Below are 144,179 nucleotides of genomic sequence, written 5' to 3'. Positions count from 1 at the left end.
TAGAATGCACTGACGCACAACCACTTATGTTTCCTGATGATGAGGACATGGGAATACCACCTCAGCATGTCTCTGATGATGACGAAACACAGGTGCCAACTGCTGCGTCTTTCTGCAGTGTGCAGACTGAACAGGAGGTCAGGGATCAAGACTGGGTGGAAGACGATGCAGGGGACGATGAGGTCCTAGACCCCACATGGAATGAAGGTCGTGCCACTGACTTTCACAGTTCGGAGGAAGAGGCAGTGGTGAGACCGAGCCAACAGCGTAGCAAAAGAGGGAGCAGTGGGCAAAAGCAGAACACCCGCCGCCAAGAGACTCCGCCTGCTACTGACCGCCGCCATCTGGGACCGAGCACCCCAAAGGCAGCTTCAAGGAGTTCCCTGGCATGGCACTTCTTCAAACAATGTGCTGACGACAAGACCCGAGTGGTTTGCACGCTGTGCCATCAGAGCCTGAAGCGAGGCATTAACGTTCTGAACCTGAGCACAACCTGCATGACCAGGCACCTGCATGCAAAGCATGAACTGCAGTGGAGTAAACACCTTAAAACCAAGGAAGTCACTCAGGCTCCCCCTGCTACCTCTTCTGCTGCTGCCGCCTCGGCCTATTCTGCTGCTGCCGCCTCGGCCTCTTCCTCCGCCTCTGGAGGAACGTTGGCACCTGCCGCCCAGCAAACAGGGGATGTACCACCAACACCACCACCACCACCTCCGTCACCAAGCGTCTCAACCATGTCACATGCCAGCGTTCAGCTCTCCATCTCACAAACATTTGATAGAAAGCGTAAATTCCCACCTAGCCACCCTCGATCCCTGGCCCTGAATGCCAGCATTTCTAAACTACTGGCCTATGAAATGCTGTCATTTAGGCTGGTGGACACAGACAGCTTCAAACAGCTCATGTCGCTTGCTGTCCCACAGTATGTTGTTCCCAGCCGGCACTACTTCTCCAAGAGAGCCGTGCCTTCCCTGCACAACCAAGTATCCGATAAAATCAAGTGTGCACTGCGCAACGCCATCTGTAGCAAGGTCCACCTAACCACAGATACGTGGACCAGTAAGCACGGCCAGGGACGCTATATCTCCCTAACTGCACACTGGGTAAATGTAGTGGCAGCTGGGCCCCAGGCGGAGAGCTGTTTGGCGCACGTCCTTCCGCCGCCAAGGATCGCAGGGCAACATTCTTTGCCTCCTGTTGCCACCTCCTCCTTCTCGGCTTCCTCCTCCTCTTCTTCCACCTGCTCATCCAGTCAGCCACACACCTTCACCACCAACTTCAGCACAGCCCGGGGTAAACGTCAGCAGGCCATTCTGAAACTCATATGTTTGGGGGACAGGCCCCACACCGCACAGGAGTTGTGGCGGGGTATTGAACAACAGACCGACGAGTGGTTGCTGCCGGTGAGCCTCAAGCCCGGCCTGGTGGTGTGTGATAATGGGCGAAATCTCGTTGCAGCTCTGGGACTAGCCAATTTGACGCACATCCCTTGCTTGGCGCATGTGCTGAATTTGGTGGTGCAGAAGTTCATTCACAACTACCCCGACATGTCAGAGCTGCTGCATAAAGTGCGGGCCGTCTGTTCGCGCTTCCGGCGTTCACATCCTGCCGCTGCTCGCCTGTCTGCGCTACAGCGTAACTTCGGCCTTCCCGCTCACCGCCTCATATGCGACGTGCCCACCAGGTGGAACTCCACCTTGCACATGCTGGACAGACTGTGCGAGCAGCAGCAGGCCATAGTGGAGTTTCAGCTGCAGCACGCACGGGTCAGTCGCACTACAGAACAGCACCACTTCACCACCAATGACTGGGCCTCCATGCGAGACCTGTGTGCCCTGTTGCGCTGTTTCGAGTACTCCACCAACATGGCCAGTGGCGATGACACCGTTATCAGCGTTACAATACCACTTCTATGTCTCCTTGAGAAAACACTTAGGGCGATGATGGAAGAGGAGGTGGCCCAGGAGGAGGAGGAGGAGGAGGAGGAAGAGGGGTCATTTTTAGCACTTTCAGGCCAGTCTCTTCGAAGTGACTCAGAGGGAGGTTTTTGGCAACAGCAGAGGCCAGGTACAAATGTGGCCAGCCAGGGCCCACTACTGGAGGACGAGGAGGACGAGGATGAGGAGGAGGTGGAGGAGGATGAGGATGAAGCATGGTCACAGCGGGGTGGCACCCAACGCAGCTCGGGTCCATCACTGGTGCGTGGCTGGGGGGAAAGGCAGGACGATGACGATACGCCTCCCACAGAGGACAGCTTGTCCTTACCCCTGGGCAGCCTGGCACACATGAGCGACTACATGCTGCAGTGCCTGCGCAACGACAGCAGAGTTGCCCACATTTTAACCTGTGCGGACTACTGGGTTGCCACCCTGCTGGATCCACGCTACAAAGACAATGTGCCCACCTTACTTCCTGCACTGGAGCGTGATAGGAAGATGCGCGAGTACAAGCGCACGTTGGTAGACGCGCTACTGAGAGCATTCCCAAATGTCACAGGGGAACAAGTGGAAGCCCAAGGCCAAGGCAGAGGAGGAGCAAGAGGTCGCCAAGGCAGCTGTGTCACGGCCAGCTCCTCTGAGGGCAGGGTTAGCATGGCAGAGATGTGGAAAACTTTTGTCAACACGCCACAGCTAACTGCACCACCACCTGATACGCAACGTGTTAGCAGGAGGCAACATTTCACTAACATGGTGGAACAGTACGTGTGCACACCCCTCCACGTACTGACTGATGGTTCGGCCCCATTCAACTTCTGGGTCTCTAAATTGTCCACGTGGCCAGAGCTAGCCTTTTATGCCTTGGAGGTGCTGGCCTGCCCGGCAGCCAGCGTTTTGTCTGAACGTGTATTCAGCACGGCAGGGGGCGTCATTACAGACAAACGCAGCCGCCTGTCTACAGCCAATGTGGACAAGCTGACGTTCATAAAAATGAACCAGGCATGGATCCCACAGGACCTGTCCGTCCCTTGTCCAGATTAGACATTAACTACCTCCCCATAACCATATATTATTGGACTCCAGGGCACTTCCTCATTCAATCCTATTTTTATTTTCATTTTACCATTATATTGCAAGGCTACCCAAAGTTGAATGAACCTCTCCTCTGCCTGTGTGCTAGGCCTAAATATATGCCAATGGATTGTTGCAGTGGTGGCTGACGTGAAGCCTCATTCTCTGCTATGACATGCAGACTGATTCTCTGGTGACATGAAGCCAGATTGTCTGTTACGGGACCTCTCTCCTCTGCCTGGGTGCTGGGCCTGAATTTATGACAATGGACTGTTGCAGTGGTGGCTGACGTGAAGCCTGATTCTCTGCTATGACATGCAGACTGATTCTCTGCTGACATGAAGCCAGATCCTCTGTTACGGGACCTCTCTCCTCTGCCTGGGTGCTGGGCCTAAATTTATGAAAATGGACTGTTGCAGTGGTGGGTGACGTGAAGCCTCATTCTCTGCTATGACATGCAGACTGATTCTCTGCTGACATGAAGCCAGATTGTCTGTTACGGGACCTCTCTCCTCTGCCTGGGTGCTGGGCCTAAATATCTGACAATGGACTGTTGCATTGGTGGCTGACGTGAAGCCTGATTCTCTGCTATGATATGAAGACTGATTCTCTGCTGACATGAAGCCAGATTGTCTGTTACGGGACCTCTCTCCTCTGCCTGTGTGCTAGGCCTAAATATATGCCAATGGATTGTTGCAGTGGTGGCTGACGTGAAGCCTGATTCTCTGCTATGACATGCAGACTGATTCTCTGGTGACATGAAGCCAGATCCTCTGTTACGGGACCTCTCTCCTCTGCCTGGGTGCTGGGCCTAAATTTATGAAAATGGACTGTTGCAGTGGTGGGTGACGTGAAGCCTGATTCTCTGCTATGACATGCAGACTGATTCTCTGGTGACATGAAGCCAGATCCTCTGTTACGGGACCTCTCTCCTCTGCCTGGGTGCTGGGCCTAAATTTATGAAAATGGACTGTTGCAGTGGTGGGTGACGTGAAGCCTCATTCTCTGCTATGACATGCAGACTGATTCTCTGCTGACATGAAGCCAGATTGTCTGTTACGGGACCTCTCTCCTCTGCCTGGGTGCTGGGCCTGAATTTATGACAATGGACTGTTGCAGTGGTGGCTGACGTGAAGCCTGATTCTCTGCTATGATATGAAGACTGATTCTCTGCTGACATGAAGCCAGATTGTCTGTTACGGGACCTCTCTCCTCTGCCTGGGTGCCGGGGCCTAAATATCTGAGAATGGACTGTTCCAGTGGTGGGTAACGGGAAGCCAGATTCTCTGCTATGATATGAAGACTGATTCTCTGCTGACATGAAGCCAGATTGTCTGTTACGGGACCTCTCTCCTCTGCCTGGGTGCTGGGCCTAAATTTATGAAAATGGACTCTTACAGTGGTGGGTGACGTGAAGCCTGATTCTCTGCTATGACATGAAGACTGATTCTCTGCTGACATGAAGCCAGATTGTCTGTTACGGGACCTCTCTCCTCTGCCTGGGTGCCGGGGCCTAAATATCTGAGAATGGACTGTTCCAGTGGTGGGTGACGGGAAGCCAGATTCTCTGCTATGGAACCTCTCTCCAATTGATTTTGGTTAATTTTTATTTATTTAATTTTTATTTTAATTAATTTCCCTATCCACATTTGTTTGCAGGGGATTTACCTACATGTTGCTGCCTTTTGCAGCCCTCTAGCCCTTTCCTGGGCTGTTTTACAGCCGTTTTAGTGCCGAAAAGTTCGGGTCCCCATTGACTTCAATGGGGTTCGGGTTCGGGACGAAGTTCGGATCGGGTTCGGATCCCGAACCCGAACATTTCCGGGATGTTCGGCCGAACTTCTCGAACCCGAACATCCAGGTGTTCGCTCAACTCTAGTGAGTATTAATCTGTGTTATGAAATCACTCTTGGACATCAGATTAAATTGTCCAAGAGTGAGTTCAGACTTTCCTGCAATAGGTGAGTGGTCAGCAGGAGGTGGCTGCTCAGCAAACCAAATCTGTAATTTAATGTTCCTAAAGAGCCGCTGCATATCGACCTCCAACTGAAACCAGTCAATCTTAGTAGATGGACAAAAGGACAACCCTTTAGACAATAAACACATTTGTGCATCAGACAAAGAAACAGAGGACATATTTACCACAGTAGGCTTTTGTACAGAAAACTCATCCACCCCTACTGATTGCCCTTCTTGCAAAGTGCCATTTGTTTCAGAGGTCTCTGATTTTTGGAGTTTCCTCCACTTGTGTTGCCTTCTACCTCCCCGTCTGGTTATTTTAATACAGGGCCCTGTCCCAAAAAAGGCGATAATGATGAGGAAGTATCGACTCTAGACGTTGTAGCGATGTTACCTGATTGTTGTTGTTGATACTGTGGTTGATGTTGTTTTTTCATAGTTGGATGATAAGAAGGTGTCTGTCTCCTCTGTGATTCATACTTTCCCTTTACAATAATCAATATTACAATAATAATAATTATCCCTTTACAATAATCATCAGAGTCCCAGAGCCATTTTCTCCTTTTTGTGACTTCTTGTTCCTTCACAAATTTATTGAGAAACATAGTACAATTGGTATCATATTGATTCCATTCATCTGTGTTGAGAGTGCTGTTTTCATTTTCAAATGTCTCTCTTTAACTTCTACCACTACCACTACACTATATAGCTGCATAGTTAGTCACAAAAAAAAAGGAGACTACTACTGTATAGGTCTCAGTAGAAGTACAGTATAGTAGAAGTCTCATTTTTTATTTATTTTTTGAGTCAGAGCAGGGACTCCTAAGCTGAACTAGACTCCTGACACACTCCCCTCTTCAGAGCAGGGTCTTCCTGGGGTTCTCCTATTGACTTCTATTGTGCTCGGGTGCTCGGTAGAACACTATTTATAGATCAACACTATTTATTATGTAAAACTGAAACAAATAAACAACGTAAACATATTTTATATCATTGCATCCGTAACTACTTGATCTATAGAAATAGCACATGATCTACCCTGTCAGATGAATATTGCACCTTATCCCCTAGTTTCCAAAATGGGGTCCCTTTTTGGTAGTTTCTACTGTAAGGGTGCATCAGGGGAGCTTCAAATGGGACATGACATCTAAAAACCAGTTCAGGTAAATTGCCTTCCAAAAACCATACGGCCTTTTCTTCTGCGCCCTGCCGTGTGCCTTTACATCAGTCTACGACCACATGTGGGGTGTTTCTGTAAACCGCAGAATCAGGGTAATAAATATTGAGTTTTGTTTGGCTGTTAACCCTCGATGTGAAAGAATTTTTTTTATTAAAATGGAAAATCTGCCCGTGCTTACTGGTCCACGTATCGGTGGTTATGTGGACTTTGCCACTGATGGCGTTGTGTAGTGCACACCTGACTTTTGGTCCCTCTTTTGCTGTGTGGCTGGCACTGAGTGACCACCACCTCTTCCTCCGAACTGCAAACGTCACTTGGATACCCTGGATACCATGTGAGGTCTAGAACCTCTTCATCCTCCACCCCTGCCTTAGTAATAGTTTCAGCTCATCTGAGTTAATACATTCTAATACTGTATGGAGCGCCTACTCTGTACAGTATTAAAAGAAAGTTTTATGCAAATCGACTGAAATCCATTCGCTCATCCCTAGTTGGATTGACAGGGAGTGCATTTTAAATTGGATATATAATTTCCCCCCATTGTACAGGTTTACAAGCTAGTTGAAATAATTTATCAAAATTTTGAGCAATTTGAAGGGCACATACACATATGATTAAATGCCACCAATCATGTGGCAATATTGCTTTAGTCCACACATTTTGACTTGTAGCTTTCTTAGGAGTTATAAACTGTTTCTTTGTGTACCATTGTAATGACAATGAATTATAACGTACTGAACTGTTCATATGTGTAGTGTGACAACTCGGGGGTCACTTAGCTCTCCAGGATCGATGTCTTCTCTACTTAGATAGTTGGCACACTTCAAGATGCCACTCCAACACTGCAGATTTGGGTGTAAACTGGCCACGAACAGCTTTATTATCTATTTTACAGCAGAACAAAAACGAACATAAACAAAATTCTTCATCCATCTGGCCACTGACTAAACAGAAGTTCTCCCTCTCTATCGGGATCTGGGTCTACCACCCAGCTCCCCAAAACACAACATTGCGCTTACCCCACACAGGGTTAGAGGGTCCTGGCTCCTTGGCGCAGCCTGTTCCTTCCTCAGGCTGGGAGCCCTGATTGAGGAGCTCAGCCCCCATTTACCTGAGCTCCCCAGCTGGCTGCTAATTACCTTCATTACCAGCCTGGCTGCTGCAGACAGTGGGAAAAACCTATTATCCCAGCCTTTCCTGTTCTCACCCAGGCTCCTCTGGGTGAGATACACCATTTCAATGGCTTCATAAGGCCCTCAGTAGATACTGTATAAGTAAATTGTACTTAGTGTCATGTAATAGCAAGCTTCACTACAGTTACAATATTACATAGAAGCCCTTGTGCACACACCTACACCATATGTGAATTTGTTTCTGGGCTGGTGGGGAGCCACTGTGATGTTTGCTGATGGCCTCAGCCAGGGGCACAGTTCCATCATTTTATGGTTGAGGTACATTGACAATATATTTGTGTTATGGAATGGGCTAGAAGTGATCTTTTGGACATCTCTGAAATGAATCAAAATGAGCTAGGGCTTAAGTTATAGCAGAATGTAACCATAACTTCTTCCCTATTCTTGTAAATGGGATATTCCAAAATAGCAATACCTCCACCTTGGGAGGAACTGTTCAAGTTTCAGATCATTAAGAAAGTGTTAGGGACCAGCCCTCAGATCACCTACAAAAGAAGACTTGGTCTGAGGGATAGCCTGGTAAAGACTTTTTACCACTCCTCCTGTACTGGGCAATTGGCTATTGCAAAGATGATGTGGTATTTTTGCTGTAGAAATTGTTTTGCAAGTGACAAGTATGTCCAACAGGTATGGTCATTTGGGGGCATTGAATCAAATCCAATGAAGTGGAATTCAATCCAAATTTCAGAATAAATTTGAGTCACTGCATAGCTGAATTTCCTCATGCTTCATGGAAGCAAATCGATTTACCTTAAATAGTGTAAAAAAATAAATAAATCATACTTCCTCCATTTGCTTGCAATGCTGGGTGCCATCATCTTGATTGAAGATTTCAGACAAAATCCCGTGCAGGTTAATGTATGGCATCACGCTAGCCAGCGTGATGACATCCTCTTGGTCCGAACGAGATTTTGCGCAAGATGTTCAAGCAAGATGATGGTGACTGTCAGTTAATTTTACACTGTATTATTACTCTCACATGCCGTTATCATGTATGAGGGTACAATGATGGGGACCGAGGCTATCGCCGTTCCCTGTAATTGCACCCGCTACTTACCCAAAAATGTGCTTCGTGACAAAGTACGGCAATTAGCCAGGAAGCAAATTTTTTTGTAAAAGCAGCCAAATCGAATTTTCCAATACTTTGCTCATCTCTAATCATAACCAGTAACTATTGAGGTATTTTTGTTCTGTAGATAATGTTAATTACTAGCAGGGGATATATTTGTCAAATTGGGTAATATACTGCTACTGAATAACACATTGAGAGACATTTACTAAACCCTTTACACCATTATTATAGTGTAATAAAGTTCAACGCATGCCATATGTGCATCGAAGTGCCTATAAAATGATGTAGGGCTTAGCTGGAGGGGGCGTGGTTTTGCTCTGCCCATCAAATTTACTATATCTTGCCCCAGAAAGTGGCATAAGTTATAACTGAAGCCTGTGCCAGCCTGTAGCTGGTATAGACTTCAGTAGCTGGCACACATCAGGCCAGAGATATGTCTAATGTATTAAGAGGCATCTGCCTCTTAATAAATTAGGCGCGTCTCACGCCAACGCAGGGAGATCAAGACTCTCAAGTGCGGGACAATAAAATCCGACATCCACGGCTTCATTGTAATCCATGATGCTGTGTGCTCTCGTGCACATGATCAATGCCGCTTCGGGACATATGTCCCGCTTAAGGACCGTATGTCTTGGAGGGCATAGTGTTGTGTGCAAGGACCCTGATTTTGTGTTTTTTTTCTCATTGGTTGCTTCTGCCTTCTGCTTGGTTTACCCTCACATTGTCCAGCAAGTGGTCAATATTGGCAATAGATATCCATTAGAAATTATTGGACAGCTATGCAGATCTTACAAAAGAAGCTCAAAATGTTTTGAGTGGTGATCCTTTAATAATCTGGAGGATGGAATAAAAAACAGACTCCAATATTTTTCCTTTTTTTGTTTTGGCAACAGTTCAAAACCAATAATAGGACATATCAGTGTCTCACAGTCCATTTTGTGCCAAAGAAATACAAACGCTATAATTTTTGCTTCAACACAATATCAGTAACAAACAGAACCCAAAAAGACAAAGAAAAAAGACTTTTCATCATTGAAGTCATGAGTGCGCTGTGTCCGTGTCTGTGTCACCAGTTTTGCACTGGGCATGCGAGGCAGCACTCCAACAAAAGGACTTATTTGCCTTAAATGAAGAAATACATTTACGTAACAGGTCTAATAAATGTGACAATTTAACCCATGGGGAAAGAGTAGCTTTAAATGAATTTAAGCACTTGAATTATATTGTTATAAAAAAAGCTGATAAGAGGAGAGGGGGGGGGGGGGCTGTGGTGGTTCTGGATTGTTACATATATAAACAGCAAAACCTTGCAATGCTGGAGGATAGCAGTACCAATCTGGAACTTGACCCCAGTATCAACATGAATTACTGCCCCTATTGTCTCATGGTTTGGAGAATGGCTTTTTAAGCCAAAAACTGTTGGATTTTATTTTCATTCAACACTCTGTTATTCCAATTTTTCATTATTTACCCAAAATTCATAAGGGTGGTTTTCCTCCAGCTATGAGACCAATAGTTGCAGGCATTGGTTCTTTTTCTGAAAAGTTGTCTGCTTGGGTGGAGAGTATTTTGAAGCCTTTGGTTCAATCTATACCTGGCTTTTTGCAAGACACTCGAGCGGTACTACAAGCTTTTTTTATTTTTAATGGGAATGCCATTTTTCTTGGGTCACAGCAGATGTAATGTCTCTATATACTGTGATACCTCATCACTTGGCTATTATTTCCCTCAAGTGTTTTTTGGGAGTTTATTCAGATTTGTCTCTTGCTTTTCAAGATTATATCTGTCGAAGTGTGTGGTTTCTGCTAAAGCACAATGTTTTTATGTTTGACCAGCGTTTCTTTCAGCAACTCACAGTGTAAAATAAAATAAAAACTATGCACATATTAGGCATTGCTCTGTCTGTAACAACCTGCTCTATAAAAATAGTATGTGATCCAACCCATCTGGTGAACCCCGTAATTCTTTTTTATAAAAATGTGCCAAAAAAGCAATTTTTTATCACCTTACATCACAAAAAGTGTAATGCCAAGCGATCAAAAATTCATATGTGCCCCAAAATGGTACCAATCAAGCCATCATCTCTTCCAGCAAAAAATTTGACCCTACTTAAGACAATCGCCCAAAAAATAAAAAAATTATGGCTTTCAGAAAATGGAAAGACAAAAACATGATTTAAAGGGACACTGACAGGCCCAATAAGCATATTTAGGTATATATATGACAGTACAGGTCTTATAAAGTGTATTAAAATCATCTAAGTATCCCCCCTGTCCACCTTATAAATACAGTAAACTGAAGTTTTATAACCTGCTTGAATCGTCTTCAATCTGCCCAAGGGGAGGCGTTTCACCTCCACTTGCGCCCAGCCACCCTCGCCCCAACTGCTTTTTTGAAGCGACACCCAGCTCATCAATATTCACTTCGCTGGGCGGCTACTACTGTCCTCACTGGCCGGGATCGCATCGCGCCTGCGTACCGTCTGTATCTTAGAGGCCGCTTCAGCCTCTGCATTATGCGCATACGCCGGGCACTGTACAGCGCAGCGCTTCAGAGCGGGGACAGCAGAAGCCGCCCAGCAAAGTGAGTCAGTGTCCCTTTAAAAAACAATTGTGTAAATCCAAAATAAAATAAAAAAATAGACTTATTAGATAGATATCGCCACATCGTTACGACCTGCTATATAAAAATATCACATTAGCAACTCTGTCAGGTGAACATTGTAAAAAAAAAAACTAATAATAAAAACTGTGCCAGAACAGCCAGTTTTTGGTTACCTTACCTCAATAATTAATTAATTTAATATTTAAATATATATATATATATATATACACACACACACACACACACACAATGCAATATACTGCAGGAATAACCCTAATAATATCACACCCCCGTACCATTCACCAGCGCGCCGACCAATCAGGACACGGAGCTCCACATGCCGTCTGAACCGAACACACCTGCGTGCCGGAAAGCAGGTCGGAGCGCCACCATTCATGTTTGTCAGTCCCAGCCAGTCGTACAGCCCAGCCACCAGTCACAGTGCCAGCAGTGTCAGCCAACAGTCAGTGACAACCATCTCAACCATCAGTCAATGCCAGCAGTCTCAGCTACAGCCAGTACTCCTTGCCAGCAGTCCCAGCCACAGCCAGAACTTAGTGCCAGCAGTCTCAGCCACAAGCTGCAGCCAGCAGTCTTAGCCACAGCCACCAGTCAGTGCCAGCAGTCTCAGCCACAGCCACCAGTCTCAGCCACAGCCACCAGTTAGTGCCAGCAGTCTCAGCCACCAGCCACAGCCAGCACTCAGTGCCAGCAGTCTCAGCCACAAGCCATAGCCAGCAATCTCACCTGCAGCCACCAGTTAGTGCCAGCAGTCTCAGCCACAGCTGCCAGTCTCAGCTACAGCCAGCACTCAGTGCCAGCAGTCTCAGCCACAAGCCACAACCAGCAGTCTCCGTCACAGCAACCAGTCAGTGCCAGCAGTCTCAGCCGCAGCCAGCAGTCTCAGCCACAGCCACCAGTCAGTGCCAGCAGTCTCAGCCACAGCCAGCACTTAGTGCCAGTAGTCTTAGCCACAAGCCACAGCCAGCAATCTCAGCCACAACCACCAGTCTCGGCCACCAGTCAGTACCACCAGTCTCAGCGACCAGTCAGTGCCAGCAGTCTCAGCCACAGCCGCTAGTCTCGACCACCAGTCAGTGCGGTCAAGTTCCCTTGCCATTTAATATAGACTGTTCCTAATGTTTATGCACTACTGTTCTAGAGCCCGTTATTGTAACAGGGTAAATGTCTAGTAATGTTATAATATTATTAATAGTTATCTTTAAACTACTTTTGTCATTGAACAAAGTCATAGTTTATGATAAATGTATTCTTGTAAAAAATATGTAAATACAGTTACAGTTATTACTAAATGTATTACCAAAGATATGTCTATATCTTTTTTTTTTTATATATATGTGATTTCTTCTTACTGCTTTCATTTTATCAAAATATTTTAGAATCATGGAACAATCTTTAGGCTTGTGGGATTGCTTTATTTGAGAATTTTAGATTCTTTGATCAATGAGATTTGTTTTTCACCTGCTGTTCGATGTGCCTTTAATTTGGCCCACTTCTTGTTGGGCAACAGTCTTTTAACTTTCTTTTAATCAGGATACTTTCAAACTCCAAGGAAAGGGCAAAACATTGCTTTCCGAGCACACCATAAAATCTTACAAACGATAAAAGTAGTGGTCAAAGATACAACTTATTGCAATATATATATATATTTTTTTTATCTTTGTTCATCCTGAGTCCAAGATGAAGAGGAGAGACTCTATTTTCACAAATTTTAGAAATGCTTCTTAGAATAATGTCATAAATATCATATGTATTAGATAATCCATTTGATTCATTTTGCTTAAAGTGAAACATTTCCCATTTTTTGTGGTTCTCAGAAACTAATTCCACCGTATGTATCAATTTATTCTCCCTATTCAATTCCATTATTATGTGAACAGAGGGCATTTGCCATTGGTTTCGTTATGAACTGACATGCTGCAAGAAATTACTTCAAATATTCTGACTGTAGTGAGCATCGCAGTTAACATGGAAAGATGTCCTCCATTCTATCAAAGTGTTATATATCGTTTTCTCCTATGTGCTACAAGGGTAGCTTATGTGTGCACTCATCATTATTTTTAAAGCAGGGTCTCTCCTCAGACAAAACTAAAAATTTAAAATAAATCAGCTATGAAAATGTGCTGGAATGTAATCTCTAACCATATATTATAAAGTTTTGTCCTCTTTGCACGTGTTGTAATAGTTGACACAACTGATCTAGGTAAATTTAGGGATTGGAAATAAAGTATTATAGCACAAGGTTACATCACAATTATAGACAAACACAATCTAATTTAAAATAAAAAAAGTTATACCGTTCATGTCTTTTATTGAGCATGTTGAACAGACTTCCACAGTGCAGTGAGAAAAAGTAAGTGATCAGTGTTAATGATCGTTTCAAGAGCAAATTAGCAAAAAGGTGTTTCAATTAGGCCAAATGCACATGGCCGTTTTTCACAGCCGTGAGCGTTCCGTGGAACCGCGGCCTGGATTCCTGCTGAGAGCAGGAGCGCACGGCGTCATTGGTTGCTATGACGCCGTGTGCTCCCTGCTGCCGCCACAGTACAGTAATACACTGGTATAGATCATACCAGTGTATTACTGTATTGCGGCGGCAGCAGGAAGCGCACGGCATCATAGCAACCAATGACGCCGTGCGCTCCTGCTCTCAGCAGGAATCCAGGCCGCGGTTCCACGGACCGCTCACGGCCGTGTGCATTCGGCCTTAAGGGAATGCGATTAGAAGTGTGGGTTTCACAGGCATTTTCTGCATTAAATAAAGGCACACAAAATATTGTTATTATCAAATCTGCTTTGTTCAAGAAAGATTGGTTAGTGTGAACCATGTTTGTAAAGGCACACTGCACGTCTAGGAATTTTATACACCAGTGGTAATGGGACTGAATAAAACTTCTGAATTCAAATAGTAAGGCCTCATAAACACGGCCATTGCGCGGCCATTCTGTGCATTGGGGACCGCAATTTGCAGTCCCCAATGCACAGGCAACATCAGTGCGACAGCCAGGATGGATTGAGACCCATTCAACTTAAATGGGTCCACACCGTAAAAAAATAGAACAAGTATTTATTTTGCTGCAAATGTAGTCTTCTCTTTCTGTACTAACTTCAACACTGGAGAATTATGTTGAATAGACATAACTAGAATGATACTGCAACTCCTGGACTATCTAGGATACCTGCCTAGCATTGGTTTGAGAATTATGTAATAAAGGCCAAAAAAATGCATGTAGGAGAGAAAACATGACACTTCAGTATGTTCAGAGTGCTTGAAGTATGTTATATAGTCACAGGGTACCTCCTGTTATAAAACGTAGCCTTTAATGTTAATTACATATAAAATAACAAACTCCCACAGACAAACAAATTACAGAAAAAAGAAAAGAAATTAAAAAACGACACATCAGGGGTGAGGTCAGTAACATGAGGATTACTTTGGCTAATATTGTCCCTCTTTCCCCTGGTTTTCTACAGATTGTCATGGGTCAAATTGGAACACCCTGGGCACCCCACAAATCCCAGTGACTACATGGGACCATCCATTTTTAGTCTGGGCACGCAAGTAACACAGTTTATCTTGTATGATATGGTGCACACCATTAATTATAGGTGACCATTCCCATTCGGCTATTCATTGGTATATCACCAGGACTGGTGAATGTTTAACGCACTGTCATGATGAATGAGAGTTTGCTGTGTATGACAACTTTGTTATCCTCACTTAAGTGTTGATGCCTAGTACGACACTGAATTAAGTGTCCCCTGAAGAGCCCAGGTTATTGGTGTGGGTGAAACACGTTGGGATCAAGGTGCCTAGTTGTATGTTGTTGCTCTAGGGCAGCAATTCCAGGCGCTTAAAAAAATCATATTTATACCAATAATGTGTTGGCATCTCAGATGAATATATATATAGATGACCGTATATATGGAATATCACTATTTTCGTGTATAATTAAGACGACACATTAAGAGCAATTGTTTATCAATATACAGGGCATCCACAGCTGTGGTGCTCTATTGCTCCTTGTACGGCAATTTTGTTATTTTTTGTACCTAGACTAGACCATAATTTAATGGGCATCCAATATGGCTCTGCCTACAATCTTGTAATAGGGTCAGCCTAGGGCATTTCAGGAGGTTCCAGAACACGGGATCACCCCTATCGAGGCGGCCATTCCATTTTTAGTCGGGGGGAGGTTCCAGAACACGGGATCGCCCCTATCAAGGCGGCCATTCCGTTTTTTTTCTGTGTTTTGTTAGTCTGTGGGAGTTTATTTTATATGTAATTAACATTAAAGGCTGCGTTTTATAACAGAAGGTACCCTGTAACGAAATAATTATATATACATACCACCCGTAATCATTACTCCCTCTGACGGGATATTGTCTTAGCTGTGATTTCTTGAAGTATGTTATAGCAAGATCAAAATATGAATAGAAAAATCTGCACTCTACAAAATATGATTCAACATTTTTTTTTATTCACAGAAATATTGGACAATCCACATTTAGGTAATAAAGCCAGCATCTGTCACTTATAGTGTGGGTTCAGCTTCTGAGCCAGCACCATATAAACATTCTGTAATTATGATGAACGTCACAAGTCAGAAAGAGGTTAACGTATAACAAAACTGCTTTCTGTATAGTTCTGTATAGTTAGCCCAGAATAAAAGTGCTTCCACGTGTTGTTTTTAAGCCAAAATCAGTAGTGGGTCATAAATACATAGAAAGTATTAGGGCCGCTTCACACGAGCGGATGCCGTGCGTGGCATCCGCTCCGTGAAAGAGTGCCAAGACCCGCTGCAGACTGCAGAGGCACGGAGCGGTAACATGACTGTTAATGCTCCGTGCCTCTCTGTGATCTCTTTACTACGAAATCACAGTGACAACTGTGATTTCGTAGTAAAGAGATCACAGAGAGGCACGGAGCATTAACAGTCATGTTACCGCTCCGTGCCTCTGCAGTCTGCAGCGGGTCTTGGCACTCTTTCACGGAGCGGATGCCACGCACGGCATCCGCTCGTGTGAAGCGGCCCTTAAGGGAAAATGTAACTTTTTTTTTTTTTATCATGTGCTGATTTAGGTTTTAAAAATTGTATTAAAAAGTCTTAATATTTCATAATACTTGTACCAAGATATTGGTGATCAAATATTTTTTCGATTTCATAAATAAAAGAGCATATTCTTAGTCATATATGGAAGGTGTTGATATGGACATTTACAGTTCATAATTAACTGCATGTATACGGTGGAAGGAGTGGATTTAACCTCTTCCTGACATCCACCGTACAAGTAGAGTATATGTCGGGTCGTTAAAGATGGCGCCCGCTTCGGAGCAGTGCAAGCACCATAGCTGCGGGATGCCTGCTGTTTCATATAGCAGACACCAATGGCTAATGTCTGCAATAGGCGGTAATGCTGACAGTAAACATTTAACCACTCAGATGTTTCATATAGCAGACACCCTTAGCTAATGTCCGCGATGGGCAGTAATGCTGTGGTCAAATGTGAGAGAGTGCTAAAACCTGGAAGCACACACTTCTTAGGCTACTTTCACACTAGCGTTCGGCTGTCCGCTTGTGAGCTCCGTTTGAAGGGGCTCACAAGCGGACCCGAACGCTTCCGTCCAGCCCTAATGCATTCTGAGTGAACGCTTGCAGCGTTCGGGTGTCCACCTGGCCGTGCGGAGGCGTGCGGATCCGTTCCGACTTACAATGTAAGTCAATGGGGACGGATCAGTTTGAAGATAACACAATATGGCTCAATCTTCAAACGGATCCGTCCCCCATTGACTTTCAATGTAAAAGTCTGGACGGATCCGTTCAGGCTAATTTCACACTTAGACATTTTTTGACAACATAATGCAGACGGATCCGTTCTGAATGGAGCCACCGTCTGCATTATATGAGTGGATCCGTTCAGAACGGATCCGTTCTGAACGCTAGTGTGAAAGTAGCCTTAGTCAGGAGCGCTTTCCCTAAAAGAGATCAGGCAAAGCATCTGTGATATAGTGATTTCTATATAGAATAATAGATTGAAACTTGTATAGAGTAATGGAATTTGCTCCGATGATTGCAAGTTGTGGTCCACTTGAGGACTTTAAAAATGTACAAAAAAAGTAAGTTAAAAAATGCATTGAAAAATTACAAAAAATAAATGATAAAAATCCTAAAAAACTTATCCCATACGGTGAATGGCGTATGTCCGATTCCCCATTTTTTCATCACTTTACTTCCCCAAAAAAATGTAATAAAAAGTGATCAAAAAGTAATTTACACCCCAAAATGGTATTACCAAAAACGACATATTGTCCAGCAAAAAATAAGCCCTCACACATTTCCGTAAACATAACTATAAAAAAGTTATGTGGGTCAGAATACGATAGTGACAAGAAAAAAATATAAATAAGTGGTATTGCCATAATCGTAGTGACCTGGAGAATGAAGAGCATAAGTCAGACCTTCACTATATGTGGTTTACTCCTATTTCACATTATTATTATTTTTTCCGTTTACAGACAGTCTTTTGCATTTCGTATACGGTCCGTATACGGAACCATTCATTTCAATGGTTCCGCAAAAAAACTGAATGTACTCCGTATGCATTCCGTTTCTGTATTTGCGTTTTTCCGTTCCGTTGAAAGATAGAATATGTCCTATTATTGCCCACAAATCACATTCTGTGGCTCCATTCAAGTCAATGTGTCCGCAAAAAAAACGGAACACATATGGAAATGCATCCGTATGTCTTCCGTATCAATTCAGTTTTTGCAGAACCATCTATTGAAAATGTTATGTCCAGACCAATTTTTTCTATGTAATTACTGTATATGCCATATGGAAAAACGGAATGGAAAAACTGAACAGAAACTGAAACACAACGGAAACAAAAACAGAACAACGGATCCATGAAAAACAGACCGCAAAACACTGAAAAAGCCATACAGTCGTGTGAAAGAAGCCTTAAATAGCAGTTGCTTGGAGCTAATGTTTTCAACCAGCAATAACACTGATTGCAGACATTTGACCCTTTAGCTATCATACACAACCAATAGATGTTAGGCTAGGGTGTAGAACAATATGTGTGTACATAGATAAAGAACCTAAAAAGTCACACACATATATATATTTGATAATGCTTTATTAATAGAAAAACACATAAATTATTACATATAGGGCGGTTTCAATTAATGGTAAAAAGTGCAGGAGTATAAAGTGACAAGTGCATGGAGCCAACAACCCAATCCAAGAAATTTAATGTATATCTGATAGGTAAGATGGTACGACAGGTAATAGGACGATTGAGAGAAATGCAAGATTTGGTATGAGTCCCAATAATACTTGCAAGAAAAAACACACACAACGTCCTAATTACACAACCACAGGTAACTAAAATGCAAGTGGAAATACAAGAAATCCACACTTGTAGTGTGCAGAGCGGTAAGCAATAAATATAAACATCAGTGAACCAATGCTAATCCGCCTGCAAACAACAATTAATGGAATCAACCGTGGTAGCCTATACTGACCGGAGAGGATAATATTATGGCTCCTTACCCGACGCGCGTTTCGCCTTGCTTCTTCAGGGGGCGTATACTTACCGCTCTGCACACTACAAGTGTGGATTTCTTGTATTTCCACTTGCATTTTAGTTACCTGTGGTTGTGTAATTAGGACGTTGTGTGTGTTTTTTCTTGCAAGTATTATTGGGACTCATACCAAATCTTGCATTTCTCTCAATCGTCCTATTACCTGTCGTACCATCTTACCTATCAGATATACATTAAATTTCTTGGATTGGGTTGTTGGCTCCATGCACTTGTCACTTTATACTCCTGCACTTTTTACCATTAATTGAAACCGCCCTATATGTAATAATTTATGTGTTTTTCTATTAATAAAGCATTATCAAATATATATATGTGTGTGACTTTTTAGGTCCTTTAGCTATCATGGTCAAATGGATCATGGCACTTAAATGCTGAAAACCTAGAAGCAAGTATTTCCAGGCCTTCCACAGCTACCTAATGTGGCGATTGAGGGATCTCTTTGTTTGCTCTGATGCACCCAGTGCATCAGAGTTGTAGTTGTAATGGAGGCCTGCAGGTTTAAGGGCTGCAAAATAAAACAGCAACCCAAGTGTAGAATGTAGTGCTATTGTACAATGTAAGCTAAAAGCAATCTGAAGATTGCATGTTCTAGCCTCCTAGGGGGGCTGAAAACAAAAAAGGATAAAAAATAAACAATAAAAAAAAAGATCATAGGCGTTGCCATGTCCCAAAAAGCCTGAACTATTAAAATATTTATCCGATAAAAATGGCCAATTTGCAATTTTTTCAGCACATGTACAATGCATGCCTGGGCCTGGCAGTAGAGTGAGCAGAGTCCGTTATGTAAGGGCACTGGGCTGGCTTACAGTGAAACATGGGAGGAGAGATTAATGGCAGTCTCCGGAGGGCATGGGCACTTGCATCCATGGAGAAGCACCGCTAAGCACTTGCAAGTCATTTGCATCTATCTTCAAACATTGTTTTTTTCAACATAAATTACAGTACACAGAAAGGAGGAAGAAAGTTGCAATGTCAACTGTTTATATCACATACAGGGCAATGATGACAGTTTACTATGTGTAAAGTAGTTGACAGACTCCCTTTAAACTTGCTTAAGATTTAAGCATGTATATGCAGTATTGCCTGATTGAGGTTATGCCTTCATTGCTCTTTTTAAAATAAAGTACACTGCCCTGCCAACAGATTGTTACTCAAAAAGGTCTTGGTCATTGGAGTTCATTTAGTAGTAAGTATACGGTGCATGTTCTTTATTTGCCTCTGATGGGTGATCCAATTGGGACCTACACTAGGTTTAGCTTAGTGAGATTACTGTCTGTATGTATTTTATTTTGATCTAAAATGGATTTTATAGTATTACAATAATTACTACTATACTTTACATAATTTGTTTCTACTTCTGGACCTTATCTAGTATGCAGTCAATAAAACTAGTGGAGTCTAGGTCCTGAGTGTTTATGAGCTGAGATGTCCCTCAGTATGACAGCCATAAATCTAAAGGAAGCAGACAATAGACACAAAGTGGGGCATTTATTAAATATGTAACACCAGTTTTTTGGCTTAACATTTTCATATACTGGACTTAGTATTAACCAATAGACCTGACAGAATAACAGATGTGCAGGTTGGGGGACACCTGGGAAATAGTGACCATAAAGTAATAACCTTCCAATTATCTTTCAAGTGTTTCTACAGGGAGGAACAAAAGTACCAAACTTCAAAAAAGCCAATTTTAGCCAACTAAGAGAGGCCATATGTCTAACTAACTGGGACAAAGTCCTAAAAAAATATATATATACAGCCACAAAATGGAATATTTTTAAAAGCATCTAAAAATCTAATTGTGATTCATACCTTATAGGAATAAAAGGTTAAGGAACAAGAAGAAACCAATGTGGATAAATAGAACTGTAAAGAAGGCAATAAGGCTAGTTTCACACTAGCGTTCGGCTGTCCGCTCGTGATCTCCGTTTGAAGGGGCTCACGAGCGGACCCGAACGCTTCTGTCCAGCCCTGATTCAGTCTGAATAGATGCGGATCCGCTCAGACTGCATCAGTCTGGCGGCGTTCAGCCTCCGCTCCGCTCAGCAGGCAGACACCCGAACGCTGCTTGCAGCATTCGGGTGTCCGCCTGGCCGTGCGGAGGCGTGCGGATCCGTCCAGACTTACAATGTAAGTCAATGGGGACGGATCCGTTTGAAGATGCCACAATATGGTTCAATCTTCAAGCGGATCCGTCCCCCATTGACTTTCAATGTAAAAGTCTGGACGGATCCGCTCAGGCTAATTTCACACTTAGCTTTTTTTTTGCCAATATAATGCAGACGGATCCGTTCTGAACGGAGCCTCCATCTGCATTATTATGATCGAATCCGTTCAGAACGGATCCGATCGAACGCTAGTATGAAAGTAGCCTTAATGACAAAAAGAAAGCATTTAAATAGTAAAACAGGAGGGTAGCGAGGAAGCACTGAAAAACTATAAGGGAAAAAATACAATATGTAAAAAACTAATAAAAGCCGCCAAACTAGAGACTAGAGAGAGATTAATTGTCAAAGAGAGCAAAACTAACCCTAAAATGTTCTTCAATTATATACATTATAAAAAGTATAAATCTGAAGGTGTCGGCCCTCTACAGAGCAATGAGGGGGGAGTTGCAGAGAGCGATGAAGAGAAAGAAAAGCTATTAAATATTTTTTTCTCCACTGTAGTCACTGAGGAAAATAAACTGTCAGATGAAATGTAGAATGTAAAAGGAAATTCCCCATTAAAAGTGCCCTGTCTGACCCAGGAAGTACAACAGCAACTTAAATAGATTAAAATAGACAAATCGCCAGGGCCAGATGGCATACACCCCTGTATGATAAGAGAATTAAGTAATGTCATAGCCAGACCCTTATTTCTGATATTTACAGACTCTATTCTAACAGGGAGTGTTCAACAGGATTGGTGCATAGCAAATGTTGTGCCAATATTCAAAATGGGTGAAAAAACTGACCCTGAAACTATAGGCCGGTAAGTTTAACATCTGTTGTGGGTAAACTGTTTGAAGGTCTTCTAAGAGATGCTATCTTGGAGGATCTCAATGAAAACAAGCAAATAACATCATATCAGCATGGTTTATCAGGGATTGGTCATGTCAAACTAATTTAATCAGTTTCTAGGAGGAGGTAAGTTCTAGACTTGACAGCGGCGAATCAATGGATGTCGTATATATCTGGATTTTTCCAAACCATTTGACACTGTACCACATAGAAGATTAGTAAATAAAATGAGAATGCTCGGACTGGGAGAAAACATCTGTATGTGGGTAAGTAACTGGCTCAATGATAGAAAACCGAGGGTGGTTATTAATGGTACACACTCAGATTGGGTCACTGTCACTAGTGGAGTACCTCAGGGGTCTGTAATGGGCCATATTCTCTTCAATATATTTATTAATTATCAATTTTTGCAGATGACACTAAACTGTGTAAAGTAATTAACACTGAAGAGGACACTATACAGCTACAGATGGATCTGGATAGATTAGAGGCTTGGGCAGGGAAGTGACAGATGAGCTTTAACACTGACAAATGTAAGGTTATGCACATGGGAAGGAATAATGCAAATCACCCGTTCATACTAAATGGTAAAACACTGGGTAACACTGACATGGAAAAGGACCTAGGAATTGTAATAAACAGCAAACTAAGCAGTAAAAACAAGTATCAGGCAGCTGCTGCCAGGGCCAATAAGATAATGGGTTGCATCAAAAGGGGCATAGATGCCCATGATGAGAATATAGTCCTACCACTTTACAAATCACTAGTCAGACCACACATGGAGTACTGTGTACAGTTCTGGGCTCCTGTGAACAAGGCAAACATAGCAGAGCTGGAGAGGTTCAGAGAAGGGCAACTAAAGTAATAACTGGAATGGGGCAACTACAGTACCCTGAAAGATTATCAACATTAGGGTTATTCACTTTAGAAAAAAGATGACTGAGGGGAGATCTAATTACTATGTATAAATATATCAGGGGGCAGTACAGAGATCTCTCCCATCATCTATTTATCCCCAGGACTGTGACTGTGACAAGGGGACACCCTCTGCGTCTTGAGGAAAGAAGGTTTATACACAAACATAGAAAAGGATTCTTTACGGTCAGAGCAGTGAGACTATGGAACTCTCTGCCTGAGGAGGTGGTGATGGTGAGTACTAAAAAATAATTCAAGAGGGGCTTGGATGAATTTCTGGAGTGTAATAATATTACAGGCTGTAGCTACTTAAGAGGGATCCAGGGAGTTATTCTGATTGCCTTATTGGAGTCAGGAAGGAATTTTTCCCCTCTTAAGTGGGGAAAATTGGCTTGTACCTCACAGTTTTTTTTTTTTTTTTTTTTGCCTTCCTCTGGATCAACTTGCAGGATAACAGGCTAAACTGAATTAACAAATGTCTTTATTCGGCCTTATATATTATGTTACTATGTACCTGTGGGAGCTAAATTTTGTGACTTTTGTTCTCCTGCACCACCTGAGCCACTTCCAAAAATGGAGTAAGATTTGTTGTGTAGATCAGTTTAATGTCTAATTTATATTTTAAGACTTTTTCATATGTCGCAAAAAAAGTTGCAACTCAACAGGTGTAAACCACATTGCACTTGTGCCAAATTTTTATATTACTTTGCATCAATTTCATTAGTTTGGTGCAAGTGCACACAGTAACGCCAATCTAAAAACTGACCTCAAATTGCCTACATTGATAAATTCGATCCCTCTCCCAAAAAAGTTACCAAAGTTAAAGCATAGAACTTTAGACACATTCCCTTTGTTTAGAATTTTTTGTTTAGAACAAAGAATCCCTATTTTGTTCAACACCAGCCAAGAGTACAACGCATACATCTACATTTCAAACATAGTTTTTCTTGCACATTTACTGTAGTACTGTATATACTGGAAAAACTTCCTTATAAATTTACTTGTGTTTTGTGTTTATGTTGATAAATATTTCCTTCTGTATTTTTCCTACTGTAGAAAAAAGAGCTGACACTTCTTAACTATGATTTATACTAAATCTTTGAAGCTTACAAAACGCATGCTGAATAATCATTCTAAAATGTATCTATAAACACATATTTATTACTTGCCACATCCCCACATCAGGGGTGGAAAGCTGAAGCTTGTCAGCAGAAAAGCTGTTAAGGACTCTGAGCTCTCCTTCATAAATCCAAAGTGTCTGTCTTTGATTTTGTAGTTTACTGAAGTAAGCCTTTGTCCTGAAAAACAATAAATCATGTTCCATAAATTCAATACAGATTTGCTATTCAGTGGGTAGTCTAGGCCTCCTTACAGTATCGAGTGATAATAGCATGAGTAGCTTTATAAACTAGTTTGAACATATAAAAAATAAACTAGCTACCACGCAATATTTAGGCTGGCTAACACATCTTTGTGTTATTGTTAATAATTGGAAAAATGGCATGATTGGAAAAATTATAGAACGTCTCTTAAAATGTATTGCTGTTAGTGTAAATTCACATGCCAGAGATTTGTCTCATTTGTCTGTATGAGACTTGCAGAAATCCATGTGCTTGCTTTTAAAACAACCCCAACATTTAGATAAATGGAACTACTTTTCAGCCACAGAAATGTCTGCCATAAATCTATGTTTGAATGTACCATCCTAAATGTCAATATCCTAAATATCAAGACAAGGCCCCAACAAATAGATTTGAACTATTCAATTCTGGAGCTTATCATGTACAGTAAGTGTAGATATTAACATTATGTGTGTTTAACAGGATCCTCCAAGATTTAGTAAAAGTAGGCATAGAGTATGTTGCTACATAAAATAAAATAAACCCTTTCCTTTGAAAATGTCCACCCTCACCCTTGCCCTGCTGCTCCCAGGGCTATACTGGCCCACGGGAGAGCTAGAGGGTCCAATGATAGGCCCTCCCCTCATAAAATACAGCTTCTCTGTCTGCTCTACTCTAGATAAAAAGGAAGCAGGAGCAGAGGCACCTCTCACTACATTTGACTGTTCTGCAGAGGCGCAGGTCTCATGAGAAATTCTCCCTTATAAATGTTTTTGCCTCTCCCTCCTGTATATGCAGCGACCAGACCACAGGGACGTGCATGAGTGTGGGTGGCCATATGGGTACAGTAGTCATACTCATGGTTTCCTGAAGCTCCCTGGCCTGGTGTGCACGGATGACTTCTACTACACCTCTCTATTATATCTGGCCTGCTTTTGGTAGTTGCTCCTTTCACCTTCAGGCCTCCCCCTGGCTGGTACCTGGGTCCAGGGGTGGCTAAAGTATTAGCTTCAAATCTTTGTGCTTCCTCCAACACTGTGCTGTCTCTGACTGAACTGAATTAGACTGGATTAACACTCTGAACTAACTGTGCTGACTCACTCCATTCCTTATATAGAGGGTGACAGCAGCCACATCTAGTGGTGGCTTTGAGATATGGCCTATTTAATTATCATGTGCTTACACAGTGAATACATACATGACACAATGACAATATACTTTTGCAATTTACAGTATAGGCAACTTCTAGGAGGATGCTGCTGCATATACACACACAAATAAATAAAAATATATATATGCAGTAAGCTGGATTGGGACAAATGCACACTGGCGCAAAATTAATAGTTTTTAGTTTGTGACGCCAATTGCAATGCGCGCAGGTTATAGTCTCAGTGCCCGTTAATGTGTTGCAACTCATGTACCAGGTGAGGGATTCCAGCGGGGGATAATGTCTCTGTGTAGTGTCAATGGTGTCTCCTACCTTGGTACGGCTGGATCCTGACTCACTTGCAATAAAATGAGTGTTGTTAATAGGAGTAATTGAGGAACTTTAGTAGCAGTAAATGAGATCCAGACTTGGAGTATAATGCAACTTGTCTCTACTGGATGGCAACAGAAATCCATACGAGTTACAGCAATAGTCTTTAGGTCCCAGCAGGTATAGGCAATGTATGGCAGGGATCAATATCTCCTCCGCTTCTATACTATGTGCCTGGAGAATCTGGCAGGTATTTATCTTATGCTCTGTCTGTCTTCTGCTTGATATGGGCCTTACTAGCTGAGGAGGAATTTGACTTCCCCTGGACTCTGGATATGTACTCACAGGACTGCTTGCAGGGAATGGTTCTTCCTGGAGATCTGTAGTTCTGGAGGTGTTGCTTGCTTGTTCACAGTCGAGGCTGAAGGGCTCAGACTGGGAGAATGGATCCTTGGCCTCAGCCGAGGCTTCATCCTAATAAAAGAAAGAAAAAGGTCCAGCTCGATTAAAATGTTACCTTTATTTTTCAGTGCAGGTAAAAGCCAGTTACAGTCCAGTCTACATGTTTCGGATCAGAAACAATAGTGATCCTTCCTCATGACATACACATACTGAGGAGGGGGTTGGATATATAGCGCCTCCACCTGAAAGCAGGTGGACACACTACACAACTACAAGCCCCTCCTTTAAATGAAATTGACAACATATGCTGAAAAGCATGATTAATTAAAACAAAAGAACACACACAAATCATGGATCAAAGATTCAATAATGTAATATCAGGTCGTGTTTCCGATTGAGTCCACTTGGTGTAGTGGACCCCATTTTAAAGATCCAAAATGATTAACGATTCAAAAGCTTCTTCTTGTAATTACCACCCCTTGATGGTGGAGTAACCCTTTCCAAGCCTTGCACTGTTAAACCCTCTGTATTGCCACCATGCACCACTGAAAAATGCAGGCTAACTGCAGACACATTCCTGGCATGTGAATGAGGAATGTCAGAGATGTGCCTGCACAGTCTAACCTTAAGGCCATTGGTGATGCAACCAATATACTGGAGGGAACAGAAAGTACATGAAATACAATACACCACATGAGTGGTGTTACAGTTGATGTATTGTTTAATGGAAAAACTGATTCATGGCATAGGAAAAAACGTCCTTGCCAGGTCGCATATAAGAGCAACACGTACAGATTATGTGCCCACATTTGTAGCTACCAAGGAACCGCAACCACAGAATACAAAGAGGGGCAGAGCCTATTGCCCAGTGTGGGCGCTCTACGGGCTGAGCAGAAGATGCCACCCCTCAAGACACTGCGCCATTGGTCATCTGTTGACAATAGGGGTAAATGTTTTCTTACTATATTACAGATTTGCGAGTATTGTGCACTATAGGTAGTGACAAAAACAGGCAGACGAGAATGCCATGACTGATCTAAGTTCTCAGAGCGACATGTGCGCCTGTGGTGAGTAAATAATAATGATTGTCTAGGTCTGGACAGGGCTTCCTTCTGGGCGCATGCTAGATTGTGCTGGGAGTATTGTCTCATGGAAAGGCGGAAGGCAGCAGATCACATCTCCATGCGGCATGTTGCATCCTGAGTGCAGTTTCGTCTAATGTGAATAAACTCACCCTTGGGGATATTTTTAGCAACATGAGGAGAATGACAAGATGCCGCATGGAGAATTGTGTGGCCCGCAGTTTATTTGCGAAAAGTGCGGGTGTTAATTAACCGCCTCCCGACCATGTAACGCACAGATGCGTCCGGGAGGCGGTTGTAGTAAATATGATGTGCTATATGGCTTTCCTGCTCCTCTGCTGGTCCTTTTCGTCGGTTGGTCTCAGCAGAGGAGCAGGCTTCACAGTGAGTACACCAAAACTCTACACTTTAGCCCCAGATCACCCCCTGCACCCCAATTAACCCTTTGATCACCCCTTTGATCGCCCCTGTCAATCACTAGTGAAAGGAAAAAAGTGATCAGTGTAAACTGTCACTTTTTTTTTTTTCACTGGTATTGACCGTTAGGTTTTAGGATAGTTTAGGCCCCTTGGTTAGGTAGTTTAGCGATTGGTTAGCGCCCAGCCCACCGCACCGCAGTCCCTTATTCGCTGATTAGCATATCGCTAATCAGCATTTGTACTTTTATAGTATCTGTAAGTGATCAAAACTGATCACAGTCAGATCTATAATAGTATTAGTGTCACTTTAGTTCGCCCTCCACCCAAAACGCTGTGTTTGCCAGATCAGGCCTGATCGGTCGCCCACACGTGCGTTCACCCACGCCCGCCCCGCCGCAGTGACAAAAAAAATATTTTTTTTTGATCACTGCACATTCACTTTACACGCGCTGCGCCGATAAAAAAAACAGTTTTGATATTTTTTATCAACTGCAGCGGCCTCCGGTACTTCGCTAGCCTCCCATTTGTAAGACAGGCTTGCTTTTTTTCTTGGGTAGTCTCAGGGAATACCCCTAAATTTAGTTGCCCAAATGTCAAACAGGGGGTATTCTTCTGAAGAGGCCTACAGGCTTCTGACCCAGTCAGATGAGGAATGGGAACCCTCATCTGATGAATCTAGCGGGTCAGAATATGAACCTGTAGAAAGCAGTGGCAGTCTGACTCAAAGTTCGGACGAGGAGGCTGAGGTCCCTGATAGCACCAGGCGTACCCGACCCCGTGTCGCTAGACCACAGGTTGCACAGGATCCGCTTCAAGGGCAGCAGAGTGGGGCTGGCGATGTCGTATTACGTGGTGAGGCACACACCAGCAGCCCATCCTGGACCTAGTACCAACACTGCCGTACAACATGGTGAAGTGGCGAGCACCAGAAGGGCAGTTGAAGCTGGTACGGTGGCACGTGCAGTAGTTACCCCGTCGCAGCCACCACACAGACAGGCCTGTAGAGCCCCTAGAATCCCTGAGGTGCTGGCAAACCCTGATTGGCAGTCCCCAACTTCAGCCGCACCTGTAGTTCCCCCTTTCACCGCCCAGTCTGGAGTTCGGGTTGAGACAGCTCAGATCGGTTCGGCCCTGGGATTTTTTGAGCTGTTCTTGACTGCGGAGCTCTTAGACTTAGTTGTGGCAGAAACAAATCGGTATGCCACACAATTTATAACCGCCAACCAGGGAAGCTTTTATGCCCAGCCTTATTTTTCTGGGCCTTCTCCTCAACATGGGTCTAACTAAAAAGCATGAATCGCGGTCATATTGGTCCACGAACCCAATTCATCACATGCCCATGTTCTCTGCTTCTATGTCCAGGACACGATTTGAACCCATCCTGCGTTTCCTGCACTTTAGCGACAACACCACCTCCCGTCCCAGAGGCCACCCAGCTTTTGACCGGCTCCACAAAATGTGGCCCCTCATAGACCATTTCAACCAGAAATTTGCAGATTTGTATACCCCAGAGCAAAGCATCTGCGTAGACGAGTCCCTAATACATTTTACCGGGCGCCTTGGCTTCAAACAATACATCCCAAGCAAGCACGCCCGGTATGGGATCAAATTGTATAAGCTCTGTGAAAGGGCCACAGGCTATACCCACAAATTTCGTGTCTATGAGGAAAAAGATCAGACCCTGGAGCCGGTCGGTTGCCCTGACTACCTGGGGAGCAGTGGGAAGACAGTCTGGGACTTGGTGTCACCCTTATTGGGCAAGGGGTACCATCTTTATGTGGACAATTTCTACACAAGTGTGGCCCTCTTCAGGCATTTGTTTCTAGAACAGATTGTCTGCTGTGGCACCGCGCGAACTAGTCGCGCGGGCTTCCCCCAACGGCTCGTTACCACCCGTCTTGCAAGGGGGAAGAGGGCTGCCTTGTGTAACCAACAACTGCTCGCGGTTAAATGGAGAGACAAGCGTGACGTTTACATGCTCTCCTCCATTCACGCAGACACGACAATCCAAATTGAGCGAGCAACCCGTGTCATTGAAAAGCCCCTCTCAGTCTACGACTATAACCTTCACATGGGAGGGGTGGACTTCAATGACCAGATGTTGTCTCCGTATTTAGTGTCCCGCAGAACCAGACGCTGGTATAAGAAGGTGTCTGTATACCTAATTCAATTGGCTCTGTATAATAGTTTTGTTCTCTACAGTAAGGCTAGGAGAACACGATCCTTCCTCAAATTTCAGGAAGAGATCATCGAGAACCTCCTGTACCCAGGAGGTTCCGTGGCCCCATCCACCAGTGTAGTTAGCCGTCTACACGAGCGACATTTCCCCAATGTCGTTGCCGGTACCTCAACCCAACCGTCACCCCGAAAAATATGTTGTGTCTGTAGCAGGAGTGGAATAAGGCGTGACACCCGCTATTTCTGTCCTGACTGCCCTGACCACCCTGCCCTATGCTTAGGGGAGTGTTTCCTGAAGTACCACACACAGGTACACCTAGCATAGGGATCACATCTCACCAGGACAGGCACACAGGGCTATTAGGGCCCATTCACACAGAGCTGCTGCAAACCTCTCCTTTCACCTGGGACAAAGTGCATAACGCACTTCGCCACATCTTTGGGCGATTTGCGCTTTGCACATTGTCCCATGGGGAAGGAGAGGTTTGTCCTATAAAGGTAAAAAAAAAAAATCACCAGTAAGCAAAAAGATTAATGTTCAGTTCAAAAAGTTAAAGTTTATATGTTCTGTTCAAAAGTTAATAAAATTATTGCGTTGCGGCCTGTTTTTTTTTTTTTACCTTCCAGGTGGACCAACCGATCGACTAGCTGCAGCACTGATGTGCATTCTGACAGAAGAATTGCGCTGCTGTCAGATTACACACAAGTCGGTGTATGCGGCGCTGCAAGACAAGATTTCTCCTCTGCAGTAAAATATACGTTTGCCGAGGCATATGAGCTGAGGAGGAGGCAGTGTTTCTATGCTTTGGCAAACATTTTGTATATAAAAAATAAATAAAAATCCTGGCAATGATTTATTCATCCACATCGATTGATCAATCTGGTTTGCCAGGGCATACGAGCTAAGTGGGTATGGATGTTGGGCGGAGCTCCTATGTCCTGGCAGACGCCTTTCCCCTCCTTTTTTTTTTGGGCAGAGATTTTTTCATCCACATTGATCGATGCGAATGAAGAAATCTGTGTCGTTCATTTTTTTCTTTCAGCCCAGAGGCTGAATGGAAAAAAAAAATCTCATTACCTGTATGCTCAATATAAGGAGAATAGCAGAAACTCCTAATGCTGGCCATACATGTAATGATTGCGGAGACCCTCTAATGCCAGGGCAGTACAAACATCCCACAAATGACCCCATTTTGGAAAGAAGACACCCCAAGGTATTCGCTGAGGGGCATATTGAGTGCATGAAAGATTGAAATGTTTGTCCCAAGTTAGCGGAAAGTGAGACTTTGTGAGAAAAATAAATAAATAAAATTTCCGCTAACTTATGCCAAGAAAAAAAAAAAAATTCTATGAACTCGCCAGGCCCCTCATTGAATACCTTGGGGTGTTTTCTTTCCAAAGTGGGGTCACATGTGGGGTATTTATACTGCCCTGGCTTTTTAGAAGCCCTAAAGCGTGAGAAGAAGTCTGGGATCCAAATGTCTAAAAATTCCCGCCTAAAAGGAATTTGGGCACCTTTGCGCATCTAGGTTGCAAAAAAGTGTCACGCATGTGGTATCGCCGTACTCAGGAGAAGTTGGGGAATGTGTTTTGGGGTGTCATTTTACATATACCCATGCTGGGTGAGATAAATATCTTGGTCAAATGTCAACTTTGTATAAAAAAATGGGAAAAGTTGTCTTTAGCCAAGATATTTCTCTCACTCAGCATGGGTATATGTAAAATGACACCCCAAAACACATTCCCCAACTTCTCCTGAGTACGGTGATACCACATGTGTGACACTTTTTTGCAGCCTAGATGCGCAAAGGTGCCCAAATTCCTTTTAGGAGGGCATTTTTAGACATTTGGATCCCAGACTTCTTCTCACGCTTTAGGGCCCCTAAAAAGCCAGGGCAGTATAACTACCCCACAAGTGACCCCATTTTGGAAAGAAAACACCCCAAGGTATTCCGTGAAGGGCATGGCGGGTTCCTAGAATTTTTTATTTTTTGTCGCAAGTTAGTGGAATATGAGACTTTGTAAGGAAAAAAAATCATCATTTTCCGCTAACTTGTGACAAAAAATTAAAAATTCTAGGAACTCGCCATGCCCCTCACGGAATAGCTTGGGGTGTCTTCTTTCCAAAATGGGGTCGCTTGTGGGGTAGTTATACTGCCCTGGCATTTTAGGGGCCCATATGCGTGAGAAGTAGTTTGCAATTAAAATGTGTAAAAAATGACCGGTGAAATCCGAAAGGTGCTCTTTGGAATGTGTGCCCTTTTGCCCACCTTGGCTGCAAAAAAGTGTCACACATGGTATCGCCGTACTCAGGAGAAGTTGGGGAATGTGAAGAAGCTGGGTGAGATAAATATCTTGGTCAAATGCCAACTTTGTATAAAAAAATGAGAAAAGTTGTCTTTTGCCAAGATATTTCTCTCACCCAGCATGGGTATATGTAAAATGACACCCCAAAACACATTCCCCAACTTCTCCTGAGTACAACGATACCAGATGCGTGACACTTTTTTGCAGCCTAGGTGGGCAAAGGGGCACACATTCCCAAGTGCACCTTTTGGATTTCACCGGTCATTTTTTAAAGATTTTGATTGCAAACTACTTCTCACGCATATGGGCCCCTAAAATGCCAGGGCAGTATAACTACGCCACAAGTGACCCCATTTTGGAAAGAAGACATCCCAAGGTATTTTGTGATGGGCATAGTGAGTTCATGGAAGTTTTTTTTTTGTCACAAGTTAGTGGAATATGAGACTTTGTAAGAAAAAAAAAAAAATCATCATTTTCTGCTAACTTGTGACAAAAAATAAAAAGTTCTATGAACTCACTATGCCCATCAGCGAATACCTTAGGGTGTCTACTTTCCGAAATGTTGTCATTTGTGGGGGTTTTCTACTGTCTGGGCATTGTAGAACCTCAGGAAACATGACAGGTGCTCAGAAAGTCAGAGCTGCTTCAAAAAGCGGAAATTCTAATTTTTTTTTACCATAGTTTGTAAACGCTATAACTTTTACCCAAACCATTTTTTTTGCCCCAACATTTTTTTTTAATCAAAGACATGTAGAACAATAAATTTAGTGAAAAATTTATATATGGATGTCGTTTTTTTTGCAAAATTTTACAACTGAAAGTGAAAAAAGCCATTTTCTTGCAAAAAAATCGTTATATTTCGATTAATAACAAAAAAAGTAAAAATGTCAGCAGCAATAAAATACCACCAAATGAAAGCTCTATTAGTGAGAAGAAAAGGAGGTAAAATTAATTTGGGTGGTAAGTTGCATGACCGAGCAATAAACGGTGAAAGTAGTGTAGTGCAGAAGTGTAAAAACTGGCCTGGTCATGAAGGGGGTTTCAGCTAGGGGGGCTGAAGTGGTTAAACTAGTGCGCGCGTCTCCATCCAGAGACAGATCCAAAATAGAAATATAGGTAGCATGAAAGTGCAAATCATATTGCAATTTAAAAACTCCTCAAAGAGTAGTATGGCCGCCACATCGCCCCACCATATAAACAACAGGTCGTTGATGTAACGGCCATACCACTCCAGCGAGGATGCCCAGGAATTGGTCGGGGAGAATAAAAATGAATGTTCTCACCAGGCCATGTACACGTTGGCCAGGGAAGGTGAGAATTTGACTCCCATGGAAACTCCCGATAATTGGAGGAAAAAACCTGTCATTGAACATAAAAAAATTATGTTTTAATAGCAAAAAAAACACATGGCACACGTAGCCCTGGAAGGGGATTGAAAAATCTGAATACACAGCAAGAAACCAACGTAGTGCTTTGATGGCCAAATCATGTGGAATGACGGTGTAGAGGGAAGTCATGTCTGCAGTGATCCATGCAAAATGTGGCTCCCACTTCAGGCTGTAAAAAGCCTGTAAAACACTCCTTGTATCGTGTAGGAAACCTGGTATTTCCTGCACCAATGGCTGCAGCAGAGAGTCAACCCAGGCTGAAAGATGTTCCGAAAACGAGCCAATGCCCGACACAATAGGACGCATGGAAGGAGGAAAACCTCCTTTGTGTATCTTGGGAAGGGAGTGGAAAATGGGGATCGCTTGAAATTGAACAAAAATAAAATCACTTTGACATTGATCCAAATAACCATTTTCCAATCCCTTCTCCAAGAGACATTGCATTTGTTGCTGAAAGAAGGGAGTGGGATCACCTGGAAGCTCCTCATAAACAGAGGTGTCTTCTAACATTAATACATTTTGTAATTTATAGATAGCTTTATCCAGGATGACCACTCCTCTCCCCTTATCAGCCGATTTAATAGAAATGTCTGGCATTGACTCGAGTTCGGACAAGGCTTGTCGCTCTAAATATGACAAGTTGTTGAAAACAGTTGCCCTAGGCGAATGCATATCCCCTTGTAAAGCAAATAAATCCTGTATAACTAATTCCTGATAATGATCCAGAGCAGGGGTGCGTGAATGAATGGGATAAAACCCAGGGTTATGAGTAGTGAACTTATGTGCAAAGTCACTGCCCGGATCAAAATCAGGAATAGTGCGGGATTGCTGTAGAAAAGACAAATTAGACAATTCTTGAAAAGAAAAAGAGGACACAGATGAATGACATAACTCATCAAAACAGTCTACATCAACATCACACATAGGCTAGGTAGGGGAGGGCTGGGGTGGAATCCTGACAGTCCGCAAAATGTTTTTTCACATTCAAACCCCATGCAAATCTATTTAGATCTATAATAGTGCAGTAAATATCTGCCTGGCAAGATGGGGAAAATGAAAGGCCCCTAGATAGAACATCTAGTTGTGACTGTGAGAAAACCTTTTTGCGGAAAGTTTAAAGACCTGGATATTCATCTCATTCTCCTGTTGCGTGAGGGATATCGGCCTCCCTTTGGAATGTTTACGTCCTGCACGCCGTTTTTTGATTTCTTGGTAGGGAGAATATTACCAGCAGCACCGGATGTGTCATCAGATTCAAAACCTGGGGCTCCAGATGGTATGGGCTCCGAAACAGAGTCGGAAGATTCCGGGTCGGTGGAACTGAAGACCACGCTCCTAGACTGATTTCTCCTTCTTTGGGAGCGATTATGTTTTTTCATGATAGAGCGTGGAGTGCAAAATCTTTGGTCAGACCAAATATAGACTGACTGCATTTTATAGTCCTGGAGATCCCGGTAAAATTTTGCTTGTTTCACGGAGATGAGACTATCCTCAATTTTGCTTAAATTTTGTTGCAATTAAGAGTCCAAGTCCGTGAACATAGATGTAGAAGAGAGAGAAATGATAACTTTCTGCGTGGCTCTAATTTCCTCACGGAGTGTTGTGAGCGTATCCTCTTCATGTGAGGTAATCAGGCTCATCAATTTTAGGGAACAGTCTGATAGAATATCCTGCCATTTGGTAACGAAGGCATCGGAGTACACCGTAGTGGTTTTTTTCCTTAGGCGGAGTCCACGAGGTATCGTGGAACGATCCATATATTTCTTTAGGGTAGTAAGGTACCACCAGGTTCTCATATCCTTCACCAGGAGCTTTTCCAAAGAGGCCATATGGATTTTGAGATCCAAAGAATCTTGAGCAGATTTATCGTCCATGTTAAATATGGCATCCATTTTTGATAATCTCTCATCACAGTTATCGATTTCACGTAGTGAGGAATGGAACATGTTGTAGGCTCAAAAAAATATGTATAGATATGCACTGGTAACAAAAGGCTGAATACAGGGGAGCAACACCTGGGTTCACAAGCACAGGTAGGCAGAAAGAAAAAATGTAGGCATGCTCAAACCCTGTTACACCGAGCACGGTCCATGCCAAGAACCACGGCGTTACTTGAATAAAAAAGAAAAGGGTCCAGCTCGATTAAAATGTTACCTTTATTTTTCAGTGCAGGTAAAAGCTGGATCCTAGATGGGGATCCCTGTAACTGGGAGCTCCTACTAACACAGCCTGCCCCTGGCAGGGGTGGCTGGTACACTAACTTAACTTCCTTCTCCTCCTCATGAGACAGGTCATGGGAACAGCCCACTTCTGCTCAAACAGGGGAGACTAGACTGGAATGAACTATTCCAGTCTAGATATATTAAACTGGCTAAGGTCTGCTGAATACATTGCTGTCACCTGCTGGTGCACATGGAAATTACACCACAATATATCAAACAGGCCTGGAAAATACATATACAGGGAAATGCAATGTTAGATTACACAAGATGACAATAAATATACACCTGACATGTTGTAGCAGGGAATCAGAGTTTAGTAACATACTCTGGGATGTTACATACCTCCTTACTTTAAGTTAAGCCGTCCTCGGCTTACGCTAGGAGGGTGAAGGAATCAGCTCTGGGTACCCAATAAATACAAAGTGCTGCATGAAATACAGTTGTGTTCAAAATTATTCAACCCCCAACGCTGTAAAGGGTTTTAGGGAATTGAGTGTACATTTGTAATTGTGTTCAGAATGAAATCTTACAAGGACTTTTTAAAGAACTAAATGCAACTAAAATGACATCAATTGTTTTTGTAATACAGTATTCATTTTTTTTTTTTTGTGATTTCTTCATTGACACAATTATTCAACCCCTTAAAGACTACCACTCTTAAGAACAGAGGTTCATTCAAGAGTTTTCAATCAGGTATTGAAAACACCTGTGGATGTCAAGGAGTAGCAATTAAGCATAATAAGCACCAATTAGGCAGATTTAAAAGAATTGTGATACTCAGCTCCTTCTAGACATATACTGGTGTGTTTACAAACATGGTGAAGTCAAGAGAATGGTCCAGGAAGACAAGAGGTGATTTCTCTTCACAGGAAGGGCAATGGCTATAAGAAGATTGCAAAGATGTTAAACATACCAAGATACACCATAGGAAGCATAATTTGCAAATTCAAGGCAAAGGGCACTGTTGAAACGCTACCTGGTCGTGACAGAAAGAAGATGCTGACTTCGACTGCTGTGCACTACCTGAAGCGCAAAGTGGAAAAAGTCCCTGTGTGACTGCTGAGGAACTGAAAAAAGATTTGTCAGATGTGGGTACTGAAGTTACAGCTCAGACAATAAGGTGCACACTGCGTTATGAAGACCTCCATGCCAGAACTCCCAGGCACACCCCCTTGCTGTCTCCAAAGAATAAGAAGAGTCAACTGCAGCCAAAAGTCATGTGGACAAACCACAAAAGTTTTGGGATAGTGTTCTGTGGACTGATGAAACAAAATTAGAACTGTTTGGGCCCATGGATCAACGCTATGTTTGGGGCTGTTTTGCTTCTACAGGTACAGGGAAGCTTCAGCATGTGCAAGGTACCATGAATTCTCTTCAGTACCAGGAGATATTGGATGAAAATGTGATGCAGTCCGTCACAAACCTGAGGCTTGGGAGACGTTGGACCTTTCAACAGGACAATGATCCCAAGCATACCTCCAAGTCCACTAGAGCATGGTTGCAGATTAAAGGCTGGAACATTTTGAAGTGGCCATCGCAGTCACCAGACTTAAATCCGATTGAGAACCTCTGGTGGGACTTAAAGAAAGCAGTTGCAGCGCGCAAGCCTAAGAATGTGACTGAACTGGAGGCTTTTGCCCATGAAGAATGGGCGAAGATACCCGTAGATCGCTGCAAGACACTTGTGTCAAGCTATGCTTCAGTTTAAAAGCTGTTAGAACTGGAAAAGGATGTTGTACTAAGTACTAAGATTGAATGTCACTTGGGGGTTGGATAAAATTGATAATGATGTGAGCACAGAAAATACATTTGTGGTTATTTCATTATAAATGTTATGTTATATTTGTCTGACTTACAAGTGCCTCTTTGATTTAATTGTAAACAAGATGACTGAAATTATAAAAATCTATGTCAAACTGGCCAAAACACTCAATTTCAGTGGGGGGTTGAATAATTTTGGACACAACTGTACATATAATGACATACATAGAGAAACATCAAACTGCTTTCCCCAGGTTCCTGCCTGCTAGAGTAAGGTGTCCAACACACAGTTTCCTTCTTTTGGTATAACCAGGTAACCTTAATACTGCACAAAGCAAACATTACTGACTGACTTTGTATGTCCTGAGCTCTGTAGACATCAAAGAAAGCATGGGGGTGTCTTTACTCCGTAATCCCGCCATTGTGTAATGCAAAGCCTGCAAATAGAAGGGTGGCTTTATCCTGTATTCCCTTCCCTGCACCATAGCCTGAAGAAATTTGGCTTGTAGCACGATCACTATGATGACTGAGGGGAAGCTAAAGTAAGGCTCTAAAGCTTGAGGTACCATACCTTAGGCAAAGGCTCAGAAGGGAGGTATTTATCGTCTCCGTATCTTCTGGCAATGTCACAGTAGGAGGGCTTTTAATCTTGTGCGCTCCTGGAAATGAGACACTTCAGGATGGGAACAATCCTGAACATAAAACAAGCAGGAAGGAGCAGCCTTGGGCTTCTCACGATTCCCTAAGCAGCAGGGGTACCTGTGTAGTAACTGGATCTGCCTGGACTTACCACTTGGTTCTACCCTGGGTACGTATGGGTATGTATCACCGGGTGTAGGCCATTAGTATACATCGTCCCTATAATGACAGTCCGTATAAGGAGGGGAGAGAACAAGAGCTGTAAAAAAGGCACACTTTAAGTAAGTTGCTACATTTTTGTTAAGTGCAATGGTTAAGTGCAATCATGGCAAACAGTGCATAAATTCACATTGTGGCACCTAGACAGAGAAGACACACAATGGGCATGTCAGTAGGTGGCTGTCACGGTGCAGGCCTAGGCCTGGTGGCAGGTGTTGGGGTCTCAGGACGTGGTGCAGGGGTGGACACGGACCGGGCTGGGGCCTCAGGGAGCGCGGCAACTCCTACCTGTGGTTGCGGCTGGGCGGCCAGTTCCGGTGCCTCCTGGGTACCATCAAGGGGTGTCATCTCCGTCTGGATCACCGTCTTGTCGGTGGCTGTGGTGAGTGCGTCAGCGGCGTCCTCCGCGGGAACAGGCTTGACGTCGACTTCCATCTTCACTGGCATTTCGTCTTCCGCGGGGCGGGGGGGCTTGATTTGACGGAGGGATCCACAAAGTCCTTTTCCTTTGCATCAGGAACCGGGACATCTGCGGCGACCTTCTCAGGATCCTCAGGGATACTGGCCAAGGTAGGGGACGCAGGTGCTCTGACCAGGGAGGAATCCACGGCCTCCAGACTGGTGCCAAAGATGGAGGGTCCGCGTACCTTCAATAGCTGGGAGACCTGAATCTCCAGCGGATACTCCGGATAAACTGGCTCTCCGCCTATGGACATCTCGTTCCATTTTGGGCGTGGGTAGGCCATCGCTGCTTCTTCACATGGGCAAACCTCCAGATCTGAAGGTGTAATCCAGAGGGAGGAGTCTTTATCACCTCGGCTCACAATAGAAAGTTCACAGGGGGCAGTCTCTATTTTTCCTGCTCCCAGAGGGGCTTATTTGACATCTTCGATCTCTGGAGGGGGAGTGTCACGGAAGGTGTACAGAAAACTAGAAGATACAAAATGAAGATCCGACTGACTGGATCCAAAACTAAGGAACCAAAGGGAGAGCCCTGCAACAGACCTGGCTCTCTCCCTAACTGCTCAGCCTATGCAAAAATCTCAATGGTAGATGATCGCATATCCTCGTTCCTCGACTGTATAACACCTGAACACCCTATAATAGTGAGGGAACACGACCACCGACTCCCTACACTTAATACGGAGGGAGTCAGGGTCACCTGGGATCCAGCAAACAGGAAAACACAAATGAATGAACAAAACTTATCTGTAGAAGACTCAGTAGTAGCATCCAGCATGCACACACTCCAGGAAGTTGTATAAACCGCAAAGTGATGCAGTATGGGAAGGGATTTAAAGGGATGCAATCAGTGCAACTACATGACAGCTGAGAGAGGCTAACGAGATAAGAAAACGAAAACCAAACAAAAGGAACCTCAAGGAGGAGGTTCTGAAGAACGTCTGTCAGAGCTTCTCAGATGTCTGGTGGTGACAGTACCCCTCCTTCTACGAGTGGACTCCGGACTAGTGTTGCTCACGAATATTCGAATTGCGAATTTTAATTGCGAATATCGGCACTTTGAGAATTTGCGAATATTTTGAATATCGCAAAATATATTCGTAATTGCGAGTATTCGATTTTTGGGAAAATACCAGTTCATGTGAATTTTTATGCAAAAATTGTAATGCTAATTTTATGCGAATTTTCGCAATCAAGAAAATAATGCCTGGAGATCATGAATTCGCAAATTCTCGAATATATGGCGAATATTCGCCCAAATATTCACGAAATATCGCAAATTCGAATATTGCCCCTGCCGCTCATCACTACTCCGGACACTCAGAGCCCACCTTCTCAGGATGGGACCTATGGAAAGCCCTGATCTGGCTGCCATTTTACTTTCAGTCTTTTGCCAGTGTAGGAAGAGGTTGCTGTGTGGAGCAGGGACAGACTGTTATGGACACAAAACGCTAGCTAATAGGGCCACAAAAGTCCTTTTCAGGACTGGTATAGGTGTGCTATCGATAGGTGTGACTTACTGAGGGGTGTAATATACTTATAATTACTTTCTAACATAGAAAGTATATTATCGTGCATTTGTATTGTGCAGCAGTTCGGTGCGGTTCTGCTGCGATACTGCAGCTACACAGAGTGCCAAACGCTATTGGAAAAAATAATTTCTACTGGTGTGATATACCAGTTGCCCCCCCCAAAAAACTGATTAAAGTAGGGGTGTTATATACCAATAATATACTTTCTATGTAGTGAATTTAGGTAGTGCAGCATTTGTTAGCGGTTTTGTTGCGTTACCGCAGCTACACAGAGTCGCAAACGCTATTGGAACAAATAATTTCTACTGGTGTGATATTCCAGTTGCCCCACAAAATAAAACTGATTGAAGCAGGGGTGTTATATACCAATGATATACTTTCTTTATAGTGCATTTGGGTAGTGCAGCATTGGTTTGTGGTTTTGCTGAGTAATCTCAGCTACAGATAGGGACAAACGACATTGGAACAAATAATAAGTCTTTTTTTTTTTACAGGAAATTACATAGGTGTCTCCCAAAAGATAATACGATGATGTACAAGAGGCATTATTGTGGAAAAAAAAAAAACATTTCTCAGCTTTTATTTACATTTGAGCAAAAAGTTTCCAGTCCAAAATTATTCATACTCTTCTGAATAATCAATAGAAAAACCTTTATTGGCTATTACAGCAATCAAACGCTTCCTATAATTGCAGACCAGTTTTTGCATGTCTTTTGCAGGTATTTTTGCCCATTCATCTTTAGCAATGAGCTCCAAATCTTTCAGGTGGAAGGGTCTTCTTGCCATCACCTAGATCTTTAGCTCCCTCCACATATTCTCAATTGGATTCAAGTCTGGACTCTGGCTGGGCCACTCCAAAACATTATTGTTGTTGTCTGCTAACCATTTCTCCACCACTTTTGCTGTGTGTTTTGGGTCATTGTCATGCTGAAATGTCCACTGGTGCCCAAGGCCAAGTTTCTCTGCAGACTGCCTGATGTTGTCATTAAGAATCCTCATGTATTGCTCTTTTTTTAATGGGGCCATTTACTGTGATTAGATTCCCTGGTCTATTGGCTGAAAAACACCCCCAAAGCATTAGGTTCCCACCACCATGTTTGACAGTGGGGATAGTGTTCTTTGGGTTGAAGGCTTCTCCTTTTTTATGCCAAATGAAGGAAACATCATTGTGACCAAACAATTACATTTTTGTTTAATCTGACCATAACACAGAAGACCAGAAGTCTTCTTCTTTGTCCGGATGAGCTTTTGCAAAGGCCAAGCAAGCTTTTGTGTGCCTTATCTGGAGAAGTGGCGTCCTCTTTGGTCTGCAGTGTCCGTTGGTTTGTCTGCCTTGAGACATTGCCACCAGCAGAGCCCAGATTCACCAGGATGGCCTTGGTGGTGATCCTTGAAATTCTTTTTCACCTCTCCTCCTGGCCAGCACAGGTGTCACTTTTGGCTTCCGACCACGTCCTCTGAGATTTTCCACAGTGCGGAACATCTTGTATTTTTTGCTCAAATGTAAATAAAAGCTGAGAAATGTGGGTCGTTCCCCCCCACAATAATGCCTCTTGTACATCGTCTTTTTATCTTTTGTGAGACACCTATGTCATTTCCCGTAAAAAAAAACTACTTGCTGGTTGAATAAAAGTAACTTTAAGTCAAAATTTGCCAAGGGTATGAATAATTATGGGCAGCACTGTATATAGTACATTTGGGTAGTGAGCATTTGTTTGCGGTTTAGCTGCATTAACTCAGCTACAGTTAGTGACAAATGACTTTAGGACAAATAATTTCTACTGGTGTGAAATACCAGTTGCCCCCTAAAAAAAACGATTGAAGCAGGGGTGTTATATGCCAATTATATACTTTCTATATAGTGCATTTGGGTAGTGCAGCACTGGTTTGCAGTTTTGCTGCGTTACCTCAACTACAGATAGGGACAAACAACATTGTAACAAATAATTTCTACTGGTGTGATTTTATGACAGGTGAATGCCTAATTTTTAAGGCTCCAACAGGGCACATTTCACAGAATTTTCCTTTAAGACGCATAAAAATGTCCCCTGATTAAGATACATATTTTTTGTTGGACTTTTTGTCATTGATCCCCCTCTAGTATGTCACTGTCCATGTTGTGGGAGTATTTGTACACTTTACTAAGTATTTGGTGGCTGCCAATATGAGCTGAAGGTTTTTCAGGTTCGCCTGCTATTAAAGTGAATGGGGCCCGTCGCGAACTTGCGGTTCACGAACATTTGATTGCGTTCACGAGATCGCATTCGCGAACCGTCATGGCCGATGTTCGTCCATCACTAATCCTAACATCACTTCATATCTCTAAAATATGAAAGCCAACCATCTATAGACTAAAGTGAATGACCTCTTTATCAGTGTACAACACAAATATAAAGTGACAGTGCAATTAATACTCTATTACCCCCACTAACACCAAAAACAATTTAAAAAGTAAATGTAAGCTCATAGATTTCATACCCTACAAACAATAAATAATGTGCATTGTGCAATCAAGATTAAATAAACTACAATTTGTAAAAATCCATAATATTACATCCTACATGGCATATACTGTACACTGGACCACAGTTTTTTGGGGTCCTCCAGCACATTGATTTTCTACTTTTCTTCTCCCATAGCAGATGTATATTGTAGTGTAGACGATTCTTTTTTGCGCCTTCCCTTTTCTACAAAATGCAACTCCATAACATGTGTAGAGGATTTAGATATCTCTTCTACCAATTTCACCATCATCAAAACATATTACCATAATAGTTTGCTATGGCAGACCTTAGAGACTTCACAAGGTCTAGGCTGTAATAGCAACCCATCATACCCCCCAAGAGTTTATTTGCAGGAGCTTTGATTGGAGGACAGAGGAGTCCCTTCCCTCTTTTTAATATCCCAGATGCTGCAGTTGTTTTTTTCTGCAGCATGTGAGGGGTTAAATGATTGGGATCTAAGTTATTTCTAATCCCACCGTGATCAGAGCTATTCCCAGAGTTATTATGACTCAAATCAGAGTTATATCCAATCCTGCTCATTGTGTCCGGGTGTCAGCTGTATTACACAGCTTACACTTGCCATGTATGGAGCGGGAAGAGCTTGTGATCCTGCTACTTACACTTCTCGCACCCCACTAACATACTGTTACATCACTGTTCATGAAGAGCTCAAACAAAAACATTTTTTTTACACCCTTTGCACCATCTGATGGACCATGGCATATAGGCATTTAGACAGAGGGTGGTTGCTGCCTCTATCACCCCATGTAGACAACTGCCTTGCTACTGTGAAAGCCGGGCCAGTTACTACAGATGACAACATTTCCCTGACATGTTACAATCCAAAATTAAAGTATTGCAGTGTGCTATATCTTATTTTTTCAGCCTAGGGGGGCATCCAAGCAATCTCACTCAGCCAGCCTGATTCCTACTCCATACTGATGAGGGGAAAACACCCCAAAGCAACTTTCTGAAGATGAATATTTGGCTTGGCTATTTTTCCGTGTCGTGTCAAGAAGTGGGACAATGGCACATAGGTTGCACTAGCAAGACCATTCTCTTTATAATGTGCTCCCTAGAGTTGAGTGGACACCTGGATGTTTGGGATCGACGGGTTCGGCTGAACTTAACAAAAAAGATCGAGTTCTGGACCCGAACTTGACCCACAACCCAAACCCCATTGAAAACAATTGGGACCCTAACTTTTGAGCACTAAAATGGCTGTAAAAAAGAAATGGAAAGGGCTAGAGGGCTGCAAATGGAAGCATAATGTGGTTAAGAGCATGGCAGTGCTCTGCAAAATGGGGATAGGGAAATTACTTCAAATAAAATAAAATGCGTAAAAAAATAATAATAATAATCTTGATCTTGGAGGACAAGGTCCATATGGAGTAGAAGGTTGAGGAGGCGGTGGATGTGGTGGTGTAGGTGGTGTAGGTGGAAGCGGCGGTGGAGGAGGAGGAGGTAGCCAACACTGTTTTTTTGTTTAAATTATTATTTTTTAATTAGGTTAAGTTAAGTTATAACCCCCTCCAGACGTGCTAAACAAACGTTCCGACAATACACTGGCTGCAGAGCAGGCCAGCACCTTCAAGGCGTAAAGGGCAAGCTAAGGCCATTTGCCCAATTTGTAGACCCAGAAGTTGAAGAATCCAGACCCATCAGTCAGTACGCGTAGGCGTGTGCACACATACTGCTCGACCATGGAGCACGTCCCCGTGATGTCCACAATCCAAATAGATATCTGCTCTATGAACTTTCAATGTTCTTTTCAATAGTCAATAGCTGCAATGTGATCAAGCTGAAATGTGGGACAAATTATTAAAGCAGAAGGATCGAATGAAAGGGCAAATTAAAGACAAATTTTACAAATTTAATTCCCTGTCACCTATGCAGAGCAGGGTTTTTTAATTGCCAGAAATGGGTTAATGTCACCCATCAATGGAACAGAAATTTTTGGTCCCTGTCACCTATGCAGAGCAGGGGTTTATTCACGGCAAAAATGGTAAAATGTCACCCAAGAATGTAACAGAACAATTAGTGAAATTTATTAACCTGTCTACTAGGTATAGCAGGGGTATATCACATCCAAACATTTGTGAATTTCACCCGAAAATGTAACAGACAAATTAGTGAAATGTTACCTGTCTACTAGGTACAGCCGGGGTATATCACACCCAAAAATTTGTGAATTTCACCCAAATATGTAACAGACAAATGAGTGAAATGTTACCTGTCTACTAGGTAGAGCAGGGGTATATCACACCCAAAAATTGGTGAATTTCACCTAGAAAATGTAACAGACAAATTAGTGAAATGACATAAAATTAAATAAAATACATAAAAATTTAAAAAATAAACTTGATTTATGAGGTGGAGGTTCATATGGAGTAGGAGTAGGAGTTTGATGAGGCGGTGGACATAGCGGTGTTGGTGGAAGTGGCGGTGGAGGAGCAATGAGCAATTGCGCTGTAGTATAACAATGGCTGGGTAAGGCTGGTATACATGTCTATTCTACACAAGTTACGGACAAGTCCTGTGGGATCCATGCCTGGTTCATTTTAATGAACGTGAGCTTCTCCACATTGGCTGTGGACAGGTGGTTGCGCTAGTCTGTGATAACTCCCCCTGCCGTGCTAAACACACGTTCAGACAATACACTGGCTGCAGGGCAGGCCAGCACCTCCAAGGCATAAAGGGCAAGCTCAGGCCATGTGCCCAATTTGGAGACCCAGAAGTTGAAGGGGGCAGACTCGTTATTAAGTACATGTAGACGTGTTCACACATACTGCTCCACCATGTTGCTAAAATGCTGCCTCCTGCTAAGACGTCCCATATCAGCTGGTGGTGCTGGTAGTTGTGGAGTGCTGACAAAGCTTTTCCACATTTCGGCCATGCTAACCCTGCCTTCTGAGGTGCTGTCTCCACCAGACGGAATGACAGCATTTCAAAGGCCAGTAATTTAGATATGCTGGCATTCAGGGCTAGCGATCGCGGGTGGGTAGGGGGGTACTTCCTCTTTCTTTCCAGTGTTTGGGAGATAGAGAGCTGAACGCTTCTGTGGGACATTGTGGAGAGGCTTGGTGACCCAGGTGGTGGTGTTGCTGGCAGATCCTCTGTTTTGCGGGGTGGCAGGTGGCACTGTCACTCCAAAGGTGGATGAAGAGGTCGAGACTGCAGTAGAAGAGGAAGCCGGAGGATCCAGAGACCTTTCTTGGTTTTTGAGGTGTCTACTCCACTGCAGCTCGTGCTTTGCACTTAAATGCCTGGTTATGCAGGTTGTGCCCAGGTTGAGAGCGTTTATGCCTCGCTTCAGGCTCTCGTGTCTTGTCATCAGCAGATTGTCTGAAGAACTGCCACGCCAGGGAACTCCTTGTAGCTGGCTTTGGTGTGCTTTGTCCCTTGCTGCAATGGGCAGTAGCAGGCGTACTGTCTAGGGGACGGCCGCTCTGCTTTTGCACCCTGCTCCCTCTTCTGCTGTGTTGGTGGCTCTGTGCGACCACCACCTCTTCCTCCGAACTACATAGGTCAGTCGCATGACCTTGATTCCATGTGGGGTCGAGGACCTCATCTTCCTCCATATCATCTTCCACCTAGTATTCACCCCTGCCCTCCTTGTTGGTCTGCACACTTTCGAAAGCCCCAGCAGTTGGCACCTGTGTTTCGTCATCATCCGAGACGTGCTGCGATGGTCCTGCCATGTACTCATCTTGAAACATAAGTGGTTTGGCATCAGTGCACTCAATCTCTTCCACTTCTGGGGCAGGGATAGGTGGATGGCCCTGTAAAACCCTGTTAACAGAGTCATCAAAAAGCAGAAGAGACTGCTGCATGACTTGGGGCTCAGACTGCTTGGCTGATTTGCAAGGGGGTGAGGTGAAAGACTGATGGACATTGGCTGCAGGTGCCAACTCTGATCTTTCAGCAGGAGACTGGGTGGCAGACAATGTGAAGGAACCTGAGGCACTGTCATTAACCCAATCTACTATTGACTGTACTCGTTCTGGCTTCACAATTCGTAGAGCCGCATTAGGCCCGACCACATCCTCTCCCTGCAACATGAGCTCCACCAGCAGCACCACGACCTGGGCCACTTCCCTTTACTTGACGCTCTCCTCATATTTCTCAAGTTTAGGATATTGCCCTAAATGGGTATTTAATTAATGGCAGAATAGAACAACAGTATATAAAGGTTATATCTCGCACGTACAGATGCAGACTAGGCCGCAATTAAATTTTTTTGCCCAAAATTGGTGTTTTTCAAATAACTGAATAGAACCACAGTATGTAAAGTATGTATCTCACACGTCCTGATACAGACTAGGCCGCAATTAAAGTTTTTTGCCCAAAATGGCTGTTTTTCAAATAACTGAATAGAACCACAGTAGCTATACAGTGTATCTCACATGTCCTGATTCAGACTAGGCCAGAATTTAAGATTTTTGAGCAAAATTGCTGTTTTTCAAATAACTGAATAGCACCACAGTATGTAAATGGGGTATCTCACACATACAGATGCAGACTAGGCTTCAATTACATTATTTTGCCCAAAATGGGTGTTTGTTTAATAACTGAATATGACAGCAGTATATAACCCTTGAATTTTACACGTGCTGATGCAGCAAGGCCTGAAAAATTGTGCATTTTGCCCAAAAAGGGTGTTTTATTAATAGAAGACTTTAACCACAGTATGTAAAGTGTGTATCTCACACCGACTGATCCAGACTAGGTCGCAATAAAAAAAGTTTTGCCCAAAATGGCTGTTTTTCAAATAACTGAATATAACCACAGTATCTAAAGTGTGTATCTCACAATGACATATGTAGCAAAGGCTGCGAAATAAACTTTTTTGCCCTAAACGGGTGTTTGTTTAATAACTGAATATGACAGCAGTACATAACCCTTGAATTCCACACGTGCTGATGCAGCAAGGGCAGAGAAATTGTGTATCTTGCCCAAAAAGGGTGTTTTATTAATAGAAAAATATTACCACAGTATCCTAAAGTGTGTATCTAACACTGACTGATCCAGACTAGGCCGCAATTGCATTTTTTGGCCCAAAATGGTTGTTTTTCAAATAACTGAATAGAACCACAATATGTAAAGGATGTATCTCACACATACAGATGCAGACTAGGCCGCAATTAAAGTTTTTTGCCCAAAATGGGTGTTTGTTTAATAACTGAATATGACATCAGTATATAACCCTTGAATTTCACACATGCCGATGCTGCAAGGGCTGTAAAATTGTGTACTTAGCCAAAAAAGTGTGTTTTTAAAAACCCAGAAAATTATGTCTGTATTTCTAGCTTAAATTGCACACTGAATAATCCAGATGTTGGATAATGCCCAAAATTGGTGTTTTTTCAAAGCCTGAATTTTTTTTACATTTTTAAAACTTATTTTTAACAAGCACAGATGCAGCAAGGGCTGCAATATTAAGTATATTGGGGAAAAAAGGTATTTTTTTATAACAGAATATGAAAGCTGTATAAAACTATTGAATTTCACACGTGCAGATGCAGCTAGGGCTGTAAAATTGTGTATTTTGCGCAAAAAGAGTGTTTCTAAAAACCCAGAAAATTATGGCTGTATTTCTAGCTTAAATTGCACACTGACTAATCCAGATGTTTGATATTGCCAAAAAAGTTTGTTTTTTTAGTAACAGAATATAAAAGCTTATATAATGCTTGAACTTCACACATGCAGATCTGTAAAATAGTGTATGTTGAAATTTTACTGAAATGTTCGGGTCCGTGGTCCAAAAATCCAAAAGTTCTGTACGAACACGAACTTTACAGTTCAGGTTCGCTCAACCCTAAGCCTCTTTCACACTACCGCATGGCTAATTCAGTGTTTTGCTGTCCTTTGTCCTTTTTTCACAGATCTGTTGTTCCTTTTTTTTTTTCCGTTGTGTTTCCGTTTCGGTACCGTTTTTCCATTATGTTTTCCCGTATGGCATATACAGTATACAGTAATTACATAGAACAAATTGGGCTGGCATAACATTTTCAATAGATGGTTCTGCAAAAAACGGAACGGATATGGAGACATAAGGATGCATTTCTGTATGCATTCCGTTTTTTTTTTTTGCGGACCCATTGACTTTAATGGAGCCATGAAATGTGATTTGTGGCCAAATATAGGACCTGTTCTATCTTTGCACGGAACGGAGATGCGGAAACACGGAAATGGAATACATACGGAGTACATTCCGTTTTTTTGCGCAACCATTAAAATGAATGGTTCAGTATATGGACCATATACGGAACGCAAAAAACGGCCCGCAAAACTGAAAAAAAAAAAACGGTAGTGTGAAAGAGGCCTAATAGTGACAGCGCTTTGGATCTCATCTTGAGAGTTGACAGCAACAGATTCCAAATGCACATAGCACACTTGAAATGAACTCTGGACCTTGTATCTGCTCATTGTAATTGGGATAATGAGGGAATAACACACACCTGGCCATGGAACAGCTAAGAAGCCAATTGTCCCATTACTTTCGGTCCCTTCATAAGTGGGAGGCACATGTGGTGTGCCAGAACCACAGGGGCGACACGTGAGGTGCACGGTGGGCCGATGAGGGGCCAGTAATAATACAGTTCATCGGTTTACTCACGGTTAGCAGAAAGCCTCCCTGGGCCAGCAGCACAGTGATGAGGAAGACAGCACGAAATCCTCCAGGGCACACTCTGTGGTAGGGAAGCACCAGCCTAGATGGAGGTTGAGGTGCCCTTGATGGCAGTGGTGTTTAGGGTGCTTGTGGCGGCTGGGTCCCTTGGTGGTATTTGTTGTGACGCCAGTACCATTTATGGTGGTACAACCAGTTGTAGAAATATTGAAGACTGAGGTAGACAGTGGTAGGATACAACTCACAACTTTTACTGTAGCTGGTTTTAGTTGTGGCATATACATCCAGACAGAATATAGTTTCTTGATATTTAGAGGAATTATTTTGATCCACTGTTAAAAGGTTTTGCTAGGTCTGACTCAGGCTGTGGTTCTGTAGTACTCTTTTCCTGGTATGCTTAGTCCTATAATTTCTGTATCTTCCAAGCCCTTGAACAGGTAGCTAATCTGTCTTCTATAATATAAGGTGAGGCTGCCTGTAGCTAGATTGTCCTCCACCATGTGCAAAGGTGCCCATTAAGCCTTAGGTAGTGCCTGTTATCACTGATGACTATCCTCTGGTTGTAGGATGTAAGGAACTAAGAGGATCACAGGAGGAAAACGCTCTCCCGCTCCTCATACCTCGGCACTACCTCATTGCTGCTTCTGACTTCACCCACTACTCTGTGATGTGTAGTCTTAGCTTGACAACTAACTCTACTCCTCTCTTCTCTCCTCTCTCTACCCTCTTCACCACACTAGAGTATTTAGTCGCCTGACTAAAGTATTTATATAAACTAAGTGCTATCCCCCTCTAGTGGTGGTATGTATAAAATACACCTAACCAGCCTATGAACAGGGATACAACAGGTGATGTAATGCAGAATGACATGCAACACAGTAATGCAGTTTTACAGTAATATTGCAGTTCCCACATATCCTGAGTGGGACACTGCACACATATGCAAACTGTTGTAATTCCTACACCGTACACCTGATTTGGATGTAAATATCCTCAAATTAAAGCTGACAGTCTGCAGTTAAAGCACATCTTGTTCGTTTCATTTCAAATCCATTGTGGTGGTGTATACAGCCCAAAAATTTAGAATTGTGTTGATGTCCCATTATTTATGGACCTGACTGAATTTCTTGTATTACTGAAATACGGCCTTATACTCTTTCACCAAAAATTCAGTGGGTATTACTGAAATAAAGCCACTATATGCTTTCTCCAGAAATAACTGCAACAGTGCAGTGGGTATATATTTCTCTTTTTTTTACTGAAATACTGTCCTATACACTTTCAACAGTAATTTATGCAACAGTGCAGTTAGTATATATTTTTCTTTTATTACTGAAATACGGCCTTATACTCTTTCACCAGAAATTACTGCAATAGTGCAGTGGGTAGATATTTTTCTGGTATTACTGAAATAAGGCCACTATACGCTTTCACCAGTATTTAATGCAACAGTGCAGTGGGTATATATATTTTTTGTATTACTGCAATACGGCCTTATACTCTTTCACCAGAAATTACTGCAACAGTGCAGTGGGTACCGTATTTTTTGCCCTATAAGACGCACCAGCCCATAAGATGCACCTAGGTTTTAGAGGAGGACAATAAGATTTTTTTTATTTATTAGGGGGTTACTTAATTAGGAGTGGGGTCACTGTATTCTTTTTTTTTACACTTCTGCAGCAGGAAAAAGATCTCCCAGAGAGAGCGAGCAGTATCATAAAGGAGTTGTTTGCGCTCATAGTAGGAGTAGTTAACTAGGAGGTACCATCTTCCTTCCCTAGTTCTCAGGCCTGATTCCCTGTTCCCCCCTCCCCTCTTATGCTTGGTGTGGTGTTTCCCTCCTACACCAAAGCGTGACATTATAAACCGCACAGCATTGTGAGAGAAGCAACAGAAAATAAGGAAGGTTAAATGACCACATTAGCAACACCTGAGGCAAGGGGTGTGGCCATTAGCAGAAACAACACAGACACAAGGTTGGTCTCTAGATTATGGTCACTTTCTCATGGGCATATTTTTTGGTCAGTATTTGCCTTCAGGAGTGCATGGATTTGGCTTTCAAAAGCTGATGGGAAATAATAACCAAAATATGTCCATATAAAAGGGGCCTTTGGAATTTCAAGTTTTACCTTATTGATTGTTAAGGTATAGTCTAGAAATAATGCAAATATTTACCAACTTATTTTATTCTATATAAAAATATGTATTATGCTACCATTATGATAAACTCGAGTTATGATGAAGGATCACAGTACATGATTCAAAGCTACAAATTTTAGAAAATGTGAGGGGTCTCAAAGATGTTTCAAGATGTACCATCATTAAAAAAAATTGTAAAAGCTGATCTCTGTAAGCCACACTGATCTAAAAATACTTTTCTGTAAAGCACCTTTAAAGAGGACCTGTCAACACAAAATGCAATGCAATCTAAAAGCACCATGTCATACAGCAGGAGAAGCTGAGTAGATTGATATATAGATTTGTGGGAAAAGATTCAATAAAACTTTCAATTTATACATGTATATCTGTCACGAGGGTATCGAGAACCACGCCTGACTCCGTTATACCCGGGGTCAGGAAGTCGCAGCGGTTGGCTGCACGCTCTATTTAAGATAGGGCTGTTTTCCTTATGGTAGCTTTCTGGGTTTGCTTTGCAAACCCTTTTGGCTCACTCAGGGATCCGTAGCTCCTTCTCCTCAGCTGTTCCTTGTCCAGCACTCCCAAACCTCCTTATATTCCTCTCTCACACTTCTCTGGTTGCCAGAGATAGAGCTTCCTGCCTGGACATCTATTCTGACCCACTGGAGCTGTGTTGCTGCGTTCTCTGATTGTTGTTTCAGAACGCTACCCTCCGGATCCCTGTTGAACCTTTGTGGACTGCTGTGGTCGCCCACATGGGTGTATGTGTTTGTCTGTATTTGTCTGTCCTCTCCCTGGTGTTTCCCTCTTAGTGCAGTGGTGCGGACTAGCGATCCCACCGGCCCGTTGACTATCTAGGGCTCATTTCAGGGAAAGCCAGGGTTTAAGCACGTGATCGCCGCACGGGTGAGGAACCCGTCTAGAGACGTCAGGGCAGTCAGGTGCCAGCCGCAAGGTGAGTTAGGGGTCACCACCTTTCCCTCTCCCTTGGGCAGGGCTTTCCCTGTTTTCCTCCCTGTGCGTGTTGCCGGTCATTACAATATCTTAGCTTTTTTGATTTCCTGTGAAAACCTATTGGTACAGGAGGGAAGAGTTATCAATGATTGCTAGATATATCTTATGCACCCTAATACTAACAATGCTATCAGTAACTGGGGTTATCAATGACCGATGGCATTGTGAGTATTAGTGTGCATAAGTGATAGCTATCAATCACTGATAAATCCTCCCTCATGTACTGATGCTGTTCACAGGAGGTAGAAAAAGCAGAGATGATAAATTTCTGATTTTACAGAATTTTTCCCCAAAAAATATATATCAATCTGCTTGGTTTCTCCTACTCTATAAAATGCTACTTTATGATTGCATTGCATTTTGTGGTGCCAAGTCCTCTTTAAATGTTCTGTATTACATATTTTCAAATGAACTTTGTATTGTGCTGTTTTATTTAAATTCAGCCTTTTGCAATATTTTAAAGGGGGTTGCTCTTAATTGAATCTCTCAGTAGAATACTTTAGGAAGAAACATATGCTCTGAGTTTCTAAGTAATTGCAATATCACTAAAAGCTCTGCAATGAAATTACAGAGACTAAATGTTACGGAAATTAGATTTTTGTCGATCTAATTACGTCAGTTTGAGTTTAATATCTGTGATTGATTCTACAATGTTCTGCAAAACAATGTCAAAACCTGTTTAAGTCAAACAAAAGATTCACCAGGCAGCTTATTTGGTAAATTATGTTTCAGATAAATAGTTTTTTGTCCACATTTAGATTTTACCTTTTATACATGAGTTTAGAGTTTCGCCATACTTAAAAAAATAAATAAAGCAAGTATTTCAAAAGACCTGTCTGCTAACATAACATTCTCAATTTAAATATACAAATATATACAAATTGTAGACAAATATATAAATCCGCATACCGAGTGAAAATAAGCACCATAACAAGTATATTTTTGGAATAGAACCTGGAAGTGTAATATTTTATTTGAGCAGAAATATCAACCCATGCGTTTCTGCAATTTTAAAGTAAGCCATACGTAATTTTAATGAGGGATCCCATAAGTAGTGTTGTTTGTGGTTAGGAGAATATAAAACTGCAATTACCTTTAAGCATAAATGATTTGAGGGGCATTTTTTTTTTATATGGAACTGGAAGTAATTAGATTTATCCTTGTCAACCTTGGAACCATTTTTTTTAGAAATATATTTTGTAGTATGTTGCTAGGCTTTTTTTCTTCATATTCTGAACTTTACAGTATCCTATCATTTTCCTACTGTACATTACATCTCTGTGTCTTGAAATGATTGAGTAGGAATGTTTATAAGGGGTAATTTCTCTCACAAATCCTCTTACAATGGACCATTTTTTTTAAATGTTCTACTTATGGTTTAGTCACTTGCAATGTTGTATGTAAAAACTCTGTATATAGGCAGATAAAATAAGTCTGAATTGCAGACATATGCCACTGTATTCTCCTGAATAATCAGGGTATCAGAGTGTACCATGTTTTTATCCCCCTAAGGCTTCATACAGATTCTGTGGTCCTGAATAAACTTTCCTGACAAATAGCTCAATGGGACATTACACAAGTAGCTGAAGCACATCCTGTTGAATCTTTACTAATATATTGTAAAATTGTAATATATAAATATGCTTAGTGATGCTCGTTATTGAGAGTAAAAACATATGACAGTCTCCTCAGTAGTAACTATACTACAAAAATCTACAGAAATGTATGAGGTTGATGTGTAGCTACTGATCATGGATGCCAAGGTAGCTGACACAAACAATGACCCGAGAAAAGGTAAGATTTACTTGAGGGTACATTTCTGTAGGTAATAACTTTTTGGCTACAATTTGTATATATTTGCATATTTAAATTAAGAACATTATGTTTGCAGACAGCTAAAAGGACTTTTTAAATACTTGCTTTATTTTCAAAAAAGTATGGCAAAACTCTAAACTCATGTATAAAAGGTAAAATGTAAATATTTTTAATGTAACTGCTGTAAGGGTTTCTTGCCATTCACTTTCATTTTAAAATTGTATTGTAGTAATTTTGGAAATGTTATACATTTCTTATCTTTATTTACAGAAATAGCATTTTGTTTTCAGAAAGACCTTGTATTACCTCCTGCATAATTTTTTTTTTTTTTTTGTGGTGAAGCAGAATATCTTATACTTTATAGTGTGTCATACTCCTATCATGATTCTTTACCTCATTAACTGTGCATTACCCCACTTCTTACTACATTGACCAGGGACTATTAAACAGAAATAAAATGTAACATTTTCAAAAGTTCATTCTTTGTATCAGACCATTAAATCTTTACTAAAACGGAATTTCTAATTAGCAGACTGTAATGCATACTTAAATAGAAGATCGAATAGAGAATAAAAGTCCTTACTAAATGAAAGGAATGAAAAGAACATATTTGACAATTGCTAAATTCTTAATTTACATAATCATTCTAAATAGTATAATAAAATAAGACCAGCTTGATTGTAAAAAAAGAGTGTATATATATATATATTTTTTTTGGGAAAATATTTAAAATATATCTCTAATAATAAATGAAAATGTTTGTTTATTTCTAAATCCTTATGTAAAATAACTGTGTTTTTTTACTGTTGTAACCTCAGTGATTTCTGTCCCACATTCCTCTGCCACAAGAAAGATATATCACCATTAGTGATGAGCGAGCATGCTCGGCCGAATCGCTATGCTTGGCACATGGCGGTACTCGGCCAAGTAATGCATGCGCTCGAGCGCAATGCTCGAGTCTCATCCCCGCACATTTTGAGGGTTTTAAGCAGCCAATAAAGGTGCAGTTAAGTACTGCCCTTACTGTAATGCCAGTAGCCATCAGCAGGCACTTGCATATAATGTTTTAGAGTGTCAGCTCACCAGTAGGCCCTTGCTCCTAATGTTTTAGAGGGTCAGCTCAGCAGCAGGCCCTCGCTCCTCATGTTTTTAATGGTCTGATCAGCAAGCCCTTGCTCCAAATGTTTTTGAGGGTCACCAGCAGGCCACCAATCATAATTTTTCAAGGGTGTGTATAATGCCCTCCTTTATGTGTATTAAAGGGTGTATTGTATTGCCGGTTCCTTGTAATTTTTGGCAGCCCTTTCACTTAGTACATAGGCTTTATGATTGTAGGAGTCCCACTACCTGAACAATTGTACCACAATATGAATGAGGCCCTCCTTTATGTGATATACAGGCTGTTTCGGAGTGCCTCTTGCTTGTAACTTTTTGCTGCACTTGCACTTTATATACAATCCAAACACCGTCCTCATGCTGTTCCCGATCCATTTTGATGGTGTTTCTGTCACTTTCTGACCTTTTACAATGGACCAGGCACCCTCCCTTCTTCAGAACAGGAGGTGCCTTGTTGTCTCCCATTAATTTCCATTATACTCGGGTGCTCGGTCGAGCACACGAATATAGCAATGTGTTTGAGCCAAACACCCGAACACCCAAATACTTGGGTGCTCGATCATCACTAATCACCATGTAAGGGCTCATGCACATAGCATGTTAGTGCAAAAAGGCTGTAAGTTTTCCTTGTCTTTAGGCAAAGGGGCTTTGGTATGTGATGAAGCATGCCACCATTTATTTTCTTTTAAGATTGTATGGAATCAGATAAAAAAAATACTGCATTCTTCCAAATGAAATCAGATACTTAGGTACAGTAGAAGCCACATGTACCTCTACCTCTACAAAACAGAACCATGTGCATAAGCCCTAATGCTTTTTATCCATAACAATAAAGCCTTCATAAATACATGCACAAATACATGCTATCTTTCATCCATTTTTTTAAATAGTTATTTTACCTATCATTAATAAACTTTTATTATAAGTATTTCTTATTTTTATATTATATTATATTATTTTTAAAATAAATAACAGACAATCACACAAAGGTTGTATGCCAAAAGCCGGGTATATGCAAGCCAACAACCTATCCATGAGACAGGTGCAGCCTGATTACCTTACAATGGCAGCCTTGTGCACTATGAGACATACAAAACCAGCTTTTTTTATTGAAAATAGTTTTTACTAGCAATCAGTCGTCAATACAAAACATGCATTATACTGTGAAGCAGTGTAGACAGAAACAAGGGTGAAGACTGGGTGGAAGATGATATGGAGGACGATGAGGTCCTCGACCCCACATGGAATCAAGGTCATGCAAATGACCTATGTAGTTCGGAGGAAGAGGCGGTGGTCGCACAGAGCCAACAGCACAGCAGAAAAGGGAGCAGGGTGCAAAAGCGGAGCGGGCGTCCTCTAGACAGTACGCCTGCTACTGCCCACCGCAGTATTGGACCGAGCACACCAAAGCCAGCTCCAAGGAGTTCCCTGGTGTGGCAGTTCTTCAGACAATGTGCTGATGGCAAGACACGAGTAGTTTGCACGCTGTGCAATCAGAGCCTGAAGCAAGGCAAAAACGTTCTCAACCTGAGCACAACCTGCATGACCAGGCATTTAAGTGCTAAGCACCAGCTGCAGTGGAGTAGACACCTCAAAAACCAAGAAGGTTTCTGGCTCCTCCTGCTTCCTCTTCTGCTGCAATCTCGGCCTCTTCATCCACCTCTGGAGCGACAGTGCCACCTGCCACCCCGCAAACAGAGGATCTGCCAGCAACACCACCACCTGGGTCACCAAGCATCTCCACAATGTCCCACGGAAGTGTTCACTTCTCCATATCCCAAACACTGGAGAGGAAGAGGAAGTACCCCCCTACCCACCGGCGACACCTAGCTCTGAATGCCAGCATTTCTAAATTAATGGCCTTTGAAATATTGTCATTCCGTCTGGTGGAGACGGATAGTTTTAAATGCCTTATGGCGGTGGCTGTCCCACAGTACGTCGTACCCAGCCTCCACTACTTTTCCAGGCAAGTCATCCCTTCCCTGCACAACCAAGTAGGGGACAAAATCAGGTGTGCACTGCGCAATGCCATCTGTGGCAAGGTGAACCTCACTACGGATACGTGGACCAGTAAGCACGGTCAGGGACGTTATATTTCCATAACAGCACACTGGGTAAATGGAGTGGCGGCTTGGCCTGAGGCGGATAGCAGTTTATCACATGTCCTTTCACCACTGAGGATTGCAGCGCGCTTCATTTTGCCTCCTCCTACTCTGCTTCCTCATCCTCTACCGGCTCCTCATCCGGTCAGCGTAACACCTTCACCACCAACATCAGCACAGCCAAGGGTAAACGACAGCAGGCAGTTTTAAAACGTATCTGTTTGAGGGACAAACCCCACACCGCGCAGGAGCTGTGGACGGGCCTTGAACAACAGACCGATGAGTGGTTGGTGCCGGTGAGCCTCAAGCCCGGCCTGGTGGTGTGCGATAATGGGCGAAATTTCATAGCAGCTCGGGGACTAGCCTGTTTGACGCACATCCCTTGCCTGCTGCATGTGCTGAATTTGGATGTGCAGAGACTCCTTAAAAATTTCCCCGATATGTCAGAGCTGCTGCAAGTGCGGGCCGTCTGTGCGCGCCTTTGGCGTTCTCATCCTGCTGCTGCTCGCCTGTCAGCACTACAGCGTAACTTCGGCCTTCACGCTCACCACTGTCATATGTGACGTGCCCACAAGGTAGAACTCCACCTTGCACATGCTGGCCAGACTGTGCGAGCAGCAGCAGGCGATAGTGGAGTTCAAGCTGCAGCATGCACAGGTGAGTAGCTCTGCAGAACAGCACCACTTCACCACCAATGACTGGGACTCCATGCGAGACCTGTGTTCCTTGTTGCACTGTTTCGAGTACTCCACCAACATGGCCAGTGCCGATAACGCCGTTCTCAGCGTAACTATGCCACTTCTATGCCTCCTTGAAAAAACTGTGCTGGCGATGATGCAAGAGGATGTTGCGCAGGAGGTGGAGGAGGAAGAGGGAACATTTCATAGGGTTTCCGGACATTCATTAACAAGTGGCTCCGAGGGTGAGTTCCTGCACCCACAAATGCCAGGTACACTATTGTCCAGCCAGGGCACAGTTCTGGAGGATGACGAGGTGGAGAATGAGGAGGAGGAGATGGAGGAGGACGAACAATGTTCACAGCAGGGTGTCACCCAGACCAGCTCATGGCCATCAGTGGTGTGTGGCTGGGGGCATACAGAGGACACAGACAATACACCTCCCAAAGAGGACAGCTTTTCATTGTCTCTGGGTAGCCTGGCACACATGAGCAATTACATGCTGCAGTGTCTCCGCAACGACCGCTTAGTTGCCCACATTCTAACTTGTGCTTATTACTGGGTGGCCATGCTGCTGGATCCCCATTACAAGGACAACGTACCATCCTAAATTCTGTAACTGGAGCGTGATTATAAGATGCGCGACTACAAGAGCACGCCACGCTGGTAGATGGGCTGCTGGTGGCATTCCCACCTGACAGCAGGGGCACAGTGGAAGCACAAGGCGAAGGCAGAGGAAGAGGTCGCAAATGCAGCTGGGGCATCGCTCACGTTCATTAAACTGAACCAGGCATGGATCCCACAGGACTTGTCCGTACCTTGTGCAGAATAGACATGTATACCGACCTTAACCAGCAATTGTTATACTGCAGCACAATTGCTCATTCTTGTATTTTGGATATTTCACACTCTTTTGGAGTGGAAAAAATTGCGGGGTCCGCACACCTGGATATATTAGTGGGTGCTCGTAGAGGACGTCAGTCACAGAATATAAAATGATAATCCACGGCACACCAATCTCTTTTTGTTTTGCAAAATTTATTATAGGTGCAAAAGAATTATTATTCACAGGTTTCGTCAATATTTGACTAGTTGCGCCATAATTATGATATAACAAATCACATATATTTGTGGGCCATGATAATTCCCGACGTTTCGGTCCTGTCAAAGACCTTTATCAAGGGATCTAGGCCGATTAGCAAGCAGCTGGTATGGGCGCCCATACCAGCTGCTTGCTAATCGGCCTAGATCCCTTGATAAAGGTCTTTGACAGGACCGAAACGTCGGGAATTATCATGGCCCACAAATATATGTGATTTGTTATATCATAATTATGGCGCAACTAGTCAAATATTGACGAAACCTGTGAATAATAATTCTTTTGCACCTATAATAAATTTTGCAAAACAAAAAGAGATTGGTGTGCCGTGGATTATCATTTTATACTCTTTTGGAGTGTACCTTAATTTAAAAATAAAGTAAAAATTAAAACAAAAAAATCAGTGTTGGCTACCTCATCCTCCTCCACCGCTGCTTCCACCTACACCGCTATGTCCACCGCCTCCTCAAACTCCTTCTCCATATGGAACTCCACCTCTTTAATTTAATTTTATTTCATTTCACTACTTTGTCAGTTACATTTTCTGATGATAAAAAATTAAATAAGATGTCGCACTCGAATAAATGGACCCCAAATCGGTGCACCTGTGTATTGAGACCACTCACTCAATGCAATAGGTAAATATTAAATAGTGTAACAGGGCACTCAAGAAATCCTGACCATGTGGTACAATTTAATATCTTTATTACTATTGTGAATAATGTTGCTCAAACCAATCAATTTTAATAATCAATAGATGAATTTGAATAAAATATTTGATAATATTGAATAAAAATAATCGATTTACACAAGGGCTCAGAACAATATAGTGCAAATATCGACAATCATAAAATAAAATAAAATCTCAAATTCAATTATTCAGTCCAAATTTGGTATAAACATCTGGGTATTGGTGCAGTCCAATCGAATATTATTATGTCCCACTTCCAATTACAGCAGCGTCCCGCTGAACATGAAGTGGATAGCGGCGTCCCGCTATAAAATTACTTGCAAGTAAGATTTACCTTATATCAACCAAAGGTTCTCCAGACTTTAAACTTTGGGTCCTCTCCTCTCCTCAGAAGTGTCTGTGACACAATGTATCAAGAGGTTTACCTAGACGACTCTGTGTTTCTGTTGAATTGAACTGCCAAGTCCACCAGATCTCAATCTGTTGGTGGAGAAACTGCAGTGATGTTTGTAGCAGAGATATTTCGTCAAAGGAGGCATACCACTGAGGAAGGGGCAATAACTTGGACCCCGAAACGCGTCTGGTGCTACACCCCCCATCTGTATACTGAAGGAACAAAGTACCCCAAACCGACCGACTTACAGACTACACTTGGAAGCCTCCTTTGACGAAATATCTCTGCTACAAACATCACTGGGTGTAATATTTTTGGGTGTAATATTCCTAGTTGACAGCTTAATAAATTTCTATAATTTTTCTTTAGCATTTTCGGGTGACAATAAACTTTTTTTTTTCTGTCATAGATCCCTGCTCTACCATGTAGACAGGTTAATACATTTCTGTAATTCTTCTATTACATTCTTGGGTTGACATTTTATAATTTTGGATGTGAATAAACCCCTGCTCTGCATAGGTGACAGGGAATAACATTTCAGAAATTCTTCTTTAATTGATGCACGCCACCTTTCATTTAATGATTAAACTTTAACAAGTTGTCCCACATTTGCGCTTCAATAATTTGTCCCACATTTGCGCTTTACTAATTTGTCCCACATTTGCACCTCAATAACTTTTCCCACATTTGTGCTTCAGCAATTTGTCCCACATTTGCGCCTCAATATCTTTTCCCACATTTGCGCTTCAGTAATTTGTCCCACAATTGCACCTCAATAACTTTCCCCATATTTCCGCTCAATCCCCCAAAAACGTAATCCATTTATCTCCCTTGGATGTGGTCTCTCTTTCTCACGCTCCCTCTCCGGCGTGGAACCCTGATTCGCCGATAACCGTGATCAACATGGTAGGCTCAGAAAAGAACATCGAAAGTTGATAGAGAAAATATCCAAATGGATGGTGGATGTCAATGGGGTACCTCTGCATAGGTGACAGGAACACAAATTGAAAAAAATCGTCTGTTACATTCTCAGTTGACATTTTTCAAATTTTGCCGGATAGAAATCCCTGCTCTGCATAGTTGACAGGAAATAAAATTTAAGAAATTCTTCATTAATTGATGCGCGGCACATCCTTTCATTCAATGCTTAACCCCTTAAGGAAACAGGGTATACAGGTACGCCCTGATGTCTGCTCGGCAGGCGATGATCGGAACCTGACACAAAGAAAATTGTGCGATATCAGGAGCGGTTAAAGCAGCAGTCCCAAAAAAAGGAGTAAGTCCCTTCTCCAGAAAGACAACCAAAGTACATGTAGATGGGTCTGCGCTAGGTTTCCACTGGCAGGAGTTTCACTCACAGGAAGATTCTATGGAGATTCCACAATATCACCAGTGCATCTCCAATATCAATCCCGATACCGACCAGCAACATTTTTTCTCTCCTTCAGGAGAAACAGAACATAGTGCAATACCCAGGGTGTTTAATATTCAGTAAGATGTATTGTACTTACAAACATCCATTGGTAAAAAGCGTATATAGATGCCCGACCCGGGTTTCGCCTTAGCTTCATCTGGGCGTTACAAACTAATATGTCGAAGCTGTGTTTTTATCCCTCCCAACTCTGATGTCATATCCGGTTTCCCGAATCAGGATTCATATATAATCGTATAAATTCATATGGATAAAACATTCGATTATTTAAAAATATGGATAAAGCATTAGATTATTTATTACATGACACAGGGAGAGGCAGGTTTAGACATCAACATTATGGATCCAGATCCCTGTATGCACCTAAATATGGATATAACTAAGTAAACTTAAATATGGATTATTTACATATAATCACTCACATGAATCTTTGAAATCGTATTTTAGTGATCTGGATGAATTAAAACTTAGCTTTTATTATAGCTCTTATAAGATAAATGAGATTTTGTTCCTCAAGGTGAAAATAAAGGGGTAGGTAATCGTAGATTGCTCGCAGTGTCCCACGATATAACGGGACTTGTACTGAGGGCAATACTGAAATGTCCACAAAGGCAAAATGTGAAATGGCTGATGTATTCCAAACGTGATGTTTCAAGGTCTAGACAATTAGGGTGGTACACATCAGTATTCAGACCGCAAGTGGTCAGGTTTGGTACACACAGGCGCCAATATCTGACACGTCAAGGTGGACATATAACAAGTATTAAACAACAAAAAATCTATATGCACAACGACAAACACAACACAAATAATGACATGGATGTATGTATATATCCGTGTTACATATAGCACACTCATACATCCACAGCATATAGGTGCACGGCGGCACCGCTTGAAAAAAAGACACACCACCAGGTGTCCTACCGTACAGGTTTGATGTACTCCAGGCACCTGTGTTCTTTATGTCTTTATCAGGCAGGGTGGTCCTTTTCGGCAGTTGGAGGGTATTTGAAGGGAATAAAAACGATGATTTTTCTTTTCTATCCCTAATTGGCCCTCACAGCCCTACAATAAGCCTCCAAAACTAGCCACGGGGTGTCCCACTAGTTGGGCCCCCGTCCGGAACCTAACCCTGGAATTGTGGTCCCTAAAAAGGCCCTACAAGGATCCCTACATGCACGTTTCTGGGGTAGGGGAATGAACCCCTCCCCTCATCAGGGGATATAATTTCTAAGGGCCGGAAAATACAGAAAGAGGGTCACCAGAAATGGTGGCTCTCCTATAGAGTAAGGCGCACAGGTGGGTGTGCAACCGGCAACGGGAATGAAGGAGAGGAGACAGGTAGAGTAAAGTTTCCTCCCTTCTGTCACTAAAGTGGAGCGCACGGATAGGTGCACAGCCGCAGTGTAAAGTGGAGCGCACAGATAGGTGCACAGCCGCAATGAAGATAGAGAAGGGGGACAGATGAAAGCGCCCCTTGTCCTCTTGTGGTGCACAGGTTGGTGCCGCAGGCATATGTCTTACCTGGTCTGGAGGTGTACGCGTCCGCTCTTTTAAAGGTTCGCGCCGGGATGTCGGCACGTCGCACGCCATGATGACGTCAGCCCTTCCCTTAGTGCGGCGGCAGGCGGTGATGACGTTTTGCCCTTACTTTGCGTATCATGCCCATACGCCGAATGGGCGCTGGGCATGCGCAATAGTACGCGTACATTATATTTCCAATATCATCGCATTAGTGCCTGAAATGATGTATCCAGGCCATAATGCACAAGGATAATTATTGGATTCCAGTATACAGCCTCCATAGGTCAATATTTATATTTATATTATACCAGCAAACCATCGTACTGGTAACTTCACTCCCATAATGGGGCTGCATTCAAAAAGGTGCTGTTGTTTTATTTATATGTCGTTAATCAGATGCTGCTATTAGCGACATGCGAAAGAATAAGAAAGATAGAGTATACATCGGGCGCCGGACAAATTAGTATATGTTGTGCAGGCGCACAGTATAGACCTACAAATATAGAAATATGGACAAAGCATAGATATATGTATTTTCTTGTCCGTATGTACGGGCGTATTGATATATAAGCTCCGTATAGGGGTGGATCTGTGGGCAGCGGAACACGTGTCCAACAGATTCACTCAAAAACCCTGATGTGGGTATACAACATGAATTATTTAATGGTATTTATTGCGGTCTTGTTGATTTCATTTTTTAACAGTGGTCGGCAAACAATGACACCAAGCAATTAATGGGTATTACATCCCATGTCTCCCATGCAGCCGAAGTTTAATAAGGCAGGGTGAGGCAGTTTTAGGTATATATTTAATTAAATCTGTATGAAAAACAGATTGAAGGGGTATTCTTAAAGGAAGCAACCAAAGTGGAGGGACTCATTCAAACCTTTGGGGGATACCGTGTCCAGTTGGAAGGTCCAACGTGCTTCTCTTTGAAGTAGGAGACGGTCCCAATCACCGCCACGTATTGGTGGATTTTATCGATTCCAATGGCTTGGATGCAGTTCGAGTCTCCACCATGGTGTTCATTAACATGTCGGGCCACTGGGGTGTCGCGTTCGTTCAGCATCTGATTAACGACATATAAATAAAACAACAGCACCTTTTTGAATGCAGCCCCATTATGGGAGTGAAGTTACCAGTACGATGGTTTGCTGGTATAATATAAATATAAATATTGACCTATGGAGGCTGTATACTGGAATCCAATAATTATCCTTGTGCATTATGGCCTGGATACATCATTTCAGGCACTAATGCGATGATATTGGAAATATAATGTACGCGTACTATTGCGCATGCCCAGCGCCCATTCGGCGTATGGGCATGATACGCAAAGTAAGGGCAAAACGTCATCACCGCCTGCCGCCGCACTAAGGGAAGGGCTGACGTCATCATGGCGTGCGACGTGCCGACATCCCGGCGCGAACCTTTAAAAGAGCGGACGCGTACACCTCCAGACCAGGTAAGACATATGCCTGCGGCACCAACCTGTGCACCACAAGAGGACAAGGGGCGCTTTCATCTGTCCCCCTTCTCTATCTTCATTGCGGCTGTGCACCTATCTGTGCGCTCCACTTTACACTGCGGCTGTGCACCTATCCGTGCGCTCCACTTTAGTGACAGAAGGGAGGAAACTTTACTCTACCTGTCTCCTCTCCTTCATTCCCGTTGCCGGTTGCACACCCACCTGTGCGCCTTACTCTATAGGAGAGCCACCATTTCTGGTGACCCTCTTTCTGTATTTTCCGGCCCTTAGAAATTATATCCCCTGATGAGGGGAGGGGTTCATTCCCCTACCCCAGAAACGTGCATGTAGGGATCCTTGTAGGGCCTTTTTAGGGACCACAATTCCAGGGTTAGGTTCCGGACGGGGGCCCAACTAGTGGGACACCCCGTGGCTAGTTTTGGAGGCTTATTGTAGGGCTGTGAGGGCCAATTAGGGATAGAAAAGAAAAATCATCGTTTTTATTCCCTTCAAATACCCTCCAACTGCCGAAAAGGACCACCCTGCCTGATAAAGACATAAAGAACACAGGTGCCTGGAGTACATCAAACCTGTACGGTAGGACACCTGGTGGTGTGTCTTTTTTTCAAGCGGTGCCGCCGTGCACCTATATGCTGTGGATGTATGAGTGTGCTATATGTAACACGGATATATACATACATCCATGTCATTATTTGTGTTGTGTTTGTCGTTGTGCATATAGATTTTTTGTTGTTTAATACTTGTTATATGTCCACCTTGACGTGTCAGATATTGGCGCCTGTGTGTACCAAACCTGACCACTTGCGGTCTGAATACTGATGTGTACCACCCTAATTGTCTAGACCTTGAAACATCACGTTTGGAATACATCAGCCATTTCACATTTTGCCTTTGTGGACATTTCAGTATTGCCCTCAGTACAAGTCCCGTTATATCGTGGGACACTGCGAGCAATCTACGATTACCTACCCCTTTATTTTCACCTTGAGGAACAAAATCTCATTTATCTTATAAGAGCTATAATAAAAGCTAAGTTTTAATTCATCCAGATCACTAAAATACGATTTCATGGATATAACTACCATCAACATTATCCGCAACGTAATGCATATACCCAACAATACGATCATGGTTATGGTAACTATTGGGGACCACAGGAATATGGAGGAGGAGGTAGAGGAGGGAGGAGATATGGGAGAGGGCAATATAGGGAGACCAGAGAGGGACCATTTAAGATTAATAATGAACAAAAGGTTCTACAATCGAAAGGAGAGGAAGGCAAAGAGCAGATTGGAAATATTGTAAGACCCGAACCACTAAGGGCAAAGAGAGAGAGTAGACCGGAGGAAATATGTCTGGAAAATTTTCCCAAGCAATCAAAGGCCAATCAATAGACAACACACAAAAAGAGGAGAGTTGGAAAAACACTCCGGGGAAGAAAAAAAGACCCATAGAGGAAAGAGAGGAGGAAAAAGAAAATGCAAGTCCACAGGCCAAGAAAGTGAGAGAGAGAGCAAATAGGGATAAATAATCTGAGTTCCTATGAGTTAAAAGAAGAAGAGAAAAGCATTCTCAATAAAGGCCTACACATAAGGGTAATAAATTTGAAGTTTATTTGGACATACATCGTTATATAAGGAAACTCAACATCTTTAAATATATGATGTTCAAACCAATAATAGAAGTTGGGCCAACAGAACAACAACCGCATACCTCCCTAAAAAATACATCAAAATTCTACCCAAATAATGACAACGAATGTATTGAGGCCTTTAAGAAAGGAGTGATAAAAGGAGTACAAGGGATCAAATACAATACAAATATAAATAAAACAACCTCAGTCAGAAAGAGAAAAATTCTTTAAGGGATTTAGAGAATAACACCAGTATAATAATAAAACCTGCGGATAAGGGGGGGGGGGATAGTTGTTCTTAATAAGGAGTATTATCAAAAAGAAATGGCGCAAATTCTAGATGACAAGGTAACTTTAAAGTTCTAAAAATGGACCCAATCAACGAATATAAAAAAGAACTCAAAATATTACTTGAGGTCTAAAAAAAGGAGTCTTGAACAAAAAAGAATTTGATTATCGCAATAATACTCATCCAATTTCACCCTTCATTTACTATTTGCCAAAAGTCCACAAGGATCCAGTAAATCCACCAGGGAGACCCATTGTCTCTGGGATCGGATCGATTACCAGCAGGATCTCAGAGTATGTGGACATATTTTTTCAGAAGTACGTGCCAACTGCACCATCCTACCTCAAAGACACAGGTCATGTCCTGCAGATCCTAAATGAGGTTGATACGGTGACAGAGGATGTACATCTGATGACAGCGGATGTTTCATCACTCTACACCATAATTCCTAACAATAAGGGATTGGAGGCAGTAAGATATTTCATGGACAATGATGAGGGTATGGCAATTGAACAAAAATTATTTATTTTAAATTGTATCGAATACTGTTTAACCCATAATTATTTTTGGTATAGTGACTAATTTTATTTACAGACGTCTGGTGTGGCGATGGGTACGAAATTTGCACCCAGTTTCGCCAATCTTTTTATGTCTTATTGGGAAAAAAAATGTATCACCCCAATTATACAAAAAATAGGAGTAGGAGGGATGTTGATTCTTTGGAGAAGATACATCGATGATTGTCTGTGTATCTGGAAAGGTGACGAGTCCTCTCTAATGGTGTTTATTCAGTACATCAACAATAATCAATGGAACATTAAATTTACGGAAGAGAGTAGTAAAATCAGGGTTAATTTCCTCGATTTGGAAATATCCATCACCAACCAACGTCTGACAACCAAAACCTTCTTCAAACCCACAGACAGGAATGGCTATATTGATGCTACCAGCTGTCATTATAGCCCATGGTTACAGGGGGTCCCCAAGAGTCAGTTCCAACGCATAAAAAGGAATTGCTCCCATCAGGCTGACAATGAGACACAGAGTAATATCATTCTTGAAAGGTTTAAAGAAAAGGGTTACAATGAGGAGGTACTTCAAGATCAAAGAAGGGAAATTGGTGAAAATAATATCGGAATAAAAACAGCTAGAGAGAAAAACACTGACAGATTCAAGTGGGCATTTAAAACTATGTATACAGCATCATGTCCTGAGATTAAGGAGGTAATTAGGAAGAACTGGAGAATATTGAAGAATGACGAGGTTATTGGTCCTTTGATCCCAAATAAACCACCTTTCATTTTTAAAAGGGCACCTACTGTACGGAATAAAATAGTACGAGGAAGGAAAAAAACAAGAAGTCCTCTAAAAATAACTTTGTGTGGTGTGGCTTCTGTTCGGCCTGTAAAAACAGATCCATGATGGATAAAAAACGCAGCACTCAAAATACCATATCCTCCTCCTCAAATCAAGAAGAATTACGCATGAGAGGACAACTATCATGTGAGTCTGCAGGGGTCATCTATGTTTTAGAGTGCCCCTGCAGGCTATAATATGTGGGCAGAACCTTAAGAAAATTAAAAACTAGGATTAGTGAGCACATAGGTAATGTAAAAAGAGGCCTTGAGACACACAGTGTATCTGCTCACTTCAAACGAGTCCACCAAAAGAATCCTGCAGGATTAAGATTTGTTGGAGTCGAACTTGCACAAAAAAAATTGGAGAGGTGGAGATGCGGCACAACAGATTAATAAAATCGAAGCAAAATGGATATATGAACTAAACACCCTACAACCTAACGGTCTCAACATAGAATGGGACATGAAGGCAGGTAGCATGAATTGAATGCAATCACCAGCTTAGATAGATTTCAGTGTCCATTAGCTGCTTCTGTATGGTATGTGTAGGAAAATAAGTGGTTTGGGTGTGGGGTGGGTTGACAGAGGATCCAGTATATTGGGGTTTTATGTGGCCCTTAGTAGATTAATTGTATCCTTACCATAGGCGTGTTTTTATATATATATATATATATATATATATATAGGTATTTCCGATCGTATACAATATGTACAAATGATAATGAAAAGTGACGCCTTATCACATGTGCGGCCCATGTTCATCTGAGAACACGCACATTTGTATTGGCATTGAAGTCAGACACTATTTTATGAATGTAGCAATGTGCTGGCAATTTTATTTGTGCAATGTCTACATACGATTATAGAATTGTTTTTAAAAAAAGTCGATTTAAAAAAATCGTTGATTTTAATTAATTGAATGTTTTATCGATATTTTTAAATAATCAAATGTTTTATCGATATGAATTTATATGATTATATATGATTCCTGATTCGGGAAACCGGATATGACATCAGAGTTGGGAGGGATAAAAACTCAGCTTCGGCTGATTAGTTTGTGACGCCCCAGATGAAGCTAAGGCGAAACCCGGGTCGGGCATCTATATACGCTTTTTACCAATGGATGTTTGTAAGTACAATAAATCTTACTGAATATTAAACACCCTGGGTATTGCACTATGTTCTGTTTCTCCTGAAGGAGAGAAAAAAATGTGCTGGGCGGTATAGGGATTGATATTGGAGATGCACTGGTGATATCGTGGAATCTCCATAGAATCTTCCTGTGAGTGAAACTCCTGCCTGTGGAAACCTAGCGCAGACCCATCTAAATGTACTTTGATGATCGGAACCTGGTGCCTGCTCGAATCATTGAGCAGGCACCATGGCTAAATGCGAGGGGGGGTCCCCCGTGACCCCCCTTGTCGTCGATTGCCGCAAACCGCAGGTCAATTCAGACCTGCGGTTTGCGGATTTTCAATGTTGCGGCGGCGGCGCCTTCAGGTCCCCATGCGGCTGTAGGGGGACCCGATGGCATTGAAGGAAGCGCAATGCCTTCCTGAGGCATCGCACTGCGTTCCAGTGATGAGCCTGTGAGATCCAGACCCCTGGATCTCACAGGCCAGAAGCTGTATGAGTAATACACACAGTATTACTCAGACAGCCAATGCATTCCAATACAAAAGTATTGGAATGCATTGTAAAAAGTATTAGACACCCAAAAGTTGAAGTCTCAAAGTGGGACAAAAAATAAAGTAAAAAAAGTAGAAAAAATTAAGTTCCCCCCCCCAAAAATGTGACGTTTCAATAAAAAATAAACAAAAATGTAATTTTCCCAGATAAAGTTAAATAAATTGGTATAAAGTAGGTGGAAAAAAATACATATTAGGTATCACTGCATCCGTATCGACCGGCTCTATAAACATATCACATGAACCTAACCCCTCAGATGAACACCATAAAAAATAAAAAATAAAAACTGTGCTAAATAAACAAAAAATTCTCTCACCTTACATCACAAAAAGTACAACAGTAAGCGATCAAAAAGGCATATGCCCACCAAAATAGTACCAATCTAAACATCACCTTATCCCGCAAAAAATTAGAGCCTATTTAAGACAATCGCCCAAAAAATAAAAAAAAACTATGGCTCAGAATATGGAGGCACTAAAAGATAATTTTTTTTTTTTTAAAAGCTGTTATTGTGTAAAACGTAAGTAAATAAAAAAAATGATACATATTAGGTATCGCCGCATCCGTATAGACCGGCTCTATAAAAACATCACATGACCTAACCCCTCAGGTGAACACCGTAAAAAAAAAAAAAGTGTAAAAAAAGCTATTTTTGGTCATCTTACATCAGAAAAAGTGTAATAGCAAGCGATCAAAAAGTCATATGCACCCCAAAATAGTGCCAATCAAACTGTCATCTCATCTCTCAAAAAATGAGACCCTACTCAAGATAATCGCCCAAAAACTGAAAAAAAACAATGGTTTTCAGACTATGGAGACAATAAAACGTGATTTTTTTTTTGTTTAAAAAATGAAATCATTGTGTAAAACTTACATAAATAAAAAAAGTATACATATTAGGTATCACTGCCTCTGTATTGACCGGCTCTATAAAAATATCACATGACCTAACCCCTCAGGTGAACACCGTTAAAAAAAAAAAAAAATATGTAAAAAAAGCTATTTTTTGTCATCTTACATCAGAAAAAGTGTAATAGAAAACTATCAAATAATCATATGCACCCCAAAATAGTGCCAATCAAACTGTCATCTCATCCTGCAAAAAATTAGACCCTACCCAAGATAATCACCCAAAAACTGGAAAAACTATGGCTCTCAGACTATGGAGACACTAAAACATGATTTTTTCTTGTTTAAAAAATGAAATCATTGTGTAAAACTTACATAATTAAAAAGAATTGTATACATATTAGGTATCGCCGCATCCATGACAACCTGCTTTATAAAAATACCACATGATTTAACCTGTCAGATGAATGTTGTAAATAATAAAAAAAATGTGCCAAAACAACTATTTCTTTTTACCTTGCAACCAAAAATCATATGTACCCTAAACTAGTACCAACAAAACTTCCACCCTATCCCATAGTTTCTAAAATGGGGTCACTTTTTTGGAGTTTCTACTCTAGGGGTGCATCAGGGGGTCTTCAAATGGGACATGGTGTCAAAAAAAACGTATGGCATTCCTTCCAAAAACCGTATGGCATTCCTTTCCGTCTGTGCCCTGCCATGTGCCCATACAGCAGTTTACGACCACATATGGGGTGTTTATGTAAACTACAGAATCAGGGCCATAAATATTGAGGTTTGGTTGGCTGTTAACCCTTGCTTAGTAACTGGAAAAAAAAATATTAAAATGGAAAATCTGCCAAAAAAGTGAAATTTTGAAATTGTATCACTATGTTCCATTAATTCTTCTGGTTAACGACGTTTGTAAAATCAGTTTTGAATACATTTAGGGGGGTAGTTTCTAGAATGGGGTAATTTTTGGGTGGTTTCTATTATGTAAGCCTCACAAAGTGACTTCAGACCTGAACTGGTCCTTAAAAAGTTGGTTTTTGAAAATTTCTGAGAAATTTCAATATTTACTTGTAAGTTTCTAAGTCCTTGTAACGTCCCTCAAAAATAAAATGTCATTCCCAAAATTATCCTAACATGAAATAGACATATGGGGGATGTAAAGTAATAACTATTTTTGTAGGTATTACTATATTTGAAGTAGAGAAATTGGAAACTTTGAAAATTGGCAAATTTTGTATTTTTTTACAAATAAAAGTGATTTTTTTACAAATAAAAGTGATTTTTTTTAACTCCATTTTACCAGTGTCATGAAGTACAATATGTGATGAAAAAACTAGCTCAGAATAGCTTGGATAAATAAAAACGTGTTAAAGTTATCACCATTTAAAATGACACTGGTCAGATTTGCAAAAAATGGTCTGGTCCTTAAGGTGAAATATGGCCGTATCCTTAAGGGGTTAAACTTTAAAAAGTTGTCCCAAATTTACGCTTTAATACTTTGTCTCATATTTTCGTTCTATCATTTTTAATTTGAAACAATTAATCCTCCCTTAGATGTGGTCTCTCTTTCTCACGCTCCCTCTCCAGCTTGGAACCCTGATTCGCCGATAACCGTGATCAACAAGGTAGGCTCAGAAAAGAACATCGAAAGTTGATAGAGAAGATATCAAAATGGATAGTGGATGTCGCTGGGACACCTCTGCATAGGTGACAGGAATATACTTTTTTTGTTTCTTAAAAATTTTATTTTCAATTTAAGAAAACACAACAAGGTACATGTTTGACATTTAAGCGTCTAACATGACGCCTTCATTAGAACATATACAATACATTATAAGAGCAAAGGAGTTCCAAAAAGATAATAGTACAATAGGAATTCCACATCACTAAGGATACAACATAAGGCGTTTCCTAAGGAGCTATGTCAGTAGCATATTCATTATATTATTAAGGCGTAATGCAGAATACATTATAAAAACATTGTAAAAATGTATGAAGGGAGAGAAACCTTATCAAGAGCGTGGTGTGGAAGTTGAGGAGTGAGTAGTCATGTAGTACAATCTAATCTATACCATCATGGGGTTATGTAGGAAGAGGCTGACTGCTTGTAAACCTGAATTCCCGCCATAGTCGCCATTGTTTGGCGAATTTCTGGTGATTCCTAGCCTCCCACGCGAATAGCTCCTCGAAGCAGTAAAGCTGGTCCACTTTCAATTTCCATTGTTCTATAGTTGGTACTGTGGTAGAAAGCCAGTGTTTTGGGACCAGTAGACGTGCTGCAATAAGCAATTGTCTAAATAGGAAGGGGGGGGGGGGGGGTTGGGAATCCCTTGTCCTTTCTGTGTCGTAGAAACTAAGCAATGCCAGTAGAGGAGATATAAGGATCGAGGTACGGCATATCGTGTTGCTCAAGTGAAATATTCCCTTCCACCAACTATTAACAATGGGGCATTCCCACCAGATATGGAAAAAAGATCCTCTGTCGCTCAGGCATCTCCAACATCTATCAGAAATTGAGTCAGAGAAAAGGCTAACAATATCTGGGGTTTTATACCATCTGGATAATATTTTATATCCATTTTCTTGTATACAAACACATCTGGACGCAGTATGAGGAGCTAAAAGGAGATCCGGTATACTGGAGAAGGGAAGGTCCAACCCTAAGTCTCTTTCCCAGAGTTTTATGTATGCCGGTTTAGTAAGTATAGGAGGCGAGTTGAGTCTATGGAACAATTGGGAAATAAGCTTTTTTGTTGAGTTGGGATTGTTAATTAGGGCCTCTATCCAGACTAACGGTCTGAGGAAATCACTACTTGAGGTATGTTGGGTCAAGTAAGAATGGAGGTACGAAATTGGAGAGATACAGTGGTGATGAGGAGCTAGCATTTTTCGAAGTTCTGAAATAAGTAATACCTGACCCTCCGAATTGAAGAAGGACGAGATAGGTATGTCTGAGTTTTTCAGGAATCTAGTGGTGCATTCTATTACCTGGGGAAGAGCTGTACTTATAATGTCTCTCAAAGAAAGAAGGGGAGATGGGAAGGGTATGGAGAAGTGGGAGGCCTGGAACCATTTCCATGTCTTCAATGTTGCTTGTATAATTGGGTAAGGTGAGGACGGTATGTTGAGGTGTCTGCCATTCCCTAGTAATATGGATCGGAATGGTTTCCCTAAGAGCTCTTGTTCCATTGCCACCCACGGTTTCATGTTTGGGCACCTGAGCCATTCCACCACCCTGGACAACAGGACAGCTTTTCCATAGAGTTCGGGGTCTGGGAGAGCCATTCCCCCCAAACGTTTGGGGCGGGAAAGTGTGTTATACGCTAGCCTGGGTCTCTTCCCTTTCCAAAGGAACTTGCAAAACATTTTCCTAAGAGATTCGTAATAAGTTTAAGGAATATGTATTGGTAGCACTTGCTGCAAGTAGGTGAGACGTGGGATAATTAAGGTCATGAGAAGGTTCTTCCTTCCAAACCATGAGAGTATGTGTGCATCTAGCTTATCCAAACTGGAGGAAATGGATTGCAAAAGAGGGGAGTAGTTAAGAGTAAAAAGATCAGCTAAATTAGAGCTTATCTTAACTCCTAGGTACGTGACCTGTGGAGATGACCAGTCAAATGCCGAGTTAATTTTTAATCGGGCTTGTGTTTTCAAGGGAAAACCAAAACAAATAATAAGTGATTTTTGTTTATTTATTTTAAAGTTGGAGATGACACTATATTTATCTAAATGAAGTTGAATCGCTGGTAGTGATACTTCTGGGTTCGAGGTCATGATCATAATGTCGTCCGCGAAGGGCCAATTTATGCTCCTGACCCCCTAGAACTGTGCCTTTAATTGCTGGGTCTGTCCTTAAGCAGATTAGGAGGGGCTCGAGGGCTAATACAAAAAGTAATGGTGATAGGGGGCAACCTTGACGGGTACGATTCCGTATACGAAAAGGGTCTGATAGATCTCCATTGACTAAGACCGAGGCTGAGGCCTGATGATACATGGCGAAGATGGCCTGTACAAGGGGACCAGGTATGCCAAATCCTTTCAGGACTAATTTCAAATAGGACCAGTCGATTCTATCGAATGCTTTTTCCGCATCCGTACTGAGTAGCAGTAGAGGTTTAGATCGGAGGGGGGCGTGATGCGCAATATTGAGAACTCTAGTCGTGTTGTCCCTACCCTCTTTACCTCGGATAAAGCCTACCTGTTCCCCGTGCACCAGAGACGGAAGAGTCGCAGATAAGCGGGTTCGCCAACATCTTCCCCAGTAGTTTGAGATCAATGTTAAGAAGAGATACGGGTCTATAGTTAGGGCATTGGTTGGGGTTTTTTTCCTTCTTCTGGAATTAGCCAGATATGGGCTGATAATATGGTCATAATAATCCTGTCTTTTGAAAGCTGGTGTCCATGTAATGCTGAGTTGGACACTGAGAGCAAGTGGGGAAGTTCTGATAACGTGAATAGGAGAGGATAATTGCTGTTGGACATCCGAGGGGAGAGATGGGAGGTCGAGTGTGTCTAGAAAGGAAGAGGTTAGTGTGGAGTAAGAATCCGGAGTTAATGGGGAAGAAATGTTGTATAAGGATTCATAAAAATCTTTAAAACGGGAAGCGATTAGCTTGGAGGAGTAAAGTGAGGTACCCTGGGGAGAGTCTATTCGGTGTATATAGTTGGCTGCTTTCCTGTTTTTTATTATATGCATGGTGAATTTTGAGGCCTTATCTTCGTGGGTGTAGAACTTGTGCTGAGAGTTCAAAAAAAAATTAGCTGTGGATTGGTGAAGAAGGGCTTTTAATTCCGCCCTAAGTTTAGAAAGCTCCTGTAAGTGTGAATCAGATAAGGAGCGCTTGTGCAGGGATTCTAGGGATTTAATTTTTTGGCATAAGGTATCTAACTGTTTACCCCTTTCTTTTTTAAGGAATGTACTCAAGCTAATAAAGTGCCCTCTAATAAATGGTTTATGGACATCCAATAATAATTGGTCAGACGTGTCTGGGTTGGTGTTGAGTTTAAAATATTCCTTTAAATACTCAGATATCTTGTCACTGATCTTTTTGTCCCCTAAGAGGGATTCGTTCAGGCGCCATCTAAATTTATTTGTGGTCGGAGCTGGGGCTGACACTTTCAGGAAGATGGGGGCATGATCGGATAGGTGAATAGAGCCCAATTTAGCTTCTTGGCATAGCTGCAGATGTGTCTTGGATATAAATAAATAGTCCAGTCTTTGGTAAGACCCGTGGACGTGAGAATAAAATCTATAATCCCTCAGATTTGGGTGTACAAACATCAATAAGATGTAGGTTCCAAAGTCCCTCCCTTATTCCACGTAGTGCATTGGCTGTTAGAGCAGATCTCTGGGTGGACGAGTCGAGTTGGGGGGTCAAAGCCGAATTTAAATCCCCACCCAAAACCACTAATCCTTCTGCAAATTTCTCTATAATTGGGAAGATGGTGGCGAACCATCTGGATTGGCCAGTGTTAGGGGCATAAAGATTGATGATGGTATATATAAGGACCAATGTTACCTTAATATATCTCCCTTCTGTGTCCTGCAGATGTGAGATATATTTAAATGGGACATTCCTCTGGAATCCAATGCTCACTCCCCCAGAAGCAGAGGAGTTACCGCCACAATGATACCATTAGGAGTAGTATGCATAAGACAAGTTGGGATAGTGGTCAAATTTGAAGTGTGTCTCCTGTAGAAGCAGGACATTGGCCCCTGATTTACGTAACAATGTGAAAATCTGGCTCCTTTTCGAAGGGGAATAGAAGCCCCTCACATTGTAGGATGAAAATGTTAAATCAGCCATAGCGACTAAAATAGAAAATATAGTCTAGCTGTGATGTATCTCCAGGAGACACACTTCTTCCATATAAGTTCTGACCTTTCAGGTTGAGTGGAGAGGATGGCAGAGGAATCCCAGGAATTCTTTGCTCTGTAGGGGTATATGGAACATGTACCTTAAGCAAAACATAAACAAAAACGTGTAAAACAATAATAAACCCACAAGTGAAGGTTAGAACATAAAATAAAATGAGAGTCGTAACGGGGGAAATGGTTGATTAACCCAATTACGATCCCCATTGCACCAAATAGGACCTCACAGAGGAGGTTATCAGACAGACCAAAAAGAGATGTCTTGAACGGCCTGATTATAAGTAGGTGAATTAGTTAGGAAGAGGAGAGAAGGGGCAATAAGGAATAGAAAGGGATGAGAGTAACATATATGGAAGGCAGCTTTCCTGTCAGAACTTATGACTAAGGGATAGCTTAATATTCCCATGGAACTGGGCATTTAGTAAATAAAGAAACAACACCGAACCCGATCCTATGGAGTGAATTGAATATTTCTCCGCTTGGCCTTTTGTATTTTCGGAGTGCGGGGCTGTTCAAAAGGCACAATCACGGGAAGCTCCGGCAGCTCCAGGATATCTTGGTATAACTGCCAGTTCTCGATTGCCATGGGTGGAATCTGGAGATGATCGAACACTCCGGCTAAATCAGCAAATGAGGAAATAGTGAGGCGGCGACCCTCATGGGTGAAGGTTAATCCAAACGGAAAGTTCCATCAGTACAGGATCTTATTCGATCGAAGCGAGTCGGTCAGTGGTTTCAGAGAACGGCGTTATCTTAAAGTCGAAGGAGCCTGGAAAATTGCAACAAGCGAACCATCGCATAGTAAATTGTCTTGATTTCTGGCCGCCTCCAGTACTGCAGCTTTGGTCTGAAAGTTAAGAAACTTAAGAAAACGGCATATGACGTCCCTGGGGGGGTTCAGCTGGTTTCGGCTTAGGCCTTAGTGCTCTGTGAGCACGTTCAATGATGATGTCTATCTGTTGTTCTTGGCCTAGTAAGGCTTTGCAGAGCTCCATTACGGTGTTTGTTAAATCGGATGCAGGAATTGTTTCGGGTATCCCCCTAAACCGAAGATTATTTCTACGCCCTCGGTTCTCTTGGTCCTCCAGAGCACTGTGGAGGTCGTTTAGATGAGTATAGCACTTTTGGAGAGAGGACACAGTGGCCGTTTGGTGAGCCAGGATCGAGGTCTGGTGAGTTTCCAGTGACACCACTCTGTCTCTGATATGTAAAACATCGTGGCGGAGCGCAGTAAGTTCGGTCAGTATTGGCTCTATGGCTTTGCTTAGTGTTTGTTTTAGAAACTTGCGGGTAATCGGGAGCGCTGTTCCGCTGTGAGGATCTTCAGCTTCCGACTCCCCTTTTGAGACATCTGTGGCACGCTCACTGACCTTAAGAGAGGGTGTCGGCGCCATCTTGGGCTCACGGGCCGTGATAGTAGCGGCTGCTTTTCGGATGAATTTATCCATATCTCCGCCCGGATTAGCTGTTTTACTGGAGCTGGATGAACCTCCATGCTTAGCTTGGCCTATCTTGACCATCTCTCCGGTTGTCAGCTAGTGTAAGCTGGTGCTTTCTGGGATCAGTTACGGAGAGCTCCTGACTATGCTGCCATCACAGTCTGGCGCTAGCTCCCCCCCCCCCCCCAGAAATATACATTTAAAAAAATCATCTGTTACATTGTCAGGTGACATTTTTAAAATTTTGCCAGATAGAAATCTCAGCTTTGCATAGTTGACAGGGAATAAAATGTAAGAAATTCTTCATTAATTGTTGCGTGCCACATCCTTTCACTCAATGCTTAAACTTTAAAAAGTTGTCCCGCATTTACGCTTTAATACTTTGTCCCATATTTCCGCTCTATTTTTAATTTGAAACAATTAATCCTCCCTTGGATGTGGTCTCTCTCTCACGCTCCCTCTCTGGCGTGGAACCCTGATTCGACGATAACTGTCATCAACATGGTAGGGTCAGAAAAGAACATCAAAAGTTGATAGAGAAGATATCAAAATGGATGGTGGACGTCACAGGGATGTGCGATCATGCAAAAGTTAGCTATAGTCAACAAAGCAGCAGCAGGGCCTCTCCTGGCTAAAGTTTACAAATCAAAAATACCACAGGGACATTCCCTATCATTTTTGATTAGTCATTCCAATAACAGGGCATCTTAAGAATCCTGTATTGTTATTTATCGTCACTACATCCCCGTGTCGGGAGTGGGTAATTGCCACGCTCCCCCTTCTTAACTTGGAAGCTTATGCTTTAATACTTTGTCCCACATTTCCACTGGATTAAATTTAATTTCATCCATTGACCTCCCTTGCGTGTGGTATTCTTTTCTCAGGCTCCCTCTCCGGCCTGGAACCCTGATTCCCCGCCACCCGCAATCACCATGGTAGGTGCATAAAAGAACATCGAAAGTTGATAGAGCAGATATCAAATTGGATTGTGAACATCACAGGGACGTGCAACATGGTGGTGCAGTAAGTGTGCACACGCCTACACGAACTGACTGACAGGGGTCAGCCCCTGCAACTTCTGGGTCTCCAAATTGGCACATGGCCTGAACTTGCCCTTTACCCCTTGGAGGTGCTGGCCTGCCCTGCAGCCAGTGTATGGTCTGAACGTGTGTTTAGTATGACTGGAGGGGGTTATCACAGGCTATATTTCCCAATGTTTTGGGGTATACCCTAATAAAAAAAAAATAAAGCAGTGTAGGCTACCTCCTACTCCACCGCTGCTTCCACATACACCACAACATACACCACCTCCTCAAGCTCCTACTCCATATGGACCTCATCCTCCTAGATCAAGATTATTATATTTATATTTTTACATATTTTATGTTATTTAAAGTAATTTCCCTATCCACATTTGTTTGAAGAGCACTTGTTATGCTCTTGACCACATTCTGATGCCATTTGCAGCCCTCTAGCATGTTCCATGACATTTTTACAGCCATTTTAGTGCTCAAAAGTTCGGGTCCTTATTGACTTCAATGGGGTTTGGGTTCGGGGTCAAGTTCGGGTCCTGAACTTGAACTTTTTTGTGAAGTTCTGCTGAACCCGTCAAACCCGAACATCCAGGTGTCCGCTCAACTCTAATGTTGAGATTAGACATACTGTAAGAGAAAAGGGGGTTAGCGCAAACCATACATCTTAGTTACCACTCCTGTCGGGAGGATCCTCGTCTTTTAGGACCTCTGGCTCCTTCAGTGTTTTATCACGCTCATTAAAAAAAACGCATCAAAACGCATTGCACCCAAGCTGAAAAAAACAGAACAACTGCGCAATCACAGACAAAACTGACTGAATTTGCTTGCAAAATGGTGGGAGTTTCACTGAACGCACCCTGAACACATCCTGAGCCAACCCGTCACGCTCGTGTAAAAAAGGCCTTAGTGTCATCTGCAAAAATAGAAATGGTGCTATTAGTCCCACCCTCAATATAATTATTAGATAAATTAAATAATAGAGGACCCAGCACTGAACCTTGTGGTACACCACTTTTAACCCGGGACCGTTCTGAATAGGAATTATTGACCACAACTCTCTGGACACAACCCTTCAGACAGTTTTCAATCCAATTACAAACTATACTTTCCAAGCCTATAGACCTTATTTTACCTATTAAACGTCTATAAGGGACAGTATCAAAAGCCTTTGCAAAATCCAGAAAAACTACATCCACAGCTGCCCCTCTGTCCAGGCTTCTACTCACCTCCTCATAAAAACAAGTCAGGTTAGTCTGACAACTTCTGTCCTTGGTAATATCATGCTGGTTATCACTTATGATATTATTTACAGTCACATACTCCTGTATATAGTCCCTTAAGAGTCCTTCAGACATTTTTTCCCACAACAAAAGTTAAACTAACCGGCCTATAATTACATGTAGAGGACCTAGATCTTTTTTTCAATATGGGCACCACATTTTCCTTGTGCCAATCACTTGCCACTGTACCAGTACCTAGAGAATATTTAAAAAATATAAACAAGGGCACAGCAATGACTGAACTGAGCTCTTTAAAAACTCTTGAGTGTAATCCACCTGGACCCGGAGTTTTGTTCACATTTGCCGTATTTAACTTAACTTGGACCATATTTTCAGTTAGCCAGTTGAGTTTATTACTGAATGTACTAACAGCCCTGATACCACCAATATCATTTAGTAACTCTGCCTTTTCCTTATCTTAAGTAACTACCTCTCCCCCCTTTACTGTTATTTAGGGAACCTACCTGCGCAGACCTTGTTTTTTAGCATTTATAAATTTAAGCCCTTCTGCACAGGTCATTTTTTGCAAATCTGACATGTGCCATTTTATGTGGTAATAGCTTTGGAATGCTTTTATTTATCCAAGCCATTCTGAGATTGTTTTCTCGTGACACAATGTACTTCATGATAGTCATAAATTTGAGTCAATATATTTCACCTTTATTTATGAAAAAATTCCCAAATTTACCAAAAACTTTAAAAAATTAGCAATTTTCAAAAATGTTATTTCTCTGCTTTTAAAACAGAAAGTTTATTATTACCTCATAAAATATTTATTACTTAACATTCCCCATATGTCTACTTTATGTTGGTATCATTTTGTAAATATAATTTTATTTTTTTAGGACGTTAGAAGATTTAAAAGTTTGGAAGCAATTCTTAAAATTTTTAAGAAAATTTCCCAAACACAATTTTTTTGGACCATTTCAAGTCTGAAGTCACTTTGTGAGGCTTACATAGTAGAAACCCTCCATAAATGACCCCATTGTAGAAACCACACCTCTCAATTTACTCAAAACTGATTTTACAAACTTTGTTAACCTTTTAGGAGTTCCACAAGAATTAAAGGAAAATGGAGATGACATTTCAAAATTTCACTTTTTTCGCAGATTTTCCATTTCAATCCATTTTTTTCTTTAACACATCAAGGGTTAACAGCCAAACAAAACTCAATATTTTTTACCCTGATTCTACGGTTTACAGAAACACCCAACATGCGGTTGTGAACTGATGTAAGGGCACATGGCAGGGTGAAGAAGAAAAGACATGCCATATGGTTTTTGGAAGGCAGATTTTTCTGGACTGGTTTTTAAATGCCATGTCCGATTTGAAGCCCCCCTGATGCACCCTTACAGTGGAAACACCCAAAAAGTTACCACATTTTGAAAACTAGGGGATAAGGTACCAGTTTGATCAAAAAAATCATATGTGCCCAAAAATGGTACCAATAATTCATTATTACACTTTATGGTGCAAGGTGATAAAAAAATGGCTAATTTTGGCACAGTTTTTCTTAATTTATTTTTAAAGCATTCACCTGAAGGGTTAGGTCATGTGATATTTTTATAGAGCAGATCGTTATGGACGTGACAATACCTAATATGTATGCTTTTTCTTATTTATTTATTTAAGTTTTGCGCTATAATAGCATTTTTTCAAAGCAATTGTTTTTGATTTTTTTTTGCTATTTTCTTATGTAGGGTCTCTTTTTTTGCGAGAGGTTTTTTGAGAGGTTGATGGTTTTATTGGTACCACTTTGTGGTATTGTAATCCATATGAAGAGCAAAAATCCAGCTCAGTTTCGCAGAGGTAAAACAGTACTTTATTTAAGCGGTTAAAAATACTTCCAGCATAACCAGTCTTAGTGTAAGGATAGCTTCCTACAAAAAGTGTACGAGTAAATAATGGTAGGTTTTTTCTTTAACCTGAAACCCTGCGGGACCATTTGTTTGTCGATATATTTCTTTAATGACGTAAAGTCCCACCATTTACGGAGCTCTTTTAACAATAGGTTCTCAAGTGAAGGCATTAATACATTCTTTTTTTTTTTTTTTTATTAATCTTTTATTATCCATTATACAAAAGCATATACAATATCGGACCGTCCAAAAGGTCCATTGCAATAAACATCCATATATTCACAATTTAACCCCATGTAACCCCCCCCCCACCCACCCAGTTGGAGAAAGAGAGAGAGAGAGAGGGAGACTTTCCCTCCCTTTCCTTGTGGGAGAGAGAGAGAAAGAGAAAAAAATATATATATCAAACGCCATGGCCCTGGTTCAACCAATTCTTCCATATTATATCCGTTTTTTCCTCTCTATCCCTGTATCTCTCAAGTGCCTGTTCATGTTTAATCAAATTAAGCACTGCTTCCTGCCACTGTCCCACTGTAGGAGGATCTTTATTTATTCATTTTCGGAGAATAAGCAATCTAGCCTGAAATACAAACCGGATTCCAAAAAAGTTGGGACACTATACAAATCGTGAATAAAAACTAAATGCAATGATGTGGAGGTGCCAACTTCTAATATTTTATTCAGAATAGAACATAAATCACGGAACAAAAGTTTAAACTGAGAAAATGTACCATTTTAAGGGAAAAATATGTTGAATCAGAATTTCATGGTGTCAACAAATCCCCAAAAAGTTGGGACAAAGAAAGATCTGGACTGCAGACTGGCCATTTCAGTACCCGGATCCTTCTCCTACGCAGCCATGATGTTGTGATTGATGCAGAATGTGGTCTGGCATTATCTTGTTGAAAAATACAGGGTCTTCCCTGAAAGAGATGACGTCTGGATGGGAGCATATGTTGTTCTAGAACCTGAATATATTTTTCTGCATTGATGGTGCCTTTCCAGACATGCAAGCTGCCCATGCCACACGCACTCATGCAACCCCATACCATCAGAGATGCAGGCTTCTGAACTGAGCATTGATAACAACTTGAGTTGTCCTTGTCCTTTTTGGTCCGGATGACATGGCGTCCCAGATTTCCCCAAAAACCTTTGAATCGTGACTCGTCTGACCACAGAACAGTATTCCATTTTGCCACACTCCATTTTAAATGATCCCTGACCCAGTGAAAACACTTGTGGATCTAGCTTAGAAATGGCTTTTTCTTTGCACTGTAGAGTTTCAGCTGGCAACGGCGGATGGCACGGTGGATTGTGTTCACTGACAATGGTTTCTGGAAGTATTCCTGAGCCCATTCTGTGATTTCCTTTACAGTAGCATTCCCGTTTGTGGTGCAGTGTCGTTTAAGGGCCCGGAGATCATGGGCATCCAGTATGGTTTTACGGCCTTGACCCTTACGCACAGAGATTGTTCCAGATTCTCTGAATCTTCGGATGATGTTATGCACAGTTGATGATGATAGATGCAAAGTCTTTGCAATTTTTCACTGGGTAACACCTTTCTGATATTGCTCCACTATCTTTCTGCGCAACATTGTGGGAATTGGTGATCCTCTACCCATCTTGGCTTCTGAGAGACACTGCCACTCTGAGAAGTTCTTTTTATACCCAATCATGTTGCCAATTGACCTAATTAGTGTTAATTGGTCTTCTAGCTCTTCATTATGCTCAAATTTACTTTTTCCAGCCTCTTATTGCTACTTGTCCCAACTTTTTGGGGATTTGTTGACACCGTGAAAATTTGAATCAATGTATTTTTCCTTTAAAATGATACATTTACTCGGATTAAACGTTTGGTCTGTCATCTACATTCTATTACAAATAAAATATTGACATTTGCCATCTCCACATCATTGCATTCAGTTTTTATTAACAATTTGTTTAGTGTCTCAACTTTTTTGGAAACCGGTTTGTAGTACTTTACCCAATAACAATTGTATGTCTCTTTTTAATTTAAGGTGTGTCATGGCCCCCAAAAAACAGACGACTGGGTCTTCCATAACTTGGATACCCAAATATAATGATATTATCTCTAGAATATCTTTCCAATACCTTATCAATTTAGAACATCTCCAGAAACAGTGCATAAGATCAGCCTTCTCACCCCTGCATTTTGGACACTTATCTGAGGCTCTAACCCCCATTTTCTTTAATGGCCAAGGAGATCGATGTAACCTGTGGACGATAAAAAACTGGGAGATTTTATGTGAGGCCCTTTCTGACACCTTAATATAACTTCTAAGGGCATCGTTCCATTTTTCTTCCGTAAGAAGTAAGAGCTCTTTCTCCCACTTTCCTCTGGCTGATATTATAATCCGTTCTGTCTTTCCATCCATAAAGATTCTATATCTTTTTGCTGTGGTTCCTCTTTTTTCCCCTCCATTGGTGAATTTATCTATTCTATTTTAATGTTCTTTTTTATATTTATTTAAATTAACTGATGACCTAACGGCGTTTTTTAAGCGGGAGATATTTACAGTATAGCTGTCCTTTTGGTGAATCCATCCCATACTCCTTCAATTTATCTTCCTCAAATATTTGCGCTAAATATTTCACCCCCTTTTTTTCCCAATCTATATAGGGTCTAATCATTTGTACTTCCTTTAAATTCATGTTCTTCCATATAGGTGTATACTGCAAGTACCCTTTAACCGCCTCCGGACTGCCTAACGCAAGATCGCGCTCCGGAGGCGGCAGTCTCGGGCACAGTCACGCATATACGCGTCATCTCACGAGACGCGAGATGGCGCTCACAGCCGGCCCGCGCATGCGCATTGCGGGCCAGCAAAAGTTCGAGGGGGGTTGCATCATTAGCCTGCCAGCCAATGATCATCGCTGGCAGGCTGATGATTTTTTTAAAAACGAATCACAGGCCAGTTAACACTTTATATTTATAAATATAAAGTGTTAAATGGCTGCTGTGCTCCTCTGCTGATTCTTTTCGTCGATTGGTCTCAGCAGAGGAACACAGTTCACAGTGAGTACAGCAAACACTTCACTTAGCCCCCAGATCACCCCCATCATCCTAATTAACTGTCACTTTTTTTTCACTAGTATTGAATTTTAGGATAGTTTAGGCCCCTTGGCTAGGTAGTTAGCAATCGGTTAGGCCCAGCCCACCGCACCACAGTCACTGATTCACTGATTAGCGTATCACTAATCAGCATTTGTACTTTTATAGTATCTGTAAGTGATCAGAACTGATCACAGTCAGGTCTATAATAGTATTAGTGTCACCTTAGCTCACCCTCCACCCAAAACGCAGTGTTTTCCCGATCAGGCCTGATCGGTCGCCCACACGTGCGTTCACCCACGCCCGCCCCGCCGCAGTAAACAAAAATTTAATTTTTTTATCACTGCACAATCACTTTCCAAGCGCTGCGGCGATAAAAAAAAACCAGTTTTGATATTTTTTGCAGCGGCCTCCGGTACTTTGCTAGCCTCCCATTTGTAAGACAGGCTTGCTTTTTTTCTTGGGTAGTCTCAGAGAATACCTCCTAAATTTAGTAGTCCAAATGTCAAACAAGGGCTATTCTTCTGAAGAGGCCTACAGGATTAAGACCCAGTCGGATGAGGAATGGGAACCCTCATCTGACAAATCTAGCGGGTCAGAATATGAACCTGCAGAAAGCAGTGGCAGTCTGACCCAAAGTTCGGACTAGGAGGCTGAGGTCCCTGATAGCACCAGGCGTACCCGGCCCCGTGTTGCTAGACCACAGGTTGCGCAGGATCGGCTTCAAGGGCAGCAGAGTGGGGCTGGCGCTGTCAGATTACGTGGTGATGAATACACCAGCAGCACAGCCCACCCTGGACCTAGTACCAGCACTGCCGTACAACATGGTGAAGTGGCGAGCACCAGAAGGGCAGTTGAAGCTAGTGCGGTGGCTGCGACGGGGTAACTATTGCAAGTGCCACCGTATCAGCTTCAACTGCCCTTCTGACAGGCCCGTAGACCCCCTAGAGTCCCTGAGGTGCTGGAAAACCCTGATTGGCAGTCTCCAACTTCAGCCGCACCATTAGTTCCCCCTTTCACCGCCCAGTCCGGAGTTCGGGTTGAGACAGCTCAGGTTCGGCCCTGGGATTCTTTGAGCTGTTCTTGACTGCGGAGCTCTTGGACATAGTCGTGGCAGAAACAAACCGGTATGCCACTCAATTTATATCCGCCAACCCGGGAAGCTTTTATGCCCAGCCTTTCCGGTGGAAACCCGTCCAAGTTTCCGAATTAATTTTTTTTCTGGGCCTTCTCCTCAACATGGGTCTAACCAAAAACCATGAATTGCGGTCATATTGGTCCACGAACGCAATTCATCACATGCCCATGTTCTTGGATGCTATGTCCAGGGCACGAATTAAGGCCATCCTGCGTTTCCTGCACTTTAGCGATAACACCACCTCCCGTCCCAGAGGCCACCCAGCTTTTGACCGGCTCCACAAAATTCGGCCCCTCATAGACCACTTCAACAACAAATTTGCTAATTTGTATACCCCTGAGCAAAACATCTGCGGAGACGAGTCCCATATACATTTTACCGAAAGCCTTGGCTTCAAACAATATATCCCAAGCAAGCGCGCCGGGTATGGGGTCAAATTGTATAAGCTCTGTGAAAGGGCCACAGGCTATACCCACAAATTTCGGATCTATGAGGGTAAAGATCAGACCCTGGAGCCGGTTGGTTGCCCTGACTACCTGGGGAGCAGTGCGAAGACAGTCTGGGACTTGGTGTCACCCTTATTTGGCAAGGGGTACCATCTTTATGTGGACAATTTCTAAACAAGTGTGCCCCTCTTCAGGCATTTGTTCCTAGAACAGATTGGCTGCTGTGGCACCGCGCGAACTAGTCGCCGGGGCTTCCCCCAACAACTCGTTACCACCCGTCTTGCAAGGGGGGAGATGGCTGCCTTGTGTAATGAAGAACTGCTCGCGGTGAAATGGAGAGACAAGCGTGACGTTTACATGCTCTCCTCCATTCACGCAGACACGACAATACAAATAAAACGAGCAACCAGTGTCATTGAAAAGCCCCTCTGTGTCCACGACTATAATTCGCTCATGGGAGGGGTGGACTTCAATGACCAGATGTTGTCTCCCTATTTAGTTTCCCGACCCACCAGACGCTGGTATAAGAAGGTGTCTGTATATTTAATTCAATTGGCTGCATATAATAGTTTTGTTCTCTACAGTAAGGCTGGGAGAACAGGATCCTTCCTCAAATTTCAGGAAGAAATCATCGAGAACCTCCTGTATCCAGGAGGTTCCGTGGCCCCATCCACCAGTGTAGTGGGCTGTCTACACGAGCGACATTTCCCCAATGTCGTTGCTGGTACCTCAACCCAACCGTCACCCCAAAAAAGATGTCGTGTCTGTAGCAGGAGTGGAATAAGGCGTGACACCCACTATTTCTGTCCTGACTGCCCTGACCACCCTGCCCTATGCGGGGAGTGTTTCCGAAAGTACCACACACAGGTACACTTAGCATAGGGATTGCATCTCACAGGACAGATACACAGGGCTATTAGAGCCCATTTACACAGAGCTGCTGCAAACCTCTCCTTTCACCTGGGACAAAGTGCATAATGTACTTCACCACATCTTTGGGCGATTTGCGCTTTGCACATTGTCCCATGGTAAAAAACAAAAAGAAAATCACCAGTAAGCAAAAAAATTTACGTTCTGTTCAAAAAGTTAAATAAAGTTTATATGTTCCGTTCAAATGTTATTATAAAGTTAATAAATTTATTGCGTTGCGTCCTGTTTTTTTCTTTTTCTCCCATCCACCAGTGTAGTGGGCTGTCTACACGAGCGACATTTCCCCAATGTCGTTGCTGGTACCTCAACCCAACCGTCACCCCGAAAAAGATGTCGTGTCTGTAGCAGGAGTGGAATAAGGCGTGACACCCACTATTTCTGTCCTGACTGCCCTGACCACCCTGCCCTATGCGGGGAGTGTTTCCGAAAGTACCACACACAGGTACACTTAGCATAGGGATTGCATCTCACAGGACAGATACACAGGGCTATTAGAGCCCATTTACACAGAGCTGCTGCAAACCTCTCCTTTCACCTGGGACAAAGTGCATAATGTACTTCACCACATCTTTGGGCGATTTGCACTTTGCACATTGTCCCATGGTAAACAACAAAAAGAAAATCACCAGTAAGCAAAAAAATTTACGTTCTGTTCAAAAAGTTAAATAAAGTTTATATGTTCCGTTCAAATGTTATTATAAAGTTAATAAATTTATTGCGTTGCGTCCTGTTTTTTTCTTTTTCTCCCATCCACCAGTGTAGTGGGCTGTCTACACGAGCGACATTTCCCCAATGTCGTTGCTGGTACCTCAACCCAACCGTCACCCTGAAAAAGATGTCGTGTCTGTAGCAGGAGTGGAATAAGGCGTGACACCCACTATTTCTGTCCTGACTGCCCTGACCACCCTGCCCTATGCGGGGAGTGTTTCTGAAAGTACCACACACAGGTACACTTAGCATAGGGATTGCATCTCACAGGACAGATACACAGGGCTATTAGAGCCCATTTACACAGAGCTGCTGCAAACCTCTCCTTTCACCTGGGACAAAGTGCATAATGTACTTCACCACATCTTTGGGCGATTTGCGCTTTGCACATTGTCCCATGGTAAAAAACAAAAAGAAAATCACCAGTAAGCAAAAAAATTTACGTTCTGTTCAAAAAGTTAAATAAAGTTTATATGTTCCGTTCAAATGTTATTATAAAGTTAATAAATTTATTGCGTTGAGTCCTGTTTTTTTCTTTTTCTCCCATCCACCAGTGTAGTGGGCTGTCTACACGAGCGACATTTCCCCAATGTCGTTGCTGGTACCTCAACCCAACCGTCACCCCGAAAAAGATGTCGTGTCTGTAGCAGGAGTGGAATAAGGCGTGACACCCACTATTTCTGTCCTGACTGCCCTGACCACCCTGCCCTATGCGGGGAGTGTTTCCGAAAGTACCACACACAGGTACACTTAGCATAGGGATTGCATCTCACAGGACAGATACACAGGGCTATTAGAGCCCATTTACACAGAGCTGCTGCAAACCTCTCCTTTCACCTGGGACAAAGTGCATAATGTACTTCACCACATCTTTGGGCGATTTGCGCTTTGCACATTGTCCCATGGTAAAAAACAAAAAGAAAATCACCAGTAAGCAAAAAAATTTACGTTCTGTTCAAAAAGTTAAATAAAGTTTATATGTTCCGTTCAAATGTTATTATAAAGTTAATAAATTTATTGCGTTGCGTCCTGTTTTTTTCTTTTTTTTTACCTTCCAGGTGGACCAACTGATCGACTAGCTGCATTCTGACAGAAGCATTGCGCTGCTGTCAGATTACACAAAAGTCGGTGTATGAGGCGCTGCAAGACAAGATTTCTCCTCTGCAGTAAAAGATACGTTTGCCGAGGCATATGAGCTGAGGAGGCGGTGGTGTTCATATGCTTTGGCAAACACTTTGTATATATAAAAAAAAAAAATCCCGGCAGTGATTTATTCATCCACATCGATTGATGTGAATGGAGAAATCGGGTTTGCCAGGGCATACGAGCTAAGTGGGTATGGATGTTGGGCGGAGCTCCTATGTCCTGGCAGACACCTTTCCCCTCCTTTTTTTTTGGGCAGAGATTTTTTCATCCATATTGATCGATGCGAATGAAGAAATCTGTGCCGTTCATTTTTTCTTTCAGCCCAGAGGCTGAACGGAAAAAAAAATATCTTATTACCTGTATGCTCAATATAAGGAGAATAGCAGAAACTCCTAATGCTGGCCATACATGTAATGATTGCGGAGACCCTCAAATGCCACGGCAGTACAAACACCACACAAATGACCCCATTTTGGAAAGAAGACACCCCAAGGTATTCGCTGAGGGGCATATTGAGTCCATGAAAGATTGAAGTTTTTGTCCCAAGTTAGCGGAAAGGGAGACTTTGTGAAAAAAAACAAAAAAAATCAATTTCTGCTAACTTGTGCCAAAAAAATAAATGTCTATGAACTCGCCATGCCCCTCATTGAATACCTTAGGTCTTCTTTCCAAAATGGGGTCACATGTGGGGTATTTATATTGCCCTGGCTTTGGGATCCAAATGTCTAAAAATGCCCTCCTAAATGGAATTTGGGCCCCTTTGCGCATCTAGCCTGCAAAAGTGTCACACATGTGGTATCGCCGTATTTTTGGAAAGTAGACACTCTAAGGTATTCGCTGATGGGCATAGTGAGTTCATAGAACTTTTTATTTTTTGTCACAAGTTAGCGGAAAATGATGATTTTTTTTTTTTTTCAACGTCTCATATTCCACTAACTTGTGACAAAAAATAAAAACTTCCATGAACTCACTATGCCCATCACGAAATACCTTGGGGTTTCTTCTTTCCAAAATGGGGTCACTTGTGGGGTAGTTATACTGCCCTGGCATTTTAGGGGCCCAAATGCGTGCAAAGTAGTTTGAAATCAAAATCTGTTAAAAATGGCCTGTGAAATCCGAAAGGTGCTCTTTGGAATGTGGGCCCCTTTTGCCCACCTAGGCTGCAAAAAAGTGTCACACATGTGGTATCGCCGCACTCAGGAGAAGTTGGGGAATGTGTTTTGGGGTGTCATTTTACATATACCCATGCTGGGTGAGATAAATATCTTGGTCAAATGCCAACTTTGTATAAAAAAATGGGAAAAGTTGTCTTTTGCCGAGATATTTCTCTCACCCAGCATGGGGATATGTAAAAAGACACCCCAAACCACATTGCCCTACTTCTTCTGAGTACGACGATACCAGATGTGTTACACTTTTTTGCAGCCTAGGTAGGAAAATGGGCCCACATTCCAAAGAGCACCTTTTGGATTTCACAGGGCATTTTTTACAGATTTTGATTTCAAACTACTTCGCACGCATTTGGGCCCCTAAAATGCCAGGGCAGTATAACTACCCCACAAGTGACCCCATTTTGGAAAGAAGACACCCCAAGGTATTTCATGATGGGCATAGTAAGTTCATGGAAATTTTTATTTTTTGTCACAAGTTAGTGGAATATGAGACTTTGTAAGTAAAAAAATAAAATAAAATAAATCTTTCTGCTAACTTGTGACAAAAAATAAAAAGTTCTATAAACTCACTATGCCCATCAGCAAATACCTTAGGGTGTCTACTTTCCAAAATGGGGTCATTTGTGGGGGTTTTCTACTGTCTGGGCTTTGTAGAACCTCAGGAAACATGACAGGTGCTCAGAAAGTCAGAGCTGCTTTAAAAAGCGGAAATTCACTTTTTTATACCATAGTTTGTAAACGCTAAAACTTTTACCCATACCATTTTTTTTTACCCAAACATTTTTTTATCAAAGACATGTAGAACAATACATTTGGCGAAAAATTTATATATAGATGCCGTTTTTGTAAAAAAAAAAATACAACTGAAAGTGAAAAATTTCATTTTTGGGCAAAATTTTTGTTCAATTTCGATTAATAACAAAAAAGTTAAAATGTCAGCAGCAATGAAATACCACCAAATGAAAGCTCTATTAGTGAGAAGAAAAGGAGGTAAAATTCATTTGGGTGGTAAGTTTCATGACCGAGCAATAAACGGTGAAAGTAGTGTAGTGCAGAATTGTAAAAAGTGGTCTGGTCATTAGGGGTGTTTAAGCTAGGGGGGCTGAGGTGGTTAATATCCAATATTTTTTTAAGTTCCACCCATATGTATTCCATTGAATTAATTATCCTATTGCCTGTGATATTTCTCCCGAGTGTTCCTGATTCCAACACCTCTAAGTGATTTGTGTCCCCAATCCACCCCATTTTTGTTAATTCCTCCCTCCCCACTAATCCTTTTGAACTTCCTTTTATCTAATCCACCTTCTTTTACTGGAAGTTGAAGAACTTCTCTCCTTAACCTGGGAGTGTCACCTTTCCATACAAATTCCCCCATTAAGCTATCCAACATCCTAACATTTTTCTTAGACAACCAAATTGGGGCATTTTGTAACACATACAGTATTTTTGGGAGGAAAATTATTTTTATTAAGTTCACCCGGCCCTGAATTGACATTGGTAATTTTATCCAAATGTGTATTTTGGTTCTAAGTTCTTTTATTAAAGGGAGTACATTTAACTTTTCATAATAATTGTATATTTCTAGAAATCTGTATGCCTAGATATTTAAAACTCTCGAGTTGCTCAAGTACATGCACCCTTGAAGTGTTCTGTGATACCCCCTTCCCTAGCAACATCATATGAGATTTACCCCAATTTATTTTTAAACCCGAAAAGAAACCAAACACATCTATTATATCTATCACTCTATTAAACTCATCCCCAGTATTGTGTAAAAATAATAAAATATCATCCGCATACATTATTCATTTCTCATTTCCATCCCTATATTGGAAGCCCTTACATTCCCTATTATTTCTTATCATACATGGCAAAGGTTCTATTGCAATAGCAAATAGTAATGGGGAGAGAGGGCATCCCTGCCTAGTGCCCCTATAAAGGGCAAAAGGCAGGGACAAGCTTCCATCCGCCATCAGCCGGGACCTTGGGTTGGAATATATAAGTCAAATCCAACTTATAAATCCCTCCACTATACCAACCCTTTTTAATACCGCCCATAAATACTCCCACTCAATGGAATCAAACGCCTTTTGCGCATCCAATGAGAGTATGGCTTTTTCACTGGCTTATGTTTTATTAGCTTCAATGTTAAGGTACAACCTTCTAATATTTGAATATATTGTTCTTCCGGGTATAAAACCTGTCTGATCTTCTTGAATTCTACCTTTAATTACCTTAGCAAGCCTACCTGCCAAAACCTTTGCCAAAATCTTAACATCCGTGTTCAACAAGGATATTGGTCTGTATGAGCCGGGATCTAGTTGTTCTTTGCCCTTTTTTGGAATCAAAATAATTATTGCTTCCTTCATTGAGTCGGGTAGATCATGTATTTTTTGGGCCTGACACAGTGTCGCTCTTAGTTCTGGTATTAACACCTGCGAAAAATTATTATATATTTAAAAGGGGAGTCCGTCACACCCTGGTGATTTTACTGGTTTTACCTGACCCAGAACCTCTTCTATTTCTGAGATAGATATTTCTTTTTCCAGGTATTCCTTTTGTGCTTTAGCTATCTTGGAAATAGCAATCTGGTCTAAATACTGATCCAGATCTATTTTTGTATATTGTACCCTGGACTTATAGAGTTCCTCAAAATAGTCAACAAAAACCTTTTTAATTCCTTCAGGTGAACTATTTCATCTCTATTATCCCTAATTGCCCCAATCCATGATTTCCCTCTCTGGTTTTACACTATACCCGCTAAGATTTTTCCAACCTTTTCTCCCTCTGAGGCTAAGCGAAACCCTTGGAAGAACATTTCCTTCCTTGTTTTTTCCATATAATATGTTTTTAACTTTTTATGTTCCTCCTCCCATTTCTTCTTGTTATTTCCGGTCGGATTTATTATACATATTTCTCTTGCTGCTTCTAAGTTCCTTTCAAGTAATTTCCCCTTTTATTTAATATTTTTTTTATAATGGTTCACCTTTTTAAACAGACACCCTCTTAAAGACGCCTTAGCGGTATCCCACACTATAAGTCTGTTAGCAGAACCGATATTTTCCCCCAAAAAATATTTCAGCTCCAAACCTATACTCTCTTTTTCTGATATAAACGATAGCCAGTGGGGATTAAACTTAAACAATGGGAAATTTTGCTTCCTATTCAAGTCCAACTCCATTACAACGGCACTGTGGTCAGATAAAGCCATAGGCAAATACTTTATCTTAATCCTATCTTGGGTCATTAAGTTTTCATTTCCCCAAACCATATCTATTCTTGACCATGTTTGAGGGGTTTTAGAGTAACAAGAATACATTATTTCTTCTGGATTTAAATAACGCCAAACATCTGTCCAGTTAAAGTTCAGGGCCAGTTTAAATAATTCAACCTTTTGTATTCTTCCCCCTCCGCCAGACATTCTGTCTCTGAGTGGATCCATTACTGCATTACGCAGTAGGCATTAATACATTCAAGTGCAGGTTTTCCTGGATCATTTGTTCCGGTGTATCAAAAATGGCATTCATTTTCAATAATCTGTCTCCATCATCTTCCAGGGACGTAAAGATATATGTGCCATAATGCCGGAAGGTTATATACACAACCGCAATGTCTGTATGGTACCAAATCAGGAAGTGCTCACAACATTTAATTTAGTTACCTATTACGTGATCTGTATTGTAATGCATTGCCTGTTAGCATATTACTATCACGACAAGTGGTGATAAGAGGAAAACCAAGTAAACAAACAGCAACAGGTAAACAAACTAGGCCCCAAAGCTAGACAGGAGGGAATGGTAACCTCCTAACAATTCCTGAGCCTCTCCCTGACTGCTGACAGTATGATGGTGAACAAACTCATACGCAGGAACCTAAGCCCTGCTGACACTGTAGCAAAACCCTAACTTAGGAAAAGGCCTAAGACAGCCGGTACCTTCCACAGTAAAGGGACCAGCGTCTCCCTAAAATTAAGAGAATGCCAAGAGTGTGCAAAGCAATAACAAAAGGTGGCTACTTTGAAGAACCTAGAATATGACATATTTTCAGTTGTTTCAAACTTTTTTGATAAGTATATAATTCCACATGTGTTAATTCATAGTTTTGATGCCTTCAGTGTGAATCTACAATTTTCATAGTCATTAAAATAAAGAAAACTCTTTGAATGAGAAGGTGTGTCCAAACTTTTGGTCTGTACTGTATATATATATATATATATATATATATCCATAAAAGAAGTTTCAGGCAGCACTCCTGTCGTTTTACTCAGCCGTAGCTGTGTGGTGCCAGCGGTGGTCCCTCGATTCGAGACGTGAAACAATGTAGAAAATCCGCAGCACTCCTTGAAGTATAGAAAAAATGTGTAGTTTTATTCACACATGTCAAATAAGACAACGTTTCGGTTCTCTCACAGAACCTTTTTCAAGTCAAGAGGACTTGACTTGAAAAAGGTTCTGTGAGAGAACCGAAACGTTGTCTTATTTGACATGTGTGAATAAAACTACACATTTTTTCTATACTTCAAGGAGTGCTGCGGATTTTCTACATTATATATATATATGAATTTTACTGTATAGACTGTGTATAGAGTATGTATAGATTGTATGTGAGTTAATGCTGAAATTGAAGGTATAAAATTGGCCATCAATAGTTTAAAATCTGCCATAAATTCAGGAGTAGAGATGTCGCGAACATAAACTTTTCCGTTCGCGAACGGCGAACGCAAATTTGTGCAAATGTTCGCGAACCGGCGAACCGGGCTATCCGCCATTGACTTCAATAGGCAGGCGAATTTTTAAACCCACAGGGACTCTTTCTAGCCACAGTAGTGATGGAAAAGTTGTTTCAAGGGGACACCTGGACTGTGGCTTGCCGGAGGGGGATCCATGGCAAAACTCCCATAAAAAATTACATAGTTGACGCATAGTTGGGTTTTAATCCATAAAGGGCATAAATCACCTAACAATCCTACATTTTTTTGAACAACGTGGTTTAAAACATCCATTGTGTGTATACGATCAGGTATGATGCTGTGTCGATCAGGTAGTGTAAGGGTTACGCCCGCTTCACAGACATTGGCAGACCAAATTCCCCTTTTAATGCACCGCAAGCAACCGCAAACAGTCCATTTGCCCAACCTCAAACTCCTCATTTGCACAAGGTTGGATACCAAGCTAGCCATGTCCCGTTGATGTCATTGAAGGTTTCTTCCTCCACCCAGCCACGTACAACACCAAGGGTCCCCGAAAGGTGAATTGAATTGATTTTTTGAACGGGGAGATGGTTAAAAAAAAGCTGGCTCCCTCCCCTTTGTTTGAATCCACGGTCACTGCTTCTGCGCCGTGCAATTTACTGTCACACCCGATATAAGTGGTATTTTCTGTAGTACTATTCTCATCAGTTTAATCCCTGTTACGACCCCAATCTGAGGTCCATTTATTGAATTAATTTTTCGAACGGGGAGATGGTTAAAAAAAAACACTGGCTCCCTCCCCTTTGTTTTAATCCACGGTCACTGCTTCTGCGCCGTGCAATTTACTGTCACACCCGATACGAGTGGTATTTTCTGTAGTTCTCTTCTCATCAGTTTAATAACTGTTACGTTCCATATCAGGGATTGCCTTTTGTGAAAAAAAAACATTTAGGCCAGGTACCTTCGACTGCCTTCACAGTGACAGACCAAACTCTGATACACCAAACTGAATTGATTTTAGGAACCGGGAGATGTAAAAAGCAGCTTGGTCGGTCCTCTTACTCCGAAGTTGGGGCACTGCGCGTGCACGGAGCAATGTGCTGTGACACCCTGACCCTATATGAGTGGTGTCTTAACTAGTACTATTTCTATCAGTTTAATCCCTGTTACGTCCCCTATCTGGGGACGTATGTCAAATTGATTAACCATTGTCGAATTAACAAACCATTGCGACATCCTGAAATAATTTAGTTCTGAGCTTTGTACTTGCTTTGTATTGGAATTGATGGGGATTTTTTAAATTGTCTGCATTATTTCTAATAAACTATTAAGAGACTTTATTAGGATTTTTTTTAGTTTATGTATTAAAAACCCATACAACTTAATTATTTTTTTAATGTTTTTTCTATGAAAAATTATCCAGCCGATCGCTTTTGGTCTGATCATAATGAATCAACGGCCTAATCATCTGGGGTGCCAACACACTCATAGAGGTGATGATCGCTTCATTGTGATTCGCAAGCCCCTTCACCACAACAAGGTAACAATCATGAAGGGAAATTGACACTTGTATGTGCCTTTTTTTGTTTTGTTTTTGCAGCCACAGTGCAGCACCAGAGGCCAGAAAAATTAGGCATGTACACGTGCCTGAAAACAATAGTAGCAGCGGCCGGAAAAATTGATGTTTTCCAGGCAGAAAGGTGACTAAAACAGTGCGGCTTGAACCCTAGTTGGTGGCGGAGAATTCACGAAAGTCATCCGGTATGCAGACATTAAATACAGCAGCGTGGGGACCATTTTGAGGCCAAGGCATGTCATCAGGCCTTTTGTTAGTCAAACGTATCCCCCACTGTCAGTCCCTTCGGGATCCAGGGTGGGGACCATTTTGAGGCCAAGGCATGTCATCAGGCCTTTTGTTAGTCAAACGTATCCCCCACTGTCAGTCCCTTCGAGATCCATGCCTCATTCATCTTAATGAAGGTGAGGAAATCAACACTTTTTAGATCGAGGCGACTTCTTTTGTCAGTGACAATACCTCCTGCTGCACTGAAGGTCCTTTCTGACAGAACTTCTGGCCTGGCCCGCTTCAAGTGTCCTATCGCAAACTGGGATAGCTCAGGCCACAGGTCAAGCCTGCACACCCAGTAGTCAAGGGATTCATCACTCCTCAGAGTGTCGATATCTGCAGTTAAGGCAAGGTAGTCTGTCACCTGTCGGTCGAGTCGTTCTCTAAGGCTGGATCCCGAAGGGCTGTGGCGATGTGTAGGACTGAAAAAGCTCTGCATGTCCTCCGTCAACAACACATCTGTAAAGCGTCCTGTCCTTGCCGCCGTGGTCGTGGTAGGAAGAGGATTACTTTCACCTCTTCCCCAGTTAGATTCCCGTTGTGCTGTGACATCCCCCTTATAAGCTGTGTAAAGTATATTTATTTGTTTGGTTTTGAACTGCTGCATCCTTTCTGACTTTCTGTAATTTGGTAATATTTCCGCCACTTTCTTCTTATTCCGGGGTTCTAGTAGCGTGGCCACCCAGTACAGGTCGTTCTCCTTCATCCTTTTTATACGAGGGTCCCTCAACAGACATGACAGCATGAAAGATCCCATTTGCACAAGGTTACTCATTTCCCGTTCCTCGTCCTCACTGATGTCATTGACGGTCTGTTCTTCCCCCCAGCCACGTACAACACCACGGGTCCCAGATAGGTGACAACAACGAGCACCCTGGGATGCTTGCTGGGGTTGATCTTCCTCCTCCTCAAAGCCACATTCCTCCTCTGACTCCTCTTCCTCATACTTCTCTTGCAGCGTTGCCGCAGGTCCGGACAAGGCTGTTTCTGGTGGTGATGGTGATCACAACTCTTCCTCTTCACGCTCATCTACAGCCTGATCCAGCACTCTTCGCAGGGCACGCTCCAGGAAGAAAACAAATAGGATGAGGTCGCTGAGGGTGCCTTCGGTGCGATTGACTAGGTTTGTCACCTCCTCAAAAGGACACATGAGCCTACAGGCATTGCGCATGAGCGTCCAGTAACGTTGCAAAAAAATTCCCAGCTCCGCAGAGGCTGTCCTAGCACCCCGGTCATACAAATACTCGTTGACAGCTTTTTCATGTTGGAACAGGCGGTTGAACATTAGGAGTGTTGAATTCCAACGTGTCGGGCTGTCGCAAATCAAGCGCCTCACTGGCATGTTGTTATCGGCGCTGAATATTTGAAAAGTGCGCCATGGCCATGTAGGAATGCCTGAAATGGCCACACACCTTCCTGGCCTGCTTGAAGACGTCCTGTAAGCCTGGGTACTTAGACACAAAGCGTTGTACAATGAGATTCAACACATGTGCCATGGACGGCACATGTGACAACTTGCCCAAATTCAATGCCGCCAACAAATTGCTTCCATTGTCACACACCACTTTGCCGATCTTCAGTTGGTGCGGGGTCAGCCACTGATCCACCTGTGCATTCAGGGCGGACAGGAGTGCTGGTACGGTGTGGCTCTCTGCTTTCAGGCAAGTCAACCCCAAGACAGCGTGACACTGTTGCATCTGGGATGTGGAATAGCCCCTCGGGAGCTGGGGGGATTCAGTTGATGTGCAGCCAGACGCTGCAGCAGAAGAGGACTCAGCCGAGGAGGTTACCGAAGAGGATGGAGTAGAGCAGGTGGCAGTAGGCCTCCCTGCAAGTCGTGGTGGTGTCACCAACTCCGCTGCAGAGTCACGCATTCCATGCTTGGAAGCCGTCAGCAGGTTGACCCAATGCGCAGTGTACGTGATATACCTGCCCTGATCGTGCTTTGCAGACCATGTATCAGTGGTCAGATGGACCCTTGCCCCAACACTGTATGCCATGACTTCCTTTTCAATCACTGAGTAGAGGTTTGGGAATGCCTTTTTTGAAAAAAAAAATTGTCCGGGTACCTTCCACTGTGGTGTCCCAAAGGCAATTTTTTTTTAAGGCCTCAGACTCCACCAGCTGGTATGGTAAAAGTTGGCAGGCTAAGAGTTCCGTCAAGCCAGCTGTCAGACGACAGGCAAGGGGGTGACTCTGTGACATTGGCTTCTTACGCTCAAACATTTCCTTGACAGACACCTGACTGTGGGCAGATGAGATGGAACTGCTGAAGGTGAGAGGCGGAGTGGCGGGTGGTTGAGAGGGGGCAAGGAGGACAGCAGTGGTTGATGTGGCTGAAGATGCTGGACCTTGAGGAGGATGGTGGCTTTGAGTTTGTTTGCTGCTTGTACTCATGTGTTGATCCCATTGGCGTTTGTGATGTGAGATCACGTGCCTTCGCAAAGCAGTTGTAGCGAGGTGGGTGTTGGACTTCCCACGACTCAGTTTCTTTTGGCACAGGTTGCAAATGGCATTGCTGTTATCAGAGGCAGACACACAAATAAAATGCCACACTGCTGAGCTTTGCAATGATGGCATTCTGGTGGTGGCAACAGCATGCGTTGATTGGCGTGCTGTCTGGCTGACCCCGGGTGCCGATACATGCTGTCTGTGCCACTAGCTCCTTGCGACGACCTCCCCCTGCTTCCAACTCGTCTCCTCCTTCTCTCTGTCTCCCCTTCTGAACTTTCCCCCTCTTCTTCTTCTCTTCTAGCAGGCACCCACGTGGCATCCACGAACACATCGTCATCATCAACCGCTTGACTCGTATCTGACACCTCAGAAAAGGAAGCAGCAGCGGGTACAACATCATCATCATCATCCTCACACTGTACGTCCATGTGTGTAATGCTGCCTGACTGAGACATATCCCTGTTATCTACATCCCCTGTCAATAATGGTTGCGCATCACTAATTTCATCCAACTGATATGTAAATAACTCCTCTGAGGGAACAAGTGAAGTGGCTGTGGTGGCTGTGGTGGTAGTGGTGGTGGTAGCGGCGTGTGGGAGAGTGGTAACTTGAGAGCAGGTGACCAAAGCTGAGCTGGAGGAGGATGGTGCGTTAAGGTTCTTAGTGGAAGCTGTTGAAGATTGGGCGTCCTGTGTAAGCCAGTCAACTATTTTCTCCAAATTTTTTGGGTTCAGGGTACGTGGCCTCTGAACACTGGGCATTATTCCAGGGCCAGTGGAAATCACAGCACCACGACCACGACGGCCCCTGCGGGGTGGCCTGCCTCTACCTGTCATTTTTTTTTTAGATAAGTGGTACTATGCGTGCAAGGTACTATGCCACCCTATATAAGTGGTGGGCAGTGGGCACAGTACAGTCTGTGTGGGCCTGACACACACTGGCTTGCAACTGCGATTATATCACAGATAAATAATATAAATTGAATTATTTTTATCTGCAAGGTATTGTCTGTGACACCCTGTATGAATGGTGTGCACACAGTACTGTCTGTGGGCCACACAGTCACTCACTGGCTTGTAACTGTGATTATATCACAGATAAATAATATAAATTGAATTATTTTTATCTGCAAGGTATTGTCTGACACCCTGTATGGATAGTGTGCACACAGTACTGTCTGTGGGCCACACAGTCACTCACTGGCTTGTAACTGCAATTATATCACAGATAAATAATATCAATTGAATTATTTTTATCTGCAAGGTATTGTCTGTGACACCCTGTATGGATGGTGCGCACACAGTACTGTCTGTGGGCCACACAGTCACTCACTGGCTTGCAAATGCGATTATATCACAGAGAAATAATATAAATTTAATTATTTTTATCTGCAAGGTATTGTCTGTGACACCCTGTATGAATGGTGTGCACACAGTACTGTCTGTGGGCCACACAGTCACTCACTGGCTTGTAACTGCGATTATATCACAGATAAATAATATAAATTGAATTATTTTTATCTGCAAGGTATTGTCTGTGACATCCTGTATGAATGGTGTGCACACAGTACTGTCTGTGGGCCACACAGTCACTCACTGGCTTGTAACTGCGATTATATAACAGATAAATAATATAAATTGAATTATTTTATCTGCAAGGTATTGTCTGACACCCAATATGGATGGTGTGCACACAGTGCTGTCTGTGGGCCACACAGTCACTCACTGGCTTGTAACTGCGATTATATCACAGATAAATAATATCAATTGAATTATTTTTATCTGCAAGGTATTGTCTGTGACACTCTGTATGGATGGTGTGCACACAGTACTGTCTGTGGGCCACACAGTCACTCACTGGCTTGCAAATGCAATTATATCACAGATAAATAATATAAATTGAATATTTTTTTATCTGCAAGGTATTGTCTGTGACACCCTGTATGAATGGTGTGCACACAGTACTGTCTGTGACTGAGCATGCAGCCTCTCACACACGGGCAGGCAACTACAATGTATATATATATATATATATATATATATATATATATAAATACAAAAAAGAAGACTCATGTACCAGAACACTGCCCTAGCTAACGCTTTCCCTATTGAATCGGCAGCAGCTACACTCTCCCTCCTCTCACTAAGAATGCAGCTTCTGAATGAATCTAAAATGGATGCTATCCAGGAGGTGGGAAGGTCTGGGAGGGAGAGTCTGCTGCTGATTGGCTGGAATGTGTCTGCTGACTGTGAGGGTCAAAGTTTGCTCAATGATGATGTATAGGGGGCGGACCGAACATCGCAGATGTTCGCCCGCCGCGGCGAACGCGAACAAGCTATGTTCGCCGTGAACTGTATGCCTGCGAATAGTTCGGGACTAGGGATGAGCGAACCCGAACTGTATAGTTCGGGTTCGTAACAAATTTTGGGGTGTCTGTGACACGGACCCGAACATTTTCAGTAAAAGTCCGGGTTCGGGTTCAGTGTTCGTCGCTTTCTTGGCACTTTTTGAAAGGCTGCAAAGCAGCCAATCAACAAGCGTCATACTACTTGCCCCAAGAGGCCGTCACAGCCATGCCTACTACTGGCATGGCTGTGATTGGCCAGTGCAGCATGTGACCCAGCCTCTATTTAAGCTGGAGTCACATAGCGCCGCCCGTCACTCTGCTCTGATCAGTGTAGGGAGAGGTTGCAGCTGCGACGTTAGGGTGAGATTAGGCAGTGATTAACTCCTCCAAAAGACTTCATTCAGTGATCGATCTGCAGCTGTGGATCATTGAACTGCTGCTATTCAATTGCTCACTGTTTTTCATTCACTTTTTTCTGGGGTGATCGGCGGCCATTTTGTCTTGTGGTGCGCCAGCACAAGCTGCCACCAAGTACTTTAAACCCTCAATAGTGTGGTTATTTTTTGGCTATATCCTACATGAGGGTCAAGCTGTCACACCAAGTGCATTTAACCATCAATAGTCTGGTTATTTTTTGGCCATATACTACATCAGGGGCAAGCTGTCACCAAGTGCATTTAACCCTCAATAGTGTGGTTGCTTTTTGGCTATAGCCTACATCAGGGTGAAGCTGTCACACCAAGTGCATTTAACCAGCAATAGTCTGTTTATTTTTTGGGCATATACTACATCAGGGGCAAGCTGCGCCTGTCACCAAGTGCATTTAACCCTCAGTAGTGTGGTTAGTCAAGCTGTCACACCAAGTGCATTTAACCAGCAATAGTCTGTTTATAAAAAAAGTATACCTGTCACCCAGCGCCTAAATAATAGGCCTCAAATTTATAGTCAGCTAAATCTGTGGTTATTGCTGTGGCTGGGCAAGTTATTTAGTGTCCGTCAAAGCACAGTTTTTGTTCTGGGTTGAAATACAATTCCCAATTTAGCAATTCTATAAATTAGTGGTTTCTGCTGTATCAGGCCTACTTTAAATCTATCCCTAAAAGGGTATATTAGATTCAAGGTGCTGATAGGGTCATTCTCAATAACTTCACACACACGCTACTGTGCATATCCAAGTCTAATTCTGTCCGTAAATGTATACCTGTCACCCAGCGCCTAAATAATAGGCCTCAAATTTATATTCAGCTAAATCTGTGGTTACTACTGTGCCTGTATTAGTGTAATACGGTACCTAAATAGATGGCCAGATAGTGTTAGGTGTCTGTAAAAAAAGGCCTGAATTTGAATTCAATACATTGGGCCAAATAATATTTTTGTTGTTGTGGTGAACGATAACAATGAGGAAAACATCTAGTAAAGGACACGGACATGGTCGTGGTGGTGTTAGTGGACCCTCTGGTGCTGGGAGAGGACGTGGCCGTTCTGCCACAGCCACACGTCCTAGTGTACCAACTACCTCAGGTCCCAGTAGCCGCCAGAATTTACAGCGATATTTGGTGGGGCCCAATGCTGTTCTAAGGATGGTAATGCCTGAGCAGGTACAGGCATTAGTCAATTGGGTGGCCAACAGTGGATCCAGCACGTAAACATTATCTCCCACCCAGTCTTCTGCAGAAAGCGCACAGGTGGCGCCAGAAAACCAAGCCCATCAGTCTGTCACATTACCCCCATGCATACCAGGGAAACTATAAGGTACAATTCCTGTTCAGATATTTTACCCAGGATATCCAGGATACAAGTGAGTAGAAATAGTCCACACAATGAAATAGGAAAAAAAGGATTGCGCTGCAGGAGAGTATGCTTAAAAGTCCAAAAATTATATATGTGTTCTATTGTCTATGGAAATCTTCAGTCAAATAGGTTCATCCATACACATCAAACACAGCTGCAGTGTGGAAATCTGAAATAAAATAGAAACCGCACTATGGTGTAGTAACTTCTCAAAAGGAGTGTCACCTGATAAAAGGTTAAACTCACAAGACTCAGATGGTATTAGGCGTAAAAAGCAGGCTCAGCGCTGTCATCCACCCAGGAACTGCACACCTTGGATGTCGTTCACTAGACCACACGGACGGACAGGGTGCTTTACTGCTTATGTGAAATCTTGCACAAGCACAAGCAGGATCCCAAAATGAGCACCACTTTGGCAGGATATCACCGAACTCCACACTCTTCAAGGTCTCGGAGAAAAGATGTCAACCAATAGTGAAGTACGTACCACAGTGTTGAAAAAAAAGGATTTATTATACTCACAAAGAACGCAAGTTTTGGAGCAAGTTAAAACAAGTACACAAAGCCCGACCCAGGTTTCGCCATGATGCTTCGTCTGGGGCAGACTCCGCCTGCTACTGACCGCCGCCATCTGGGACCGAGCACAACAAAGGCAGCTTCAAGGAGTTCCCTGGCATGGCACTTCTTCAAACAATGTGCTGACAACAAGACCCGAGTGGTTTGCACGCTGTGCCATCAGAGCCTGAAGCGAGGCATTAACGTTCTGAACCTTAGCACAACCTGCATGACCAGGCACCTGCATGCAAAGCATGAACTGCAGTGGAGTAAACACCTTAAAAACAAGGAAGTCACTCAGGCTCCCCCTGCTACCTCTTTTGCTGCTGCCACCTCGGCCTCTTCTGCTGCTGCCGCCTCGGCCTCTTCTGCTGCTGCCGCCTCAGCCTCTTCCTCCGCCTTTGGAGGAACGTTGGCACCTGCCGCCCAGCAAACAGGGGATGTACCACCAACACCACCACCTCCGTCACCAAGCATCTCAACCATGTCACACGGCAGCATTCAGCTCACATTTGAGAGAAAGCATAAATTCCCACCTAGCCACCTTCGATCCCTGGCCCTCAACGCCAGCATTTCTAAACTACTGGCCTATGAAATGCTGTCATTCAGGCTGGTGGACACAGACAGCTTCAAACAGCTCATGTCGCTTGCTGTCCCACAGTATGTTGTTCCCAGCCGGCACTACTTCTCCAAGAGAGCCGTGCCTTCCCTGCACAACCAAGTATCTGATAAAATCAAGTGTGCACTGCACAACGCCATCTGTGGCAAGGTCCACCTAACCACAGATACGTGGACCAGTGAGCACGGCCAGGGACGCTATATCTCCCTAACTGCACACTGGGTAAATGTAGTGGCGGCTGGGCCCCAGGCGGAGAGCTGTTTGGCGCACGTCCTTCCGCCGCCAAGGATCGCAGGGCAACATTCTTTGCCTCCAGTTGCCTCCTCCTCCTACACGGGTTCCTCCTCCTCTTCTTCCACCTGCTCATCCAGTCAGCCACACACCTTCACCACCAACTTCAGCACAGCCCGGGGTAAACGTCAGCAGGCCATTCTGAAACTCATATGTTTGGGGGACAGGCCCCACACCGCACAGGAGTTGTGGCAGGGTATAGAACAACAGACCGACGAGTGGTTGCTGCCGGTGAGCCTCAAGTCCGGCCTGGTGGTGTGCGATAATGGGCGAAATCTCGTTGCAGCTCTGGGACTAGCCGGTTTGACGCACATCCCTTGCTTGGTGCATGTGCTGAATTTGGTGGTGCAGAAGTTCATTCACAACTACCCCGACATGTCAGAGCTGCTGCATAAAGTGCGGGCCGTCTGTTCGTGCTTCCGGCGTTCATATCCTGCCGCTGCTCGCCTGTCTGCGCTACAGCGTAACTTCGACCTTCCCGCTCATCGCCTCATATGCGACGTGCCCACCAGGTGGAACTCCACCTTGCACATGCTGGACAGACTGTGCAAGCAGCAGCAGGCCATAGTGGAGTTTCAGCTGCAGCACGCACGGGTCAGTCGCACTACGGAACAGCACCACTTCACCACCAATGACTGGGCCTCCATGCGAGACCTGTGTGCCCTGTTGCGCTGTTTCGAGTACTCCACCAACATGGCCAGTGGCGATGACGCCGTTATCAGCGTTACAATACCACTTCTATGTCTCCTTGAGAAAACACTTAGGGCGATGATGGAAGAGGAGGTGGCCCAGGAGGAGGAGGAGGAGGAGGAGGAAGAGGGGTCATTTTTAGCACTTTCAGGCCAGTCTCTTCGAAGTGACTCAGAGGGAAGTTTTTTGCAACAGCAGAGGCCAGATTCAAATGTGGCCAGCCAGGGCCCACTACTGGAGGACGAGGATGAGGAGGAGGTGGAGGAGGATAAGGATGAAGCATGGTCACAGCGGGGTGGCACCCAACGCAACTCGGGCCCATCACTGGTGCGTGGCTGGGGGGAAACGCAGGACGATGACGATACGCCTCCCACAGAGGACAGCTTGTCCTTACCTCTGGGCAGCCTGGCACACATGAGCGACTACATGCTGCAGTGCCTGCGCAACTACAGCAGAGTTGCCCACATTTTAACGTGTGCGGACTACTGGGTTGCCACCCTGCTGGATCCATGGTACAAAGACAATGTGCCCACCTTACTTCCTGCACTGGAGAGTGATAGGAAGATGCGCGAGTACAAGCGCACAATGGTAGACGCGCTACTGAGAGCATTCCCAAATGTCACAGGGGAACAAGTGGAAGCCCAAGGCAGAGGAGGAGCAAGAGGTCGCCAAGGCAGCTGTGTCACGGCCAGCTCCTCTGAGAGCAGGGTTAGCCCTCAGCCCTGCACACCCCTCCACGTACTGACTGATGGTTCGGCCCCATTCAACTTCTGGGTCTCTTAATTGTCCACGTGGCCAGAGCTAGCCTTTTATGCCTTGGAGGTGCTGGCCTGCCCGGCGGCCAGCGTTTTGTCTGAAGGTGTATTCAGCACGGCAGGGGGCGTCATTACAGACAAACGCAGCCGCCTGTCTAAAGCCAATGTGGACAAGCTGACGATCATAAAAATAAACTAGGCATGGATCCCACAGGACCTGTCCATCCCTTGTGCAGATTAGACATTAACTACCTCCCCTTAACCATATATTATTGTACTCCAGGGCACTTCCTCATTCAATCCTATTTTTATTTTCATTTTACCATTATATTGCGGGGCAACCCAAAGTTGAATGAACCTCTCCTCTGTCTGGGTGCTGGGGCCTAAATATCTGACAATGGACTGTTACAGTGGTGGGTGACGTGAAGCATGATTCTCTGCTATGATATGAAGACTGATTCTCTGCTGACATGAAGCCAGATTCTCTGTTACGGGACCTCTCTCCTCTGCCTGGGTGCCGGGGCCTAAATTTATGACAATGGACTGTTACAGTGGTGGGTGACGTGAAGCCTAATTCTCTGCTATGAGATGCAGACTGATTCTCTGCTGACATGAAGCCAGATTCTCTGTTACGGGACGTCTCTCCTCTGCCTGGGTGCCGGGGCCTAAATTTATGACAATGGACTGTTACAGTGGTGGGTGACGTGAAGCATGATTCTCTGCAATGATATGAAGACTGATTCTCTGCTGACATGAAGCCAGCTTCTCTGTTACGGGACCTCTCTCCTGTGCCTGGGTGCCGGGGCCTAAATTTATGACAATGGACTGTTACAGTGGTGGGTGACGTGAAGCATGATTCTCTGCTATGATATGAAGACTGATTCTCTGCTGACATGAAGCCAGATTCTCTGTTACGGGACCTCTCTCCTCTGCCTGGGTGCCGGGGCCTAAATATATGACAATGGACTATTACAGTGGTGGGTGACGTGAAGCCCGATTCTCTGCTATGACATGCAGACTGATTCTCTGCTGACATGAAGCCAGATTCTCTGTTACGGGACCTCTCTCCTCTGCCTGGGTGCCGGGGCCTAAATATATGACAATGGACTGTTACAGTGGTGGGTGACGTGAAGCCTGATTCTCTGCTATGACATGCAGACTGATTCTCTGCTGACATCAAGCCAGATTCTCTGTTACGGGACCTCTCTCCTCTGCCTGGGTGCCTGGGCCTAAATATCTGACAATGGACTGTTCCAGTGTTGGGTGACGTGAAGCATGATTCTCTGCTATGATATGAAGACTGATTCTCTGCTGACATGAAGCCAGATTCTCTGTTACGGGACCTCTCTCCTCTGCCTGGGTCTAAATATCTGACAATGGACTGTTCCAGTGTTGGGTGACGTGAAGCATGATTCTCTGCTATGATATGAAGACTGATTCTCTGCTGACATAAAGCCAGATTCTCTGTCACGGGACCTCTCTCCTCTGCCTGGGTGCCTGGGCCTAAATATCTGTCAATGAACTGTTACAGTGGTGGGTGACGTGAAGCCAGATTCTCTGCTATGGGACCTCTCTCCAATTGATATTGGTTAATTTTTATTTATTTTATTTTTATTTTTATTCATTTGCCTATCCTCATTTGTTTGCAGGGGATTTACCTACATGTTGCTGCCTTTTGCAGCCCTCTGGCCCTTTCCTGGGCTGTTTTACAGCCTTTTTAGTGCCGAAAAGTTCGGGTCCCCATTGACTTTAATTGGGTTTGGGTTCAGGACGAAGTTCAGGTCGGGTTCGGATCCCGAACCCGAGCATTTCCGGGAAGTTCGGCTGAACTTCTCAAACCCGAACATCCAGGTGTTCGCTCAACTCTATTCGGGACATCACTATTCAGGAGTAATATGAGCCTGTATTAGAAGTAATACCAGCCAGAATAGTTTAAAATCTGCCATAAATTCAGGAGTAGTTATGAACCTGAATTAGAAGAAATAGGAAAAAAAAAACATAAACTGATAAGCATAAGGTTTATCAGTAAGTATTTTTGCACTGAACAACATAATCATCCTTTGATAAACCTTCAAATTCAGCTGATCCCACTATATATTTAGCTAAGTAAAAATGGGCAAATCTTATGGTAAGGAGGATCCCAAAAATAAACAGAATTTTTAATTTAGAACTGAAAATCATCTTCCGAAATCTGCTGCGAATCATTCTATTGTGAAACTGTCTCCTAAAAATGAATTGGGGGGAAGTCAAAAAATATTTGTCCAGAGGTGTTTAGGTCCATTTTATACTCATCCTTGGATTGATAATATGTGTAAATGGACAGAAGGAATGAAATGTACTTACCCGTTCCCAAAAGAACGGTCTTTTTCTGACTTTCATATGGCCATGATGTCTTAATGACATAGACACTTTTCCATGGTACAAAGGAGACCCTCACTGGAATAAAATATATATGAAAACTTGCGGCCAAGCATGGATATCAGTGCAAACGTTTTGGACTGACTTGTGCAGTTCAAATACAAGACAGCAAAGTAAAACCCCCATTGTGACTTCAACTCCTGTCCCACCCCCATATGTGCCATTGTACCCTTTAGTAACAAAATTAACAACATAATCAGATGATGAGATATGCACACACCTGACTCTACCACAGTTTCTGGCTTCACAGAACCCGAGGAACAGGTTTTGTCTGAGCATGCTAATCAGCCTATTGTACAGTTTGCACAGCCCAGTAGAACAATATATGCAAGGGCATCAAAGATTCAAGGGTTGACCAAAGACGCTAACGGTCTATGGTCAAAGGGAGGAGTAGTATTTGGATGGGAAGATCCTTCCCAACCCCATGGACAATGAATCCATTAATTATCATGCCTAGAGACTTGCAGCAGATACAAGAGGAATTTGTGGCAAAACTGATTGAAAAATTTAACATTGATTATGATGATATTTTGCTTTTGTATTCCTTGCCAACAGGTGCACCAACCCAACCCTCGTTTTAGAGGAAAAGATGGCGCTGGATTATCTTTTAGCTTCTAAGGGGGGGTTTCTGTGAGTTTATAAGAGAGGACTGCTGTACTTCAATCGCAGATACCAGTTATAATGTCCAGGCCCACATGGATAAGGTCACTGTAATTCAGGGCAGAGCTAGGGCTATTACTAATGAGGGATAGAATCCTTTCACAGCTTTGGGTGGTTTTGGAGATTTCCTGTTTTCCATAGGTAACTGGTTGAAGGAAATAGGAGTATATATCCTCATGTTGTTGTTTTTCTCTTTATCATATATATCCTGGTGAGATGCTCCTGCTGTTTGATCAATCAGATCGCCCAGTCACATGCAGACAATCACATCCTCATCGCAGGTCCCATATACACCACGGATCAACCTATGTCTTTGATGGAAAGGATGTCCAACTAAACGTTCATCGCCACACCACATCAGGACCTCGCTCAGAGTCAACTTCCCGAAGAATCGAACCGAAGGATGGAGCATCATCATGGAGGCAATGACACCCAAGGAGTATCACAATCGATAAGGGTAAGCTGAGGAAACCGAAGATTCAGCAAGAGACTCAAACAACACAGGGGACATATTACAGAGAGGAGGGAACTGTCATGGAAAGTTTTATTAAGCATAGGAAGACTATAGTAGACTTTCTTTTTAGCTTAGGAATGGTATGTAGGTTTATTTTGCATATGCCTCCCTGTGTAGGGTCTGACCTGATTACGGTTATGAGAGCGTGATCGGGTCAGGTCGTTACAAGGAAAATTCTATAGATCAGCACTCTGGTCCCTACTTCCCATGTGAAAGCCGCCACCATTGGTTTGAGGGGATCTAATGGCTGCTGGCTCTGAAAGCAATGTTCTTAGTGAAAGCTACCAGCGGGTCCTCATCAGCAACGGTGGGGTATGGCACACTGATGCCGGTCTCACTGTACCATGGGCGCCCCAACATCAAACATTGGTTGGTGGGACTGGTGTCCATGTGAATGCTATATCACCTTTCTTGGTCAACCCTGTTTTAAAAGACCTTCCTCAGGGACTGATCCCCCCTTTCGGAACCATGTCTAATAGAGGTTCACTGTGGGTCAGTAGCATATTTGTATCAGAATAAATAGATGTTGTCTGATTAGGGCCACATTTGTTTAAAAAAAGGTTGATTCATTTGGGGGCATTTGCGCAAGTTCTGGGTGTGGCAGTGGATGGTGAGTGTTTGAGCGCCGCCTTCCGGCACTCTCAGGAAATGTGCGAAGGTGTACCTTCCAGGTCTAAAAAGTATTTCTATTGGTATGAGGTGAAATGTACCTGCCTATCTGTAACATTACTGGGCAGCCATGTGCCATGGTGGGCGGGGTTAGCCCAGTAAAAGGTCTAATCGAATATCTTATCTATGTGTAGAGCTTGCGTGCCTTATGTTTCTTCTTACTTTTCTTTCTTCTCTCTTTTCACTATGTAGGAGATTTTTTCCTACTGTGCGCCAAATTACACAGAATTTTTATTTTAAATCTCCTTCATAGTCTTTAGTGTCTTCATGTGTCACACACACACACACATACATATGTGAAGAAGGCTCATGTTTAGAGCCGAAACGTTGCACTACCTGGGTGAATAAAAGGTTCACTTACTTTTATCCATTGGAGTGCCGCTCGTTTTTCCGCATTTATATATATATCTATATATATATATATACACATACATACACACAGCCTTAGATGGAGGAAAGCATACAGTGATCCCGTTTATATATATATATATATATATATATATATATATATATAAAAAGTTGGGATCAATGGTTGGGCTGAAAGGGATTTTTCATAAATCTTACTTTTGATACATAACAGATTAGACATAGATTATACAAACCTCATCTCTTGTGGAATGCAGTACCTCAAATTAACAGATCTCACAACCTCTGCCAGTTGCTGGACACAATAGCAGCCTGCCTGAACAAAAGGCTATTTAACATATCACCTCACATACAATGACAGAAAACTATGATAACATATTCAACTTATTAGCATGTAGAGAAAAACCTGCTCAATGTAAAATAACCCTTTTCATGTATTGCATATAGCAGATACCAGTATTGTTTAACAAAGTTTCAACTGTATCTTGACAAACATGTTCCCCAAGGCCTTCTAAGAACTACCAGGATTGTTCCAATTGGATCTTGAGAGACAATATGCGCCCACCCCCAAAAATCCCTATAAGTATGTGCTGGGAAATAAAGATTTCAGATATTTAACAACCTATGGACACCTGGACCTGTCCGCTCCCCAGCCAGTGCACACAGATCTACTTTGCTGCATTGCAAAATAAAAGCATCGAATTGACCCTGGTGAGTGCCGCGTATCTATTATCTACACTTCCGGTTTCACATACTTGCATCACGCTGAGCACCACGCTGTCCGGGTCCCTATAGCCGCAGGTCGCAGGAGTTCCCGATCAACAGAGGTACGAGGGTGTCCCTTACAGGAGTAGTGCCGCTGGTTTCCCCTGCTTTTTTCCTCCCCACCAGCTCGATATGTTAAGTCTGGGTTGATATTTATCTCCTGATCAGAAGCAAATGGGATAATTGTTGCATAGGGAAATATTCACGGGTTGGAGGTCTGATGCCTCATCATATAACCATCATAAACCTGCCTGAGGAAAACCGGTAACGGGAACCATGAAGAATACGCAAGTTAATTATTCTGGAGATCTGAAAGGACAGTATCATGATGTTCCTTGAACACCTTGTGCCAAAGCCCAGAAGGAACAAACAACCTCCCTGGAGGACAGAAATCAGGTGCCTTACCTTGAACTTTTAACACCTCCGCCTCAAGTTTGGGATAAAGGGCGGAAACCACCACCCCATCAGCCAAAATCGGAGCAGGATCATCCAAATCCCCCCCCCCCCTCCCAAGGAAAGCAACGTGACAAAGCATCTGCCTTGACGTTTTTGACCCCAGGGCGATGAGTGACCACAAAATTTAATCTGGTAAAAAACAATGACCATCTGGCCTGCCTTGGGTTCAGATGCTTCACCGAGGTAAGCCAGATTCTTATGATCAGTAATTACCGTGATGGGATGAATCGCTCCTTCTAAACAATGACGCCATTCTTTAAAGGCCAATTTAGTGGCCAGCAACTCTTTATTACCAACATCATAATTTATTTTGGCAGAAGAGAGTTATTTGGGGAAAAAAAGCACAAGGGCGCCATTTGCCAGGAGAAGGACCCTGCGACAAAACTGCTCCGACTCCCACTTCTGACGCGTCAACCTCCATAATGAAAGGCTTAGACACATCATGTTGCACCAGAATGGGAGCAGAAGCAAAACATTTCTTTATTGCTGAAAAAGCATGTAATGCCTCTACAGAGCAGACTGAGAAATCCACACCTTTCTTGGTCATATCAGTCAAAGGCTTGACAACAGTAGAATAATTCAGGATACATTTTCTGTAGTAATTTGTAAACCCCCAAAAACGCATCAGCGCTTTCTGATTCTCAGGTCAATCCCAGTCAAATACTGCACAGACCTTTTCAGGATTCATCCGAAAACCTGAGGAAGAAAACAGGTAACCAAAGAACTGCAGCTCGTGAACAGCAAACACACATTTTTCTAACTTAGCATATAACTTATTCTCCCAGAGGATCAGTAATACTTGTCTTAAATGATCCTGATGAGTTTCCATATCGGGCGAGTAAATTAGTATGTCATCGAGGTAAATAACAACAAACCTCCCTACCAAATGATGAAAAATGTAATTGATAAAGTATTGAAGGACCACCGGGGCATTAGTCAACCCAAAGGGCATGGCCAAGTTCTCAAAGTGGCCCTCAGGGGTATTAAAGGCCATCTTCCATTCATCCCCTTCCCTGATTCTTATCAGATTATAAGCCTCTCTTAAATCCAACTTGGAAAACACCTTGGCTCCAAGAATCTGATTGAATAAATCAAGGGAAGGGGATAAGGATCACGGACAGTGATACCATTTAGCTCCCCGAACTCTAAACACTGGGTCCCATCTTTTTTTAATTTTTTTAACAAAATGAAGCCGGCAGCTGCTGGTGACTTAGATGGTCTAATATGTCCGTTTGCCAAACTCTTGGTAATATATTTTCACATAGCTACTTTATTGGGGTTGGGAAAGATTATGCAACCAAGACTTTGGCAATTTAGCTCCGGGAATAAGGTTGACCAGACAATCATACTCTCGGTAAGGGGATAACTCTTGACCTCCCCCCTCAGAGAATACATCAGAAAAATCTGAAAGAAACGGAGGTAATACGTTAGTGGATACCACCGAAAATGACGCCCCGAGACAGTTGTCTAAACAGAAATCACTCCAATTACTGATCTGTCTTGTTTGCCAATCTATTGTAGGATTATGTCTGGTCAACCATGGTAAACATAGCACTAGAGGGGCAGGCAAACCATTCAGACCAAAACAAGAAATTGACTCAACATGGGAATCACCCACCCTCAAATAAATATCATGCACCATATGATTCAAACACTTTTGCGACAGAGGGGCGGAATCAATAGGAAACACAGATATCCCCGTGTTTAATGCGCTTTTTTTTAAAACCATGACTCTGAATGAACTGATAGTCCACAAGGTTAACCCCTGCCCCACTGTCAACAAATACTTCCAATTCGATATTTTTGGAGTCTATGTGTCTCGTGGTCATGGTGCTGTGATTTCCACTGGCCCTGGAATAATGCCCAGTGTTCAGAGGCCACGTACCCTGAACCCAAAAAATTCTGAGAACATAGTTGACTGGCTTACACAGGACACCCAATCATCAACAGCTTCCACTAAGAACCTTGATGCACCATCCTCCTCCAGCTCAGCTTTGGTCACCTGCTCTCAAGTTACCACTCTCCCGCACGCCGCCACCACCACCACTACCACCACAGCCACCACAGCCGCTTCACTTGATCCGTCAGAGGAGTTATTTACACATCAGTTGGATGAAATTAGTGATGCGCAACCATTATTGCCAGAGGATGTAGATAACAGGGATATGTCTCAGTCAGGCAGCATTACACACATGGACGTACAGTATGATGATGATGATGTTGTACCCGCTGCAGCTTCCTTTGCTGAGGTGTCAGATACAAGTGAAGCGGTTGATGATGACGATGTGTTCGTGGATGCCATGTGGGTGCCTGCTTGAAGAGAAGAAGAAAAGGGGGAAAGTTCAGAAGGGGAGACAGAGAGAAGGAAGAGACGAGTTGGAAGCAGGGGGAGGTCGTCGCAAGGAGCTAGAGGCACAGTCAGACAGCATGTATCGGCACCTGGGGTCAGCCAGACAGCACGCCAATCAAAGCATGCTGTTGCCACCACCAGAATGCTGTCATTGCAAAGCTCAGCAGTGTGGCATTTGTTTTGTGCGTCTGCCTCTGATAACAGCAATGCCATTTGCAACCTGTGCCAAAAGAAACTGAGTCGTGGGAAGTCCAACACCCACCTCGGTACAACTGCTTTGCGAAGGCACATGATCTCACATCAAAAACGCCAATGGGATCAACACATGAGTACAAGCAGCACACAAACTCAAAGCCACCATCCTCCTCCTGGTCCAGCATCTTCAGCCACGTCAACCACTGCTGTCCTCCTTGCCCCCTCTCAACCACCCGACACTCCGCCTCTCACCTTCAGCAGTTCCATCTCATCTGCCCACAGTCAGGTGTCTGTCAAGGAAATATTTGAGAGTAAGAAGCCAATGTCACAGAGTCACACCCTTGCCCGTCATCTGACAGCCTGCTTGACGGAACTCTTAGCCCGCCAGCTTTTACAATACCAGCTGGTGGAGTCTGAGGCCTTCAAAAAATTTGTCGCTATTGGGACACCACAGTGGAAGGTACCCGGATAAAAACGATTTTCAAAAAAAGCAATCCCAAACCTCTACTCAGTTATTGAAAAGGAAGTCATGGCATCTCTGGTATACAGTGTTGGGGCAAGGGTCCATCTGACCACTGATACATGGTCTGCAAAGCACGGTCAGGGCAGGTATATCACGTACACTGCGCATTGGGTCAACCTGCTGACGGCTGCCAAGCATGGAACGCGTGGCTCTGCAGCGGAGTTGGTGACACCGCCACAAATTACTGCCATCTCCTCTACTCCATCCTCTTCGATAACCTCCTCGGCTAAGTCCTCTTCTGCTGTGGCATCTGGCTGCACATCAACTGAATCCCCCCAGCTCCCCAGGGGCTATTCCACATCCCGGATACGACAGTGTCACGCTGTCTTGGGGTTGAATTGCTTGAAAGCAGAGAGCCACACCGGACCAGCACTCCTGGACGTACAGGTGGATCAGTGGCTGACCCCGCACTAACTGGAGATCGGCATTGAATTTGGGCAAGTTGTCACATGTGCTGTCCATGGCACATGTGTTGAATCTCATCGTACAACGCTTTGTGTCTAAGTAACCAGGCTTACAGGACGCCCTCAAGCAGGCCAGGAAGGTGTGTGGCCATTTCAGGCGTTCCTACATGGTCATGGCGCACTTTTCAGACATTCAGCGCCGAAACAACATGCCAGTGAGGCGCTTGATTTGCGACAGCCCGACACGTTGGAATTCAACACTCCTAATGTTCGACCGCCTGTTCCAACATGAAAAAGCTGTCAACGAGTATTTGTATGACCGGGGTGCTAGGACAGCCTCTGCGGAGCTGGGAATTTGTTTGCCACGTTACTGGACGCTCATGAGCAATGCCTGTAAGCTCATGCGTCCTTTTGAGGAGGTGACAAACCTAGTCAGTCGCACCGAAGGCACCCTCAGCGACCTCATCCCATTTGTTTTCTTCCTGGAGCGTGCCCTGCGAAGAGTGCTGGATCAGGCTGTAGATGAGCGTGAATAGGAAGAGTTGTGATCACCATCACCACCAGAAACAGTCTTGTCATCATCGCTTGCCGGACCTGCGGCAATGGTGCAAGAGGAGTATGAGAAAGAGGAGTCAGAGGAGGAATGTGGCTTTGAGGAGGAGGAAGACCAACCACAGCAAGCATCCCAGGGTTCCCATTGTTGTCACCTATCTGGGACCTATGGTGTTTTACATGGCTGGGGGGAAGAACAGACCGTCAATGACATCAGTGAGGACGAGGAACAGGAAATGAGTAGCTCGGCATCCAACCTTGTGCAAATGGGGTCTTTCATGCTGTCATGTCTGTTGAGGGACCTTCATATAAAAAGGATGAAGGAGAACGACCTGTACTGGGTGGCCACGCTACTAGACCCCCGGTATAAGCAGAAAGTGGCGGAAATGTTACCAAATTACAGAAAGTCAGAAAGGATGCAGCAGTTCAAAACCAAACAAAAAAATATGCTTTACACAGCTTATAAGGGGGATGTTACAGCACAACGGGAATCTAACTGGGGAAGAGGTGAAAGTAATCCTCTTCCTACCACGACCACGGTGGCAAGGACAGGACGCTTTACAGATGTGTTGTTGATGGAGGACATGCGGAGCTTTTTCAGTCCTACACATCGCCACAGCCCTTTGGGATCCATCCTTAGAGAACGACTCGACCGACAGGTAGCAGACTACCTTGCCTTAACTGCAGATACCGGCACTCTGAGGAGCGATGAACCCCTTGACTACTGGGTGTGCAGGCTTGACCTGTGGCCTGAGCTATCTCAGTTTGCGATAGAACTTCTGGCCTGCCCCGCTTCAAGTGTCCTGTCAGAAAGGACCTTCAGTGCAGCAGGAGGCATTGTCACTGACAAAAGAAGTTGCCTTGGTCAAAAAAGTGTTGATTACCTCACCTTCATTAAGATGAATGAGGCATGGATCTCGAAGGGACTGACAGTGGGGGATACGTTTGACTAACAAAAGGCCTGATGACATGCCTTGGCCTCAAAATGGTCCCCATGCTGCTGTATTTAATATCTACATACCGGATGACTTTCGTGTATTCTCCGCCACCAAAAAGGGTTCAAGCCGCAATGTTTTAGTCACCTTTGGGCCTGGAAAATATAAATTTTTCCGGCCGCTGCTACAATACCTGGTTTATCAGGCATGTGTAAATGCCTAATTTTTCTGGCCTCTGGTGCTGCACTGTGGCTGCAAAAACAAAACAAACAAAAAAAAGGCACATACATGTGTCAATTCCCTTTAGTGATCGTTACCTTGTTGTGTTGAAGGGGCTTGCGTATCACAATGAAGCGATCATCACCTCTACGAGTGTGTTAGCAATGCTGCCACACCCCAGATGATAAGGCCGTTGCTTCATTATGATCAGACTAAAAGCGATCGGCTGGATAATTTTTCATAGAAAAAAACATTAACTTTTATTTTTTTTATTTTTTTAAGTTGTATGGGTTTTTAATACATAAAATAAAAAAATCATAATAAAGTCTCTTAATAGTTTATTAGAAATAATGCAGACAATTTAAAAAATCCCCATCAATTCCAATACAAAGCAAGTACAGAGCTCAGAACTAAACTATTTCAGGATGTCGTAATGGTTCGTTAATTCGACAGTGATCAATTTGACACACGTCCCCGGATAGGGGACGTAACAGGGATTAAACTGATAGGAATAGTACTAGTTAATACACCACTCGTATAGGGTGTCACAGCACATTGCTCCGTGCACGCGCAGTGCCCCAACTTGGGAGTAAGAGGACCGACCAAGCTGCTTTTTCCATCTCCCGATTCCTAAAATCAATTCAGTTTGGTGTATCAGAGTTTGGTCTGTCACTGTGAAGGCAGTCAAAGGTACCTGGCCTAAATTTTTTCTCACAAAAGGCAATCCCTGATATGGGACTTAACAGGGATTAAACTGATGAGAAGAGAACTACAGAAAATACCACTCATATCGGGTGTGACAGTAAATTGCACGGCGCAGATGCAGTGACCGTGGATTAAAACAAAGAGGAGGGAGCCAGCGGTTTTTTAACCATCTGCCCGTTCGAAAAATCAATTCAATAAATGGACCCCAGATTGGGGGCGTAACAGGGATTAAACTGATGAGAAGAGAACTACAGAAAATAACACTCATATCAGGTGTGAGAGCAAACTGCACGGCGCAGACCGTGGATTCAAACAAAGGGGGGGGGGAGCCAGCATTTTTTTAACCATCTCCCCGTTCGAAAAATCTATTCAATTCACCTTTCGGGGACCCTTGGTGTTGTAAGTGGCTGGGTGGAGGAAGAAACCTTCAATGACATCAACGGGACATGGCTAGCTTGGTATCCAACCTTGTGCAAATGGGGAGTTTGCGGTTGGGCAAATGGACTGTTTGCGGTTGTTTGCGGTGCATTAAAAGGGGAGTTTGGTCTGTCAATGTCTGTGAAGTGGGCGTAACCCTTACACTACCTGATCGACACAGCGTCATACCTGATCGTATACACACACTGGATGTTTTAAACCAGGTTGTTAAAAAAAAAATAGGATTGTTAGGTGATTTATGCCCTGATTTATTCCGGCATGCCACAATCCAGGTGTTAGTCCCCTTGAAAAAACTTTTCCATCACTACTGTGGCTAGAGTCCCTGTGGGTTTCAAAATTCGCCTGCCTATTGAAGTCAAAGGCGGTTCGCTCGGTTCGCCCGTTTGCGAACATTTGCAAAAATTCGCGTTCGCCGTTTGCGAACGGAAAATTTTATGTTCGCGACATCTCTAGTCGCATGTCATGTGCCCTGGTTTCGGTTTCGCTTTTGCTACCAGTGGAGTTTCAGCTATCGAAAATGGGGCAAATTCGATTTCTAAGAGAAGAAGTAGTTATTCTCACTGTAAGTAATATTGTATTACAGCACTGTATTTTATTTCATATTGCATGCATGGCAGAACAATATTTAGCAACACTCGATCTACGTATAAATTATTCATATGTAGATTGAGTGTTGCTAAATATTCGTGTATGCAAAGAACTACATTGATACAAATGTTTTATTTATTATATTATTTTCCTCCGCTGCCCCCCCTTCCCCAATAGTTGTTACTACTGATTGGTATTCTTGTTACTTCACAGCACTATGTCAGTAGCGTGTATGTATGGACAACAGATAAATATCTCTCACATGCACATAGCACGTCCATTTTCCTGCCATGCAATATATACCACACACTATATACCATACACACAATATATATAGAATTAATTGAATGTCCATGAGCTGTTTTTGTCGGACCAAAAGTATTTGCTGGTTCATTTAGCGTTACCCAGGGTGCACCACGGGGAGGCTAACCAGCAGTACACCCAATAACATAGCGTCACTTAACTAGACAGGTACATCGCAGCTTAGCTGGCCAATATTTGATTGCTCAGACCTCACACACATATAATCGCAATACAATCTGATCTTATAACAGTAACATTAAATCTAATATTTCCCCTTTAAAGACGTAACAACTTTTGCTTTTTTGTAGTGGATATTTTTTTAACTATTTGCATAATTTAAAAAATTGTGATTATATGCTTTCATCTTTATCCTTCAGCGCTTTCTGGAGCGGGGCTATCCAAGGACCCGGATAAGGGTTGAGAGAGAGGCCATCGTACTGTCTGTCCGGGCCAAAATAAAATTAAAAAGTGAGATCTGGCACGACCACAAGGCTATTCAAAAAAGGTTTTGCGACCTGAAGCGCCTACACCCAGATCGGGTTGAAGATTATAGTAACAGGTTATACCCAGGTACAATTCTTGCATGAATTTTGTTATCTCTCTCTACAACACTAAGTAATGTATAGTCGTGGCCAACAGTTTTGAGAATGACACAAGTATTAAGGCTGATTTCAGCCTGTATTTGTGGGCAGGGCGTAGCTCCCTATATATGCCTGTCAAGGTCTCCCCTCAGGTGGTGTGTCTCACACGTTCGTAGGAGGAGCCACATCTAGCCGTCTAGCAAGCTGTTTGTTTCTCTCTCTCGTCCAGAGTGAATTTCTGCACGGTGCTACATTCCGGTGAGAAGTCTTTCTCCTCAAAGTAAGTTTATGGAGCGTGATACTCCCGTACGTCCTCCAGCAGTGCTTCCCTAAAATCACCTTGCGGTCCAAGGCGGAACGCATGTACTTCCGCCCGCCTCCTGTACGCGCTCAGCCGGCAGCAGCGCTTCCCCAAGTCGTCTTGCGGTCCAGGGTGGAACGCACCTACTTCCGCCCGCCTCCGGCACGCGCACAGCCGGCAGCAGCGCTTCCCCAAGTCGTCTTGCGGTCCAAGGTGGAACGCACTTACTTCCGCCTGCCCCATTCAGCCTCCCCAGGCGGAGCACAGACCGTTCCCACACACTCACCCGCCGGAGCCGCACCGGAGTCCTCCTTCCCCAGCGTGAGGTACCGCAGTATGACTGCAGTGGGTGGCTCTGGACTCATGGCGTTCCTCAGGGTCGGTCTGTGGCCCCCATGGTGACACTGCCAGGCACTCAGAAGATGGGTCACATCCACATGCGGCGAGGTTCTGGCATGTTGCCGTTCCAAACTGGTCACTCACTCAGATATTCTCAGGCATGTCAGTTCGTCTTTTCAGATGAATGAGGTCTGAGAAGAGTTTGTCCCAGCAAGTCCAGCCCTGTGCCCCCACTCCCTGCAGTTCCCCAGCACACCCCGCATGTCACTCTGGTTCCATCTTCATGTCGTATGTCTCCTGGATCGTCCAGGCTCAGTGCCAACGTTGCATGTCACCTGGATCGTCCAGGCCCTGGTCATGTTGTATGTTACCTGGATCGTCCAGGCCTAGTCTAATGTTGTATGTTACCTGGATCGTTCAGGCCCTGGTCTCATGTTGTATGTTACCTGGATCGTCCAGGCCAGTCCAATGTTGTATGTTACCTGGATCGTCCAGGCCAGTCCAATGTTGTATGTTACCTGGATCGTCCAGGCCAGTCCAATGTTGTATGTTACCTGGATCGTCCAGGCCCTGGTCTCATGTTGTATGTTACCTGGATCGTCCAGGCCCAGTCCAATGTTGTATGTTACCTGGATCGTCCAGGCCCGGTCTCATGTTGTATGTTACCTGGATCGTCCAGGCCCTGGTCTCATGTTGTATGTTACCTGGATCGTCCAGGCCCTGGTCTCATGTTGTATGTTACCTGGATCGTCCAGGCCCTGGTCTCATGTTGTATGTTACCTGGATCGTCCAGGCCCTGGTCTCATGTTGTATGTTACCTGGATCGTCCAGGCCCTGGTCTCATGTTGTATGTTACCTGGATCGTCCAGGCCCTGGTCTCATGTTGTATGTTACCTGGATCGTCCAGGCCCTGGTCTCATGTTGTATGTTACCTGGATCGTCCAGGCCCTGGTCTCATGTTGTATGTTACCTGGATCGTCCAGGCCCTGGTCTCATGTTGTATGTTACCTGGATCGTCCAGGCCCTGGTCTCATGTTGTATGTTACCTGGATCGTCCAGGCCCTGGTCTCATGTTGTATGTTACCTGGATCGTCCAGGCCCTGGTCTCATGTTGTATGTTACCTGGATCGTCCAGGCCCTGGTCTCATGTTGTATGTTACCTGGATCGTCCAGGCCCTGGTCTCATGTTGTATGTTACCTGGATCGTCCAGGCCCTGGTCTCATGTTGTATGTTACCTGGATCGTCCAGGCCCTGGTCTCATGTTGTATGTTACCTGGATCGTCCAGGCCCTGGTCTCATGTTGTATGTTACCTGGATCGTCCAGGCCCTGGTCTCATGTTGTATGTTACCTGGATCGTCCAGGCCCTGGTCTCATGTTGTATGTTACCTGGATCGTCCAGGCCCTGGTCTCATGTTGTATGTTACCTGGATCGTCCAGGCCCTGGTCTCATGTTGTATGTTACCTGGATCGTCCAGGCCCTGGTCTCATGTTGTATGTTACCTGGATCGTCCAGGCCTAGTCCAATGTTTTTTGTCACCTGGTTCGTCCAGGCCACGCTTCACGTCATAGGTCACCTGGATCGTCCAGGCCATGGTCCAGTGTCGCGCGTTTCCTGGACCTTCCAGGCACGTTCCTGTAGGGTCACCTGGATCGTCCAGGACATGTCTCGCATGCGTACCTCCTGGATCATCCAGGTCCAGTGTCGATGTTGTATGTCACCTGGATCGTCCAGGCCAAGTTCAATGTGGTATATCACCCGGATCATCTGGGCTGATTCAATCTAGTGTGCCACTGGGTTCGCCATACCCTGTCCTAGTCTGCATAGGCTCGGCTTCATGAGCCTTACGGACGTTCAAGGGTCTCACGGTTCCCATCCTTTCTCACGGCTACGTCATTCAGTCTACTTAAATTTTCCCTCAGATTCCTAGAAGTGTTTCCAGCTGCTATAATTTCCAAGTAGAAAGTAGGCTAAAGTTCTGCAAGGTAAGATATTCGATACAAGAGTTATATCACTGGTAGGTTCTGTTCTTGCTTATTTCAGTCCACATATACCTTGTCTAGCTCTTATTTTTGGTTTTTCTGTCCGCGGCAATCCAGATCAAGTCATTCGTCAAAAGTCGGTTCAGCTTAAGGCGGGTCCAAGATGTCACAGGTGTCCGATATAGAAGACAACGTCTCTTCCTTAGGCTCTGCAGTCTCAGGTCGGGTCACCAACAGATCCCTCCGGAGCTGGACCATCCCAAAGTTAATTGCTGAGCTGAATAGGAAAGGGATCCGGTATCCTGCATCTGCCAGAAAAGCAGAACTTTTCAGAATTTTGATGTCTGAGGCTGGGCCCTCTGGGGAACAAACTTCCCTGTCATCAATTCAGCTCTCACTGTCTCAGCTCCAATCCTCCATCAGTGGTTTGGTCAGTTCGGTCTCGGACATCCAGTCCAGAGTCGACGTTCTGGAAGTCCAGCCCTCAACATCCGGTCAAAGTCAGGCTACCACATCATCCCTGGCCATCCCACAGTCTCTCCCAGGTATTCACATACCTACCCCCCAAATTGCCCCGTCCCACTTTCTGCCAGAGAATCTAAAAAAGGACATTGTGGCAGGGAAAGATATAAATCTAGCCTCCATTCTCATTGCATCCCACGATGTTCCAGAAAGTCGCGTGATTAACTGTGGGGACGTGTCCATAGTCATGAAAGCTAAAGATGCACGTCTCAACAGGAAGCTGACCATTCCGGAATTCGTGCTAGCTTTCAGCGTATATAGAGATGTGGTCTGTTCAGCCCAGCCAGACAGAAGGGAGGAACTGGACAGATATCTTTACCAGGTCACCGACCTGGGTCAGAAATATGGTGGATCGGCATTTTACGATTACCACCGGTCCTTCTCCGCTAAAGCTGCAGCAGCACTTTCCCAGTTCCAGTTTGTCACCAATTGGGCGGAGATGGACACCGAGCTATTTTGCCGGCACTTTGCAGGTCTCAGGGCCCCCACCTGCTCGAACTGCCAATCCATATTTCATTTAACAGATTGGTGCCCGAACTCTAGCCCTGGCACGCCGCAAGGGGCGTGGCCCGGTCCCTCCGGTGCTCAGGGTAATCCCAGTTCAGTGGACAAACTAGGCCGGCCCATAATCTACCTCGGCAAAAGCCAATTATGCAATAACTTTAACTTGGGAAGTTGTGCCTTCAATGCGTGTCGGGCCCTGCACATCTGTTCATTGTGTTTCAGAGCTCACCCACGCTCCTTGTGCCCTAGGAAAGCCTCAAAGCAGTTATGACTAACCGACATCAATGTCGAACTGCTGTCAAGTCTCCTCAAAAACCATCCTGACCGAGTCTTCACTGAATCCTTAATAGCTGGGTTCCACGAAGGGTTTCACACAGGGTTAGTCGCTCTTCCTCAAGCCAACTGGGAGGGTTCCAATTTACTGTCGGCCAGTCATGACCCAGAAGCAGTCGAGACATTGATACAAGCAGAGGTCAATAAAGGTTTCTTGCTGGGCCCCTTTTCTGATGTTCCCTTTCAGCACTGGCGCATCAGTCCTATCGGCATTGTGTCTAAACAGTCATCGAATAAAAAACGTATGATCTACGATTTGTCTGCTCCACATGCTTCGTCCACCCCCAGCCTGAATTCACTGATTCCATCAGAGGAGTACTCAATGAGATACTCTTCTATCGATCAGGCAGTCCAACTCATCTTGCTCTCAGGCAAGGGTTCTTGGCTCACCAAGGCAGATATAGCTGACGCCTTCAAGCTGCTGCCCATCCAGCCACAGCTTTGGGGTTTTTATGGCATCAGATGGTCCAATAAATTTTATTTTGCAAATCGTCTCACTTTCGGTTGCAAAAGCAGTCCATGGCTCTTTGACCAGTTAGCACAGGCCCTCCACTGGATATTGGTTCACCACGGCGGTTTGCCAATGGTCATCCACTATCTGGACGACTTCTTGATAATTGAGAAGCGGCATCCTCACCCGACCGGTTTAAACACTTTGACGGAGTTCTTTAATCAGTTACAGGTCCCGTTAGCTCAAAAAAAGACAGAAGGGCCAGCCACACAGGTCACCTTCCTAGGTATCATCTTGGACACGGTCCGTATGGAAGCCAGGCTTCCTCCAGAGAAATTAAGTAAAATCCGCATAACCATGGACAGAGCAGTACTAGGAAACTCCATCACCAAAACGGAACTTCAGTCTCTTCTGGGAATGCTCAATTTTGCGACCAGGGTCATGCCGCAGGGTAAATCGTTTATGTCAAGGTTGCTGCAGCTTCTTCCTGAAGCTCAGGATCAGGACAGCACAATTTCTTTAGACAGTCATGCCAGGGCAGATCTGCACATGTGGAAGTCATTCTTGTCAAACTGGAACGGTATTTCTTTATTTATTCCTCCCCGAACCTCACTCTCCCCCATCATTTTTTCAGATGCAGCGGGGTCAGTCGGGTTTGCTGCTATTTCTTTCTTGGATGGCGGGCAAATGGCCCCCAGAATTAAGCTCCGACATAGATGCTTTAAAATCATCCCCCCTCATAGAGCTTTATCCCATAGTAGCAGCCGCTCAAGTCTGGGGAAAACAGTGGGCCAATTCCTCTGTCCTTTTTGTCACGGATAGCCAGGCATTAGTTGACATCCTCGACAAACAAAGGGCTAAGTCCCCAAAAATCATGTCACTGCTACGCAGACTAGTATGGCTGTCCCTTTCTTTTAATTTCCGTTTTGCAGGGGAACACATTCAGGGACATAAAAATGTAGCAGCAGATGCATTGTCTAGATTAAATTTTTCGGTTTTTTTCCAGGAGATGCCCGACGCGGATCCCACGGGAGCCTCAATTCCGCCACACAACACTCTAGTGATGGACTAGAGTCTCTCATCTCGACAGCAAAACATTTCATAAGCCAATCCTTAGCCCCAAACACGGCCAGGAATTACAGAACCGGGTTGAAAGCATTCAGTAGGTTTAGACTCCTTTACCCTCAGGGCGACCGGGACGAAACATCGTACCTGCTGGCGTTCATAGCTTTCTGTCAATCCCAACTCAAACTCTCTCACAGTTCCATCAAAATATACCTAGCAGGCCTCCAACACCACTTCATGCTTAGTAATCCGGATCGTTCTTCCATTTTCTCAAACCAGGCCATCAAGGCAGCCCTTAGGGGAATTCAGAAAACCGCCAAACAAACTCCCTCCCGCAGACAACCGGTGTCCACCAAGCTGTTCAGGGATCTGTCTTCCGCGCTAGACGGCTCCCCTTTTGGGCCCTTGACCAGCACGGTATTACAAGCAGCCATTTTTTTAAGTTTTTACGGCTTTCTCCGTCCAGGAGAATTCACCGGCAGCACCCCGGGGCACGGCTGTCTTCGCAAAGACCAGCTGTCGTGGCATAATGACCATTTCATACTCAGCCTACCACTGACCAAAACAAGCCAAACAGGGCCACCCACGGAGATTAAATATTTCCCTACCCAAAACAACTGGTGCCCGGTCCGGATTCTTAACAAATTATTATCCCTGTTACAGTCTGCTCCTCCCAACAGTCCTCTCCTACCCTTCAAAGATAAACCCCTCTCTTCACATCAATTCACGTCCCATATCAGTTCGCTAACGGCAGGCCTTGGGTACGACCCAGGCGTCATCTCGGGTCACTCATTCCGCATCGGAGCGGCTTCGTCAGCTTCAAAACACCAAGTCCCTGCTCATGTCATCCGTTCCATGGGACGCTGGAGATCTTCTTGTTTCAACAGATACATCCCGAATCCACATAGGGAAATATCCCAGGCTTTTCAATCGTTGGCGTTATAGGTCATGCGGGGCGGTATCACACAATAAACCGGTTTGCACGACACAGTGTACTTGTCTCTTTTGCCCTCTCCAGGCCTACCCACACCCGTGGCTCCCGGCACAACTCAGCCATAGTTTAGGTTTGGCATGCCTTACCCACGTCCAAGACGCTTCCAGCCCTGCCCATAATTATTAGTTTTCCCAAAGTTTGCTGCTAAACTGCTTTTAGATCTTTGTTTCAGTTGTTTCTGTGATGTAGTGAAATATAATTACACGCACTTCATCAGTTTCAAAGGCTTTTATCAACAATTACATGACATTTATGCAAAGAGTATTTGCAGTGTTGGCCCTTCTTTTTCAGGACCTCTGCAATTCGACTGGGCATGCTCTCAATCAACTTCTGGGCCAATTCCTGACTGATAGCAACCCATTCTTTCATAATAATGGAGTTTGTCAGAATTAGTGGGTTTTTGTTTGTCCACCCGCCTCTTGAGAATTGACCTCACTTATCACTTTTTCCTTATGGCACGGTGCTCCATTGTGCTGGAAAATGCATTGTTCTTCACCAAACTGTTGTTGGATTGTTGGAAGAAGTTGCTGTTGGAGGGTGTTTTGGTACCATTCTTTATTCATGGCTGTGTTTTTTGGGAAAAATTGTGAGTGAGCCCACTCCCTTGGATGAGACGCAACCCCATACATAGAATGGTCTCAGGATGCTTTACTGTTGGCATGACACAGGATTGATGGTAGCGCTCACCTTTTCTTCTCCGTACAAGCCTTTTTCCTGATGCCCCAAACAATCGGAAAGAGGCTGCATTGGAGAATATGACTTTGCCCCAGTCCTCAGCAGTCCATTCACCATATTTTCTGCAGAAGATCAATCTGTCCCTGATGTTTTTTTTGAGAGAAGTGGCTTCTTTGCTGCCCTTTTTGACACCAGGCCATCTTCCAAAGGTCTTCGCCTCACTGTGCGTGCAGATGTGCTCACACCTGCCTGCTGCCATTCCTGAGCAAGCTCTGCACTGGTGGCACTCCGATCCCGCAGCTGAATCCTCTTTAGGAGACAATCCTTGCGCTTGCTGGACTTTCTTGGATGCCCTGAAGCCTTCTTAACAAGAATTGAACCTCTTTCCTTGATGTTCTTGATGATCCTATGAATTGATCACAGCGGTGCGCAGACAGCACGGGAGCAGTTGCAGCCGGGTCATGTGTATTTAGTGATGCTCTGGCTACAGGGCAGGTGTAGCATGGTGTCTGGTAGAAATCGCACAGAACCGCAGGTTTCACATGTACGTTAAGCCATCTTCAGGGGGCTGTCATTGTGTCATCTTGGGCCTGGTTTGTGGAAGGCTTATTTAAAATAAATAAAAAAAAGAACATTGTTTTGTGGGGGTAAAGTCTGGCACGGGCCGCCGTGCTGTCAGTTAGGTAGGGAGAGGGGGGGGGGGGGTTTCCATGCCATGCAGTGTAGTGGTGAGGAGTGGTTGGGGGCACGCACCCCCGGTTACAAACGCCCGATAAACAGGGCACGCCAGACCCAGCACATTGCATGGCATTATTTGCATGGTTCCACCACAGTTGGGCGAGTTCAGGTGCTGGTATTCATCTTTGCCAGCCGCACGTTTCTGGCACAGGCTCATCAGCCATTCAGCCAGCTCCACGTTTTACCCTAGAAAGCAGGCAGTCGTGCCTCGCCACCCAGTCTGGGTCATCTGTACGCTGGCGCAGCAAAAAAAAAAAAAAAACTTTGTTCATTCATACGTACAGGTCCAGGGTCAATTTCTTGCATGTTGATTTCTGCAGTGGCGGTGGTGGTCAAAGCACGGGTGTTAGTCTATCTTGGCACCTAATAGTGTTAGTGACGGTCCGTCATTTTTGCTTGTTTCAACAGTCCGAGCATGTCTCACGGCTCAGATATCGTGGATGCCTCTGGCGAAGATCTGGGTTCTAGGGCATCGGAATCCGGCAGTATTCCTTCTCTGCGTAATTGGACTGTGCCTAAACTCATGGCTGAGTTAGCCAAGAGAGGCATTCCTTTCCCGGCTGCGGCCCGGAAAGCAGAGTTATATAGGCTACTGGTGTCCAACCCCGTAGAACCGGCCCAGCAAGAGGTCTCCATGGCCACAGTTCAGACCTCACTAACTCAGCTCCATGTCATGCTGAACAGCCTTACCTCCTCCGTGTCCGGGGTACAATCCAGATTGGAGTCAGTGGAGGCCAGGGTCGCTGGCTTATCCTCACCCGCCACTCCGTTGCCAGTCGTAGCGGCACCCGTTGCCAGTACTTCAGGTAACTTTGTTACGGTGCCCAACGTCACTCCAGCTCATTTCATTCCGGCTAACGTCAAGAAGGACATCCTCGATGGCAGAGATGTGAACCTGGCCTCCCTCCTGATTGCCACTCGTGACTTATCGGACAATAGGGTCATTGCGTGCGGCGATGTTTCTGTTGTACTGAAGGGACGTGATCTTAGGCTTAGCAGAAAACTGACGATTCCAGAATTTGTGCTTGCCTTTAGGCTTTACCGAGATATCATCTGTTCGGTACGACCAGATAGGAGGGAAGAATTGGACCTGTATCTCTTCAGGGTCACGGAGTTGGGCTACAAGTACGGAGGCTTCGGCTTCTATGACTACCATTGCTCCTTTTCTGCCAAAGCGGCAGCTGCGCTCAGTCAATTCCAGTTTACTACTAACTGGGCAAACATTGACACAGAAATATTCTGCAGGCATTTCGCTGGGCTAAAAGCACCGGCTTGCTCTTCATGCCAGTCTATCTATCATACTGGAGAATGGTGTCATAATGCCGCGAGTGCCCCGAGGTCCAATCCTTCTCCTCCTATTCCTGGTCCGTCGGCTGGCATCCAGCAGAATTCTGCGGTCGATAAACTCGGCCGGCCGATCAAGTATCTGGGCAGGTCGCAAATCTGCAACAACTACAATTTTGCCACTTGCAATTATAGTCAGTGTCGTTTGTTGCACATTTGCGCAAACTGTTTCCGAGCCCATCCGAAAGTTGCCTGCTCATTAAAAACCGATAAACATTGTATGAGCGTGGTAAATGTAGAACTCTTGGAGTCGTACTTACAGGGGCACGAGGACGCCTCCTTCTGCGACTTTTTGGTGTCAGGTTTCACCCATGGTTTCCACACAGGTCTGGTGGCATTACCGGGACACACCCATGAGTGTAGGAACGTGCAGTCAGCATCCCTCAACCCCGGGTCCATAGATAGACTTCTCCAGGCGGAGCTAGCCCCTTCTTGTCATCCATTTGAACGCTGGAGGGTCAGCCCCATAGGGGTGGTTACGGGCAAGTTCAGCCGCAAAGAGAGATTGATATTCGACCTATCAGCGCCACACGGGTGCTCCACCCCCAGCGTGAATTCACTCATTCCAGCGGAGGAGGTCAGCATGGTGTACGCCTCCATCGATCAAGCCATTGCACTCATCCTTGCCACAGGCCCCGGGGCGGTCTTGTCCAAAGCGGACATATCAGACGCCTTCAAGTTGATGCCAATCAGGCCAGAACTTTGGCGGTGGCACGGGATCAAGTGGAATTCTCTTTACTATTTTGCAACTAAGTTGACTTTCGGATCCCGCAGCAGCCCTTTGATTTTCGATCAACTGGCGAAAGCCTTGCACTGGATACTAGAGAACAGGTTTTGTTGCGAACACGTGATACATTACCTGGACGATTTTTTGTTGATCGAATCGCCACAGGGCTCGCCCAATGATCTTCAGAGCTTGTTAGCGTGTTTCGCCCAGCTAGGGGTCCCCATTTCCTCCAAGAAGGTGGATGGCCCGGCGACCATCATCACTTTCCTGGGCATCGTGCTGGACACAGAGAGCATGTCAGCCAAGTTGCCAGAAGACAAGTTGGCTAGGGTCCGGGCAGTCATCCGCAGTTTCGTCACCAGGAGGGTCACCACCAAGGTTGAGCTACAGTCATTGTTAGGCATGTTAAACTTTGCCATGCGCGTCATTCCCCAGGGCAGGTCATTTGTAGCCAGGTTACTACCACTCCTCTCAGCAGCTCCCTGTCAGGACAGCCCAGTATTCCTGGACAGTCAAGCGCAAGCAGACTTAAGCATGTGGGACCACTTCTTGCGTCACTGGAATGGCGTGTCCATGTTTGTCCCGGCGGTCTCGCATAGCTCCCCCGTCATATTCTCCAGCAGCGGGATCAGCACTGGGTTCGCTGCCATTTTTGGCTCCCATTGGCTGAACGGGGCGTGGCCGGGGGAGGTGTGCGAGACCGCAGGAACCTCTCAGACAACGGAGGCTAGGGACTTGTATCCCGTAGTGGCGGCGGCTCGCGTTTGGGGTAACCTGTGGACAGGCCGCATCGTGGTCTTCGCTTCTGCTAGTCCTTCCTCCTTGGCCATCCTCGCCAGTGGCAAATCCAGATCTCAGCTAGTCATGTCTTTGATGAGACGTCTGGTGCAGTTGTCGCTCTTACACAACTTCTTATTCTGTGGTTCCCTCATAGGTGATACGCAAGTAGTAACAGTTAACGCTTTAGCTGAGATGAATTACTCTTTATTTTCCCAGGTTTGCCCCGAAGCCGACACATCGAGAACCCCGTCTCCTCGTCCGGCCACACTCTTTCTCAGCTAAACCGATACCTGAACACGGCCCATGGGCTGTTTGCCAAGTCACTCTCAGCTAATACCACCAGAGCATACAACACTGGCTGGCGGTTGTACCTCAAATTCCAACAGGAACACCCCCCAGGCAGCCTGGGCCACATAGACTTCATATTGGCGTTTATCGGGTACTGTCACGAGCACATGCACCTTTCTCCCGGCACCGTCAAAACTTATCTGGCCGGGGTCCAACATTATTTGTCTCGCTCGCAGCCAGAAAGAACGTCATTGTTTTCCAGTCACGTGGTCAAGGCCACGTTGAAAGGTTTACAGAACTGTACCCCAGGTGTCAACCCCCGTAGACAGCCCGTGTCCGGCCCCACATTCAGAGGCATGTCCGATTTGTTGGACCTCAGGCCCTTCGGGGTTCTGCAAAGCTTAGTGCTAAAATCCGCCATCTACTTGGCCTTTTACGGCTTCATGAGGCCGGGAGAGTTCACGTCACGGTCACTCAGCGGCCCCTTCCTATCCCGCCGACAGTTGGTTCCCAGCCCAGAGGGCTTTGTCCTGTCCTTACCTGTAACTAAGACTTCCCAGTCAGGTCCCCCTACCCTAATCAGGTTCTTCCCCACCTATCACAAATGGTGTCCGGTCCACGTTCTACGGGAGTTGTCAGAAGCACTAGCCAGTCGCGGGGCTGACACCCCACTGTTACCCTTCGGGACAGCTGCGTTGTCCACATCCCAATTCTTAGCGCACGCATGCTAGCGACCAATTTGGGTTTAGACCCCCTCTCGGTGTCAGGGCATTCGTTTAGGATAGGAGCAGCCTCTGCCGCCTCCAGGAATCAAGTGCCAGCTCACATTATCCGCAAGTTGGGCCGATGGCGGTCCTCTTGTTACAGCCGGTATGTTCCGAACCCTGTCAGTGAGATTCATTGTGCCTTTCAGAGTTTGGCGTTGTAAATATGTCAATAAACATGTGTGTATTTTCATGCTGGATTTTTGGCCTCTTTCAGGTGTATGCCACAACTCAAGCCGCCAGTTTGTTTGGGGGGTATTTCAGGGCAGTAGGTTCTTTCACACATAGCCCCGACCACAAGTAGCAAGGCCGATTTATTGGCCTGTATTTGTGGGAGGGGCGTCCTGGCCTATATCTGACTCACAACTCCTCATGTGGCGACGGACGGCAGCGATATTCCCCTCCCAGCCCGCCCCTTTTCTCTACATTCTCCCATAGGGTATACCCTCTTTCAGGTGTACTCTCGACGGAAGCGGTTATGCCACAACTCAAGCCGCCAGTTTGTTTGGGGGGTATTTCAGGGCAGTAGGTTCTTTCACACATAGCCCCGACCACAATTACCTTTGTTATGATTTCTGAGTTGTTTGTCTAAATTCTTAACATTGTGTCATTATTACAGGTCAACCCGTTCCCTCCGTCACCACAAAAAAATGAAAAGAAAAAAAAAATTAGAGGAGGTGTCTATGGAGGAGGAGGAGTGTGAGGAGCAGGCGGAGGGAGAAGATGAAGGCCGTCAGAAAATATTGAGGCTACTTCCCCCCAGATGTCAGCGCTACGGAGGCTATTAAGACGGAGGAGGCCGGAACTTCCCAGCCACCAGATTCGGCCTCCCCAGCTCCAGAAAAGGAAGATGAAGAGGTGGTCTACACCCCCCACTAGGAGTGTAAATATGTGCACACATTACTATAATTCGGTATACATAACATATTCACAAGCATCCCACGATCCCCCCACCACCCTGCATCTCCGAAGTTGCAATGCACATGTGTAATGAATCTGAAAAATAGCAGCCCTTAGTTAACATGGCTGCCTGTTTAGCTGAGCAGCATTGGCACCACGGTTCACAATCGTTTATGCCTGGGGGCAGGGTGTCTGTTGGTCCGTAACAGACTGTCCCTCTGCGTCAAGTCACGTCCCGCTGAGGCCTACTCTTAATGGCCGGCCGTTAAGTGTTTAAAAGTGGCAACAATGAGGGGACAACAGAAACTAGTGTAATAGGAAAAAAATAAATAAATGTGACATACTATGTAAACTACCGAAAAACTATTAACTAACCAAATAAATAACATTATACTCTCTCTGAACTATCACTAAGCAAACCAAAATATAATTAATGCAAAGATCTATAGTTATTGTATTTAGATGTAAATAGGCAGTGTTTAAACATATACTACACACAATGCACTAATTGTCTTGTAAGTAACCGTAATTGAAATAAAATAAAATAAATGCAGAAAGCACTTGGAAGAACTTAAAAAAAATTATAATAAAGACATGCTGGAAATGAAACTGCTGCATCAGTGAGTCAGTAAGAAGAGAGGGAAATGGAGCAAAAGTACCTTCTCAGATTTATCCAAATGGACGAGCTATTATCGGAGCTTAAAAAGTTGCCCTAGAGGCATGTTTTGTTATTATGTTTGTTATAAATACCGTTTTTCAGTTTGATATAGCATGCTTTTGTTTTTTATAATGCAATGTTACGGTGCAATTTTATAAGTTAGTTGTAAGGCCACTTTATTCCAGGGTCAAACTCATCTTGATCAGGACAGACAGCAGAACAGACAGCAGTAGGTACATGGTAACACTGTAGTATACGGCCCACACATAACTCAGCAGTGTCAGGACCTACAACAGCAAGTATCGGTAACAATGAAGTATAAGGCCCACATATAAGTCATCAGGGTCAGGACAGACTTCGAACCTGCTGCTGGCTGTCGTGCTGAGTTAGGCCAAGCTATGTGTAGGCCGTATACTGGACCCTTAACATCTACCTGCTGCTAATGCTGAAGTGTGCAGCAGGAATTTGTTCCCAGGAATGGGCCCCTACTAGACCAGGACAGCACCAAAAATAAACCAAAACACCTCTGACAGCATCATGTTGTAAGTGTGCAGCAGGAATGGGCTAACATGAAAAAAATACAAAATATGGCTTTCTAAAATTTTTGTTTAAATAATATTTTTTTTTTAAACAACAAGAAAAAGAAATACAAAATTAGCTACACACGACACGACAAGTTCCTCCGAATGCTAGAACTTTCAAGATCTGGCACATCGAGTCTGTGGCAGATAAATATTTTTAATAACATTTAACAATAGCAATTTACAACATTTTAAAAATAACTGTCCTTTCAGGCTACTTTGTTAGTTCGTCATGGAAATCCACTATATCCTTCATTATTTGACAGTTCCTCTTATCCACCTTCCGAACCTCCTTCGAAACCCACCGCTGCAGCTTATGGAAAGCCAATTGATCCTTTAGATCAGGCATGTCCAAACTGTGGCCCTCCAGCTTTTGCAAAACTACAATTCCCAGCATGCCTGGATAGCTTACAGCTGTTAGGGCATGCTGGGAGTTGTAGTTTTGCAACAGCTGGAGGGCCGCAGTTTGGACATGCCTGCTTTAGATGCTCCTTCTGGAACTTGGCCATTTATGGCATTTATAGATTACTGTATGTGTAAAAGAAAAGAAAATATTAATGCAATTTAGTTTAGCAGACAATTAGTGCATTGTGTGGAGTAGGTGTATAAACACTTCAGATTTAAATCAAAATCCAAAAGTTACACATGCTTATGGTCATTATAGTGTTTTTTTGATTAGCGATAGTTCAGATTCAGTTTAATGTAATTTTGTTGGGGTAGTTTATATTTTTTTGCTACTTTAGACACTTACGCCACTTTTCACACGACCATATGCCCTTCGAGACATACAGTCCATAAGCATGCCATATGTCCCGAAGCGGCATACATCGTGCACATGGGAGCACACAGCAGAAGAGGTTACTATGATACTCTCCGCATCGTCCGCCGTGGGACTATAGTCCTGTGTTCATATTAGTGCAGGACAATCGTCCCCTGGGTGGCCGATGCGCACAGCATCAATAGTAACCTATAGGTAATATACATTATTGGCATAGTAACCTATAATGCTGCGCACTCCCGAGCACACGTTGTATGCCGCTTCAGGACATATTTATATAAAAAAAAACACGGCACTCTGTAATGAATTTATAAGTTGCTTATTTTATTATTCTATTTCATATCTTTTTTTGTAAATCCATTCAAAATAGTAGCCACTGGCCAACGTTTCGGTCTAATCTTAGACCTTGTTCACGGCCTAGTATATAGACAAGTAAATGTTTGCATTAATATATACAAAAAGGAAATAAGAAGGTATTACATATATCTCATGTTGACAATGTGATATTATGGTATAACATGAATTAGGGAGAACATGTCTAATATACAGGAGAATACATAACGCACCAAAAACAACCATGTAATTCTAATATGGATATGTGGCTTGTAATAAAAATGGTCGGCTTTACAGACTAGAAAAGGGCAGGGGGGAGGGAAGAAAGGGGAGAGGGAACAGTAGCATTAAATAGAACAATGAGATTGTGGGATAAGGATCTCCAGTTAGAGTTGGCAGGATATGGATGTTATATCTGTGGAATCCAAACAATATAATGTTAGAATTAGGGACCAAGGAGATGTTTCATGGATCGTATCGCATATTAATATTATACATTAGACAATAATTGGGTAGGTATAGTAAAACAGAGCATGGTTATAAAGGACAGTCATTAGGACAGAGCTAAAGAATGTTTAGATGGACCAATAGGCATTGACATCAGTGTGATGGTAGATATAGTTGGTCAGAACATCTGTATTGTATAATGGGCATAGTAGCGAATCGCAATGGTCTCAGTAGCTGTACATACCTTAGTCTGTGTAGTAGGAAGAATGGTGGATGGTGCGGCAGCGCAGTAAACCTGTTTAATATAAAGGGGCAGCGAGGACGCCGAAGGGACATATGGTATGCTCATGGACCACATGTCTCAAAGGGCATACAGTTGTGTGCAAGTGGCGTAAGTGTCTAAAGTAACGAAAAAATATAAACTATAAATGAATATAATAAATCAAATATTATTTGAAAAAAAAATCTAAATCCCAATTTCGGTTATTGCATCTGGCCGTTGCCGTACTGGCTGTTGCCGTGCTTATTCCTGCTTGGCCTGCCTGACCGAGGTAATAGTCTAAGCCCGTCTAGCCACATTTTCATTTATCAAACTATTACAGATCGGCTGAATATTGCTATATATTCTTCTTATTGGAATATCTACGAATAGTCTAAAAAACAAATATATAGCAATATAGGGAATGTATTCATTGTTTAGAATATTCTTATTTTTATTTATTTTTTAATGTGTACTGTTTATACCATGGGAAAGCTTGTGGGTTAGAAAATACCATCATAGAAACATAGAAACATAGAATGTGTCGGCAGATAAGAACCATTTGGCCCATCTAGTCTGCCCAATATATCTGAATCCTATGAATAGCCCCGGCCCTATCTTATATGAAGGATGGCCTTATGCCTATCCCATGCATGCTTAAACTCCTTCACTGTATTTGCAGCTACCACTTCTGCAGGAAGGCTATTCCATGCATCCACTACCCTCTCAGTAAAGTAATACTTCCTTATATTACTTTTAAACCTTTGCCCCTCTAATTTAAAACTGTGTCCTCTTGTGGTAGTTTTTCTTCTTTTAAATATGCTCTCCTCCTTTACCGAGTTGATTCCCTTTATGTATTTAAAAGTTTCTATCATATCCCCTCGGTCTCTTCTTTCTTCCAAGCTATACATATTAAGGTCTTTTAACCTTTCCTGGTAAGTTTTATCCTGCAATCCATGTACTAGTTTAGTAGCTCTTCTCTGAACTCTCTCTAGAGTATCTATATCCTTCTGGAGATATGGCCTCCAGTACTGCGCACAATACTCCAAGTGAGGTCTCACTAGTGATCTGTACAGCGGCATAAGCACTTCACTCTTTCTACTGCTTATACCTCTCCCTATACATCCAAGCATTCTGCTTGCATTTCGTGCTGCTTTATTACATTGTCTTCCCACCTTTAAGTCTTCTGAAATAATTACTCCTAAATCCCTTTCCTCAGATACTGAGGTCAGGACTGTGTCGAATATTCTATATTCTGCCCTTGGGTTTTTACGCCCCAGGTGCATTATCTTGCACTTATCCACATTAAATTTCAGTTGCCAGAGTTCTGACCATTCTTCTAGTTTTCCTAAGTCCTTTTCCATTTGGCGTTTCCCTCCAGGAACATCAACCCTGTTACATATCTTTGTGTCATCAGCAAAAAGACAAACCTTACCATCGAGGCCTTTTGCAATGTCACTTATGAAGATATTAAACAAAATTGGTCCCAGTACAGATCCCTGTGGAATCCCACTGGTAACATGACCTTGTTTTGAATGTTCTCCATTGACTACAACCCTCTGTTGTCTGTCACTCAGCCACTGCCTAATCCACTCAACAATATGGGAGTCCATGCTCAATGACTGCAGTTTATTGATAAGTCTTCTATGTGGGACAGTGTCAAAAGCCTTACTAAAATCTAGATATGCGATGTCTACTGCACCTCCACCGTCTATTATTTTAGTCACCCAGTCAAAAAAATCTATAAGATTTGTTTGACATGATCTCCCTGAAGTAAACCCATGCTGTTTTTCATCTTGCAATCCATGGGATTTTAGATGTTCCACAATCCTATCCTTTAATAGGGTTTCCATTAATTTGCCTACTATTGATGTCAGACTCACTGGTCTATAGTTGCTCGATTCCTCCCTACTACCTTTCTTGTGAATGGGCACGACATTTGCCAATTTCCAATCTTCCGGGACGACTCCTGTTACTAATGATTGGTTAAATAAATCTGTTAACGGTTTTGCCAGCTCACCACTAAGCTCTTTTAATAATTTTGGGTGTATCTCATCAGGCCCCTGTGACTTATTTGTCTTCACTTTAGACAGCAAACTTAGAACATCTTCCTCTGTAAAGACACATGCATCAAACGATTTAATAGTCATCCTTTCTAGTGGAGGTCCTTCTCCTTCTTTTTCTTTTGTAAAAACTGAACAGAAGTATTCATTAAGGCAGCCGGCTAGCCCTTTATTCTCTTCTACATACCTTCCGTCCTTTATTTTTAATTTAGTTATTCCTTGTTTTAATTTCCTTTTTTCATTTATATATCTGAAGAATGTCTTATCCCCTTTTTTCATAGACTGAGCTAGTTTTTCTTCTGCCTGCGCTTTAGAAGTTCTTATAACTTGCTTGGCCTCTTTCTGCCTAATCTTGTAGATTTCCTTATCTTCATTGCTCTGGGTTTTTTTATAATTACAAAATGCTAGCTTTTTATTTTTAACGATTTGGGCCACTTCTGCCGAGTACCACAGTGGTCTCTTCCTTTTTTTGCTTTTACTGACAAGTCTAATGCAATTTTCTGTTGCCTTCAATAATGCACCTTTTAAGTAGTCCCATTTCTCCTGGACTCCATGTAATCCGTTCCAGTCTGATAAGGACTCATTTATGACTAATTTCATTTTTGAAAAGTCTGTTTTTCTAAAATCTAAAACTTTTGTTTTTGTGTGGTGGGACTCTTTCACAGTTCTTATATTAAACCACACTGACTGGTGATCACTAGATCCCAAGGTTTCGCCTACAATGACATCATATACCGAATCCCCATTTGTGAATATCAAATCCAAAATGGCCTCCCTCCGGGTTGGCTCCTCAACCATTTGTTGTAGGGATAACCCCAGTAGGGAATTTAGAATATCTGTACTCCTGGTAGAACTTGCTATTTTGGTTTTCCAGTTTATATCTGGAAGATTGAAATCTCCCATAATGATAACTTCTCCTTTCATTGTCATTTTAGCTATTTCTTCAACTAGTAGATCATCTAGTTCTTTAACTTGATCAGGTGGTCTATATATCACACCTACACGAGTTACTGCATGATTAGCAAACTGCAACGTAACCCAAACTGACTCTATGTTGGCCTCACCAACTTGTATTAGGTTAGATTTAATGCTATCTTTCACATACAGGGCCACTCCTCCTCCTTTCTTGCCTTCTCTGTCTCTTCTGTATAAAGAGTACCCTGGTATGGTTATGTCCCAGTCATTTCTTTCATTAAACCATGTCTCCGTAACAGCCACTAAATCTACATTCTCAGATGCCATTATTGACCCAAGTTCATTGATTTTTTTACCTAAACTGCGAGCATTTGTAGAGAGGACTCTGAGCTTATCATTTCTTAACCTCTGTGCATCTGACCTGTTCTGGCATTGTTTCGGGGGGCAATTGGACTCTTTTATTTTCACTCTTTTGCCCCCCCTTCCTAGTTTAAATACTCTTTCGCAAATTCTTGGAGTTGTTCACTAAGTACATTTGTTCCTTTGAGAGAAAGATGCAAACCATCTTTTTTGTACAGTTCCTTTCTATTCCAAGTAGAGCTATCATGAGAAACAAAGCCAAATCCTTGCTCTTGACACCATTTACCAAGCCATATGTTAAACTCCTTTATGCGCCTCTGCCTATCATTCTGAACATTATGTACAGGCAGAACTTCAGAAAATGAAATGGTGGATGCAAAATCCTGTACGTCATTACCAAGTGTGATAAAAGATTTTTTCACCTCTGACACTTCATTGCAAGCCAGGTCATTTGTCCCTAGATGGACAAGAACATCCACGTCCCCTTCCTGCTTTGCTTGCTTAACAATATTAATAATACGTCTTCTATCTCTTCTAGCAGTAGCCCCAGGGAGACATCTCACAAAACCATTTTCTTTAAGCTCCACACTTCTTATGATTGAATCACCCAGCAACAGCTGCTTCCTGAGATCGTGAAAACTCAGATCGGATGGTATATTCTAACCCACAGGCGCTCCCATGGTGATTGGGACGCTTGTTGGGGAGGAGTATGCCAAAGTGGAATACCAGTACAGATTGAAAAAAAAAAGACATATTCTACATAACGAATATATTCGCAATATTGCTATAACTTCGTTTTTTAGAAAATTCGTCATATTCTAAAACAAGAATATATAGCAATATAGCGAATATTCATAAAATACACATATAAACTGCAATTTAGCTAATATAGTGCTATAGTATTTTTTTAAATAGTGTACATTTTTTCCAAATCTGAAGTTCAGAAGAGACAAAAGAAATTGACTATAAAAAAAGATTATACTAATATATTAGCTAAATTGCAGTCTTTATGTGTATTTTACGAATATTCGCTATATTGCTATAACTTAGTTTTTTTTTCAGAATATTCATCATATTCTAAAACAAGAATATATAGCAATATAGCGAATATTCGTAAAATACACCTATAGCCAACCAATAGGAAAGTTGCCTTATACAGTTAAAAATCGCAATCCGTGAATAATTAAATTGCATATTAATCGGGATAAATAGAATAATGATGAATATTCGATTTTGACGAATATAAGACGAATATTCAATCGAATATTTGCAAAATATCGGGAAATCGAATATGGCACCTCCTGCTCATCATTAGTTATTACACTGTGAATCAGTCGCCCATCTCCTAAATTCAGAGCAATATGACTCTGCAGAACGTTCTCCTTGACTCAAACTATGCAGATTCGGCCAGAGAAACCCGGTCTGGGTCATCAAAAATAAGGCCCAGGGCTCTGAAAAATTCATGCACCGATCGGAGGGATTGGGAACCGATCAGTAGAGAAAAGGCTAAAATTATAATCCCCACTCTTTGACTCTTGTCCCCAGAGGAGAGCGGACGCAGTCAAAAATACAGTTTACAAGATTCTCTGAACTGAACAAAATTATCACTCCACCCAGAAAATCTATCTAGGAGGGCAACTTTGGGTTCAAGGCTGAGAATTTTAAAACTATGCAACTGATTTACAGAGGTCAGCTACCTCCAAAGACAATCCCTACATGTGATCCACCAGTGCATTAACAGTATCCATATCTGCACAAAGCAAGGAAAATGATGACGTAGGGGTGGTTGATAATGTCACGACAAGTAGGGATAAGAGGAACACCAAGTAAACAAACAGCAACAGGTAAACAGACTAGGCCCCAAAGCTAGGGAGGAGGGAATGGTAACCTCCTAACAATTCCTGAGCCTATCCCTGACTGATGACAGTATGAGCAAGTCCTGATGGTGAACAAACCCATACGCAGGAACCTAAGCCCTGCTGACACTGTAGCAAACCCTGACTTCCACAGTGAAGGGACTAGCGTCTCCCTGAGACCTAGCAGCAACACATGCACAAAGGAGAAAACAGGAGGACTTAGCTTGAGACGAGCGGGAAGTAGAGGATCCACAAACAAACAGTATAGAACTCCAGAACAAAAATATCCACCGCAAAGTCAGCAGTAAGAGGCAGATTAAAATAGAGCCAAACCTGTGGAGAGGTGGGATCCTGCCCACAACAAACAGAAAAGAAACACAGAAAGACCTGTCACATAGACTCATGTGCTGCAAGTCTATCTGATCTTTTCAGATCTCTCACAGGCAGGCAGTGATAATTACAGAGTAATACACTAACAGGTTGCCTTGGAGACCCAGCCTGAGGCTGGATCTCCTTAGCACCCGTAGAAAGCAGGTCCCGATGCAGTGCAAGGCATCGGGCTGCCTTGTCACCCATTGAGTCCCCGCCATAGCAGCACAGGGAATCGATGGGCTCCCTCACCCGCAGTAAACCGCAGCATAGAAGGGGTTAATCCACCAGCATTGCTGTAAACAGCAATTCCTGCAGATACAGCAGGGGCCCGGCTATCAGGAACTTCTGTACCCCTGCAGTGATCAGGCGTGCAACACTCCAGTGCCAGCCCGATCACCATGACATACTATTACATCAAAATGCGGGAAGTCCATGACGTAATAGTACGTCACATGTCTGGAAGGTGTTAAAGAATTATTATTTTATTTTTTTTGCTGATTTTTACTTTTACTCATGGATTTAAAGCTATCCCATTTATTCTTCGTATTATTATGTGATAGTAGCTGCTCCCAGTCTATGCCCTGAAATGCTGCCCTCAATCCTGGGAAATTAGCCTTTTTAAAATTCTGTGTTTTTGCTCTAGCAGCCAAAGTTTACTTCTTATAGTTCAGGGCCAGGGCAATATAATTATTGTGGAGATTAGCTGCACAAATGGTAGGCAGTCGGCAGGATTGGATGCAACATAAGGGTTTTATTGGAAAAAAACACAACTCAAATTTGTTCCAACAGGATGGTTTGGCTTCAGCCCATCAAAGTTCAGTCACATAACAGTTCAATTTGTAAACAGGCAAAAATTCCGGAGTCACCTTTGTGCAGAATCTTCCCTTCTCAGGAACACTGTGGAGATGAATGCTCCTAAGTCCTATGCAGACCAACACCAACCACACACCGACAGTGAGTCTTTTAAATTAGCTTCCAGCTGGGTGAGGTGGTAACACAGGAGATGGAGTATGGGAGTGACCTTCCCACCCAAACTCTTCAGTCACTCCTAAATCCCGGACCCAAATTCCAGCTACCACAAACTCAGCAATCTAACATCACTGGTTGCCATTTACCTCTGGGATTTACATCACTGAGAGCAGCAGCCTCAGTGACACATACTTACCACCAATAACCTCACCCTTTGGATGCTTACATTATATTGTGGTCACTATTTCTAGTGCTTCACAAACAGTAACATTTCCAACCAGCTCTGCATCATTAGAAAATAACAATCCAACAGAGAATTGCCCCTAGTGTGATCTTTAACAAACTGGCCCATAAAGTGGTCCTGCAACAGATTGAGGAATCTTCTCCCTTTTGCAGTTGAGACAGAACTATGACCCCCGTCAATGTCTGGAAAGTTAAAAACTCCCATTATGACCACTGTACCAGCCTGTGCAGCCGACTCTATTTGGTTATACAGTTGAACTTCTATCTGATCTGTGATGTTAAGGGGTCTATAGATTACACCAAGTACCAAGTGCTTATATCACTTTGACATTACACCCATATGGTTTCCACATTCTCACCATCCTCACACGCAACTGCCTCTTTCACACTTATTTTCAGATCACTCCTCACATACAGGCACACGCCACCGCCTTTTCTATTGACCCTGTCTTTCTTAAATAGTTTAACACCTTTAATGTTAGCATCCCAGTCATGCGAAGAGTCCAACCATGTCTCAGCCACACCAACTACATCTATGTGTTCCCCTAGTATCATAGTCTCTAGCTCCCCCATTTTGCTTGCTAGACTTCTGGCATTTGTGAAAATCCATTTTAAATTACTATTACCTATAAAGTGTATATCTGGGATTTTTGGGTTACCTTAGTTGATGTTTGTATGTAACAGGTTCTTGTTGCCAGCAGCTCTATTTTTCATCGGTGTATAGTTCTGCCCAGTCTTCTCCCTATTTTTCTCGCTAACCCCAGCCCCCACTAAATCACCACTGTCTCCTCCTATATTCCACTCTCTATCTACACTATCTACCCCCTTATTAGTATGACCCCCCCCTCCTTATTTGGGTGTGCAACAGATGTACTGATATCCTTAAAAATTGCACTTTAGAGGGTATTCAGGTTACATTAAATTATCATCTATCCATAGGATAGGGGATAACTATTAGATCAGTTGGGATCCTACTGCTGGGACCACCATTGATCACATGAACAGGGCCCGGTATCTCCTGCAGCCCCATTGAAATGAATGGAGTGGCAGATTGGGCATGCATGTGATCGCTCTTTTCATTTCTATATGATTTCCGGAGATAGCCAAATACAGCGTTCAACTATCTCCGGAACTCCCATAGAAATAAATGGAGCGACCGTGTGCATGTGTGACCAGCTGGTTCGTTCATTTCAGGGGGCTGTAAGGGTTATGGAGCTTCAGTTCTCATTATCAGTGGGGGTCCCAGCGGTGGGACCCCACTGATTCAATATTTATACCCTATCCTGTGAATAGGGGATAACTTCATGTAACCGGAATACCCCTTTAAACTATAGAGAATGAGGCCTTAGGAGAGACTCACATGTAGCTTTGTCATATCTGTCATGGCTTCTCTCAACATGTAAATCATGAC

Source organism: Bufo gargarizans, chromosome 4 (genome assembly GCF_014858855.1).
Source record: "Bufo gargarizans isolate SCDJY-AF-19 chromosome 4, ASM1485885v1, whole genome shotgun sequence".
Lineage (NCBI taxonomy): Eukaryota > Metazoa > Chordata > Amphibia > Anura > Bufonidae > Bufo > Bufo gargarizans.
Note: the sequence above shows the minus strand (reverse complement) of the source record.